Here is a 144,179-nt window from a genome sequence, read left to right as displayed (position 1 = left end):
ACAAGGGCTTACAACTCTCTGCTACACCATCAGCTTCGATCCTCCCGAGCTCATCTCCAGTGACGACCTCTCCCTCACCTAGCTTACTTAGCCCTTCTAATAGTAACTCGACCACAGGCTCTGTCCACAATGCACACAACCCACTCAGTAACCATGGTAACAATACTGCCAACGCGGCCCCTCAGGTTCTGATCGGGAACAATCTGCGTCTGAGTGTGGCGACGCCCCAGATTGCCAGCCTCAATGCCCGCCACCTTCCCAGAAGTCTTGGCGGCGTGCCACCCGCTGCCTTAAAACTTGCAGCCGCTGCTTCGAACTGTCAGCTCCCCAAAGTCAGCACTGGGTGAGTAGAGGCATCTGCTCAGTTTGTCTGTTTTGTAGTGCTTTTATTTTAGCCAATAGAAAACCAGCAAGTCAGTGAACTGGCACAGCAGTGGGATGAGCAGTGTTTTGTTTTTGTCCATTTTAAGATAAATGCTCACTGTGCCTTTGCCTTTATTCACAGGGAGAATCATGAACAGGAAAAGCAGTCCCTTAGTATAGCGGAAAACACAGTTGCTATGGAGGTGACGTAGTAACCGTTGTCTGGGTGACTTTTTTCCCCCGCCCAGTCCAGTCTTTTGGTGCTGTGCACCAATCGCTTTTGGAAATGCAAAGGGACAGCAGGTCTCCGCAGCAACTGTCAGGCCTCGACAGCTAATCTCATCTCTTTATTATAACTTTTTCTTTCTCCCCCACCCCATTTTTTTAATATATTTGTTACTGTTAATAAGAGAAAATAATTCCTATGTAAATTATGAATATGGCAAATATTCAATGTACAGTAACTGCCTATTTGTAAAACTCCCTGCTCCACCCCCCAAAACCTTGTATATATGTTACTTGAAAACAGATTTGTTCACTTGTGATGTTTTGCACTTGGGAATTACAAAAAGAAAAAAGCAAAAGGAGAATGGAGGAAGAAAAGAATGCAGAGAGAGATTGTGAGCTGTGTAGCAGACGAAAGGGTTTAGGAATCATTGCATTGTGCATGATGAGGAAACCTGCTGTTTCACCTATTTATTGTGCTGTGTTTACACGTTTTCTTTTTCCTTTCTCCATGAACACTGTACTCTCACATGTTTCTATGTTGTAGGTGTTTGGGTAGCTAGTTTTTTTTTTTTTTTTTGGTAAACTGTGTCGAACCCTTCAATCTCTAGTTCTGCTGGTTCTCTTTGCAAATCAAATGGATGCTACAGAAATTCTAGTTCCGTTTTCCCTAGTTATTCGGTGTCGTGTTTTTTTTTTTTTTTTTTTTTTTTTTTTTTTTTTTTTTTTTTTTTTCCGTTTTGTTTTTATTTTTTTTTTTTTCACTTGGTGGGGGGTGTATGGTTTTTGTCACTCAAAGGCTTTGGGAATGGTGGGTGAAGAGGGGTGTGTGAATCTTCCATTTAACTAATCATCCCAAAACAAGTGATAGACAAGTCATGAAGTCTTCACTCGGGAGCATCTGTGGCTTCCATCTCAACTAAGCACTGGTTTTTGGGGTTGGGTTTTGTTGTTTTTTTTTTTTGTTTTTTTGACTTCATGATTATCGCTGCTTTTGTATAACTTCAGTTCCTTTTCATACTATGAAATGTTTTGCCTCCCATTGTAGTTTTTTGTACAACAAAGACAATTATTTTTATATCTTTTGTTCGTTTTTTTGTTTTCAGTTCTTGTGGTGAAGCGACTTGGCGCTTCGCGTAATGGAAGACTTTGTTTTTTTGGTTGCTCGTCAGTATAATGTTCTCTGATGAGTGAAATGCTGATGACTGTCCATTATTGCTGTGACCGTGTCGTAATTTCAGCTACTAGACACGCGAGAGAAGGAACAGGAGTTGTCACCTGGCTCCAGTCTCAGTCTCCGTCTCTTACCGCATCATCCAACAGACTCCAGACTTTTTCAAGGCCTAAAACCACAAGTTAAAAGGTGTGCCTTCCTTTGGGAATAAACTGCATCTCTTCTATGAAGAGGATGGCTCTCGGGCAAGGCTGCAGTAGTGCGGTCCTGGCTTGTCCGGAGCCCAGGTCTCTGATGCCCAGTCCACTGGCTGAACTAAACCACCCTCCAGGCCTCTAGTCCAACCTGGTGGCAGACAAAGAATTAAAATATTGAAAATTTAAAAATGATAAAATATTATTAAAAATGAGTGGGGGGTGTGACCCATAGAAATCTGACAATAAAGCCCAGGTTATTAAGTGATATGAGGTGTCTTGTGATTTTGTTAAGGGGAATTTAAATTGTGGGGGAAGTGGGTGTTTCAGAAAATGAATGACTTGCTTTTGCATCTTGGGTCTATTAAGTATAATAATACACTATATTGCCAGAAGTATTGTCACCCATCCAAATCATTGAATTCAGGTGTTCCAAGCACATCCATGGCCACAATGAATTAGATGCAGAGACTGCGAGCCAGGCCATGTCTAACATCAGTGTCTGACCTCACAAATGCACTTCTGGAAGAATGGTCAAAAATTCCCCTAAACACACTCCTAAAGGGTGGGCCAACATCATATTAAACCCTATGGATTAAGAATGGGATGCCTCTCAAGTTCATATGTGTGTTTAAGCAGACGGGCGAATACATATGGCAATATAGTGTATGTAGAAAAATCCCTTTTCAGATGCACTGTGTATCAAATATGTGGAAATAGTTGTTTACAAGGTAAACGCTGAATGGCTCTTCATATTCCCACTTCTATTAAGCAGTATTTGTATTTTACCTTTCTGTGTCTTTAAACCATGACTGCTTTGTAGCATGACCGCTCTGTCGATTACATTCTGAACCTGTAAATTCCAGAAGTGTCAATCTGTCCAGACTGCGTTTGAGGTCAGCATTTTCTTCCTTCCTTTATTTATTTATACTTATGCTCCGTACAGAATGAACTCTGATGGTAAATTAAACTGGGCATGGCGTGAGTAGCTATCTGCAAAATATCAGTTTCTCAGGAGCGGAGGTAAAAACTTTGTAAAATGTCTGGAAGGTAAGGATGGAAGATGGTGTTCAATTTACATGTGTTAAATGAACATTTCTTGTGACTTGTGTGGAATGAAAGTGGAAACAGATTTAGTACAAAACTGAAAATGTGTGACCCATTTATATTACAATATTCAATATTACTGAAGAGTGCTTTACCGTGGGAGATGCAGCATTTGCCGCCACTCATTTAGATTAAAAACCTTGCCATATTTGGGGTTAGTACATCCTATAATTAAGAGAAGTGATAGCAGTGCGCTCTTCTTCCCCTCACCTGCAGATCGTTTGGTTCACTTCAGCGGTGAAAAAGTCACACTAGTTTTGACATCTTCAAAAGAAATGTTTTAATCATGTTTCATTACAAGACTCCGATAAAGCCTGGTCCTGACTAGGCCTTAGACACTGACCAGTCCCAAGGTGGCGCTGTAGTCGACATGTTCACACAGATGAGCCTTTATAACTTCTCACAATGGTATTTGTACAGTCGTACTTTGGCCTCAGTAACTAGACCCAGACGTCTCTGATGAGAACTTGCTACAGTGTACAGGACTGCTGTGAGTGGGGAACCTCGGAAAGCTAGTAAACTTCGATCCTTCTCTAAACCAAACTTCAGCCAATGGTTCTGTTGAAGGAGAAGGTGACAAGTCGGCTCCCGGATCGCCAAATGCAAAGATTCACCACAATCCAATATATATATCCAATATAAAAACCAAGTTTTTATACTGTTTTTCGAATATCACTGCCCCTCCATGGGGTGGTTTCTTCACTCCTCGTCTCCAACTATCCTAAGGTTTCCATTGGCTATCGTTATATTCATGTTAAATTTACTTTTTGACACATGCTTTGTCTGACAGGGACCATTTTTACGACTCTCCATATCCGCTTTCTCAGCTCCGAGCTGGGCATCTTCTTAATTCTTTAAGAGTTACCACCCATTCCTGCTCGCTGCTCATCTGTTTTCTCACTAAAAGCTAGCTTATTTTTAATAAAAAGGCCGTATGTCTTACAGCTCATATCTGCTCATCTCTCAAGGCTTTCTAGGGCTGCAAGAATGCCTGGTACAAACCCCTCTCGGCTAGAAGCTTGAGGCCTGTTTTCCTACCTGAGACAGCCTGGGCCTTAGTTACGATGACTGTACTCCATTTTAACAGTTTCTAAATTAGGGATTGCTGCAAACCTTTTATTAATGATAACTCAAGGATATATTTTATCAATAAGCTCCTTCAGAAATATCAACAGCATGTAGCTAAATCAGCTACCTAACTAGCGTGTCTGTGTGTTAGCTCGCAGAATTTCGGGGGGCGGTTAGCTGAACAGAGCGGGTGGGCGGCAGGGGTGGCTAACTAACATGGGACGTATTCATATTGGTAAATAGAGCGACTTTCACAGTTCAAGCTGCCAAATGCTGTTCCAGAATAAAACCAGAGAACAAAAGTCCTAATCGAGCTGAATTCGTTTTACCAGAGGAGGTCCGGCAACGTAACCTGTGCCTGATTTGACTGGCCGATTTATCCGGGAGAAAGGATCTCTGCGTTTTACCCAAATGGCCCAGATCGAAAGCCCAGATGTTGGTTAGCTTAGTCTTAAGGTCGCAAATAAAAATGGTGCTGTTTTCTAATCAGTTCTGTTATTACATTACTGAGGAGCCCAAAGAATTAGTCCAGAATTATTAACGTTACCCAGAAATGTACAAACTACATGGCAAATTCACACGGAGTTAAAATTACAGCTCTCGTCAGTAAACACTCGGATTACAGCGCCTCAACAAGAAAAACTAATCCAGCACGAACATGGCTACAGGTGTCACCAGTCACGTTTCGGCTAGGTCACTCGCGATCTTTAGCTTTTGTTAGTGACTGGGCCCACCATCCGCAAGGTCCAGCACGGGGAGCGGTGCAGTGCTGCACAAGCAGTGGGGCCCTGGGGTCGTTCTAGGACCCGCTGGGGGGATTACATGTCCAAATTGGCCTGGGAGCGTCTTGGGGTCCCCGTGAATGAGCTGGAGGAAGTTGCAGGGGACAGGGTCATCTGGGATTCTCTGCTCTCCCAACTGCTACCGCGACGCTATCTGGATTAAGCGGTCAATGACGACGACGACGATGATGATGATGATTACATTTACATTTATGGCATTTGGCTGACGCTCTTATCCAGAGCGACTTACAGTTTGATTCTTTTTTTATTTATTTATTTATTTTACACAGGTAGGCTAAGGTGGTGTTAGGAGTCTTGCCCAAAGACTCTTACTGGTATACTGTAGGGCGCTTACCCATGATGATGATGTAGAGACGAGTGAGAGTCACGTTTCAGTTCTCCTGTTAACTTGTCTTCGCCCACGTCCACTCACCACACGGATGTGGTCACTCCTACGTTACTCAAGCGGCACTCGGTGCAGAAGTGAAGGACGCCGCGAGGAGCGGGATATTCCAACAGGTTAGCCTCAGTGAACTAATGGCTGACCATGCAGAAGCGAGGTGTTTTTAAGAACTTGGAGCATAACGTACACAGTCTACGGTGTGAGGGGTTTCTTTGTCTGACTAACCCTGGAGTAGAACTGTGTTATAGTGCCTTTGTTCTTGTTAGCCATGTAGCGTTTAGCATGCTGACGAGCCGGGTAGCAGGACGTCCTCCGTAACAGATGGTGTAGTTTATAACCTAAACCACAACAAATGGAATCTTATTCTGAAATGTTCAGCATTTTAAAGTAGTTTATTTCCATCGCTTATAAACAGCTTTAGCTGGCATTATTTTGAAAAGAGAAACGCATCAGCTCGCAATGATTTCTGGTCCCGGTCTGCTGCTGAACTAGACGCTGGTGTTTGTTCACTTCCTCGCCCCTCCACCGAGAGGCCGTTGCTAAGCAACGACTGTGCTAGGAGACGCTCGAGCTATTTGAATGTGTTTATTTCTTGCTTTGCGCGCAGCTGCTGCACGATTTAAGGTGGAACGGGAATATTCAAACAAGAAGATGGCGAAAAAAAGGAGTTTTAGCCTATCAAAACATCCTACCTAGAGGTTTTATTTACAGATTTACCCGTAAATATACGCGACTGTTTAATTTAGTGACATCAAATTGATGCGCAGTAGCTTTAGCTCGTATGTAGCTAGCCAGCAATGTTAGTATTATAGCTCTTTAATGACCTCGTACTTCAGAGGGTCCAGTGATATTCGGGAGAAAAATGTACACAGGACAAAACGTATCAGGTTCTGAACATTTTAGTTTAACACAGGGTGCGACAGAGGCGAAAACCCTATTCATTCTGACCAGGTAGAAATGGAGCTTAGACCCGGAGTTCCTAATATGGGCAGAACGAGCACTACATAATGACAGACGACTTCAGTGGTCTATTAGCTGCGCCCGGAAACTTCTGCCACTAGTGCTGTCCTCCCCCTCCCTTTTACCGCTCCTCTCCTACCCCAGAAGAATGTGGAGGGATTAAAGAGAGGAATGGAGATGGGATAGCTGACCCCTTTCAACGTCATTAAAGTTGGTGCTGACTACTGGTGAACTGAGCCTATCACAGCGTTTGCTCAAAAGCAGACCCCAATACAGCTAGAGAGCCCACCTATTCACATATGTGGGATTTTCTACTTTGTACTTGGTATAAAATAAAGATTTAAAGTCCACAACAAAAAGAATATATAAACCCAAATATAGCGCAGAATATGAAGTACAGTTGAACTGCTCTGGGTCTGGGCATGTCTGCAGTGATGTCACTAAAGTCTGTAGAGATCTTCCTGCGTAGCATATACACCTGTGCATCTTTCGCTTCAAGCAGCTTCTCTCGTCATCTCCAGTAGTCGGACAGCCAGTAAGATGACATCACGAAAACGGTTTCTGGGTCATGGAAGGAGAGGAGAAGGGTTGGTAGGAAAAACCAGACATTTTTCAGGGGTTTCTGTATGCAGCTATTATAAAGCTCTGTAAGGACTTGGTTTGTACTCTCTCATTAGAGTTGTACTACATATTTGGGAACTGTTTAGTAAATGATGACAGAAGAATAAATAAATTCAGACACTTTCTCATCAAACTGTGTCAGTAGCAGTCTCGTAAACAAACCAACGTTCGTTGAAGTTGAATTCTTATTAGCAGTAGATGTGAACATAACATTTTGAGAGGTGCAGGGGATGAAAACCAACAGGGAAAGGTATAAAATCTGACTAGGATACACATGTAATTCTTGATCCATGATTGCAGTGATCTACAGCAGTGGTGTTTCTGTGTGATGGTGCTATACGAAGGTAAGTATAGTTTAGGTAGCTAAACATACTGATTACCTGTGTATGACTGACATCACACACATCATTTACTCTTTATATGTACAGGGTACTTATGTTTATTAATGATGTGGTTGCTGACAGTGGCAACAGAGCGAATTCCGAATCAAACAGAAGCATCTTAACTGTTCAGATTAAGCCAATTATAATTTTGGTGGATGCACGTCACCTTGTAACAACTGTGACCCAACACATATGTGGCATCCAAGGCAGGCCGTGCTCCTGTGGGGAGCTTAGGGGTGTTGCCATGCAAAGTGGCTCTCAGGATGCGCACCTTGGGAGCAACAACATTTTATGTCCATTTTACCATCTTGCCTGTAAATGTCTCAGTATGTGCTCATGTACTAGTTTAGGCTAAAAAATATAATACATACAAAAACGCAAACTTACTCTGCTCTGCTTTAAGCTTTGGCGCAGCTGTATCTGCTTTTCTCATGTCTTGTTTGAATTTTCCTGTTCCACCTTAAATGGTGCTTGAGGTGCTAGAATGTAATTGCTGCACCATTTAAGGTGTACCGGGACAATTCTAGTAAGACACTGGTCAACAAGAAGCTGACTTCAGCTACGCAGTGTTCGTCTCCAAATTATCTGTGTTTGTCTTAAATCTTTTTCTTTGCTTTTGTTTGTTAGTTACTAACCTGGCGAGATTCTTGTCTGCATTGCAATAGTGACCAGCAGTCTGCGCACCAATCTTCAGGGATAAAGGGTGAATTAGCAGTTATACAGTAACTCCACCCTTTAAGACCATTTGTTGTTAAAACTGTGTTAGAATGATCAACAGAGCTTTATTTTACTGCAAATGAGGATTCATTTATTTTTACCTAAAAATCTTATTCTCCTGTGGAGCCGCAACAGGACAGTAAAAGAGCCACATGTGGCCGACCCCTACCTTGGAAGATGCCCAGAGTCTGGTGAATTCTATAACCCTCAGATTTCAAGTATTTGCAATGGCTTGATAGTAATGTACCAAAACCAGAATTCCCTTAATTGTTCATTAGTATTGTCCACTGAAAAGGAGGAAAAACTGACTGTGTAATGGTAATTTACTAATAGACTGAACTGCATGTACATTGTAAAAATTAAATGCTTAATGACCCTGAATTTGACATGATATTGAAATTTGATTTAAAAACCAGAATTCCCTTAATTGTTCATTAGTATTGTCCACTGAAAAGGAGGAAAAATTGACTGTGTAATGGTAATTTACTAATAGACTGAACTGCATGTACATTGTAAAAATTAAATGCTTAATGACCCTGAATTTGACATGATATTGAAATTTGATTTAAAAACCAGAATTCCCTTAATTGTTCATTAGTATTGTCCACTGAAAAGGAGGAAAAATTGACTGTGTAATGGTAATTTACTAATAGACTGAACTGCATGTACATTGTAAAAATTAAATGCTTAATGACCCTGAATTTGACATGATATTGAAATTTGATTTAAAAATCTGCATCAGTAACTGGTGGCTTGTGGGTGTTTCAAGGCTGCAGTGATTGATGTGAGTGTAATCACAATCTTTTTGTGTTTTTGTGTTGTGTGCTTCTTGTGTTATGATCAGCTCTGGTTTCAAATCGCAGATTTGCTCTGCGGCTGCTTTTTAAATCAGAGAGTTGTTACTCTGAGTTTAAATATCAAGTCCTCTTTGTTGTGAGCCATTATCGTTCTTTTTGACCTCATCTTGATGTTTTCACATTTTATTTGTTTGTTTTATCTAAGATTGTATATTGTATATTCTTCTGTCTCTGTGTGTGTGTGTGTGTGTGTGTGTGTGTGTGTGTGTGTGTGTGTGTGTGTGTGTGTGTGTGTGTGTGTGAGAGAGAGAGAGAGAGAGAGAGAGAGAGAAGGAGAGGTATGACTCACTCTCGTTGCCTCAGGAGTTCCTCTAGCTTGCGTAACTTGTTTACTAGGCTTGAGGTCTGCATTCATGAGCTCACAGTACAGCTCACAATGACCGACCATATTAAACACACACGTGCACTGCTGGTTGACTATTTCCTCAGCTGATGGGCAGTTCTCCAGTGGGGTTTGAAGGTCACTCTGGCCGAATGTCCACCTGAAGCTGGGAAAATAATCACCAAAAGGTCAACACAGGACAGCATTAAGTGTAAAGCAGCAGCACAGTCACCGAGCTTAATTCAGCATAATATACACTATATATATATATATATATACATATATATATATATATATATATATGTATATATATAACAGAGGCCGCCCTTCATGTATTTAATTTCCAGTCAAAACAGCCATTTTTACAGTTATTAATTTTTCAGCTATCGGGGAAAAAAGCAAAGCAGAAAACAAATGTTTCACAGAAAATTACACAGAAGCCTTAACAACTAAACACAATATTACATTTTTCAGTATTTAGTGTGTTCACCCTTTACCTTTGTTATGGCTTCCATTCTTTTCAGGAGACTTGCTTTCAGTTCAAAGAAATCTGCTGGGATGTTTTTCCACAAATCTAATATTCAGTCTTAGAAGTTGGTTGTATTTTCTGCTTCTCACAATCCAAATAATCTCAAACACATTCAGGGATTTTGAGCTCTGGACCTGATTGACTTCCAGTGGATTGAACGTTCTGACCCTAATCATCTCCTTAATAAACTCATAATTCTAGGGGCTCACATACTTTTCCCAACAAAGACATTTAATGAGATCACGTTATTCAATAAATGGACGAAAAACTGGATAATTGTGATATTTGTTCTCTTCATCTTTTGCTATGACTTGAATGGAGATCTGATCATATTGTCCAATTTATGTAGAAATTCACAAAATGGTAAAGGATTCACAAACATTCAAACAACACTGTCTGTATGTATATGAAGATATAAATGGGTGGTTATGTTCAGGCGATGCAGTTGCTTATGACAACCAGAACATAGCGTGAAAGAAATCATAAGATAGTTACTCGTATTTCCTGCCCACTCTCTCACACCGCTGTGTCATTACTGTCTGTGTACTTAATACACAAACACACTGCTGTACACTCTTGGTGTGCTGTTTGATTTGAGGAGAGAAACATGATGAGCAAACAGCATGCAGGGATCAAAGGGGAGAAGACTGGACGACTGGACTGTGAGCTGTGTGTCCGTGAGAGAGAGAGAGAGAGAGAGAGAGAAATGTTCTCACTGGCCTTCATCTTTGCTGCTGATTGAGGAGTGAAAAGAATGATGTGACCTTTCAGTTCTTCCCAGGAGAGATGTTGCTCTGCTTTTCCTCAAGAAATACAACACAAAAGCACAAGGACTAAAGAGTCGAGTTGCTATGATACAGAACCATTAAAACATTATTTAGTATTGTAATAAAAAACAGTAGTAGTAACAATGACAACTGTTTAAAAACATTATTATTATTATTATTATTATTATAAGCAGATAATAGAATGAAATGCTACAATGCTGACTGTGGTCCATACATACACAGCTCCTGCTCATTATAGAGCGTGCAGCAGGGCTATTATCCTCAGCTGAAAAGATGAACGTAGCCATCGTATTTCTAAATGCCTTTGTCAATAAACCCTGAAACGTCCAATGAGTCATCAAGTCGACAAAGGAGCTCTGAAAGCGGGAACAAAGTAAAAGAGGCGTCTTTGAACCAGCCCAGCTACAAAAGCAAAGGGGAGGAAAATAGTGTGGAATGCGTTCGTTGTTTTGGCCTATGCAATTCGCCTGACTTCAGACGACTCGTCTCTGCTGGCTGATTGATTAGAAGCTGCTTTTGAGCTCTTCATCAGCGCTTGTGCCAAAAGTAGCAGCTTTATTGCTCTCTAATTGAGCTCTAGTTGGCTGATCTGGTCACAAATCTACACCGGTCAGAATACATTACCTCTGATGTTGTCATGGCAACGTGTCATCCCTCTATCTGAGGAGAGCAGTGGGTCAAGAGCTGTAAGGGTCAGAGAGGAATTTTCTCCACTGACTCACAGCCCACAGGTGACGGGTTTTAACTGCTACCTGTGAAGAAAGGCCCTTTCCATTGATGACCCAGCGAAGCAGAGAGGTGACTGTGCGTCATTCAAGCCTTAAAGCAATGGTTTGGTCAAAAATCCAATTTGCACAATTGCCCCTGTGGTCCGAATGTAGTCAGCCGAGTGGCCAAGACGTGTTTGGTGTCTGAAGTTTGCTACTTCGCACAGGATCTATATCTATGCCAACTGCATGCCTAAATCGTCAAACCATGTCAAGTTAAATGAGATAAATTTAGAGTAGCATGTATTCTTTCCAACATGGTTTGACGTACTGTCTATAAAATGGACCAAAGTATATTGCATAGATAAAAAATCAGTAGAAGTGACCATATGAGAGGGAATTCTGTCAATGCATGTGTCATTACATTAAAATTATACTGTCTTGTCCCCATTGGTTTCAAAAAGAAAGATGGAAATGGAGCAAGAAACAGGAGATTGGGGAGAAAACTGTAAATTTTGGTTTTGAATAAAAATTGTGGTCTTAAAACAGCTCCTCGGTTGCCCTTGCAACCAAAAATGGCTTATGTATCAAAATCTCTGAATGGTAGTGTTGCTATAGTTCATGACTAAAAAGATACCTTCAGGAGAAACACACACACACATTTTTTGTGCTTTCACTTGTCCTTTTGGGTCATAGAGTTGCTCTGGAGTCTATCCCAGCGGTCATTGGGTGGAAGGCAGGATACACTCTGGTCAGGTCACCAGTCCATCGCAGGGCCTTTCAGGAGAACAGCGTGGGAAAAAGTAGAACACTGACTTAAAGAAGAGGGCAGTGGCGATGGCTGTGGTGAGCGGGAAGATGGTGTTGATGGACCACCCAGGCCAAATGTGATCATTTTCTTGCATCATAGACCAAAATCTTTAGGTACAATCTTTGTCTTAGAATTTAACATGCAACATAAATGACATCTGCCAGCCAGAGTATTCGGCCAAGATTGTCTAATACATCGTGACATGGAATAAACTGCTGATATGGATCAGTTTGCGGTGGGCTTTAGAGTGGCGTACAGGAGAAATGCTTTGACTGAATGTAAAGAAGCTGCTCTGTCCATAACTGTGCCGGTTTCAATGGGCCTCCAGCAGCCCGAGCTCTTTCCTCCTGGAGTGTTTCTCTTCTGAGAGACAGTGTGAGGAGCATTCAGGGAGGATGATGATGGAGGCGGAATGTCAAACAGCTTAAGAAACAGAGGAGAGCCTTTATTTTTACTCCTCATGTCAGATATTTAAAGAATGGGAGGAAAGGTCACGGCTGGCGGAGATGTTTCTGTGTGCGGGTGTGTGTATGTTTGTTTGTGTGTGGGAGTATGAACCTCCACCGAGTTCAACAAAAGCTAAAAAACATCCTGTATGATGTTGCGCTGTGGAGTATGTGAGAAAATATGAATTTGGAGTGTTTGTGACATTTGGCAGATAGCTGTGATTTGGCATCCACAGAGGGGATTTGCATGCACCTGTTCAATGAGAGAGAGAGAGAGAGAGAGAGAGAGAGAGAGAGAGAGAGGCTTGATTACTGAAAGAGCTTCTGTTTGACATGCACCTGCCTAGCACTCATTTACTCCAAATGGACATGAGAAAGGCAAAGGAAAAGAGGAGGGAAAGAAGAGAGGAAAAAAGGATGGAGTGAATGCGCTGTCTTTCTCCCACTCTTATTTCTCTGCCTCTCCTCTTCTGTCTTTTTCTGTCTCTTCTCTGTTTTTCCTCCTTCACTCTCTCTCTGTCTCTCTCGCTCTCTCATTCTATACAAGTAGATATACAAAGCAACAAAGAGGCTCTTTGTGAGATTAAAGGGAGAGAAGAGAAAAGCTGCTCTTCCTCTAGGTACCACTCTTTCTCCCTCCCCCAGCCTCTCCACTCTCTCACTCTATTTCACTGCTCTATCCTCTTCTGCTTCTCCTCTCCTCTCTTCTCCTCACAGCTACACAGCACAGCGATCAGGGAGGATTCTGAATGAGGTCTTGTTTTATTCCTCCTTCTCAGGCATCCATTTACATTCATTTAGCAGAGAATGGTATAGTGGTGGCCTATAGTTTTATTCAGGGTAGAAACCCAATTCCTCCAACTTTACTGTTGTTTTTCCATTTTTTCCATATGGAAATGGCACATCAACAGTCTCAGACTACTAATCAATGATCTTATTCTACTATATGTTATTTTATATTAAAATATACCACACTCACAAAAAAGGGACAAAACTATCACTGTGGCAAGACCCCTTATTGTCACTGGGATGGTGCCCTCCAGGATACATCTCAGTAGCTTTCGTCAGGGAGTTGGACTCCACACACCCCTGTCTCACCGTCAGGCTTTTTTTTATTGTTCTGTTTGAAACATTAAGTTATGATAAGGTTATGCACACTTTTAACTGGGAAGAAGGTGCACAACTGGGCCTTAAAACCACTGTTGTACCTTTGAGGGCACATTTACATAGTTTCTACCATGATGAATGAAAAATGTACCTTCACAGAACCTTTATTTCTAACAGTGTAGCCTAACATCACAGTCCAGACAAAATCTTAGATTTTTGCTTGTTATTGTAAATTACAGTCAAACCAGCCATTCTGAATTATTACAGTACAAATGATTCTTTTTTTCTCCCACTTTTTAATGATTTTTTCCCAAGTCATTTCGAAGCATTTCTGTTGATCCATTCATCGTGAAAGATTAAAGCTGCCGTTCATTTTGGAAGACTTTCAGTTTTGCACTGCTGATTTTCACACTCCTTTTAAATACCTTCAAAGTTCAGGGTAAGTAAAGGCTTTTTGAAAGCTACACATCCTTTCAGACCCAGAGCACAGAGTCGTCACAGCGGAAGAGTGAGATGGTAGATGACAGCAAATGAATGGGGAGCTTTACTCTGTTTTGAAGCATGTTGTTTGCCATGAGAGACAAGCAAGAAAATAAATCCATCTGAAGTAATTCTGTGACCGGCCATTTTCTGCTGATCAATACAGGGATCAATGAGAAGCGTCTTAGTGAAAAAGCGGATTGAAGGTAATCACGGGAACTGGACGTTCTGCTCGGCTCTTACACTGACTGTTTGTGTAACATAAACCTCTCCCGTTTTCTCTTTAGTCTTGAGGGAAAAAAAGAGCTTTAAAAGTAGATAATAGTTTAGTTCTGGCGCTCATGCAGAGGAGGACCTTGTTCTTTTCTTCTGGCCTCTTCTCAAAGTAAATGAAGGCCATTTTAACAATGACAATCAATTTGGCTGCTAAATTGGAAACTAATTTCTCCTTCATGGGTGTGGGGCAAGAGCAGAGGCCCACAACAGAGACCCTGCAGGAAATCCCTTTACAGTTCAGTGTATGGTTTTTCACTTCAAGAGTTATCCATTTGGACTGCAAGGGTCTGTAGGCTCATACTTCAAGTCGTCACTCTCATAACTACATAAATTATGAATTAGTTCCACAGCAGCTACTGAATAATAATAACCTACATAATATACCTGCATCTTTGTTGTATTTTTTTTTTTCCTGAGATACACTTCTAAAATTTGTGCAGGTTTATGTGTGACAATCATAATTCATGTTTACCTGACCATAAACCAGGTTTTCTTCATCTCTTAAAATTAAACAAGCTGTTTTTGTTACTTTTCCTTTAAGTCTGGTGTGTAAATGAGCTCCATTTTGATTGGCTGTCCTGTATTATACCTCATTCATTAAGCAGTACGACCTGAAACACTCCTTTTAACTTCAACGTGGATGCGTGGAGCTTCCTGCTGTAGGATAAACAGGTGAATATATGTATGTGTGTTAATTTTTGTGACATCACAAAAACAGTGCATTCAAAACAGGCTGTTTTTTTGCAGCATTATCATCCGTATATGCACCGTCAGGACTGGGGAGTAAAAGGCGTGTTTTTGAAACAGCGTTTGCATACTATATCAATCTTTAATCCAAAAGTAAACCACTTTGTTATGCTCCCTGATAACTGCATCTTTAGAGGTAAAAGGGTTAAATCCTTCACAAGCTGAATCATAGAGTAGCACAGAAGAAATGGACTGAATGTAAGGATGCTGCTCATGTCTCTTATGGCAGAGAACCCACAGGACTAGAGTATATCAGTATTAGACATTGTCTTGTGGAAAAGTCACTCACTGACTGACCCTGCTTAGGTGAAGAGAGCATGGATCTGCTGTTAGTCTGAGAGGGGTTAAAAGGAGAGGACTCTGGGGTAATACACTGTATGTCCAAAAGTATGGTATTCAGACAATCAGCTACTTTAAAGAGCTGCCAGAGGTGTTCAGTTGTTCATATACAGCCTATGGAATGGGATGTAGCAGCTGTACATGAGTCTAAGGTCACAATGTCCGATGCTAAGCATCAGTTAAAAGGATATAAATCGCTCCAGCATTGAGCTGTAAAACACTGGAACTGAGTGATGGAGCTCCATCTAATACCTTTAGGAAGAGTTGGAGTGGTGTTTGTGATCCTGAACTAATCATCCAACATCAGCACCTGACCTCACGTCTGAATGCTATCAAGCCCTCACAGCAATGTTCCAAAATCTAGAGTAACGCCTGTGCAGAAGAGTAGAAGCTGTAGGAAAACGGGGAGAAATTCTCGATCTATACCCTTGATTTTAGAAGAAGCTCAGCAGGTGTCTAGAGATATTTGGACAAACAGTGTATCTGCTGAGGACAGTGGGATTATTGTGAAAAGAACTGCTCTGCTAGGATAAAGATGTTTGATAAAATAGCTGGATTGGATTTATATAGAACCCTCAGCTCGACTCTGCCTATTTATAGAGGCTTTGTTTTTGTCTCACTCCTCCACACACGCTAACACACTCAAGGCTTTGAAAAGCTGATGCTGGAGTCGGTGTGTGTTCAGTTTAAACAATGGATGTAAATCTGAATGTGTTCTGCTGTTAGTGATCTGAAATGCGTGTGTGTCTCTGTGTGTGTGTGTGAGTGTGTGTGTGTGTGTGTGTGTGTGTGTGTGTGTGTGTGTGTGTGTGTGAGAGAGAGAGAGAGAGAGAGAGAGAGAGAGAGAGAGAGAGAGAGAGAGAGAGAGAGAGAGAGGTGAGTTAGTTCATACTTAATGAGTTTCACCTGTGACTGTAATGAGGTGTGACTGGGATTCCCTACAGTACACATGCACAGTCTCAGCAGGACCCCCACAGACACCTGCTCTCTTCAGAACCCCCACCCCCCGACACACATACGTACACACACACACACACACTCCACTACGTCACAGCACTACTTCCAGTTCAGCTCTCTCTCTCTCTCTCTCTCTCTCTCTCTCTCTCTCTCAGGTCATTGTCTAAAGGGCCGTATCCACCAGTTCTTTGAACTGTAGCGTGCTAGGCTAATACTTGCCCCCCACCTGGCCAGCACACTAATCTCCCTCCATGTGATGTGTGTTTGCTGGGGGATTACAGTCCCCCCAGTGTGTCGCCGTTATCACAGTCCAGCTAGAGTCATCACACTGGGTGGTCTAGCTGTGGAGAACAGGATTGAGAACACAATGTAGGGATCACTGTGCCGTTCTCTGAAATAGCTCTACTTGCAGCACTGTTTTTGTGCAGTTTTTTCTACTGATCATGAGCCAGCACGATCACTGACTCATCTGGGAATTTTTCTTTTATGCATATTCATAAACTCTCAGGTATCAAATTACATACTGCATTTAGCCGGGAGCTATTTCTCCTCCACTATGGTCATCATGCTAGGTGTAAACTATAGGATCTACTGTTAATCATTATCATGATATTTGCTTAGAGAATTGCACTATGAAAATAAACCCTCAGACCAATCACAATGTGAGGTGAGCATCCTGACCAAACACAGTTCCTGATGAGGTTCTGTGGTTGTTTTGAAGAATCAAAATTTAATGAATCATTGGATGTACACTATTTTGGTCAAAGCAATGCAGGCCAGGCATCAATCACGTCACATTTATGATTTACTAGTGTGTTTATATAGTGATATACTGCAAGGTACATTGCAAATGCAATACAAACAACAGTACTACCATTTTGTCCATATCATGCAGCCCTTTTAATGTCATAAGTTAAACAGGTTTTGTCAGCTTTATATTTGTGATGAGCTTTTACAAGGCTGTGCTATTGGCATCATTTTTCTATGTTTGGACTTTTCCATCTCTCTCTCAGACTCAGAGTACAGACAGTCCACACAACAAACAGCAGTGCTGAACAGTATTGTGAGTATATTGCTATATATTGTGCTTCTGATGTCCCTTGAAATATAAGAAACACACAGTGAATCAGTGATGTGACATGCTTCCGTTCTGCAATGAGCACTGTCACAATTAACAATGAATAAATGACATATTGTGCAGCCCTTCGCAGCACGAGTAGAGACAAGGCCTGGTTCTTTCAAGGGCCCTAATTCTACATTTCAGGTCAGTACACAGCACCTTCTATAGGAATGCTTCACTATTGGATGACCAGTGGTCATTCAGCAATGGACGTTTCAATGAATGTTTCTGTGATCAGTGCAAACCATGTGTTGTGCTGCAGTTAGCAGCGTTTGTTGCTGGTATGCTGGATGTTTGCTAATGTTGGGTAAATCAATTAGACATAGCTAGCAAATAGACTTACAAGGACATGCATTACTTTTTAAATAATAGTGGTATTTGAATATCCTAAAGAAAAACCTACTGTGGTATTGATGTAAAGCATAACTGCCTGCAGCTTTTTTCGCTCATGGTAATCTCCAAAAGATTAGCAATTAAAGCCTATATTCCAGTTTGTGGCTTTTTTTAAAGAAAGAATATAAAAGAAAGAAATTACGTTTCCACCTAACCCATCCCTCTGGGAGAGAAGAATATTTGATTTATGTATTATGTAATATGATGTATAATGAATATATTTGAATAGAATGACATCACAAATAGTTAATATGCTCAGCATAGCAAGGCAGAATATTGCAGTGAGGTCTTGACCAGGGTTAGCTGAGTAAGGAGAATTTAATCCCCAAACAATGTCCTAACAAACTGTACGGAGTTAATCTCGGCTACCTTATGCTGGTTGAGTTAAGCTTGGCTAAGCCTGGCATAATTACAGAGGGGAGGTGTGTATTGTGGCAAGCTGGAGCATCACTTGTGGGGAATTGTTAGATCTGAAGTGACTAATGTTCCCTCATAAAGGATGTTCAGTGGAAATAAGAGCAATTTGGAGATGTGACCACATCGGACTTATGTAGCATGAAATTAAATGTTACTATAAAGGTTGCTTTGGTTTGTTGTCTGGCGTTTTCATTATACTGATGTACATTAGGCTGCCATGCACAGAAAGGGCCTTTGCTGCAAAAATATCTATATGTTGGCAACTGAAATCATCCAAAATTAAGTCAATGTATGTAAGATTTCTCAGTATGAGACTTATTTTACACTTGTTATGCTTATTTTACTTAATGAAATTGTCTAATTACAGATAATTCTGCTTGTTTCGAGAAACAATTTTCTATGGAATAAGCCAATTTCTTAAGACAGTAGTGCCAAAAATGAGTGAAAAAAACATCTAAAAATTCAGCTTATCATTTTATTGATTGTGTAGCTTATCATTTTCACAAAATATGTATTTTTGCATTGTTAAAAGGACCAATTATATGTACTGTTTAGAATGGATGTCAGCCAACTTTTAACTCCAATACACTTCCTCTCTGACTCTTCTCATTATCCTTCAAGTGCGTTTCACACTTGAGAATTGTTTGCACGTTTTCCTTTTAGTGGTTGCTTTCTTTTGGCTGGTTCTGATAGCTATTATCCCTCTCTCATGATAAAGGCCTCTTTTGAATTACTGTAAGGGGAAATAACTGTTTAGTCTGCAGTTTGGAGTTTTGAAGTCTCGCTGCTAATCTCTTTCTCCTCCGCAGGCTGGACCCGTCATTACAGTAACCTCATTCGAGTGAGAAATGACACTCATGAAACTGTGAATTTGAATTCTGTCTAAAGCAATAATCACTTAGCACCTGCAGGACTGCCAGAACGCCTTCGAATGCTACTGAAGCTCATTAAAGAAATAGCCAGCTTTTCACAGCACAGATTTGCAGTGTGCGGAGTGTGAACTGAGCAGAAGAGTTGGACAGAGGAGAGGACAAGAAGGCGAGCTAATAGATTTTTTTAAAAGGACAGGCATAGAGAGAGAGAGCAAGATAGAGAGCGAGAGAGCGAGAGAGAGAATATGCTTCAGGAATATGAATTTGCTCTCCGTTTTTTTTTTTCAGAATTTTCAGAGAAACCAGCCATACTAACAACTTCACCACTCACTTTGTGTTATCTGCTTGGTGATAATGCAGACACAGCAGAGAATACTGTAAAGACTGATTGATTATATCACCAAATAAGCCTAAAACCTAATTACAGTGCAGCTGTTCTGCAGTCTAGAAGTGTCTCTGACTACACTCTGAAGTGAGGGACCCTTAGACAAATCGTCCTTCACTGCACTTTAAAAACAAAGATTCCAAAAAAGGTTCTTTTTCTAAAGAACCTTTTCGGGCAGATAATTCTTTAAGAAACATTTGTAAATGAAATACTCACTTGTAACAAATCATTTTTGTGAAGAACTGTGACCCTCTCCATAATGGAAAGGTTCTATACCAACTGAAGGTTTATATCTAGAACCCATGTGTCAAACACAACACCCGCAGGCCAGATCAGGCCCACTACACAATCTTTTCCAGCCTGCTTAAGTATTTTAATTATCTATGTATACCAGCCCATTTCACAATGCACTGCAACATTATATGCATTCAACTCTCCTCCTACCCCAACAACAATCAATGGGACAGCAGGTTCCATACCAGCCATATGACCAAACACACTAACTGCATTTCAGCTGCAGTTCAGCCAATATAAACACTTAATGTCAGCTCAGCAGCTCAGAAATTGAGCTCAAGTATTAATGAACTTGCAGGAAAGAAAGGATGCCAGGTGTCTGGTTCAAGCAGATAAGGTAGGTTTAAAAGACCGAGCTCCTGGAGGCATTTAAATTTTTAGTATTTCAGGTATTCATGTAACATTTCAAGGGTTAGGGTTATGAGGTTTTTGCATATTTTAATAAACAATGGGCAGTTTAAGTTGTAGCACAACATTAAATAAAAATGAAATAAAGACATTTTTTCTCTGGCCCACAGATTTGTTGAGATTTTCTATTGTGACCCTTTTAATCACTGGGTTTATGTCTGTTGCTGAATAGAATGACAACTGGACTTGTGCTTGTTTTATTAGGAGTGCAATTAGAGCTCTGGAATTCCGCGAGAAACACACACAAATGGAAAATACATCAACATTAACTGCCATTGCATTTTGTGTTGACGTAACAAAGGCAATATGTGTCATTAATTAGGCTCATTAAACTTAATTGTGTCCTTTGGGCATTTATACCTGACCGGTATAAAGATGGTGTTGGTGTGGAGCCGCCTGTCACTCTAAACCAACAGGTGTAATTAAGCGAGAAAGAGAGAGTGAGAGAGAGAAAGAGAGAGAGAGAGAGAGAGAAGGAGAGGGTGAAAGTAGCGAGAGAGGGACGAGAGAGATATAAATAGTGAAGGGAGAGAGAGGGTGAAAGAGTAGAGAGAAAGGGACGAGAGAGAGGGACGAGAGAGAGAGGGGTGAAAGTGCAGAGGCAGAGCAAGAGAGGGCGACAACAAGGCACAGAAGTGAAGGGAGAGAGAGGGAGAGAGAAAGAACAAGAGAAGTGAAGGGAGAAAAAGAGCAAGAGATAGAGACAGAAAGGGAGGAAAGAGGGTGAATGTGAGAGAATGTGATGGTGAGAAAGAGCAAGAGAAAGAGTGAGAGAGAAACAAGCAGACAATTCAAGATTTAATTAAAGCCCTTTATTTATACATAAAAACGTATTGCCTCACGTGTACATTACAGTAAAAGAGAGAGCGGTTAGACGTGAGAGGGTTAGTAGAAGCTCAGATTGTTTTCGGTCAGAAATGAAGTGCTGCTTGTAGATCAACCACAGTGACAGTCACTTATTTCTATCACAGCTCTTAATTAACTTTATTCTCAGACAGAGTCTGATAGCATGCAGCTGAAACAGTGTCATTAATTTGGGATATCAGTAACAGAGTGAAGTCATGGGCACTGCAGTAGAGCTTATGTAGCGCTTTGGTACATGTACGCCACCTAGTGTCCATTCTGAGTATTACACAGTGTTCTTCACAGCGGGCAAATGACTGAAATATTAAACACGGTCTTAACTTTCACTGACACTGAAAATAACCACTTTAAAGCCCTGTAAACTACACAAGGAAATGGCATCACATAGAGTAGCATCCTTTTAGTGTCTTACATGTTTCATCAAAATTACACATAACCCAGATATTTGGTGCTCAGCATATTTTTAGAGCATTTGGTTTAGTGTGTGCAGCAGAGCGGGTCAGTGATCCAGGCCTGACAGCTCTGGTCAGCTGGTACTGTCACGTAGCCTGCAGGGTCAAACAATTAACCTTGAGAATATTGAAAGCAGTAGGAGAATGTTAACACAATAGGCCAGAAATGAAACAGCGGACGTTACTATAGTAACTTACACTGAAATCTGAAGGCATTTCAGACTCTCTGCATTCACTTATTTCTGTTGCCAAGGAACCTTTTTCATTCATAATTTTCAATTGAAAATGCAGTGCACACTGATATTCCCTGAAGAGGGAAGGACATTGCCAGTGGCTGAGGATGTGTTATTATGAGTGTTGCGTGACTCAAGATCTTCTGTAATGTGATTGAATAAGAAAGCCAAATAACTTTAGTGCAAATGAATATGATCTGAACTTCCTCTGCTAGTCCTCATGAATGCATTAGACTTTTGTACATGCTTTGAGGCGGTTTCTGCCTACAGAGTCTCATAACCTGTGGATTCATGATTTCAAGCACATACAACATGACTTTCATTTTTTCATTGAAGAGTCCATATCCAGCACTTGTGGTGGTGCTTTCAACAGATTACTCCTCTGTATCCATCACAGACTTGGTTGGATGAGATTATTTAGTCCTGTCACGACTCTGTAACTGCCACCTAATGAGGGGTTTCAGTGTAGCTATGGTAACCAGCAGTTTTAGTCACCACTCCCCTGAGTGTGTGACAGGTGTGGGGTGGTCACAAGTGTTTGATTGTTGATTGCACTCTGATTGGCTGATTTCTGTGTAGAGTGAAAGGCACCTTTGTGTTCAACTTAATCACAGGCTAATATATATGCTTAATTATCAGTATAATAAGCGTCTGAAGTATTTTCAGTATTTTAATGTGTTCAAATGTGTATCTGTACATATGTAGGTTACTCGGTGGAGTAAAAAATGTAAAAACTAAAAACCACCTTGCCTTTATTTGATCTCCAGTCAAAAATGGTCATTTAGTATATTGTTCATTTTTTGCCAGCATCGAGACAAAAGTAGAACATATTGATTTAACAGAAAATTACACCAAGGCCTCAGCAACTGAATATAATATCATTTTTTCATATTGGGCAGCATTTTCTGCTTCTCACAAACAAAGTAATCCCAAACACATTCAGCAAAGTTGAGGTCTGGACTCTGGAGTGGACAGTCCATTGTATTGAGCACACCATCAGCTGGTTTAATTTGCCAATTTCCTTTTTTGTCTATTGTTGTTTCTCACAGTTTATAATGGCTTTGTGACAGCTACACGTCCTTTCAAGCCCATAGTGCTGAGCTGTCTTCTCCCAAAAACACCTGTGGATTTTCTCGTTCCTTATGCAAGTGGATTATTTATGTCTAACCTCCTCAGAATATCCTGCACAGCACTGTGTGTGTGTGTGTGTGTGTGTGTGTGTGTGTGTGTGTGTGTGTGTGTTCATTCTAATTGGTTCCTGTAATTATCAGAAACGTTATGGCAGCAAACTGAGAACCAAATGAGCAGAAGACACAATAATGAAAAAGACTTTCCCTCCTTCTCTACTTTCTCTCTCTCTCTCTTTCTCTCTCTCTCTCTCTCTCTCTCTCTCTCATATTTGCCTTCTCATTTGTTGTGTAGTTAAGGTGTAGTTAAGTATGTTCCACAGTCAAGGCAGTGTAATTGGACAGTGTCACAGTTTTCTTGTTTTGGTTTTGTGCTCCAGCTCATTGGATTTAAAACAGAACAATCACTAGAAGGTTAATGTGCAGAATGTTGCTTTAATTTGAATGTATTTATATCTATATTGGGTAAACCAGGCTGTTTTCAGTTCCTACATGTTTCTGGGGCTTTTGTCTGCAATTTTGTGTTTTTAAAGCACTGCATGTCCACTATGCTTTGGATATGAAGTAGTACCTTTTTACCCACACTCCCTTCATTCTATCACTTTTGGTAAAAGTTAGTCTTCAAATCTGTTGTGCATAAGACTGTAAAAGGCAGCTGGCACTTTCAAATCCTTAAAAAAATAAACAAAAAACAGAGACAAAAGGTTCCAGCAGCAACAGTATGTACACTAACCGGTTTCTCTGCATACTTTGTTAGGCCCCTTTTACTCTGTTCTTCAATGGTCAGGACCCCCACAGGACCATAACAGAGCAGGTACTATTTGGGTGGTGGATCATTCTCAGCACTGCAGTAACACTGATGTGGTGGTAGTGTGCTAGTGTGTGTTGTGCTGGTCTGAGTGGATCAGACACAGCAGTGCTGCTGGAGTTTTTAAACACCTCAGTGTCACTGCTGGACTGAGAATAGTCCATCAACCAAAAATAGCATCCTGTGGGCAGCGTCCTGTGACCACTGATGAAGGAAAGGAGGATGACCAAGACAAATTGTGCAGCAACAGATAAGCTGACTTAATATCTATGAGGTAGACCAACAAGATAGGAGTGTCTAATAGAGTGGACAGTGAGTGGATACAGTGTTTAAAAACTCCAGCAGCACTGCTGTGTCTGATCCACCACACACACTAACACACCACCACCAAATCAGTGTCACTGCAGTGCTGAGAATGATCCACCACTTAAATAATACCTGCACTGTGGTGGTCCTTCTTTTCACTAATGTAGCAAACATTGTTTGACGTACTTCATGCTTTAGTTATGTCTCTGACTGATCTTGGCAAATTTGACAGCTTCATGGTGGCCTGATTTAATGGCATTCTTTTGTTTTTGTATTGAGAGGCAACTATGACAGACAACAGAAACAAATGTGATATTTAGACCATTTTGAGACTGAATTGATGAAGGAGTGACCCACAGTTGGCCAAGAAACAGGTGAGTAGTCAGTTGCCCCAGTTAGTCTACTGATAGGCCTCAGAAATGAATTGATTGTGTGTAAAAATGAGCTGTGACATCATTCTAATAATTTTACACTTAACTGACTTAATAGATATTGTTTTATTGCAAGTCCAGGCAATTGGAGAGCCAAACACAATTTATGTTGCTGCTTAATTATTCATAAACCGCATTGTATTTGGCCCTGTCCATCAATTTACATGCCTGAGTATTTTGAATTGCAGTGATCCATTGTAAACACAGGTAGGTGCTGTTTCCACTCTCACTCATGGATCAGCATCTCAGTTTTTGTTTTGCTTTAGAAACATCTAGATGACATTATTATTTCATTTTATATGCAACTGTAGAGTGATTCGCTGTAAGCTAATGAATTCCAGAAGTTAAATGACAGTTTATTCACGCATCCACACCAAAATACATGTATGACTCAACAGACACATGTAGGAACAAATGTCAGCAATGAATGGGAGGCATTTAGGCACAGTTTCAAGTGAAACAGGTGTTTTCCTGTATGCGACGGACAGACAGCCACACTCATTTCATTCACTCACAGCCCTTCCCATTGATGATATCTGAGTTGTGTGTGGAATGTGTGCTGATAGGACTGACCATATCACATAGGCCAGGTCAAATGGAGCTAAGTTGCTTAGTAAAGCATCGTTAGCTTACCGTCATTATTTGCCTACAACCGTGTTTCCCAATACTGTCTCTGCACCACACATATTAGTGTCGTCACATTCAATTTCATTTATTGTTGTTACTAAATAGTAGTTACTGAAATATAAGTCTTCAAGATAAATTAATAATGGAATAAACTAATAACTGAATAAAAAGCCAAGGGTTTATATGGGATTACTAGAGCAGAGAAAATATTTAAATGAGCATTGTGGGACACTCCAGGATCAGAAGTGTCAAACGTCGGCCTATGAGATTGTCATTTCTATTCTTTAAAGCTAACATTCGGTATTGCTTTACATGACACTTAAAGGACTGTGATACCCTGAGAAAGCAAGACATCGTGCCTCTACAGAGACTCTATCAGTGCTTTTTACTCCACATACCAAGGGAAAATCAACTTACGCTATTCAGCATTTGATTTGAGACAGCTTGTGTGATATACACTCATTGCACTCCCTCCCTTTAATGTGCCATTCATCCAGTCTTAGCTCAGGCCAAAGATATGGCTGAAATGCATTTCAGGACCAGTCAAGGCAAACTGCACTTAAAAGTGCTTAGTTAATACAGTGACATGTTCAGCTGTAACGTCTGACGCTGTTATCTGGAGCGCTTCATAATTACCTGAATTAATGTCATTTCTGGCACATGCCTAATGTCTGAAATTAACTTTAGACAGGCTGCAGCTGATCACCCTGTTATTCTTTCCAGTGGTTGTATTAATCACCGCTCTTTCACTGAAACATTACATTTATTTATGGCAAACAGTCCCTGGAATGTTACTTTTTAAAAATTCTTTGGATTTTCTAAAAAATCCAAAAAATTGCATCATGTCATAAAAAATAAATACAGTCTCTACAGCATTTCATAAAAGAGGATTTTCATACAAACGTTAATGCAGAAATACATTTGTAGAAACTTAAAAAATAGAAACAAATTAAAATGTGAATTGAGGCACATGCAAACATTTAGACACCCTTCCAGTTTTAAACTTGCAGACCTAAATGAAGTTGCTACGCATTATTTGACTCATTTGTACTGGTTAAACAGGTCAGCAATTGTCGTTAGGAGGTGTATTAAATTAAAACACTTATTTTCAGACAATACGTGTTTCAATAGTAACAATTCTGGTGTTACACTTGTCATAGTGACATTTCATGCTTACATCATTATTAAAAAACAAATAATATTAATAAAACAATATGTTAACAATGTGTTACATATAGTGATTTTGTTTTATTGGTATCTTTTTCTTTCTGTTGTGACACTAAAAGTATTAGTTTAATTTACATAATGTATAGATTTTTGTAAAATGCTCCAGTAATTATAAATACGGTGATTAAAAAAAAGAAAAAGGAAGGACGGTTAATAACTGTTATGGCATAAGCCAATTAACAATCACAGGGCAGACGTGTTGAAAATGATTCCATGGGTGCTTAATCTTCTTCATTACTATAACTAAACAAAACAGCAACCTATTGTGAGTTTAAACTGTAAATGACAAATGTAGAATAATTAATATGATAGCTCTTTTGAAAGTATGTTTTTTGACAATCATCCTACAAAATGACCCCCAAAATTATTTTATATCTGTCCCCCCCTGAATTTGTACCAGTGACTGTATTGCAAAGACTGTATGTTCTAAAGAAAACATGTACTGTATGTTCACTTTTTTCATTTCATTTCAGCAGTAAGATGACAAAACAACACAACAGAGATTCAAATGTGCACAAATCTGACTCAGTGAGCCGTAATTTCAATGACCTGTAAAAAATGTAGGCATTTGGAGTCTCCTGTGTAGTGATATTGACTCCATTCTCGTGATGCTTTATTAGAAAATGCTAAGTGGCAAAACACTTCTTGATGGAACAACATAGTCACCTGGCACTGTATGTCTAATAGCCTGATAACTGTTTGTCCTCTGTGCAGATGCAGTGCTATAGGGGCACCCAGCATCCAGCACCTCCTGAAAGTGTACCTGGTATACATGTGTATTTACTGAGAACACTCTGTAGACTGCTGATACAGGATCAGCTTTGCATTAGGCTACTCCTAATCAGAAAATGAACTGACACCCCTAAAATCCTCTGACCCTCTGATCCAGACACTCACTATAAATATAGTCACTATACTCTTGTGAGATTATCGCAGTGGACTATTTGTTGTTAGGCTTTCAAACATGGATCACTTACAAAAGACAATGTAAAAGTTCAGAACCGAACAGTGATTGTAGGGAGAGAGATACCAACTGATGCCGCTTTGAGTGAGTAGGTTTCTTCATCAGTTACATTACTGCATCAGTGCCCACAAGCTGTCATCATGGCCTGTGGTCATCTTTTGTGGTTAGAAACACCACAATAGCAATTTCTGGACAAAAAAGCATGTATTGCAGGGCTTGTGATATACAAACTTAAACACTGTCTAAATGGTCATTGCACAAATTTAATTCCATCAAAGAATTGGTGTCTGAGAGCAAAGCTGTGTAAAGAGTGGATTCATTTTTCATTTTCGTTACTGCGAAGCAAACCACTTTCTTGACCACAAAGTAATGTTGACTGACCGTTGTCCAGCTCAGCGCAGAACTGTTGAATCAGTGTTGATTTGTAGTTGATTCTAGGTCATCAACCAATACAGATTAAATGCTGTGATATTAATGTTGATTCAACGATACTTTGCTATCTGGGTTCTCTCATTAAAGTGTGACCAAGGATAATAGCCACAGGTAAGTCTAGGTGGCCCATCTGTCCCATAAGACCACCCAATCAAACGGGGGCAGAATATTAATTAGGCTGCATTTTTAATAGAGTGAATTTTTGGGTCAGTATGGGTCAGTGACTGTATGAGCCTGCACTTACACATTCACCAATATTTTTCTTGTAATTGGTTTTTCTCGAGATCCACGTTTTACAGTTTTTTGGTTTTATGCACCAAAACAGTCATAATTCATTTGTACATGACCATTTTTTAAATCCTGTGCTTTTTAAGGCTGATATATGTAAATGACATCTGTTCTTTCTGTGTGGTAGTGTGCCTCATTCAGTAAACAGACTGGGTTGAAACATTATTTATATCTTTGACATGAATGGGTGGGGCTAAACTGCAGTAGACTGAATATGCACATATACACACTGACTGGCAACTTCATTAGGTTCACCTTCTTGTATAGGTGCACTTTGTAGTTCTACAATTACAGACTGTGGTCCCTCTGGTCCTCTGCATAACTTGTTAGTCCACTTTTATCCTGTTTTTAAGGACCACAGAGCAGGAATTATTTGGGTCCGCTCTGATGTGGTGGGGTATATATATATACATATATATATCAAACATAGCAGTGCTGCTGGAGTTTTTAGACACTGTATCTGCTCACTCTTCACTCTATTACACACTCCTACCTTGTTGGTCCACTTTGTTGATGCAAAGTCAGCTCATCTATTGCCGCACAGTTTGTGTTAATCATCCTCTAGTCCTTCAGGAGGCTGTTGGCTGGATATTTTTGGTTGGTGGACTAGTCTCAGTCCAGCAGTGACATTGAGCTGTTTAAAAACTCCAGCAGCACTGCTGTATCTGATCCACTCAAACCAGCACAACACACATCAAATCAAAGTATTACCTATTCAAAGTGGTAAATAAAAAGTGTACTTTAACAAACTGCAGATTGCTCCTTTACAACCTTTTGTACTTTTGAAGCATTTGCTGTACAATCATAGCTCTGGTATGAGCCCTACAGTCTCCTGCAGCACATTCACAACACAAAATGTGGATCTCTGTAAAGGAACAGTAGAACAGGTTTCTTGGTTTCATCACATACAGAAGGAGCAGTTTGCCCAGTTCCTAGACTTAAGATCAGCAAATATGGGCGTCTGTTCTGAACAGCTCCACAATGGACCGATTTTGAGTGATGACTGTGCGACTTCCCGGGTGAATTATTGATATGGGTAAATGATACTATTATGGGTTTTTCATGGGTAATGGGCAAATGTAGTCCTACAGCTGTGTTTAAGCAGCTGAGAAAAACAATGCAGCTAAAGTTACAATGGATCTCTGAAATAATCCACTTTATAATTGGTTTGTAGCAGTAACCTGGCAGCTGCGTCTTTTTGGTTTGGCTCTGCTCATGTGGGCAGTTTTTGGCTTGGTTTGCCATCATGTGTAGGCTGTGTTCACCCAGCACTTGAGTTTAGTGAAAGTAGGCTTCTTCAAATTCCACAGTGATGAGGACATCTGAATGAGCTCATCCCCATAATTTGAGGGTAAACTAACCATTTATTACAGTGGTGGTCACTTTTTGACATGGCGGTTACAGCCAAAAATAACATTTTTTTATAGTTTGTGCCTTAGCCATTAACATTACAGCTATCGTGAGCTTATTCACGTTGATGTTGTCAAGTCTATCTTTAAGTATCTTTTATTAAAGGGGTGTTCTGTTTTTAGATGTGGTGTGGATAATGCTAAAATAGAGGTAAATCTGAAAGCTTTCTTTGGATGGTATTTCGCCTCACAATGCCCTGCTTGTACCTTTCTTCAAAGAACAGATTTTTAAAAAGAACATTTAAGGTCAAAACTTTGTCTGAAACCAATGTCTGAGGCAGTGTAGTCCTCACCTTGCTGCCTTTTGTGTGGCAGCTTTTAGAGGCATTATAGACGTCTGGTTCCTATCACCACTGTGAACAATTACCTCTGTTACCCTAGAACAGATCATTTCACACCAAACTAATCTGAATGACTTCTTTACATCTTAACCATCTATTTTTTTATTTATTATTTAACCATCTAGATTTTATTTTAATTGGGCGGGAGTTTGTTGACGGTTAATAGGTCATAAACACTTTCAAAGTCATTATATACGATGAAGCTGACAGTTTAATGCTGACTGATCACTATCAGGCAAACAACAGGTCACTGTTGCCTTTTTATTTACGTGTTGCTTATTAATGATCATAAGGTGTTTATGGCCTCGTTAATAACCCTTAATAAACTCAAACCATTCATAAACCTCTTATAAGGCTACTCTTATTCTAAAGTAGTACTCGGTACGTTAGAAAGTTTGATTGCTTTGTATGAATTAGTGCTTTGTTGTTTTTACTCTATAAGGTTAACACATCGGTTTAATTCCAGCGGGCGCGTTCATTTGGGGAGAGTCCGTTTTGTTGTTGCTAAGTCGCAGGCAACAAGAACGCGACGGTGACGTCAACGACCATCACCGGCGATCCGCCGAGAAGCGGAGCGGGACGGAGGGAGAAGGACAGAGAGGAAAAGATAGAGAGAAACACAGAGAGAGAGAGTGAGCGGTCACGGGTCCCCCGCTATGGCCTCCGCATCAGGGAGACACTGAGTGACACGTCGGAGGAACCGTTCCCATCTGAGAAACTCGCTCCATTGTGAAACAAGCCGAAGCAGCGTCGAGGGGTGCGGCCTCCCTCCTCCCTTTCTGTCCCTCCCTCCCTCCGTCCGTCTGTCTCTCTCTCCGCTCAGCAGCAGCAGCAGCAGATCCCAGCCCGACTCCCCCGGCCCGGAGACTCGGGGAGAAGATGGCGGACCCGGCGGAGTGCACCATCAAAGTGATGTGCCGATTTAGGCCACTAAACGGCTCGGAGCATCTGAGGGGTGATAAATATATCCCCAAATTTCAAGGAGACGACAGTGTAGTTATCGGGGTAAGTGCGGCCCTTTGTCTGCGTAAATAACAGCTGAGCAGCGCTGCCCAGCCCGCTGATAGCCTCGGCTAGCGTTAGCCATACTAGCTTAGCTGTTAGCCGTAGCGGAGTTCCTAGCTTTAGCTTGCCTGTGTTGTGTTGGAAGATTACGGGCCGCTCCAGGCACTGAGTAACGTTGGCTGCATAGCTGACACCCGTTAGCGCTGTACTAGCTAATCGCCTGCTGCTCGACTGGCTTAATTCATAGCTGGCGAGGTTTGGACATTTCTGTCGTATTAAATTAGGTATGTCGACTGTCACCTTGAATTGTGTCCACGCACTGCACAGTGTTAGAGTGAAGAGTGGTAATGTTAGCTGAACGGCAACACTTATTATCTTTATCAGTAGCTAGACTGCGTGCTAACCCCGCCGCTAGCTGGCTTCGAGCCCGGCTGGCCGGCTGGCTAACTTGCTTTCTCTGTGTTTGGTTGTTATGTAGCATCATCATGATGATGATCATCATCATCATCATCTTTCGGCCTTTTGTAAAGGATTTGGCGAAAGGCGATCAGTTGAAGTACACGCTGAGTAAACGCTAGCTGGTAATGCCGCTGGCCAGATGGTTTAATGCTAACCTAGCTGACTAAGGTCACTTGGTCCTTTTTTGTTATGCATGTTTTTGTTCTTGTAATGCTTATTTTAGTTGAACAGATGATCATGATAAAACAGCCCGTTAGCCAAACAACTAGCCGCAAATAGTCTGTCCGGTTCACTCAGTCATTCGTGTTGGGTAGTTTTTATTGTAAACCTCCACACGACTCCACGAAAATCTGATTTGTTCGAGCTTCATGAGAAATTCATATATATATATATATATATATATATATATATATATATATATATATATATATATATATATATATATATATATATATAAAGTTAACGTTTAACGATCTCTACATTTAGTATTTTGTTCTTCCGGCTAAGGCAGTTGGCACAGCATCACAGCTGCGGCTTGCCTATCATGATGACTTGGCCTACTTTAATCACACATGGCGAGCTGAACAAAGGCAAAATCAGAAACATGACTTTATATATGTGTATATAGTTTGTCAAACTATATTATATAGGAGCATTGCAGTTATCGCTCTCTCAATCAGATCGTCTAATAAAAGACGCTGAAGTTGTAAACTTGTGTCTTTGGTCCTGTAATGTTTTTGGCGACCAGTTCTCTGTTAAATGTCATTTGGTATGTCTAAAAATCAAACTAGATGATTTTCTTGTCATTGTTTGTGCTGCATCTGTTGCACTTTTGTCTGATCTGATGATGAGTTAAAGTGGCTGTACTGACCACTAACTTTTCTGTCTTCTTTTTCTGATGAGGTGTGTCTGAAGTCCTATGAGATGTGTAGGTTTACAGTTTCTTGACCTGCTATGTAGTGATTCCAATAATGAATAATTGGGCGATATTTGGGGTTACATAAGATGTGTGGGGAAAAAAAAACAAAACTATGGATTTTGAAGTCATTGTAATGTTATGATGATCTTAATCAACAGTTGTACTTCAGGACTTTGTTTACAGCCCATAGTCATATCTAGCACACTCCAGCTAATTAAGGTATTCAATTCACAGAGGAATAAGATGCTGTTGTTTTGTGTTGGAAGCTGATCACTACAGGAAGATATCACTGTTGTCGGAATCCGTCAATGCCGTATCTCCGTTTTTTTTTTCAGTTTGTGACATAATTTGAAAGTACTTGTTACTCTTTACATTGTGTGTAAACTTTATGATGAATGCCCCAAAAGAATGTGTGCAGGAGTAGTGTTGGAGATATTCTTACATAAACCAGCATGACTTGTCTTGTTTAGTGTTGACTCAGACATCTCAGGTTGTTTTTTTTAAATAGTCCATGTGGTCTGATATTGTTGAATGGACAGGGTGGGGTTGGTTGGGGTGGGTGTTATTTGAGGAGGCCCATTCAACTACTCCAGACCAACTTTTGTCAGATTTTATTAATATATTTATAATCTATTTTATAATAGAGTTTTACTGACTTGTAAAGCATGTCTTATTGGCCTCATACTAGAAATACATACAATTTTGGTAAATACAACTTATAATTCAGTTTAATTCTTTCCAGAAATGTGCAAAATGAGTAGACTAGTAAGACAAATGACTTGTAACTGTAGTGTAATGCTTAACTACTTAATGACTTGATGTGCTTAGCTTTATGTAAATTCTGAATATTTTTTCTTTGAATCTAATCCAGCATTTTCTGCTGATAATTGCTCAAACCTAATGCCAAGCATCAAGGCCCAGTTTCCCAAAAACATCATAGTGCTACAGTGATCTTAACTGCTAGAGAGTGTGTTCAATGTGATGCTTGATGCCATTTAAAAATCATCTTTATGCTTTTGGGAAACTCGGCCCACATCACTTCCAACTCTAAAATTTATAGGAGGCCCCCCTTATGACTGGGTTAAGGAGAGGCATTTTCCCAGGTCAAGAACACAGTCAGCTTTCCGTTCTCATCAACCAACACTGATGGAAAATTCTTTGATCTGTGTAATATGCAGACCAAAGAGAGCTTCAAGTACGCTGTGCCACACCAATCATATGTACTACACAAAACCATGAGAGTTTCCTAAGAATATATGCCTCTTTTTACAGCTGTAGGCTATTTATTGTTTCAGAGCTTATCAGTTTTATATCTGCTCGTCCTGTTTCTGCTGTGTAAGTACCAGACCTTCTGTCGTAGACGGTTATGCCAACACCCACCCTTTTGTTTCCCAGCAGTCTAACTGTGTGTGTGTGTGTGTGTGTGTGTGTTAATTGGAGAGGCAACTGGTAGGTGGCCAAACATGGTTGATTGTCCAGCTGTAGCCAGTCAGCATCAGGCCCCTGCCAGCACAGCTTTGGGTAATGAGGCGTATGTGTCTCCCATTTGCTTCCAGCAGTGGCAGGTAGAGGTGGTCATGCAGTCATAAACATCGCCTAGAGATGGATGCCTTTATCTTGACTGAATTTCAACCAGTTTGGATCACATAAGTAGTGAACTTGTAGTACGTGGTTCTTAGGGCAGGGTCTCGGCAGCAACTTCACAATATAATATATGTCACGGTGCAAGCGGCACAAGATGTTATAGTGACAAAACACACCATATGTACAGAAATTTTTCTCAGTGTTTACTTAATGTTATGAAACCTGCAGTAACAATGAATTAGTAAGTAGGTGTTGGAGAAATGATAATGGTGTTTTGTTGAATCCCATATCATGAAAAACCTTGTTTTCATCACTTCTATTCTTGTATAGAGACGTTTATTGTGATATTTAAAATGTTAACATTGTACTGATATTTAAAATGTTAACATTGTAATATTGTCTGTTTTGAATCTGGTGTTTCTGTGATGTCATGAAAATAACACATTTCAGTATATGACATGAGGCCTATTCAGCCTCAGTGTTTTAGCCCCACCTGTTCATGCTGAAGTTAGAAGGAACGTTTTAGCCCAGACTGCTTTTTAAATGATGTGAAAAACCAGTCAGCCAATCAGAACAGAGCTCATTAGGATGGTCTTAAAGGATCAGTAACAAAAGCAGCCTGTTAAATTTTGAATCATGGTCATGTAAAAATGAATTATAGCTTAGTTCATTAACACACAAATGTTGGCCTTCTAATGTGTACCTCAGAAATAAATAGCCTACTTAAAAATTAACAACAGTAATGAATACATAAATAATGCCAAGGGAGCTTCTAAAAACTAGTATATGTGTGGTTCACTCTGAGGTTCTGTTCACAGCACAGAGAGTCAAAGAACTGAACCTTTCTGCAATTTTAATCACAAAGTCAGGAGCCTGTGAGGCAGTAGTCAGTATGTAGGCACCTATGCATGTGTAGGACAGTCTGTGGCTGTAACATCAGTGAACAACAACATATTCTCTAACATGTGCCACAGATCACATACAGCATAGTAACAACAACTGTTTTGGAATCTGCATTCTCCAATACAGCCTATTATGCAAATAATAAAAAGTATAACAAATCATAAATATTAGAGCTTATTTGTAATATGTTGTATGTTATAGATGTCGACTTTGATGCTTAGATGCCCTGTTTAAAAATGTGTATGTATATTCATATTTTGAATACAGCCCTGTATGTAGTAGCCATGACAGAGCAGGCCCGGTGTTTCTCACGCTTTTCTTAGTTAGAATCATAAACTTGTAATTTGAACCCTCTTGCCTTTGCTTTTTGCATAAGCCCATAAATAAACCCAAGGATCCCAACTGAGTTTCAGAACATGTGCTGGTGCAGAGTAAAATCTAATTTACTTGCATCACAAACTCCCACTGACTCCAATTAGCTGCAACAGCAGTGTGAGAATAAGATTATAATGAGACTCGGCAGTGGGTTGTATATTGTATGCATCTGCTTATCCAATCAAGGGTACAGCCTCAGCTCTTTTGGGAAGTTTTACACTAGATGTTGAAACATTTGCAGTGTGGATTTGATTGCATTCATATATGAGAGCGCTAGTGAGGTCAGGTACTGATGTTGGATGTTTAGGCTCGTGTGCAGCTGTTCCAGAGTGTCCCATTCTGCCGGTCAGTGCTTTTTTGTGGGGCTTATACAAGCTGTGTGTGCACAAATGACACCTATATCAACTGTGGGTGCACCTTAAAGTAGCGGAATTGTCAAATGTTTGGACAAAGTGTCTCTCCCCACCTGTCATATCTTTTAGTCAAAAAATCCTGTCCATTTGTTGTTGTAAAGTTGGAGAGGTTCATTGCGCTTATCTGTTTATCTCTCAGATATGCTTTGGCCTAGATTCTCTTTGCAGATATGGTGCAGACAGGGTACCTGGTATCATTCTGTATTGGAAAAAGATTAAAGGAGAGAACCAGGCAGCCCTAACAGAGCACTGAGTAGCTGCTAACTTGTACACTTTATTTCATGGGTTTCATACTCCAGTCCTAGAGGACCAGAGTCCAGTTCAGTTTGGTGATTTCCCTGCTCAGACACAAATTCTTAATCTGATAATTAATTGATGAGCTGAATCAGATGTGTTTGAATAGGAAAACCCTCAATATTCTGGTGAATTCAGAATTACCTTTAGTACAGGATGTCAAGACCCCTGCTTTAGTAACCGTGAAACTGCTGTGACATTATTGGGTGTGGCCAGTGAGGCAAGGCTGGTGTATTCATATAGCACATTTTATACACAAAGGCAATTCAAAGTGCTTTACAAACCTAAAAGCAGCATAAAAACCTAAAAAGGAAAATAAGGACAAAGTCTATAAGTATTTGGTATTATTGCAATTAAATTAAAAACTATAAAAATGAATAGAAATGACAAGTAAAAAATAAATACAAATTAAAAGTCCAATGCTAAAAAATTGCAGCAAAAATAGAGTGAAAGTCATGACCTCAGTTATTGGTACAATGATGTTTAAGCTGAATTTAAAAATGATTACAACTGGGAATCGTCTGAGATCTGCTGGGAGCTTGTTCCTGTTGTGTGTGTCATAATAGCCCAATGCTGTTTTCACCATGTTTAGTTTGGACTGAGAGCTCTACTAGCCATCCTGTACCCATGAATAGAAGAGGCTTACTAAGTTTATATTCTTATAAACTTTCTAAATATGTCAGTGATATATTCTTGGTCTAACTGACTCAATCAGTTGGAACGTGTTGCAGGCATCAAATTCAAAACGAGTGAATATTTGCAAAAAAGCAATAAAGTTGATCTGTTTGAACATTAAATATCTTGTCTTTGTAGTGTATTCAATTGAATATAGGTTCAAAAGGATTTGCAAATCATCGTATTCTGTTTTTATTTGTTTTACACAACGTCCCAACCTCATTGGAATTGGGGTTGTAATATGCTCTGTCCTCAGCAGCGTTTTGGGTGACCTGTAGCTCTTTAGTGGTCTGTTTTTTTTTTTTTTGTTTGTTTGTTTTTTTTTAGGAAATACAGTTAAGAGACCATTACAGTACAGTGCTGAAGATAAAAGCATGGATTTCCTCTAGATCTAGATCCTTTTATTCTGGCTACATTTTAAGGATGATAATAGGGCTGTGGTGACTGCTTTGATATGGCTAGTGAAAGTGAGATTTGAGTCTGTTAGAACACAGAAATTTCAGTCTTCGACTTTAGAACTGAGAACAAGACATGCGCTTATGTTGTCTCATCCAGTGACTTTATGTGTTCTGTGCTTTGATGCAGTGAGTCTGTTGAACTGTAAGCATCTGGTGAAAGAGCCAGGTATATCTGTGTTCTTGTTTTGTTGGATTTGGCTTAGAGCCGTAATAACCGTAAATGTTATCATGATAAACAAAATTCATATTGGTTGATTCGATACATATCGTGATAAATGTCAAATCATTATTTCTTTAAAGTTTGAAAGCTAATTTGTGCTCCTGGGTGATTAATTGCTGTTTTAAACTATTCTTTATGGTCAGAACACGACAAACACTCACCAAACAGTGGGACATTTCACAAATCTGTCATGGGAGAGTGGGAGAGTGTCTGGTGAGCTGTTTTTACCAGCTGGAAAAGCTTGGCTGCAGTATTTGTAATAGTCATAATTTAAGAAAGAAAACAGATTATTTTTAGCTGTCTGGTGACGAATGCTCAGCTATCCCTTATAAATTGTTTACTTTTGTTTAAATCAGGGCTGTAACTCACATGAACCCACTTCTTTCTTTCACTTTCGTTTCTTGGGAATGCACTAATGCTTAAATACGACTACTTTGTATTAAGGTGCTGTAGTTGTGAGGATTGTGATTTAATGCTGTTAAAGCTTGTTAGGATGTATAGAAAGAGGTGAGTTCACTATAAATCAGCACAGCTGATACAAACTTATGGCACTTATCACTCACATTTGGGCACAGGAGAGCAGATCGCTGGTCGCTCCACTCAACAGGGAATATGTAACTCCACGTTTCAGCTAAAGTATATTTGGTGACCCTTTTTACTCCTCACCCCCTCCCTATCTAATAATGTCAAAACTCGGAAGTGCGCCCTCTCCTGGTGGCAGCAGAGTAGTGTCGCTTTACTTGCAGTAGAAAACGCCACCAGGGCTTTTGCTGGGCTTTTGCTGAGCATGGAAGTGTGACAGTGGTCTATTATATCGAACATTTATTGAACCTTTCTTATCGCTCTACAGAGGGAAAAGTTATATCGCGATAATTATTGTTATCGTTTTATCGCCCAGCCCTAATTTGGCTTAAAGGTAGCATGTAAAAATAGAACATAGGACTGAAAATTGATCCTGGGGAATTCTGTATTCCATAGCAATCTTACCAGAATCCTAGGTACCATTGATGAGAAAGTAACCTAATTCTAGCCTCTCTACAAGCATTGTCAAATGCAGCACTTAGATTTAGTAATGCCAGAAATGATATTGTACGTGCAGCCGTATACCATTTTAATAACTTTATAAGAGTAGACGGAGTACTGTGGTGAGGTTGGAAATCTGACAAATTGTAAGAACAACAATTTGAGGAAAAATCTGGTTTAAAACAACTTTGTTTTGAAGATTTGAGGCAGGTCTCTAGATGTTTGACACAGTAACATCCAGCGTTTTCCTTTAAAAAAAAAAGGCAGCCATTTTAGTGATTTTGGGGTAAATACCTGGTAGAAATGAGCACAAACAGTCAGTCACTGCAGAGTTGGAATGACCAGTGACTATTTAGACTATAATTTGTTTGCGGTGTATATACTGTTAAAGGTAATGTTTATCTGTGTGCTTATATAGGGCCTACTGTTATACTACAATATATGCTACTCAGTAATTATAACCTGCCTATGGTTGCAAAGGGATGGAAAATTTCTGATAAATAAAAAAACTTCCAGTAAAAAAACTTTCCATGGGAACTTTAGCTTGGGAACTTTGGAAATATTCCAAAATGTAAACTTTCCATGGAAATTTTGGGAACTTTGGGAATTTATTGGAATTAATAGGAAAGATTGGATAATTTAAAGGAACTATATCATACACTATTATCAATGTACCGTTTTTTGTCAACAGCAGACATGAAGGCATAACAATACAAATAATAACTAACACACAGTTGCAAGCAGAACTTTATAAATGCTTAATTCTTTCATTGAACAATAAAAAAACAATCAAAAGAACGCAACTTCAACTGTTTTGGTATCATATTTAATAAGATCATGCTTCAGTATATTTTTTACCAACTATATGCAAGTTTCTCACCTTCAGCTTCGAATATTCCCGTTAATTCCCATAACTACCCATTAATTCCCATGGTAAATTTCCCAACTTTGAAAATTCCCAGAATTTTGCAACCCTAAACCTGCCAACATTTTTTCCAGATATAGGCCAAGGTGTCAGTTTGTTAAATTGATGTATGTAGCCCAGCTGATGAATGATTTCTTACACACACACTTTTACCATCTAGTCTTTTATATTGCAATTGTTAGTGTAGTGTCATTGTAAAAGGTACCAAACACACATTCCTAGTCCTATTAGATCTCTGTGACTGCTTTTTCAAAAATGCTTTGTGCTGTTTGTGACTTGACTTACTTTCAGATCCTTCTTTGTAATTCTCATGTTATTTCCCTTATAGTTAATTTTGTACCTGTGGAAAGTGTAGCTACAGAAGTTCTAGCTTAGTAAAACATCTCTTCGTGCTATTTATATGGCATCTCGTTGTCTTTTCAAATGTAGAAGGCCATATTAAATGTGGTGTAGGAGGTTAACAGTTATTCTAACTACTGTTGCATACAATTGTGATTGATGTTAGCCATTTACTGTGGTGGGAAAAACAGTATTCATTAATGTGCTGCATGCCAGTGTGATGATAAAGTAACCTTTTACTCTTGATCTATGTGTGTCTTCTAGGGGAAGCCGTATGTTTTTGACCGCGTTTTCCAGTCCAATACAACACAGGAGCAAGTGTATAATGCCTGTGCTCAAAAGATAGTTAAAGGTAAGGTGTCAACATACAAGGAGATCATTCACCACTGGAGGGCACTGCGGTGTAACAGTATTGAACTGAGAGACGACAGTGTAATGTGTAGCATGATGTACAACTGAATTCTTAAATATTTGATAACTTGTTTATTTATTTTCCGTACTCATTTATTTATTATTAGTAGTAAGTGAAAAAGGCATGTCATTTCAAATGTTTACCTTAACAGCAGTTCTGATTGTGTTGGACATTTTTCAATTGTCATTTTTTCCACCTTCTGCAGATGTGCTTGAGGGGTATAATGGTACAATATTTGCCTACGGGCAGACCTCTTCTGGAAAAACACATACTATGGAGGTGAGATACTCTGTTGGCAGTTTTGCTAATGCTTTGATGCAGTACATAAACTAATTTGGTAATATACAGTAGTAAAACAAGCTTAAGTGTTATAGTAGATTTGTGCATATTGTGTATTTAAGCTTGATATTCTCTTATTGTTTATTTTCCCAGGGTAATCTACATGATTCAGATGGAATGGGAATCATTCCACGAATTGTACAGGACATATTTAACTACATTTACTCTATGGATGAAAACTTGGAGTTCCATATCAAGGTATAAATGAACACTGGACATTACTGTGTTTCCATTTCCAATTCATTGCGAGGTTTACTGTTTCCGAAAGGTCTCAAATAAGTAACCGTATTCCTAAGTCTATGGTTAGGTTTTGAACAATAACCAGTGGAGAATCTGCCTTTAAAGCCTGCATTGTGTTTGCTTTGTGTTTGCTCTGTGTTATTAAAATTATTCCTAAGAGATAGACTTTATTTTAATGATAATATTCACACTCAATCAAATTATCCTTCTGGCCCAGAACCTTTTAATGTAATCCACTGAATTGTGTACACATTTGCAGATAATTATGTGCCATGAAATGTAGCAAGCAATTAAAGGGAGTTTGTGTTTGTATCACAGTCTTTATTTATTTGTTTGTTTGTTTGTTTGTTTGTAGTGTCCTTTCTGAGTAGTGGTGAAGGGCTCTTATGCTAACAGAGTTGGTTTTCATTGACAGGTTTCATATTTTGAGATTTATCTGGATAAAATCAGAGACTTGCTGGATGGTAAGTGTGATATATATATATATATATATATATATATATATATATATAGTTTAGTAACTACTTTGTATTAAGTGTTGCCTTTTTTAATGAATACACTGTCATACACCAGTAAAATGTTCAGTGTCAAATTTTTTTCTTTTGTTGGATTAATTTGTCTAACTGGGGCCTCAGACACATTTTGCCAACTTTATCATTAAGAAAATGTATATGCTTAATTTCATATTCTAATACGCATAAATCCTGCATATGTATTTTGGATATTTGAAGTATTAATAAGTTAATTTAATAAATCTGCCTCTCTTTTGCAGTGTCCAAGACTAACCTGTCTGTGCATGAAGACAAGAACAGGGTCCCATATGTCAAGGTGAACATCTACAGCTAAAGATAATTTTATATGTTGGTTAATTGTGTTCAGAATGGAGCTCACTCTTTTGTTTGCTCTCTTTTTGCAGGGTTGCACTGAGCGCTTTGTTTGTAGCCCTGAGGAGGTAATGGACACTATTGATGAGGGCAAATCCAACAGACATGTGGCTGTTACAAGTAAGCCTTTGCAAACATTTTGTGTACATAATGTACACGTCATATACGCAATGTATTCCTTATCATTATATTCACATGTCTAGATTACATTTGTGTTTAGATTACAGGATTAAGCACTGGTGCTCTTGGGTGTTTCCCAAAGCTTAGGGTGGTATAGAAAAGTCACATCAAAAAGCTGACTACTGAATGTCCTTGAGCTAAAATTCTGGTTAACTTAAAAATAAGACAGATTGTCTTTGTTGTGGTCACTGGAGACTTTTGACTTATGGTTGATGAGGTTAGTCCCATTGTTGTCAGCAGCATTGCTCTTCCTCCTGATACTGCCTGCATCTCCTTGAGCAATTTATGTAACCTCAAGCTGACGGAGAACAAGATGACAGTTTACGGTGTCTGTTAGGTCACAGCTGAGCAGTATTGTTTTTTAGACATTGTCCTTGGGAGAAGATGCAGCTGAAGTGTCACAGTGAAAACACATTAGCCCTCCCAACTCCAAGGTTAATAAGTCATGCAAGAGGTGGAATTGCCTAAGACTAACTAGCCTTGGGCAGAAATATACTAAAAATAGACAAAGAAAAATCGGGTTATTCCTGCAGTGATGTGATGGTTTTTCACAAATTTTAGCCAATTGATCTAAATTCAGTTTAATTTTAGCAAAGGAGATCTTTAGCAAAATACTTTATGTAATGTCTTTTTTTCTTGTGTGTTTGTGGCAGACATGAATGAGCACAGCTCCAGGAGTCATAGTATCTTCCTGATTAACGTGAAGCAGGAGAACACGCAAACGGAGCAGAAACTGAGTGGGAAGCTCTATCTAGTTGACCTGGCTGGTAGTGAAAAGGTAAAGCTGTTCTTCATTCCTCTCATCTTTCATGTAATTAATTGTCTTTTTTGGTTTCTTTCTGTCTTGCTTTCTGTCTTTTCTCATGGGCTCTTCCTTGTGGTGATAATGCTGTGGTTCTCCATACACGGTTTGTGTGTGGATTTGTAGGTCAGTAAGACTGGAGCTGAAGGAGCTGTGTTGGATGAAGCCAAAAACATTAACAAGTCCCTCTCTGCACTGGGCAACGTCATCTCTGCATTGGCTGAAGGAACGGTATGTTTATTACACACGTATGTGTGCGTATGTTCGTGGTTGCTTATCAAAAGGATCACTGTCAAAGGACAAGCCACCAAAGCAATATAGTGTGTAATGGTTAATTAGTTACATCCTTTGTCCATTGTTGTAATGTTTCATCTATAATAGTGTATGAATTTCTCTCGTCTCTTAGACGTATGTTCCATACAGAGACAGCAAGATGACTAGGATCCTTCAGGACTCTCTGGGTGGAAACTGCAGAACCACCATCGTCATCTGCTGCTCCCCCTCCTCTTTCAATGAGGCTGAGACCAAATCTACGCTCATGTTTGGACAGAGGTGAGGTCACACTGACAAGGCCTCACTGATTCATTTTTATTGACGTTATTATATTTCAAGGTTCCATATTTTATGAGTGTCTATAATGAAACTTATATCCATAAGTGAAATTGTGTATGTGTGCACTATGCTGTCCTCAGGGCAAAGACCATCAAGAACACAGTGTGTGTGAATGTGGAGTTGACAGCAGAACAGTGGAAGAAGAAATATGAGAAGGAGAAAGAGAAGAACAAGACGCTCCGAAACACAATCACTTGGCTGGAGAATGAACTCAATCGTTGGAGGAATGGTAAAAACATGCACCACTTCAAATAGTTAAATGATGCTATAGTTAGAAATCACTACTTCAGAACACAGTATGAAATTATTAGGCTGTCATATAACTAAAATAGTCATTCACGAGGAATCACATTAGTTTGTGTAGTTAATCCCGATTAATCACTTTTGTCTTGATCTAATTTGATCCTTCAGACAGAAGAAACAGTGTACTTTGCCATAGGAAAGCTTCATTAAAATATTGCCTTTAAGTGTTCAATCGGAACATGAAAATCACATGAACGCAATCTTAATATAATAAGGTGATCAAAGTTTCCTTTTTTTCATCACCATCTCCATGGACTCCTCTGTGATTAAAGCCTTCTCACTACCGCTATGTTATTCTGGTTTTGAGGGAAATGGTAGCTTTTCTTGTTGCTGTTGCTGTCCAGCCTAATCTGCTGAAGATGCCCTCCGGTACTAACGTTACTGATATTAGTGGTTGTGATGTTGTGATTAGTGATGAGTGGTTGGTTGGTGTAGTGGGTAACACCTCTGCCTTCTACACTGTAGAATGGGGTTCAATCCCCTGCCTAGGTAAACCACCCTGCACTATACCAATAAGAGTCTTTGGGCAAGACTCCTAACACTGCCTTCGCCTCCCTGTGTAAAATCATCAAAATGTAAGTCGCTCTGGACAAGAGCGTCAGCCAAATACCATAAATGTACAAATGTAATATTACTGATACTGTGGTGTCAACGCTGTTTTGCTTGTAAATGATCCTTTGGACACATTGCTAATAAATAAATTTATGGATAGAGCTGGAGCCAATTTTTTTATCTGGAGCCATCAATGAAACTTGCCATTTAATAGCTGTATTTGAACAAGATAGCTACAGCTGATGTGTCAGCAACAGCACACGAAGAGCTGGGCTTCAGGGTGGAACTGTTGATGGTCAAATTAGGAAAATGTTGTTTGTTGTTGTTTTTTTATATAAAGTGTCAGTAATAAGTTATTGTGTAACTTTGACACCACTAAAAATTATTTTATCTTCCTTGGCTGTAAAACGTGTGTTTGTATTGGTTCTAGGTGAGACTGTGCCAACTGAAGAGCAGTATGATAAGGAGAAGGTGAATGCTGAGGTATTGGCCCTGGATAACACGGTGAATAACGATAAGATGGCCTCCACTCCCAACATCCCTGGAATGCGTCTGACCGACACTGAGAGAGACAAGTGCGAGGCCGAGCTAGCCAAACTCTACAAACAGCTGGATGACAAAGTGAGTCAGTGCTCAAGTTTGATATGAAATAAGTGTGCATTATGAATTTAATTCTTTGTTCTGTCTTTCACTTCACATTCATTTAATATGTCTCTTTCTTGCTTCTCTCTTCTGTCTTTCTTCATCTCTGTAGGATGACGAGATAAATCAGCAGTCTCAGCTGGCTGAGAAACTCAAGCAGCAGATGCTGGACCAGGAAGAGGTGAGAGCCGCTGCTGGGCCTTTCATGTTATGTCTGTGTCTGATCTAGATGCTTTTTAGCTTTGTTTCAGTAGAATTCTAACAACCTGTGGAATGAACAGTATGTAAATGTCTGTATACATTATGTTAACCAATGTGTTTGTGCCTGGAAGCTCTTGGCCTCGTCACGGAGGGACCACGACAACCTGCAGGCAGAGCTGACACGTCTGCAGATGGAGAATGAAGCGTCTAAGGAGGAGGTGAAAGAAGTGCTGCAGGCACTGGAGGAGCTTGCTGTCAACTATGACCAGAAGAGTCAGGAAGTGGAAGACAAGACAAAGGACTTTGAGTCCCTCAGTGATGAACTCAGTCAGAAATCGGTATGAAGGTGTTAATTTTTATATATATATATATATATATATATATATATATATATATATATAAATATAAAATATAAAATTTTTTGTTTGTTTGTTTGGAGGTACAAAACAGATGTGACACATTATCAATGTAAAATATTTGTGGCTAAGCAGGGAAACACTAGGGTTCAAGTACTGCCTAGATTTAAAGAATCTCCTCCCCTAAAGTGGAGATTCTGCTCTTGGCCTGGGTGATGCAATTAGGAAGTATGCAATAATTGCTGTGTTTTTATTTTTGTAAAAAAATTTTGAGTTCAAATGCATCACAGTGTGTTCTTGGTGTCTGGAGCTGAATTTTGTCCCTTTTGTTTTTTTTGGGTTTTTTTTCTTCCCAGAGCATTCTGGCTTCTTTAGATTCTGAGCTGCAGAAGCTGAAGGAAATGACCAATCACCAAAAGAAGAGGGTGACTGAGATGATGTCATCACTGCTAAAGGACTTGGCAGAGATTGGTATTGCTGTGGGTAGCAATGACATCAAGGTAAAGACCGTGTGGCCGTCATGGTGTAGCTGTCAGTGCAACATATTTACAGAATGTTGGTGGTGAAACAATTAGATTTAAACTTTCTCGCTATATTGCTTTCAGTTGTGTTTCCCACACTGACCAAACACTGTTCTTTCCCCTCTTTCTCTTGGTCTCTTTCTCAGCAGCATGAAGGCAGTGGACTGATTGATGAGGAGTTCACTGTGGCTAGGCTCTACATCAGTAAGATGAAGTCAGAGGTCAAGACCTTGGTGAAGCGCAGTAAGCAGTTGGAGATGGCTCAGGCTGATAGTAACAAAAAGATGGACGAGAATGAGAAGGAGCTGGCTGCTTGCCAGTTACGCATCTCTCAGGTAACTGGCATGCGTTATATGGCCTGATAAACTTATTACTAATTACTTACTAATATGTTTCAGCCAGTAACACACTTATTTGTGAAGAATATCACTTAGGAACAGTGTAGCTTGTGGTGTTAACTCTGAAGGTTATATTTTTTAGAAAATGCTTTGTTAATGTGCTTTTTTTTTCCCCTCTGTCCCTGTAGCATGAGGCTAAGATTAAGTCCCTAACGGAGTACCTTCAGAACGTAGAACAGAAGAAGAGGCAGCTGGAGGAAAATGTAGACTCACTCAATGAAGAGCTGGTCAAAATCAGTGCTCAGGGTATGTATGCACACATTATAAATAATCTACATTGCACTTACGCGGTTCAATATTAGAGAAAAGGTAATTATTTTAGAAAGCAGTTATTTGGTTTGTTTGTTTTTTTAATGTAGTGCTTTGACCTTTGCCTGTTAAAGTGTTTGCATGCTGTTGACTATTTTGTTAATAATCTTTTGCAGAGAAAGTTCATGCTATGGAGAAAGAGAATGAGATTCAGACAGCCAATGAGGTCAAGGTATGCTTTTCATAACATTAGTAGCAACTACTTACCATGGTTTTAATATGCATTATTTATTCCAGAGTACTTATAACTATGAGGTGGACCAAATAAACATAACACTTACAATCACATTAAGTTAAGCACCCTGTAAGGCCGCTCTTTCCCTTTACGGCCACTTTTATTTTCTTCCTGGTGTTAATAATACAGCTTGAATTTGTTTAGCTCTGTATATATGGGCATTGTAATCTTGTAATGTGGTAATATTTTGAGGAAACAAATTTGGATCACAGCGCAGTGATTTACGTATTGAAAGATTTATATTCAGTTTGCGGGCATGTGTGTGTGTTTAGGCAGCAGTGGAGCAGCAGATCCAGAATCACAGGGAGGCTCATCAGAAACAGCTCAGCAGCCTGAGAGATGAACTGGAGACCAAGGAGAAACTCATCACTGAATTACAGGAGTATGACCCACAGTGTCCTACCAAGTTAATAATATAGCTGTACAAATCCTCAATGAGTACTGGCTCTCATCACTTGTCTCTCTGTCTTTATCTCTGTATGTACACAGTTTGAATCAGAAGATCATGTTGGAGCAGGAGCGTCTCAGGGTGGAACATGAGAAGCTAAAAGCTACGGACCAGGACAAGAGCCGGAAGCTTCATGAGCTCACGTATGCGTCTATCACACATACTCAGATGTCTGATCCGGGTCTCTAGTCAGGATGTGCTTGGGTACTCGAGTTCTCAGTTAGCTGTTCAAAGTGGCAGTTTTAAAGTACTGAAATCACTATACAGGTTCATGTTCTAGTTCAGAAAGATTTAGAAAACAGGACTGTACAATGTGTCAGGTTTTCTTCTTGTATTAGGAAACATGAGTGTCTTATCGTGAGCTTGTTACTAAAGACATGACTGAGAACTGAGCCAACTACTCCAGCTAATCCTAGCTAGGTCCAGAAATGGTGAAAACGTATTTCTATGACAAATTAACATATTGGCACATTGCCCAACTGTAAGATCAGCGTCAGCATCAACTGTTATGCTGGTTAGCGCTGATTTTAGCCCGTTAGCTCAACTGTAGAGGAAGCCTGTTAGTCGCCCAACACAAACACCTGCTGATTTCCCTCTGCTATTTTATGCAACATATTTTTCTTCCACATGTTAACTGAGTATCCGTTCTTTAACATACTAAAATGTATTGAAAACTAAACAGACCAAGGGTGATATGACAAAAATACATCATTGTGAAGACATATCCGTGACACACGACATTTCACATTTAGTTTTTCTGAGGTTTAAGACCAAATTCACCAGCAATGCCAGGTTTAAAAAAAAAAAAAAAAAGTACTAATCAAAAACTACAATACAATGTCTTTTATTCAGTGTTTCTGTGCTGTACTAATTAGTCAGGGCCAATTATTCTCTCTTTAACAAAATATGGACTTGGTCAGCATCTTCAAGTACTGATACAATATCTGTGATATGCACAGAAAGGTCATATTGCCCATCACTGCTGAGAATTGTGGTCTGCATTTTGGAATGCAGTCTTTAATATCTGCTTTGGCTGTTTGTGTGATACTAGGGTTATGCAGGACAGAAGGGAACAGGCCAGACAAGATCTCAAAGGTCTGGAGGAAACAGTGGTGAGTAACTTTAAAAAAAAAAAAAAATTATTTAAAATAAATGCGCATGTGTCATAGATGGGGGCTCGAGTTCGTGCACTTGACTGAACATATGACATATTTTCCTTGACTGGATTATTACTTGACATTGTAGTTAAAGAATGACATTTCAGTCATGAGCAAAAAGAATTAAACTGTCAATCTTAACTCAGTAAATTAATACAACCTTTTTATTTCTGATTTTTTTTTTTTTGTGTGTGTCTTTGCCTGTCAAAGAAATAATAGACCCTTTTTACAATCTGACTAATGTGCAGTGCTTAAGTCAAATGAACTGAAGTTCACAGCCAGACTTTAGACTTGACTTGGACTTTCATAATGTGACATCTCTGCTGCTCACTGTATACTCTTCTCGGTTCTCTCCAGGCTAAGGAGCTGCAGACTCTCCATAACCTGCGGAAACTGTTTGTGCAAGACCTGGCAACCCGAGTCAAGAAGGTAGATAAAAAATAACCACCTTGTTTGTTTATAGGATCATCATTTATTTTAAAGATGATCTGATCATCTGAATATTTTGATTGATCATTCAGTTTTTTTTTTTTTTGTTTGATCAGGGTTTTTTTTTCTAGTACTTGTGGCTAGAAATCTGCTACGTATTTGTGTATAAAAATATGAATGAAGTTTGCATGCAAATGAAATATTTTCTTGCAGAGTGCTGAGATGGACTCGGATGACACTGGAGGCAGCGCAGCTCAGAAACAGAAGATCTCTTTCCTAGAGAACAACCTAGAACAGCTCACTAAAGTCCACAAACAGGTATACACATACATACTCAGTTACAACCTGTGCAGGGCTGATGGAAAATAAAAGGAACAGGGAGTGGGATAGCTCTTTCTTTGAAAGCCCACTCTGTATCTAGCACCACTTTTTTTTTTTTTTAAATATAACTATTTTATTTAATATTGTAATCTTTAAATTAGAATAATAATTTCAACTAAAAAAAATCTCTCTCGTGCGCTCTCTTTCTCGTTCTCAAGCTTGTGCGTGATAACGCAGATCTACGCTGCGAGCTGCCTAAGCTGGAGAAGCGTCTGCGTGCGACAGCTGAACGTGTGAAGGCCCTGGAGTCAGCCCTGAAAGAGGCCAAAGAGAACGCAGCACGTGACCGTAAACGCTACCAGCAAGAGGTGGACCGCATCAAAGAGGCCGTTAGAGCCAAGAACATGGCCCGCAGAGGACACTCCGCACAGATCGGTATGCACACACGTGCACGCAGAGCTTACTTTTTATTTTGTTTTTTTTTCATTATTTTATTTTTTTAAATATAGCCTTTGGGAGGTGATACATTTCTTTGTCAGATTTACCTGACAGATCAGGTATTTCTGACCTAACTCTTATTTTTCTTTGTTATAGCCAAACCAATCAGACCAGGCCAGCCCCCAGTTGCTTCCCCCACCCACCCAAACATTAACCGCTCTGGAGCGGGACTCTTCCAGAACAACCAGACAGTGGGCATCCGTGGAGGAGGAGCCAAGCAGTGAAAGAAGAAAGTAAGTTGTTTGATATTTGGAATTTGCCTGAATACTCTTTAGTTGACAGTTTTAATTTTATTTTTTTTAACCTGCTTTTTTGTTTCTGTTATATAGGTTTTGAAGTCTGTTAAGTTCTCTAAATGAAGTTGATAACATCCAGAAGACTTGAACTGCCCCACCAACACTGGACAGTTCAGCAGACCTACCACCTACAATTATATATATTTGAATATAAGTATATAAATATATATATGTATGTATGTATGGAAATATCCCTACCTGGGCTGTACAGTTGTCCTCGCCACTCATATAGTTAGTGAACCATCTCACCTTTTAAACACAAAAAGCACTAATAAGACAAAAAAAAACAGAGTGCAGTCTTGCTATGCAAGTAGCATGTAGCTTCACTCTTAAACGCAGTAGGTTTCTATTCGTGTCCTACCATTTTAGTCCCTCACTGTGCCAAGTTGAATGTATCTTCAACATTTACAAAAGGAATAAAAAAAATAGGCAGAAATGAATGAAAAAATAAAAAATAAACTAAAGATAAATCCTAGTTAATGCATCCTCCTAGCCTTATTTATCTATGCTATCCACCATTTGTTTTTGATTGTTTTGGAGAGAGTGGTCTTGTTCTCTCTTGCTTCCACTGAATAGTTTCCATTAAACCAAATCACTTGAATGGATATGTTAAACACTACAGTCTAACTGTAAATAAACAGAGAACTTGTTTTTGTTTATTGGAATAAGTTATTAAGCATTGGGGCTTTCGTATGGTAGAAAGTGTTGTTACAAACAATTATGGACAAAAAGGAATGAAGAAAGTAGAAACAAAAGTGAACGTTGTAAAAGGACACAAAGCTGCTCATTGTAGACACTCCACAGGTATATTTTAAAGCACTGTACAAAAGCATAATGGTTAATGTGCATCATTACTGATAGTGATATCAGCATAGAGAAATGTATGTAAACGCTCAGTCTTTGTGTTAATGGAACGTCACCTGTTCAAATATAGATTTTGCTGTTTTTGTAGATGATGAAAGGCTGAGGTTCTCAATATTGCTGCTCCCTTCCCAGCTGAAGTGCATGTCATTTAATCGGTCACTACTCATGAACTGATCACTAATGATTTGGTGTACTGCCCTATATGCTTCCAGTAGTTTGACCGGATGGTTTTAATATAATGTAGGTCAATTAAAAATGCATTTCAACTGTAATTGAATTGAAAATGGCGTACCTCCTGATGCATTTTTAATGGAATTCCCCAATGAGGAAGCAGTGTTGGGGCGTTTTATGTCCAGTTGTAGTAGCCAGGCTCTCTGCATGTCATAGTTTAGTTCATCAATTCAGAGATTCATGATGTTTTTGGTTTTAGCTTAACTGTTCCGTATTATGGTGTGGCTGTAGAAACTATACATAGAACCTTCGTTAGGCTAAGCTCTAGTCCAGCTGATGGGCCATGTTTAAAAGCTACATGATGTTGGGACATTGAACATTTTTTAAAATTCTTCGTCGTGGATTATGGCCAGTTAATATATGGTGACAGACCCATATAATCAGCATTTCTCCTCATGGGCATTGGGCATGCTTTATTAAAATCATTAGCCACAAAATGTTTGCAGGTACAAAACAAGTGTTTAAGCAGTGATAACTCCAGTCATTCACTGTGATACTAAAATTGTGTGTGCAAACAGTTTTGACATGTATATGTATAGTGTTTACGCTGGCTTATGAGTGTTTATGAAGTCAGTCTGAGTTTGATTGAATGTTAAATATAGCAGTTGTGCTTGGTTCACACCTAAAAAAAATAAATAAATAAATAAAAAATCAAAGGCAATTAATAAATACACACTGCTGTTGCCTTTGTGGTTGCACTTCGCTGGATAGATGTGACCATTGGGATTTCATCTTTCTGATTTTGTCTGTTTCTGAGACTCAGACTGTCATTGCTGCCTTTTGTCAGGCAAGGGCCTAGCTGAATTTAGGGAGGGGTCTATTTAATAGTTCTTTGCCATGTTTTCATTATATTGTGTTTGCAGGTGGATGTTTTTATTTATTTATGTTTTAATATAGACATGGGAATTTTATTTCTTGTTGATATTTTCTACATCTTGTGTGTTTTTGTTTAGTTTTTTTTTTTTTTTGGGCCTCCTTTACCACTACCATTGATTTCCGTTTTGGTGAAATTTTCACCTGTTAGTTGTCCTGTGTAAATTTCAGCAGTTGTAGCTTGTGATGGCTTAATACCTTTGAAAAAAAAGTAATAACCTTATGCGTGCAATATTGATCAGGCATAATGCAGGTTACACAATACTGAAGTGAATCAATGGGTAAACTAAGTCAACAAACAAAAAAACTTGACTGGCCTTTTAAACTACTTTGTTTGGTTTTTGTATGTATTTTAAAAGCACTTTAAATGTTCCATCTCAGTCGAACACCACAGATTATGATCTCAATACAAGTATCTCGCATGTCAAATTGACTAAATGAATTCTTCCTTATTGAATTGTTATTTTGAATAGATTCACCTGCAGAAGCCATTCATTTTGAAAACTGTTGGTGTCTGTTTTGGATGTGATGGGGACAGATTTTCGGTTTAAATGACAGTTACGGTATGTATTAGAATGGTGAGGGAACTTGGTGTGTATACAGTCAGCTCTCTAATGTATGCGTAATTATAGACTGGACTGAAATGCTGTGTATATTTCTTCCAAATGCTTACTGTAGGCCAAGTTTTCACCCCTTGACATGAAACGCAAATAAAATTTAATGGTATAAAACATGTTTTAGTGTTTTGTTTTTTTTTAATAGAAGTAGAATTTTTTAAATAGTAGTAGAATTAGTTTGAGAGCTCTTTACAGTATTGTGTAGCTAATAATGCCTGGGTTGTAGTCTTTGTAGGGCCCCCTTTTCCGCTTGCTTGTCTCTTTAAATCACTCGTTCAAGCACTTATGATTCATTGATTTTGTTTTGCATGCTAAAACATGATCAGTGTCCTTCAGTCATGCATTTGAAAATGTCTACAAAACAACACGCTGAGCACTTGATTAGATACCAAACAGCAATAATGTTCTTTGCTTTTGGTTACAATTTGGTTTCAGTTGCTATGTAAATGTAAGGAATCCTGCTCCTTAGCAAGCACTTGGGCTGAGGGGCATTTCTTAATTTATTTCAACATTCGTACATATTCAAGGGCTATTCATTCATCTTACCTTTACATCTGGTGGGGTTGGTTAGTCTTTGACCTGCCTTGGGCATTGGGGTCCCCCTGAGGGCCCTGGCCACACTAGCCCAGTCAGGAATATATCCCTGGTTGTAAATGTTGAAAGTTATTTTGGTTAGATTATTCTAACCAGGAATTAATTCATAAAAAGGTTGATGAGTTCTAGGCTAGCTGTTACCAACCCTGGTTCTACAGCATGCCTGCCCTCCACTTTGTAGTGTTTTCCCTTCTCTCGCACATCCAGTTCAACTCAGGAAGGGCTTGTTTAGCTGATAAGGTGTGTTGGAGCAGAAAAAATGAAAAAAGGGTTCCTCGACTACGGACCTTCTGGTGCTGAATGTTGTAAGCATTGGTCGATATGATGCTAAGTGGCTGATCAGATAAATCAATTCAATTACTGTAATTACAAAATCCTGGACTGGAAACTGGATTCAAGAGCAAGAGCACACCTCTGCTGTTTAAAGATGAAGACACACTGATTAGAGAGGTGTAATCAGGTGAGCCTCTCTTTGAATATGCTTGTTCCACCTGATCCGTTGAGAAGACCCTGATCAGCTGAGTCAGGCAGGATCTGAGCTGAAACTGAATTCAAGGTAGGTAGATGTAGGAGGAGGCTTGGTGACCACTTCTCAAGACCCGTGTTTCCCAGCTGTAGACCACCCACACTGTACAGTTTTCCTGTTTTAACACACCTGATCCCGTTCAAGCAGGACTGGATCATTATCTGATGACAGATGCAGGGAAAAGCCTCAATTCTAATGCACAGCTCTTGGGCTGAAGGGGCTGATAACCAATGCCATCAGATAAACAGACGGTGGCAGTATTGAGCAAGAAATTCTCCCACGCAATGATGCGAACATTACATAACTGCACACTGCTTATGCTGTTTCATTCATCAGAATTTCAGAGATTTGTCCAGTTTTGAGCTTCGCCAGAACTGGATACAGGACATCTCCACAGAATCGGACTGCATAGATCAAAGAAACTGACTAATGAAATCTATAAATAAATAGCTCAGTAGTGCCTTGAGTTTCAGAAAATCCCTCAGACAAATAAACACCTTATGATTCCTTGACTGTAGAGCATGCATTACTGGCAGGTTGCAGCGCTGAAACGGCGGGAACGCATGAAAGTTCACACGCATATTGTGTCCATCCGTCTCCATGGTGACGTATAACGGAATGCTGATGACGGCGCAAGAATTTAGCGAGGGGCCTGATTAGCTTACTGTTCTCCACCCGTATTCCCACAAGTCCCGCCCCAGCGCTAGGACTGGATAGTAGTTCATTCCCACGAGTCAGCTGTGGACTACTAGCCAATCCTAGTTCAGGATCCTTCAACCAATCCTGGCGGAGGAGGCGGGACCTTTTTTTGCCAGTTGTAGTAAAGAAGGCGTGGTCTTCTGGCCATTTCCTCTGCTCAGTCGTAATGGTCAACATCTTTTAGCCAATCCCAGAACAGGAGGCGGGATCCTTTTATCTAATCTCAGAACAGGAGGTGGGACCCTCTATCCAAGCCCATCACTAGAGAGGGGATCATCTATCCAATCTCAGAACAGGAGGTGAGATCATCTATCCAATCTCAGAACAGGAGGTGAGATCCTCTATCCAATCCCAGAAGAGGAGGTGGGATCCTCTGTCCAAGCCTGTCACTGGAGAGAGGATCATCTATCCAGTCCCAGAACAGGAGGTGGGATCCTCTATCCAATCCCAGAACAGGAGGCAAGACCTTCTATCCAATCCCAGAAAAGGAGGTGGGATCATGAGATCCAGGTGAGTTCTTCTAACCAAGACCAGAACAGATCCTCTATCCAATCCCAGAACAGGAGGCAAGACCTTCTATCCAATCCCAGAAAAGGAGGTGGGATCCTGGGATCCAGGTGAGTTCTTCTAACCAAGACCAGAACAGGAGGCGGGATCCTCTAGCCAAACCCAGAACAGGAGGCGGGATCCTCTAGCCAAACCCAGAACAGGAGGTGGGATCTTCTAGCCAATCCCAGAAAGGAGGTGAGATCTTCTAACCAATCCCAGAACAGGAGGCGGGATCCTCTAACCAAGACCAGAACAGGAGGCGGGATCCTCTAGCCAAACTCAGAACAGGAGGCGGGATCTTCTAGCCAATCCCAGAACAGGAGGTGAGATCTTCTAACCAAGTCCAGAACAGGAGGCGGGATCCTCTAGCCAAAGCCAGAACGGGAGGAGGAATCCTCTGCCCTATCCTAAAACAGGAGGCGAAATCCTCTGACCAATCCCAGAACACGAGGCGAAATTCTCTAACCAATCCCATCACTGGAGAGAGGATCCTCTGTCCAGTCCCAGAACAGGAGGTGAGTTCTTCTAACCAAGACCAGAACAGGAGGCGGGATCCTCTAGCCAAACCCAGAACAGGAGGCGGGATCCTCTAGCCAAAGCCAGAACGGGAGGCAGAATCCTCTGCCCAATCCCAAAACAGGAGGCGAAATCCTCTGACCAATCCCAGAACAGGAGGTGGGATCTTCTAACCAAGACCATAACAGGAGGCGGGATCCTCTAGCGAAACCCAGAACCTGAGGCGGGATCCTCTAGCCAAACCCAGAACAGGAGGCGGGATCTTCTAGCCAATCCCAGAAAGGAGGTGAGATCTTCTAACCAATCCCAGAAAAGGAGGTGAGATCTTCTAACCAATCCCAGAACAGGAGGTGAGATCTTCTAACCAAGTCCAGATCAGGAGGAGGGATCCTCTAGCCAAACCCAGAACGGGAGGCGAAATTCTCTGCCCAATCCCAAAACAGGAGGTGAAATCCTCTGACCAATCCCAGAACAGGAGGCGGGACCGGTAGGAATACGGGTGGGAAAAGAAATAACACGCCATCTTAGCCGGAGTGTCTGAGGGGTGGACGCTCTCAGACCGAGCAGGGGGCTGGAAGCGAGGCAACAAGAGGACTTAGCGCAGCACTCCTGCATGTGTGCGGAGAAGAGTTTTACAGCCCAAAACGGACATAAGAAACTTTATTCCGGACCTTCACCGAGAAGCGGGCCTGAAGGCGCCGAGCTCCGAACAGGAGGTCTGTATGAACAGCTTCTACCGTTATTTTCGTCCCAGCGAGGCGGTGTTCAAATCCATAGTAACGGTAACGCTGCGCTGCTGCTGGGGTTGATAGGTTAGCACTCTGGTGGCGGTTTGCTCCACTGCGGCTAACCGCTGCTACCACATTCCCCTGTAAACAGTAGGGAACTGTTTTATCTCCTTAAAACTTTGGAAATTTCAAAACCGAATTATATTATTTAGGGGAAACGGGACTGTTATTCTCTGTGTAAATGTGTGAAGTTGTTGAGAGAAATCTCGGTTAGAGCTAATGAATGGCTGTGCCGTGCTCACGGTTTTGTTTTGAATGGACGCTGTTGTGTTGTGTTGTGTTGCGTTGCTGGACCAGATGACTGTACAGGCTGATTCCCTCAGTGTGGTCGGAGAGAAAGAAAGCTGTGGGTTAGTTGGCGCAGGCAGCAGGACCGTTTCCAAATTCCAGTCGTATGTGGAGCCACGAACATTTTCATTTTCTTCGATGTCATTGTTGGTCAAACAACAAGGGGCAGCGTTTATCGGCGGGAACTCCTGGACAAGTTAGCGTTAGTTAGCACGTTTGGGTTGAGTCGGTGTTTCCCCGTAAGCTTCCCCTAAGTTTTTTGGACAGGACTGATGTTCCCCGACACACACACTACTCCTCCCCCCGGCGCCACAAGCAGGTGGACTGGGCAAATAAGTTTTGGCCCATTATTTATTAGCTGTTAGGATGTCTTTAGTGACATGTGAAGGTACTGTTTGTAGATCAGTTCTGACCGAGGCTCAGATTCGCTGTAAAGAGTTCAGTCTCTGCTTATGTTCTGTTACTGCTCTCGTCTCAGCTCCTTTAAGCTGAATGCTGGGCTGGAACAAAGGCCTGCAGGAGAGCTCTCCATTACAACACACGACAAATACACTTCCACAGCAGACCAAAGCCTAAAATCTAATCCACTGCTGTGATTTATCAGTATATTAGACTGTGGGAGACAATACAATTCAGACATGTTTTTTTCCTGGTTATCCTACATTTCTCTTTTTCCCTCAGGTCCACTTATGATATATGTGTTGTTGTTTTTTTTGTATCAATTGACCATTTTACTCTCTCTTGTTTCTTAAAATTAAACAGGCTGTTTTTGTTACTTTGACTTTAAGCAAATATATGTAAATGACCTCTGTATTGTGCCTCGTGAGTAAGTGGTCAGTTCTGAAGCACTCTTTATAACTTCATAGTGAATAGGTGGGGCTGAACTGCTCTAGACTGAAAAGACAAATATATGCCAATGTGCTGGTTTTCATGACATCACAAAAACAAGGAATTCAGTGTGGGTGTTTTTGCAGTGCAGTTTCCTTGTGTGGACTGGGGAGTGAATGATGTATGAAACTTCAAACTCCTTTATTAAAAAAAGTTATTTTATGACGTGAGCCCTTCAAACGCTGCGTGGGTTTGCGGCTCTCCCATTCAGCTATCAGTTTCGTTGCTCTGAGGAGGATGAAAAGAGCAGTTGCTTTGTGATTTCTCTATGTTGGACACTGGAAAGTTTCAGGTTCTTTAGGTGAGCCGGCCACTGAGAGCTATAGTGGTTTCTGCTCCTGCTGTAGCAATTACAAATTCTGACCTCGTACTGGGCCAACATCTTAAGTTTCGTACCCAATACCTGTAGACTACAGGTGTTGGTGGATACTGGGTTGCTTAATTGTTTTCCTTTTAATGTTTGTTCTTTTGTAATAATCCAAGCTTATAATGTATGTAGCTTTGTGAAATTTAAGCGATCAGAGTTAATTGTCTGTTTTCGGTTCGGCAAGCTGCATCACCACGATGCATGAAGACCATGTCACAATACACAGCATGTATTGTGCAGTAAAGCACTAACAATACCCATGATATACTTAGAAAAGCATATTATGGTGTCTTTGTAAGAGCATGTTGGCATTGCCCACCTCTAGCCCAATGTAATATGCAAGGTATAACAGGACTTTGACCCTAGGTTTAGGGTCCCCTTTATAAACCAGGTTGGTGGATCTAAAACCTTGACTGCCATTTGTCATCCAGATTTAGCTCAAGACAAAATCATTCTAATAATAGATAGGATAGTGCTTGACAGCTTAGGCCTCTCCAATACCCTCTCCAACCAAGGGTTCTTTGAAGTGGATGTGCAAAACAGATGGTTCATCTGTGCACCTGGGTTCTACCAGATCTTGAGAACTTTTGGGAGCCACATAATTGGATCCTCTGCTTTTAGTCTGCCCCCAGTGAGCTGTTAGACTTTTAATCCAAGAAAGTTTGAGGGACCAAAAGTATGCTCAACTGTTGTTGTTAACTTATTGCTGTCATTGCAGATTCAGCAGTGCTTTGGAAGCCATTTATGCTTAAAATTAGATCAGCATTGTGATGGTTTTGGGAAGTCTTGCCAAGGCCATGCTCTGCATATCGTGCTATATTGTGTTGATGCGTGGAGTCATACTGTTGCATGTCGTGAGAGAGAATTTCTCCAAAGACCTTCTAAGAACCTGACCTTTGTGGGGTTTTTTTTATATAATCTGAAATGAAGAAGGTTTCAATACACCAGGCAACAAGAACTGGGGTAGTCAAAAATAAGAGATGCTGCATTTTCTGGGTATCTTGATATCATTTCTCATACTCAGCTGTGTTTGGGCCTTTTCCCCCTAACAACACTGTAGTGAAGTGATCACTGTAAGATGCTTAAGATCATATCACTTTGAGCAGACTATGTTATGTGCACAATGCTTTTGGGGAAACGTCTCTCTGGGGCTCATTTGAAATTCAGAATATCCAGCTGCATAGATTTTCCCTCCTTCTGGGTAAAACTGATGGTGCAATCTGTATAAAATTGATGACTTTGTTCTTTAGAGAGAACACATTTCTGGGTGTCATTCAGTTTAGCTGACCACAGACAGAAGCCAGTAGTGAATTCTGTATGTTGCTGACACTCTTGGCTGTGCTCGAGTCCTTCCATCTGCTCCCTGTTTATAGAGCCTCCACTTCAGCCCTCATTCAAACGCTGAAATGGGAGACACATGGTGCAGTCAAATCTTCACCATTTTAATTTCTAATTAAATTAGGCTGTTTTTTTTCTTTCAAAGAGATGTCAACTTGTTGACAGAAGCTGACACTCAACTGTTGATCTAGGGCCGGTTATAAAGCTGCAGAAACTGGTTGTAGAACTGCGCTTTTTTTTTTTTTTTTTTTTGCATGCATGCATGCATGCAAGTTTGTTGCAATGTGGTCTCTGAAGGTGATAGACGTCTGATTAGGCACACATGGTCTTGACACTGAGAGGTGAGAATGTGGTACCAGGGGCATCCTGTGTAGTTTCACACCTTACTAGATTTGTTTGAGGTGGATAATTTTTTTTTTTGCCAGTAAAAGCAAAAAGCAGTAAATTATGATGGAAACACATTTGATGAATTAATAATGTAAAGTAGAATTAGGTTATATGACTGATCGCTCAATTGTGTCCTTGCTGTAGCAATGACTATCAAAAGGCAGCAGATTCCAGTGGACTAATGAAGAAATGAAAATGTGTCCTTTTTTTTCTCTTAATAAGAAAATAATGGTAATATTAGATGGTAAACGAACATAAGGTGCCTGCTTCTGACATTTCCTGAGCCTCTGCCATTTGTCTCTGATCTCTTATGATATAAATCATAACCATAAAACTAAACAAACCAGTGACAATAAGCTGCTCACCATTAAAGATTTGACTGTAAACTCAGTCCATATTTCTCAGTAGGACTTTTTTACGAATGTGATGTACAGAGTTTTATTCTCTTGTTCAGAGCTGAAGGAAACTTCACTTATCAGATTCTTTCACATTTCTGATTACCTCTTTGGTAGGCTGTAGGACCAGGTTATGTAGTTGTGTGTGTGTGTGTGTGTGTGTGTGTGTGTGTGTGTGTGTGTGTGTGTGTGTGTGTGTGGAGAAAGATTCTGTCCTCAAAGTCTACATTCTATTTTGAGAGTCAGCCCAGATAAATTCAGCCTTTGGTGTGACAGCAGAAATAATGGTTAAAAAAAGAAATGCGCCTTGATTGATCAGGGCAGTACATTTTCAGTACGAATACCTTTTTATCTGTAGTAGCTGGTCACTTTGCTCTGTGTATATACAAGCGCGCGCGTGTGTGTAGACATTATGGATGTTAGAATCCACATATGGATATCATTTTTTCCAATATGGGGGCTGCGAGACAATACATGCTCTGAATTGAGTACAATGGCCTTTTCAACTACAGAAACTGTGTGTGATATCCAACGGAATAGTGTAAGTTGAAATGGTTTCCATGGATGTTTAAAAAAAAAAAAAAAAAAAAAAAAAAAAATATATATATATATATATATATATATATATATATACACACACACACACACACACACACACACACACACACACACACACATATATATATATATATATATATATATATATATATATATATATATATATATATAAGGATATATTATATATATTATATAAGCATATAAACATTTTCCTGTGTTAACTTTCACTGTTTATCAATTTGTGTATTATATCACCTCTAGTAGTCATCCGGCCATCCAAGACAATCAGACAATTAGAAAGACAAGTTTTGCATGTTTCAAAGAGAAACGCTGTTTACTAGACATCACACTGGCACCCACAGGAGTCCCGTGTGTCTATTTGGCGGATTTAGTTATTAGCATCCTATGAAGATGACCCTGTAATCCATTGCACACTTTGTGTAGTCCAGCTGGGCGATCTGAGCTCTGTAACAGCCTGACGGGGAACGTCCTGCTCTACGTCCTCATTTGACTTCCCTCTGTCATCTCTCACCGCTGCACTGCAATTCATCTAAGTGCTGTTTATCCTCTCTGTTTTCATACATTTGGGTTTCACATATCTTTGCGCTCTCACAAGTGCAGAAATAAGCTTGTTGTGCTTGTCTGACAGCTGCGGGAGGTTGCCAGCAGGGATGATGTATTATGTCAGAGCGAATGAAATGAAGTGAGCTTTTGATATCTCTGCCAGAAATACCACAAGTGCCTCTGGTGCTGCATATTTGGATACGGTAGACGAAAGTGATGATCAAATTGTTTATATAATATAAAATATAAAATGCACACACACAGTGTTATGCAGGAGTCTATATTATCAGGTATAGTCAAAGAAGTAGCTGTTGCTTCCCAGTGAAGCAGTTAGAGTGGGAGAAAGGCATGTTTAAAGCACTGTTGTGTTTGATCACCAATAATGATACGTATAAGAAGACGCTGACTCTTCGGAAAAATGTTCTGTGTTAACATCTGTAATTTACACAAACATTAAGCAGAAATATTTGAGATTCTGATTTTGGCAACTTTACGTGCACCTCACATACAGCGCAGCACTAAATCCAATTAACCAGGACTCATTATGCTCTCTTTGTAATGAAACAGTCAGTTGTGTACTCACTAGAGATGGACCAATCAGTGTTTTTGGTACCAATCAGTTTGCCTTTCAGCATGGTCAGCTGATAGCCGATATCAGTCGAGAAGAGGACTGGATGCCACATTTAAAGGCACAAAAGTGATTTCTCAACTGCAAAACAAAGGCCCTGTTTACACCTGGACGCTTCAAGCGTTTTAAGTATCAGGATTATATTTGGATAAGGCCAAGGCACATAAAAATGCAAGTATAAACACACCCATTTAAAACAGACACAAATCCAATCACTTAGGCCCCTTCAGGAGGACTGAGACCATAAACATAATGTAAGAGTCACAATTTCTGCTGCAAAGCTAACCACAAACATTAGCAAATGGAACGAAACAGTACTGATCTACTGATTGTGTAAAACAGCAGGAAAAAAAATTACCAACCTGTCATCCAGAAACAGAGCAACTATTCCCTTTTAATCATTTTAAATCAATTTTCATGCCTTTAACTCTTTCACCAGCTGAAGTCAGCTTCACTATCACCAGATCCTTGTTTAAATGTTCCTGTTCCACCTTAAATGGTGCAGCAATTGCATTCTGGTACCTCATGCTTCCGTAACCATTAAAAAATGGCCAGAGCAAAAACAAACAATAAAACAAAAGTCTTCTTGCTTCATGGATGGGTTTTTAAATGTGCTGAAAATGCTAAAAGGGCTGACCTGATAATAAAGGTTAGATAAATATTGTCCAATCACATATTTGTGCTGAAGTCTGTTAAGACCGGTCGATCCTTTCATTTCTAGTACTGACGATATCCATGGTGTGCTCAGAAAAGCATATTTTGACAAATAAAGATCATCATATTGACTCCCACCCCCTGTAGAGGAAGTGTTAATGGAGCTAAAAACCTGACCCTTATGCCCCCTAAATAATTTAAAAATGCTTGTAATCATCTTATTTTTAAATAATACATTGCATGTTAATCATAACTGCAGTTTGGCCTCTGTAATAGACGGCGATTGTCTGGTGTACAAAACCAAGCCTTCGTAATTATCTGAAATAGCTTCCTCTCAGTAAATGAGCATGTAGTTTTCCATTGATGATGCCATAAGTGTGCTAATCAGTGTCAACTGTTTACAATGTGTTGCAGGCATTTACACAATACATAATAAATGTGGTCATCTTTGTCAACACTGTGCAAGTAGACATTTATTTGGTATATAACTGCAATGGTTAGAAATATAGTTGGTCTAACACATTTTTTCTTTTTCTTTTATATAGACCTAAGCAGGTTTCTGTATGTGCGTGTCTGGTACTGGTGCAGGGGATCAGCTAATTGTAGACTAAACTGAAGAGAAGCATGGAACAGAGAGCTTATGTAGAGCTTATGTGCGGTGAATTCTTATCACAGAGCACAGCGGCAGTAGCGTGGTGACTTTTACCATGGTGACATCACCTCTGGCAATGCTCCCAGCATTCTCTGTCAAGGTGGAGATGTTGGGTTAGCAATCTTGCGGTTCTCTCTGAACATGGTTAAAGGCTGTGTTTTAATGAAATACTGAATCCAGACTATGTTCTCTAGAGAGAAAAGGAACTGTGATGTTTGGATGTTTAGCATTTCTGCTGCAGAATAGAGGATAAAGTGTCAACAGCTAATATTGGGCTCACGCAAGCTTGTTCATACCAGAAGCAAGCTGACAGGGTGGTAAAGCGGAGCTTTTTTTAAATGTATTTCTTTGCCACAGGTGGCATGCTGCTAGAGGCATGCACAAAATGTGAAGTGGGAGTAGCGAGCAAAAAATGGACTCAAAGCTTAAAATTGTACTTTATGCATTCATGGTTGCTCCTGCAGGACAGAAGCTGCTAAGGTAAGGGCTGGGTCTTGTCAAAGTCCTTATGATTTAAGTCTGTTCACTCATTGGACATCCTGGCAACAGCCCTGGACAGTTATTTCCAGTCATATAAGACCGGGGGCCATATTACAGAAACATCCTAACTCTGAAATCTTATCCTGTCTGTTTAGTCACCCTTAACAACTTCAGTTTGGATTCCAGAATAACTGCTCCTAGATTAATAATCTTATCCTAACTACATTATTATTAAAACATCCTGCCTAAACACTAGACACGATCTTCAGTGTCCCCTCTTATTACTTTCGTGTGTTCATGTTGATGATTATATCACAATATTCCTAACTTCTTGTTTACTGTAGTTTAGTTTTGTTTTTTTCTTCTTTTTTTTTTTTTCATCAGTAACTGTAGCTGTCTAGTCAATTAACTTACATTTTGAAACATTATTTTAACTACATTTTTGTTTCAGCTGTTCATGTGTTGTCGGTTGCTAGGTAACATACATGACTGTTCATTGTTGCTTTTGATTGTGTAGGTTAAGATTTTTTTAATTTGAGGTTTGGGGGGGGGGGGGTGGGGGGGGGGATGGGGGGGGGGGGGTGCTGGAGCCTATCCCAGTGGTCATTGGGCGGAAGGCAGGATACACCCTGAACAGGTCACCAGCCCATTGTAGGGCAGTGCTGTAAGATAGGATTTGTGAAATGTCTGGTTTTGACTGTGTCAGATCTTAAATTTTATTTTTCCGTATCTATTCCTGATTGTATCTTCTTCAATGCCTTCATTTAAATTGGTAATCAAAACTCAGTGTGGCTTAAGCCAGAGGTGCTGGAAATGGCTATATTTATAGACCACAGCAGATATCAGATTAATCAAGAATCCCTGATGCACACATGATGTAACTTGTACAACATCTGTATTAAAGCAGCTTGCCTGTTTGCTCACAAATGCTGAAAAGACTGGCTATGAGGTATTTAAACATTGAAAGATATAAGATATTTCAGTATTTCCATAGTCGCGAAGTAATACCCAGCCCCTTCACTTCTGCTGTAAAATTTATTTCTCAGGCCAAAATAATCCTGTTATAATGACACATTTACATGGCTCAAAAAGGAGAAAAAAGAAACATGTGTGGTTATATGGTGTCATGCCCAACACTGCAGTAAGCATTTTACCACCACAGTCTGTCAGTTATTCTTCTAGTTGGAACGTAGTTGTGATGATGTAACTTTCACTTGCCTGTTTCTGTTGATTACTAACTGCATTTATGATGGCCTCAAGAAATGAATAGGAACATTTAATTCAACACATTACTGGACAAGCTTTTTACAAGAGTCAGTTTTCCCCTCTCTCTTTTATGCTGTTGGATTAGAATAGCACACCAGTCCCTCAGAGTACATATCACTTGTATGCATGCGTGAGTCTTGTTACAGTATTTAGTTACATGCAGATTTAGCAGCCTCCTTTTAGCTCCATGTCTCTCGCACACTGTCTCCATTTCCATTTTTAGTGCAGGGCTGTGTCACATCAAACGCACATCCAGCATCCTACTTGCAGACAGACCGTTGCACATGCATGTGTACGTTAGGTCATGTTCACAGACACTTGTTGCTATTTCCGTCGCTTGATAAGCCGTTGACTGTGAATTACTAATCCGAGGGAGAGGAACAGAGAGCTTGAGGAGTGTTTTAATAAACAGATAAAGGATGGAAGAAGTGCCCTGATCTGCAAACATTATGTCTTCTATAATGATATTCTATAGAAATGACTGTCCAGGACCATGCCTCTTATTTTTTCCCATTCAGTGAATGAACAAGGGAGTGAAAGAAGAGATGAGTGCTCGCGTGAACGGATCTGACTCTGAGGCTGCTGCTGCTGCAGTCACTCATCTGCAGATCCCATATATGAACATGTCAGTATATATTTAAAACATGAGTTGCCATTGAGGAGTCTATGTGACTGTGGTTACATTCATCCATATTCTGGAAACGTAAAAAAAGGCTACGTAAAAGGTTGTTTGTATATCTTGCCAACAAAGCAGTTGACCTATTCATACTTTGTGCACATATGTGTTCTTTTGTAGCAAGTGTTACAACAAGGTTGCACAAGCTTTACAGAACACTGGTAAAAAAATAACCCATTTTACATGATATTGATTTTGTGTGCATGAAAAAGATCACACCAATAGATCAGCTATAGCCTAGTTCTTTCTTTTTTGTTGTGTAATCTAATGTCAGCATAGTAGTAAAGTCATTATTGTTTTCACCCTACTTGTTTTGATTGGTTACAGCAACGTAGTCCAGTTTAGTAACATGGCATTTTAAGATGGAAACTCATTGTTATATAGCAACTCTAAGTGTACTAGATCTTTTCAATAGGTTAAAGGGAATTTTTACCAATGTTCTGTAATGCTTTGCAACAGTAATTGTAAAATTTCAGTTGAATTGATACCAGGATAATGTTTATCTGAGATGATTGTTAGCCAGATTAATCAGAAAAGTAGTAAGCAAAGTGGAGGGTCAGTCAAGAGGCAAAGGACCAGTATGCTCTGGGTTAGCCTCTGGAAAATGTCACTTGGATCAAGTCATATCATTGACATTTTTTGTGCATCTTGTGTATGTGTGCTTATGTGTGGTTTAAGGCTCCTGCCATTGTAATTTGATCACTGAGTTACAGATAGGCTTGTTGCTATGGTGTCGTCGTGCATGATTATGTTACCATGCTGATGCCTTCAGTACTCAAAGATGCAGGAACGTATCCTCTTCTCTTCAGGGGTGTGTCTGTGTGTGGCAGTGAAATTATTGACACTAAGTTAGATTAGGGCTGTCGCTATCTATTATATTAGTATTGTGTCAATATCAATCTGATATTTGATATAAGGTGGGGGTTTTTTTTTTAGAAAATTGACTGAAAAGTAACAAAACAAGACAAAGATGAACTGGAAAACCATGTGGAAAATCAATGGATGAGTCCACCAGGCTCTGCTACTTACTAGAATTAGTAATACACATTAACACCATGCAAACTGCTTACTAATCATTGCTGATTTATGGAGAAGGTATATAATATTTCTTTGTCAAGCCCTAATTAGACCACTTTCTGTCATCTGTGATTGTAGTATTGACAGTGCTCACCTCTCTGCGGTGTTTTAATGTCATAGCTAACCAGGATTTTTCTTCCTTTCTTCTTTGCAGAGTCGTGAGGACACATAACCATAAGTGATGCGGCTCCTTCCAGCCTGTGTGCTTTGAATCACAGCAGGAACGCGCACACACACACACACACACACACACACACACACACAGCAAGTCATGTCAGAGAAGGAGGGTCGCTGTGATTTGGCCCTCGCCCCAGGGCAGGTCTATGTGGAGGTGGAATATGACTACGAGTATAAGGCCAAAGACAGACTCATCTCCATCCACCAAGGGGAATGCTACATGTTGGTCAGAAAAACCAATGAAGACTGGTGGCAGGTGCGTCGAGAAGAGGGCACAAGAGCCTTCTACGTGCCCGCCCAGTATGTGCGTGAGGTGAGGAGAGCGCTCATGCCGCCCCCCAAACCCCGCACCAAGCCCCCCAACATCCTCCACATCACCCAGTGCCCTTCAGCCAACGATAATCCCCAGCATCGAGCTCCGTCAGATATGATTAGCTTCGGACGCCCGTCCCCTTCCACCACGCCTTCCCCTTTACCAGGGCAACAGACCCCACCCTTACTGCTGCGGGACACCAATCAGAATGCAGGCATGAAGGACGTGCTTGCTGAGCTGACTCTCCTTAACAACAACCATCATAACCATCACCATGGCAACTCGCTTCTCCCACGCATCAGGCCGGAGTCGCCACCCAAGGAGCCGAGTTGCCGGGGGAAACCCCCGGGAGGGTTGCTGTTGGACACCGACAGTTCCTCGCCGGGAGAAGGATCGGAAAAATTACGTAACGATTCAGAATCGGGAGATGAACTGAGCAGCAGCTCCACGGAGCACATGCAGGTAAGAAAATGACGACATGCTGTTTGGAACCATTCATCCTGCGTGGTTGCATGGCTCCAGATATTACTGCAAGATCTGTTCATCAGTTTCTCTTTCTGTATCTCTCTCTGCATCTTCTTCTGTCCTCATCAATGTGGTTTTCCTCACTTGTGAAAGAGTGTGCTCCTCTCCCTCACGTCCAGTGAGGTGAAGGGAAGTGGTTTGCACCTGTTGTTCTTTGTGGCCGACTTATAGAAGCCGCAAGTTATGCAACGTCATTATGTATGAATCGTGACAGTGTTTCTAAGAGAGACTTTCATAGGAGAAACCTTACATATGCATTAAGGCAGAGGTGGATAATCAATTTGATGATTCATATGAATTAATTCAAGTGTCAAAGTGAAACATGAACAGCTAGCTTATGATAATTTCAGAACATGGCAAGATGTGGGTTTCCACAGCACAGTCGTGAACTGGGTTTTCCTTTGTTCCGAGTGAAGCTTGGACTTATCTCTTTCTCTTTTTCTTTTTCTCTCTGTCTCTCTTTGCAGAGTGTTTCTGGGGGAACAAAGGGGATTGTGGGAGTGTAGAAAGTAGGTCATACCAAGCTATTGCCCCTGCCACCCCCACACTGTCACTGGGACACTTGGATGCGCTAGTTTATGCCAGTACCAGAACAAGATAATTGAAAATTAATCGTTCCTTCTCCCATTTCTGTATCTCTAGTACATTAATCAGATGAGATCCAGTGTGCTGTGGCATAGGGGAAAAGGATTTGAGTTTTCACTCACTGCATCTCTCGGTCTCTCTCTGTGTTACACATAGTCACGCAAAACACAAAGGACAGAACCAGTGTGTTGTGCTTCGAGGGATTTGTCACTGTCAGGCTTTGTCTGCAGTGTTGGCTGCTAATGCTAAACCAAGCGATTACCTTAACCATTGTTGCATCTAGATACACGAGTAACTCTGAGTAATTCTCTCAAAGCTGCCCTGTTTGATATTTTCTTTAGTTTTTACTCACCTGCTAAACTTTTCTCTTGCTCTTCTCTTTTTCTCTGCCCTGTTAAATGATGGATCATTTGTTGTTGTGGAATTAGATTCTAAAGCTGTTTTCTTCACTCTCTGCAGCTTGCTCTGCCTGAATTTAGTGCTGAAGAGCTCAGTTATTTTCAGATTTCTGCCCTCTTAGAGCTGCCCCTGTCAACTGTAAGGAGCAAAAACAGCTCAGTCGTGAAGCATCCGGCTGCATGATCCTAGAACAGCGTATAACACAATTGAAAATTCTCTGTCCTCTTTTGTCACACTCATTACAAACTGTTTTTAGAAGCAGTGTAAGCAACAGGAAATATTCATTTAAAGCTTCATAGATTTGGTTTCTATGGCTGAGAGGCCCCAGACAAGCTTAAAATTACCATGCACAATGCCAGGCTTTGGCTAGAGCAGTGTAAAGCACACCACCTTTAGACGCTGCAGCAGTGAAAATGCATTCTCTGGAGTGCTAAATCACACTTGCCACTATCTGGCAATCTGGTTGGCAAATTTGGATTTCATGGTAAAGTTTGGTGTAGGTTTTTTGTTGTTTGGGCTGGATCCTTACTTCCAGGGAAGGGAAATCCAAGACATAACATTGCAAGGAACTGTCTGCTTCTAACTTTGTGCCAACATTTTTGGGAATAGCCCTAACCTGCTCCAGCATGTCTGTGTCCCCAAGCACGATGTGAGGCTTGTAAACAAATGATTTGCTGGTTCTGATAAGGAAGAACTTGACGGGCCTGCACAGAAACTAGACATCGACCCCTTCAAACTTCTTGGGGATAAATTGTTACACAGAATGCAATCCATGCTTTATCGCCCAAGATCAGTGTTCAACCTTGCTAAAGCTCTTGTGGCTAATTTGAACCAAATCCTCTTAGCCATGTTTTGAAATTTTAAAGAATGCCTTCCCAGAAGAGCAGAGGCGTTTAGTGCTGTAACTCCATATTGATGCCCATGGTTTTGTAATGAGATGCTTAACAAGCACATGTGGGTGTAATGTACAGGTGTCCACATACGTTTGGTGTATTATTTAGCCCTCAAACTCAGTTCTTTTTTTCTTTCATATTGCGCACTATGTGAATAAAACACTGTAGTTAATTACGCTACTGTGAACTTTCAAGTATTTAATGAAAGCTGCAGTCGTTTAGTATACAGATGAGAAGTAACATGGCTGCTAATGAAAGCACACAAGTAGCACATATGACCAATGACATAATAGTGTCAGAATTTTCTAAGTTTGTTTTAGAAGGAGCAGCTGCATGGAAACATGGACATTTTGTGTGTGTGTGTGTGTGTGTGTGAATGAGTGACCAGTGGTCTACAATGGTTGGTTGTTTGTAACTAGTCCTCTTAACTGATTATGTAATAATTGAGACAGGCCTATGTGTAAAGTCAGTTTTAATTCAGTTTCACTTATATAATTTGTGTTTTGCTTTTTCATTTTTTGACACATTCACTTAAATATTCTTTATTTCCCACTACAGAGCTTGCTTATGGCTATTCTGTACAAAAATATGTGACCTTAGATGAACTGACACAAATTGGAGTGCTTTATACTGTTCTAATAAAAACAACCACTCCATCATATTCCTGAAAAAGACAACTGCAAAGTAAGTAAAGAACTCCCTTGTATTTAAGCATATATTTTTCTTTTTTGAGAAAATTACTTTTCAGTTAAAAGCAAAAATTCCAGGTTGACCTTCTTAAATACAGTATTGAGTATTGTCTTGCACAAAAACCCAATATAATATCACAATAAAAAACCGCAATGACATCATTAAATTCAGTTTCATATGAAATTTGTAGAGAAATTTACAAGCTCAGATTTTCATTTCATTATCCGTAGTGATGGGAACCAGGGGTTTAGAGGTATTGGACTTTTTTGGACATCTTTTTGTCTTATGATCTGACAGGTCAACATAATATTTTTCACAAATTTGTATTATAGAAGCAAATCCTTTGGTAATTAAGGAATTGTATATTTATATACTAATATACTAATAAATATATTTAAAGTTAGGAAATCAACTTACTCAATCAAGGTCGACAGTCAACTGTCATATGTTATCTAGCAACCAATGATACATGAATAGCTGAAATGTGAACACGTAATCAAAATAGTGTTAAAAGGTTAGAGCTGCTGTGACCCCTGGGGGGAAAAAAAATTCAAAACTGCTATTATTCACCACCATCCCTGCAATGTTTCATCTCATGAATTATCAATATTAACAGACAAAGGCACTAAACGGGGCCAGTAGAGATGGTGTCTGCACTATTTGGGACTTTTAAATCCCAGAGTTTAAAAAAAATAAATACATGTTTTGTAGTATAGTATGTAAATATAATGTGTTTATGCCAATAGTGAATTGTGCTGCCTGTCACAGCTGCCTAAACATAATAGATAAGGAAGGTTAAAACAGCAGTTCTGAAGTTAGGATAGTATATAGGAAATTGTGTGTAGTTAGGATGTTTCTGTAATACTGCTTTTTTATCTGGAGGTGGGATAAGATTATTAATCTAGGAATTGTTATTCTGTAATAGCTACTGTGATATTCAGTCCTAAGTGAAGTTCTATTGATGACTGAGCAGTTACGATTTCAGATAAAGGAGCATTTTATACCAAAATACTCTGAATGACTTTGTTTACGTCTTAATGGTTGAAATATTCAGAAATTCTGAAAAATGATTAAGTGGAAGTTGTTATGCTATGAGTACTCTGTATGCACAGACGAAGGAGAAATGGTACTGCCTATGTTAAGTTATCCACTCACTGGATGTTTAAAGCTGTCATTATAAGACAAAAACACAGTAACAGTTACAGGATCTAAACTATTTTTAATTTAATTATTGGCTCCTTGTGCTGAAGTATTTCATTTATGAATCTGAATTATGATTGTTGGAGCAGCCTGTGTGTGCTCATTCCTTCTGAGCCATTCACAGTTCTATACCTCTGTCCATGTGCAGACTATAAAGGAGGCCCCTACTTTTTCTCCTGAGCATTCCTTTCATTCCTACACACACACACACACACACACACACACACACACACACACACACACACACACTGGTCCAGTCCAGTAACTCAATAAAGCTCTACTGATCTCTGCAGAGGAAAAGCACTCAGCCTAATCTAATATTTACTCATCTATCAAAGAAATCCCTTTCTCTCTCTGTCTGACTGTCTGCCCTCCATTCCCTCTTCATTCACCTGACACACATTTACACACACATACTGTATTTTACTGTCTGTCTCTGATACTGCAGAGGTACATATGTCCACTAATGTTACAATATTGGAAATGTTCAACATCAAAGCATTACTATGAAAAGTATTGGTGTTTCGTACCATTTTTTTAAAACCACAGGAGGGGTCTCCAGTAATGGCAAAAAAAAAAGTTTCATAACAGTGACCACACCAAATGCAGTTGCTCAAAATCAAAATTAACCACAGTTTGGCTCACTGGCAATTAACAAGGCTCTAATAGTGACCAGACCAGTTTAGCAGGCAGTCTGTCAGTATGTTTCAATTGACAACCAAGTTATTTGAAATACTGCCTAGCACACTGTTGTTAGTGTACTTAAGAAGAATCCTGTGTACATTTTCCTGGGACACACTGTACCACTAGAGGCAAGAATGCAGTAGAGAGTGACGTTTGGCAGTAGGTCTAGCTAGAATAAATTATGACTGTGTAAGCAAGAAACAGAAACCGAAAAAAGAACCCTCTCCATGCAGTGATTCAGGCAGTCACGTGACATGTGGACCAATTGCAGTCAGAGGGAATTCTCAGAACAAATGATGCTGTGATTAGCAGTTGTGTTTAGCAGTCTATGCAGCTTAAACCATGTCATTTTGGACCAACAGATCAGAATCAGAATGGCTTTATTTCACCAAGGGCAAAATATGTGCTTTTGCTCCCCTACTTTTTAGATGTTGTGTTTTCAAGTGATATCAGACTTGGAGTTTGGAGAACAAGTTTGGAGAAGTTTGGGTGAGATGATTGAAGAATTGAATGTTGTGTCATAGTGGTTGACTGATTATCGGCCGGACCAGTAATCAGAGCAGATATTTAGCATTTTTCTGATTATCAGAATCTGCTTATGAATGGGATTCCTTGCCAGTAAAAGCACCATTTGTTATCCATATATTTATAAAGTAGCAGCAATGTTTACTGTGTGATGGCTCAGATGTTTGAGAGACAACTCTGAATTCACCCGTGTGTGTGTGTGTGTGTGTGTGTTGGGTTTGATTATGTGATGCTGTCACTGCACCTCTTCCTTTTTCCCTATGCTGCTCTGACATTAGCACCTTCTCATTCTCCCTCTGTGGTGTTAATAGAATGGTTCTCATATAGCTGGACTTAAGGTAAGTCAAGCCTGCTACAATCCTCTATCTTGCGTACACACACACACACACACACACACACACACACACACACACACAATCCTTAAAGATATGACGCAAGCTTCCTTTTAATCCCTCCTGTCACTCAACACATCCTCTCAGACTGTGTCTCTGATTGATATAATCAGTGTTGTATCTCAGTAGGTCTGTAGACACTGTATAAACCTGTTGCTCATGCTGTTTGTTTGGCTGATAATTCATTCAGAATGTGTGTGGAGTGATTTTTGTCAGGCGTGTTTATTTTAGTAGGAAGTTAAACTAACACTAAAGAAATTGATCTTAATATATGCTTTGCGATCTTACATAGTCAGTTTAGTCAAGGCTAAGTCGATAGCAGCTGCTACAGTCTGTACAGACTCTGTTGTTGCAGTGTGTAATACTGCAGCAGCAGTAAATCCTTATATTTGAATGCAGTGCACGATAATGAAAGCTGTGCTTCCTCATGCATTCATATGTGGTCTGCTTAGTGTCTTGTTCGTACTCTATTCTCTTTATTCAACCAATTCCTCACTGACTTTCATAAGACAGGTGGTAGTGCAGCACTTCATGCTGCAAAAATGGGAATCATCTCTCTCTCTCTCTCTCTCTCTCTCTCTCTCTCTCTCTCTCTCTCTCTCTCTCTCTCTCTCTCTCTCTCTCTCTCTCTCTCTCTCTCTCTCTCTCTCTCTCTCTCTCTCTCTCTCTCTCTCTCTCTCTCATTGGTCTGTTGTGCCGTTGTCCATTATAATTCAGTGGGAGTGAGTGAATAGCTTTCCTAGTGCAGCCTTGTTCTTTTGTTGGGGGAACTTTCCACCCCTCGTCCTGCTGAACGGAGGTGGCCAGGACAATGGGGGGACAGCAGGGCAGTAGAGAACGATCCAGAATCATCTGTCGACTCTGCTGTGCTGGAACAATCCACTCTGCCTCCCGAATCAATGTGTTTTATGAAGCCTAACTGCTGTGGGACAGTTTACAAAGCATGATGGAAGCTCGCTCTCTCTCTCTCTCCCTCTCCAGCTCACTCTCTTTCTCTCTCACTAACACACACTCTTGCGCTCTCGCATTCTCTTCCTCTCTCACACATTCCGATTCTGATTCTTTCTCACTCACTCTCTCACTCACTTTCTTTGTCTTGCTCACACTCTCTCTCTCTCTCTCTCTCTCTCTCTCTCTCTCTCTCTCTCTCTCTCTCTCTCTCTCTCTCTCTCTCTCTCTCTCTCTCTCTCTCTCTCTCTCTCTCTCTCTCTCTCTCTCTCTCTCTCTCTCTCTCTCTCTTCTCTTCTCTTCTCTTCTCTTCTCTTCTCTTTTCTCTTTAATGCATTATTATTGTGATAAAAATTGGGTACTATGAGTAGTTTGAGTAAATTGAGTAATCAAAATCTTATATGTATATGAGGGATACACCGATTTATGAATTTTTGTAATCTGAATCAAATTTCTTTAGTCATTTTTTAGGTTTAGGATTTCCAGTACTTTCTATTTGCTAAACAAATAACATGTATTTGCTCTTTAACTGGAATAACTGGCATTTTAAATTTATATAAAAAAAATTAATTACCCCCTTTAAAATAAAGTACCGCAGTGCTATTTAACACAATGATTCATGCATAATTATGCTGTGACATTTTAGTATAGATGTAACAGTAGCATTCAAATACAACACGAGTGCACTTACCTGCCTTATGTTTTTTATCATAAGACTGGATCACAAATCTGCAAAAAAAAAAATCTGATTCAAATCTTGGCTGATCTAGATCCCCTAGTATACATTCTCATACTGGTGCAAAACATAGGTGCATTGCATCATATCCTCACATGGAAATTGTTGCTTTTGTTTTCCTTCTACTTTAATTTGAAGCAGTATTTTAAAATCTGTCCTTTTACTTTAGTGACAGCAAGTGTATTCATGCAGGCACAAGCACTGAAAGGTTTCAGTATTTTTTAATGTGCAGCCAATGACTGTTACAGCGACAGGGCAGTACTGACTCAAGATGAAAAGTGATGGATCAATCGACTGTCCTGACTCTCTCCCATACAGACCCTAAAACACTGGGTCATCCTTATAGTACAGGATTATTTAGGAGGTAAAAATCACTGAACATTTTGATGTGTTTATAATGATAAGGGTACAATGGCATCATGCAAAGGTTTGTAGAGGAGGATATCCTTTACTGAAGTGTTGGTGTTTTGTTCTTGATGACACTAGGCATGGGCAGTTGAGCAATGTAATCAGATATTGTTGATGGTGGAAAAGTAACCCGATAGCAATACGTAAAAAGGCAAAGAGAACTGAGAGAGAATTTGAGAGGACTAATTTACCATTGAGTAGCTTGTTAATTTGTAGGGAAACTGGTACAGTTATATCCCCAGTAGTCCCAATAGTTAAAGAAAACACCTTACAAAGTTTACAAAGCTGTTTGTTGATTTACTGCTACTGTAATGCTATCTTTATCTACTGCTTGGCTGTTTCCCTTCTACTTATTTTATGTTACATTAGGTTTGGTTTGAATGCATTAAAACTGAAAATAAATACTGTCATGCTTTGACACTTCAGCTTGTTTCATTGTGACTCAGTAAAGCAGCCCACCTGAAGTGAATGGATATTACCCCAGAGCAGCTAGCTCAAGCCCTGGAACTAGAAGGTAGAAACAACTCCTGTGATCCCTTCTTTTCTGTTTGTTGTGATAGATGTTAATATTTAAATCCTATGGCACATTGGACTAATATTATTAGCAAGTCCTAATATATTTGAATATGATACTTGCATTTGGTCATCGTGAAATTCTTATCATTAGCTACAGATTGCTAAAGGCAATCATTCACATACCTGCTTACCTTTTTGTCTTCCCCTGGGAAATGAATATGCCTTGTGGTTACACTGCTCTAAATGCGTCATTGACCAGTGGCCAGCATCTCTGAGTGTTTGTGGAACACAAGGCCACTGAGCTGTATTTGTGGCTGGTTAATCTGCTCATCGTCTCTGTTCTTCTCCTGGACTGATTAATGATAGAAAATAGTTTTCGCCCCGGAGACTGACATGTTCCTTGAGCCTGTGACTAATTATGAAAGGCCATTGGCTGTTTAATCCCATGAGGTATGACTGACATCCTTCTAAAGCTGTTTTCACACTTATTTCGTTTGCTACACTCAGCACCAGAGTTTGGGTTTTTGTCACATTTTTATCTTTCTCATTTGGCTCTGTTGGTTTTATATTTCCGCAGCTGAAATGCACCAAATTGCACACATTGTATGTTTGTTTATTGGTCAAATATTTTGCAGGGACAAAAGAGCTCAGTTACTCTCAGATTTGCTACCATAAAAATGGATTTGGATTATGGATTAAAATGGAAATGGATTAATTTGTGTATCACAATCAAAGCAATAATAATAGTGGACCTTGATATTTGCTTCTTTGATTTGTCATTTTGAATTACACCAATTAGATCACTAACGCTTGGTCAAAAATACAATCCACAAGCTACATTCAAAAGTGCTGATGTCCTGATAGAGAAGAGGAACACATGCTCTGATGTTATATTTGAGTTCCCAACTTTTTGAAAACAGACTGCTATCAGTCATTTAAACAGCCATTTAAATTGTTTCATGTAAAAAAACATGTAACACAGGCTCAGAAGTGTTATAGTTGTGTGAGGTTTTCTGCTACTGCCAGTAAATCGCTAGTTTGAATCCATATGATTGGATAGATAGAGCTTAACCAATAGAGCTTAACTGGCCCTGTTTGATTGGATGTAGTGTGCAGCAAAGCATTAAATATAAAATAAAATCTTTTTTTTTTTTTTGGCACTGCTATTTTGTTGGTGCATTTTCTTTTGTTTCAACTTACTAGACCCCAAAAATATTGTGAGGTGTATTGTGGAAATGTTTCAGTATTACTTTTGCCCTATCACCTACACCTAGTTTGTGTACCCTCTCAGTATGTGTGCAGACTTCAAGGCCCTGTGGCTCAGTGAATGCTGAAGGACACAGGAAGCAGCCGGTGGATCTGCACTGTCACATTGCGCTTCCTCTAACCCCCTGTTGACTGCTGCCTGCGGTGTTACTTTGTGTGTGGGTGTATATGTGATGGGCAGAGAGCAAGACAGACTGTCAGACAGGCACAGGGAGTGTTTGAAGCTTTCATTTTAAAGTAACACCTCCAATTATTGTTAGCATTATTTTCTGGAAAGAGCTTTTATTTTTCCACTTCTTTTTAACATCTTTGTCCTTTTTTCTTGCATATTACACATATAAAGCCTGCCACCTACTCGACCCATTCTGCTGATTTGCTGTGCCTGTCTCTCCATGGTGAATTACTCTGAATAGCTTGTAATAGTGATGCATTTAAAAGCTTTTTGTCTGAATTGCGCACAGTGCAAGAGCACACACCTCTGAGAGTCAGAGACACTAACACAGCCCTGTATAAACTACACACTGAAATGGACTCTGAGGCACAGACATCCAACAGGAGTGTGTGTGTGTGTGTGTGTGTGTGTGTGTGTGTGTGTGTGTGTGTGTGTGTGTCTATGATTGTGTGAAGAGTTATCATATCTATTGCTGTTAGAAGGAACTGTTGTTAGGCGTGTCTTGTTATGGGTTCTATAGCATAATGTAGATTATGTGGCTCAGTTCAATCCATGGTGCTTTCTAACTATAAAATTTATTTAAAGCACGTTTATATAATACAACAAAAGTAAATGATTTTAGTCAAAATAATGACTTAAATAAAATAAAACCTTTTTAACCAGTTTTTTATCTGACTGGTGTACTTTTAGCCAGGTGAATGACAACCACACATTGCAATATAATCGTGGTATATCATATAGCCCTAAGAGATATTGCAGCTACATTCTCCCTCGCTTTATGTGGTGAATGAATCAAACATTTTTCTTTAAAATTGAAATGGAATACAAATGTGAAGCTGAACTTCATTTTCTTGTGGTTGAAAGGGAACTGAGCCAAAGTGGTATGTATTTCTGCTTTTTTTTTCTTGGTACAGGTCACATATGCCGAAACCTTCTGAACTTTCCTTTGGCCCATTGCAATTAGCAATATAAATCCTCTGAAAACAGTCTGGACTATACTTCCTCTTCCTTTCCCAGGCAACATGTTTCTTACAAGTGTGGCCTGACTCTTCCTGGTTTCCTCACTGTCTACCCTAAAGCTGTAGGTTGTGGTTGATGGCAGAAGTGGTCATTCTCAGTTCCCTCTCCAAGCTGTAATGGAGGGCAGTTTGGCTGTGGGTTCATGGCCTGCAGAGTGCCTCTTGGTAGGAATGTTGGCAGAGCATTCAGAGCATCAAGGTAGGATCAGGGTCTGGCCATGCTTAATATTAGTTCTGTGTGATATGAACAAAATACTAGTATTGCGATTATAGCGATAATGCCTTACAGTATTTGATGATAACTAGGGCATCCAACAATTAATTTAATATGATTCATCACATTTTCTGTCATTAATTTGGATTAATTGAATGTGTCTTATTTGCTGAAATTTGACAGTAAAGAAAGATATATCCATTTTAAAGTAGTCCTTTTTTGTTATAGCTTTAGGAGTGGATAAAATGAACTTCATCAGAATGTTTTTGTTTTTTTTTAAACTTTCAATAGTTCAATGACGTTTGTCTTCATTATGTGAACGCAGGGTGAGCAAGAAAATAGGTTGAAGTTTCTAATTTTCATCACTAATATCCAATGAGAGCAGCAGTGGCTGCATGTTCCACCTCCTCCAAAATGATTGCCCTCCTGCTCTGATAGTGCTGCTTCACATCTTGGTTTGAGGGGAACTGCAGCTTTCCACTTTCATGTTAATTGTATTATCTGTTTGTGTCAGCGCTGTTTTGCTTGTAAGTGATGCTTCAGACTCTCTGCACTTCTCACTATGCAATAAATAAATAAACTCTTGCCACATAACTTTGCTCTTGTCAAGAGAGCAATTAATGGAACTTGCTATTTACAGCTGTATTTGAAGGAGAGGGCAGAAGTCACGGGGTTAAAGCAACATACTCTGCACAAGATTCAGGGGAAGTATTGCAAAGGTCAATATTCTGATAACTATTAACGTATGATATTGTGCAGCCCCAAACGGTATCACTATGAAGAGGAAAAAAAACAGCAGTGTAGGAGGGATGTGATGTGATGTGATGTGATGAAAACAAAATGTAATCGCTGACAGATTTGAAATATTTTGCAAGGACATCTTTAGATTTTGTTGTGGGTTAGTGTGTTTTGTGTTAGGAGTTGCATTAAGGTTGTGTCTTTGTGTGGATTAAAGGGTCATAGGCAACTTGTGTAATCGCCTGAAGAGAGTGATGGCATTAAAGTTGGTTTGTGTGTGTTTGACAGCAGCACACACACAGCTCTTGCACACCCAAACGCACCCCACCCCCTCTGAAATCTTCTTATTGTACCTCAGTGTGGAAGAGGGGGTTTGTGGATGGATTGAATGGACCTGGATTAAAGACTCTCTCACACACACAAACACAAACACAAACACAAACACAAACACAAACACAAACACACACACACACACACACACACACACACACACACACACACACACACACAGTTCAGCTTTATATTTGTGTGTATGTGTCCTGCTTGAACCCTCCACACAAACAAGACATGCTGTTTTATACGCGCTTCACTCTTTGAGATGTTTCATGTCTTTTTGGTGTCTCTCACTGCATGTTTTGAAACAGAAGAGTGTGCTGTAGTCTGCCAGTAATGAGCCAGTTTCTCCTCTTTTCCCCCTGATCCCACTTTCTCGCTTTCTTCCTCCTCTTTGTCTCCTGCTCCTCCCCCTCTCATCATCTCCTTTATTGAAAGGTTGATAATCTGCCTCTCTCTGCGCCGTGTCGGCTTCTCAGACTGAGAGAATGAGGGGGGGGTATTTGTGCCAGCATGCACTGGGTGCCCCTAAAATGCCCCTTTTATAGGGACACACAGGGGGTCTGAGGGCTTCTTTGCCAGTCTAAACACTCAGTGAGCTGTTTTGCCCTTTTTCTTTCTGCCTTTGACATCTCCACAATATTTTGTTTGTTTTCTGGAGCAGGCCTCCACTTTACCCCCGCCCTGCCAGTTATCAGGCTAATGAAGGATAGAAAGGAAGATAGCGGTGTCACTCAAACAAAATAGCCTCTTTTTTCCCCCACAAAGGGCTTTAAATAAGACTACTCACTGAGCAATTGCCAAGAATAAGTTTTGAGTCTCTTAATTAGGTGTGTGTGTGTGTGTGTGTGTGTGTGTGTGTGTGTGTGTGTGTGTGTGAGTGTGTGATGTGTGGTAAGTTTTGAAGTGCTGTGTAATTGTGATGAAGCATTTTAAGCATCTAAGGCTGAATCACATTCAGAAGACATTTTGATACCCATAAAAAATTAAAAAAAAACACACACATTGCTTGTTGCTGGTTTGTTTTGTGTGTGTGTGTTTGTGTGTGTGTGTGTGTGTGTGTAAGCGGGAAAGACAGTTAAAATGAAATTTCCATTTCTTTCCATTAATTCCCTTCTCGGTGTCCCTTTTTCTCACTGGCTGAGGAGAAAAGACGTTGAGGAAAAGAGTGAGTGGGAAGGGAGGCCTATTAGCACTGAATGGTGTATTTTTATAGTTATCACCATATGAGCTTCCTCACTGGACACATCATAAAGGCCTACAACAATGGAACAACGGAGATTCATGTAGTCTGAAAGTTGAAAACAATAGCAACATTCCAGTTAAATTACCTACACACACACACACACACACACACACACACACACACACACACACACACACACACACACACACACAGCACTAGAGAGCAGAGCGACAAAGTGAAGTTTAAATATGTTCATGCATACTCTCATACTTTACCAGATAGCAGGGGGCAGCTAAGGCTGTAGACGATCTTACACACTAGTCTTTCAGATTAGTTTGTGTGTCTCTTTTCTGTCCCTCTTCTGTGATTTATTGCATCATCAAGACCTTCATAAATCCTATGTATCGAGTTATTTAAGTCTGTGGGTTGTTTTTCTGGCCTTTTGTTGCTCTGATGATCGTCATAGCCTGTGATGTCTCCAAAATGAAAATGCTGGTATTGTTTTGTTTGTCAATTTTCTTCATATTGTTTGAGTGTCTTTCAGACTCTCGCCTCTGCCCCAGACACTCTGCTCTCACTCTCACCTCGTTTCCTGTCTGGGTCGGTTCCTTGTTCTCTGTTTGTGACGTCCCTTCCTGTCTGTGACTGAATATGCTCTTGGTCTACAACATCAACTGTTTGTTTTTTGTGTGTGTGTGTGTGTGTGTGTGTGTACGCGTGCTCAGCTACGCTCTCTGTGGCCATGTTGTTGACATAAACGAAAGAGAAAAAAAAAAGCACAGTACAGAAGCCTTGAGCTGTGACAGACAAAACATTTTCCTGTGCTTGCAATTTTAAGCTCTAAAATTGACACCAATGGAAACATACTTGGCATCTGAGAATTTTGGGAAACTTTGCTCAGCATTTTTTTTTGATATTTTAGTCCACTGTGCATGCACATGAAGTGTCGTCATCATACATCATCAGCTATGCTAACATTACAAAATTTGCACCCTCCCTGCTAGGCCTGTCACAATTATTACAGAACCGCCTAATCAGTTATTTGAGCTGACTGTAATCATTGTCTACATTGTTTTACTGTAATATTATGCAGCAACAAACAAAAAATGAATTAAGTGTGTTGGGTTAAGGCAAAGAAGCATAAATAAAAGAATTAAGTAAATGGATTCATTGAGACGTGCAGCACTGGACTTTTAGTAAAGTTTTAGTTTGGTGCTCTGACAAGTTTAGGGCAGCACTGAGCAATGTTTGTTGGTTTGTTAGCTAGGCAGCTAATGTTTTTAGCATGCATGCTAGTATTCTCTGCCTATGTTTTTACTCTCAAGAAAAATAGAAGCTTTGCTTAACTCTACACATGATTCTGTGTAACTGTAGACATTTGTGTACAAATCCGATAGCACTACCAATGTAGTACCTAGTAAGCAAGATGATGATTAAGCCGACTGGCCACTTTTGCCTTGTTACATTAATTTGAAGAATTCAGTGAACAAGAAAAGACAAATTGTTAATCACAGTTATTTACATGACATATAATTGCCAGGTAAAATGCCATGGTTGTGACGGACCTGCTCCCTGCCACTGAACTCCAGCGCCGCCTACTAGCTAGTTTTATAAAAGTCTGTTTGCAAGATACTTTACAAGTGACATTGTTTATCCCGCTAGTGTTTTAGTACTTTTACTTACCTTACTTAGATTTTTGAGTTTCACATAGTTAACCTGGTTGCTATTTCTGATTATTTTATGTTGGATACACATGAATTATAACTTTAATGTATGACATAATAAAGATACAAATTGGATTCAGAGAGTTTACCAAGACTACTTTTGAACCCTGTATAGCGAGATCCTGTATTCTATTTTTATCTTTTTTCCTTTATGTTTACGTTATGTTGGAATGATGACTTGGCACTTTATAGATCTTTTTCTTCCCTGTGGTGCTGATCAAGGCTTTGTAAATAAACATCTTTCCTCTGCCTGTGAAGGCCAGTCATCAGAGTTTCAATTGGGACACGACAGACATTCAGAAGAAACAAACTAGCATGATGGCTGTTTTGAGGATTTGTTTACTCCGAGTGCCTGGAGCACGAAGATAATGTGCTGACAGCTCTTTTTTTTGTCTCTGGGTCAAATGCTAAATGCACTGATGCACTTTTGCCATTTACCTGACTGCACTTTTGGTGTCTGATTGCAGTCTGCAGTATTCACTCCCTCTTCTCTTTCACCCTAAACTGAATGAACCAGGAAACTGCTTTCTGGTGGTCTCTTAAGCACTTACAGCTTTCAGAAGTCTCTTCTATTAGTTCAGAATTTCAGCTGAATGGATGTGGACAGAACTGTGTGAAGTAGGCAGTCGGATTTATTCTTAGAAAAGTTTAATTTTTTTTACTTAATTTAACTTTTCATTCCTTAAAATCTATGTGCAAATCTAAGACATGAGATTTAGCATATTGTTTTAAATGGATGAGAATGATTGGTCCATGTCAGTTGATTGGACTTATTGTTCTTTTGTGTGAAGTATCGGAAGTTAGCTGAATGAAATGTATTGTGTATTCCAAGTCATGTTTTTGCTGAAGGAGAGGAAGAGTGCACTGAGAATGATGGACAAATTGAATGAGGTAAGGATGTTTACATGCAGGAATGTGTTTTTAAGTCATTTTCAGAGGTTAATATTAAAGAGAAAATTCTAAGATTTGATGAGAAGGTTCATTGTTTTTGTATGTAATGCTGATAATCAAAAAATGTTATACACATGACTCTCTGCCATGAATAGATTTTAAAAGGGGTTGAATGATACAATAAGACATACCATGGTAGTTAAGAGTGATGACTGTGTTTAAAAATACTGCTGGTATTTCAGAATTATGAAGTCAAGTTTCTATATCACATCTGAAAGGCCAAAGAAACACATTCCTCCCCTTTTATATTTTAGAGGGGATAAAAAATTAAAGTCCTGGAAGACCTCAGAAGAACTATGCATGATACTAGTTCAGCAACGGCTAAGAACTGCACACATTCAATTTCTGCTTTCATTCTAACACCAGTCACTTACACTTCGGCCTGCTAACCAAGCTGTCGTTAGCTCAGCCAAAATGCTTACAGTCCCAAACTCCACAGGACAGTTTTGATTTCGGCAGCAGCACCAGTTTCTTGACTTTTGCTCTATCAGACATTAGTGTTCTGATGCTTGTTTCAGCAGAACACCAGTTGGTCAGAATCAAACCTGTACTGTGGTGAGTGGCTCTGTTTTGTTTCCATAGCCTACTTACAAATCTAACATTTAAGTTAGCCAATCAGGCTACAGATCCAAACACCACAGAGCAGGTTTAATTTCACCTTTCTGTCTCTTCAGTGCCAGTTTTATTAGCCAAATTAAAACATGTCCTATTGTGTATGGTGAACGGAGCTGTTATTATGCCGTCTAAGCTAATGCTAACCAGTTTCTCTCGCTCACTCTCTCACTCTCTCTCACTCACTATTTAATATTTAGTCATTTTTAGATAGAAGGTTTGACATTTTTTGACTTATGGCTTAAAATTGTGCTGTGCGTTCACCTGTTGGGCCATGCAAGTAAACTCCTTTTTTTTTTCTATTTTGAAATGACGCAGGATAAGACGGCACAAAAGCAGCATAAATGCTTTTTACGCTTTTACAAACCCACCCCTGCTACACCTTGAAACAAATAAACACCACCCAGTCCTAAGCCAAAAATTTCTCAAAACCATTGTTTGACATCAGGCAGCATGTTCATAAGCATTTCATGAAATAACTTTGTGAGGGAGCTTTTAGAGCTTTTAGAGACATTAAACGCATCAGATGTCTGGTTCATATCGCCGCAAGCAAGCAAAGTTTATTTATATAGTGCTTTTTACAACAGTGTTGTCACGAAGCAGCTTTACAGAACAATCAGTGTTACAGAAAGAAAAAGAAAAATCTGGGTCCAAACCCCCATGAGCAAGACAGTGGCAAGGAAAAACTCCCTAAGGGAAAAAGGAAGAAATGGGAAACTCATCCTCCTCTGGTCGACACCTGATAGCAAACATTTGTAGTATAAAGTATTATAGTACAAAGCGAGAGAAACAGGTGGGCAGTGGTTAATTTGATTAGTTAATGATTATGCAGCGGCAGCAGCAGCATCTGAGGGTGAGGATTACACAGCTTTGTACAGCAAGAATCTCAATGGTGGTCAAGCCGGTCCAGAAAGCTGGCGAGCAGTGGAAACCTGATCAAGGCAGAAGTGTGGTCAACAGTTTCAACTCTTTAAGTAGAATGAGACAATTTGTGCAAAACCACTTATATAAATTATAATTTTTTATATTAACCCTTATTATACACACATTTTATAAAATATGATGGAATTCAACTGTAAGTTAGTATGTGTGGTAAAAATCTCTTGCTATTACACATACAAACTAAACAATTGCTGTAATTTTATCTCATGTAATCTATCGGAATTTAAAACTGCTTGACAATAGCACAATTATTCAAAGTGATGGTGTTCCAATTAACCTGAATTTTACTCTTACTAATGCGGGTAATCTCCTCAATGACTGTGTGTGTGTGTGTGTGTGTGTGTGTGTGTGTGTGTGTGTGTGTGTGTGTGTGTGTGTGTGTGTGTGTGTGTGTGTGTGTGTGTGTGTGTGTGTGTGTGTGTGTGTGTGTGTGTGCGCGCGCGTGATGTCAGACAGAATTGGCACACCCAGATCCCTTTCTAACACACATACACACATTACAGTCCATCAGCTGATGAATGTGCTTTAACTTGGGGATTTGGCCTGGCTTTGGAGAGATTGATGAGTGGGCCTTATTTGAGGAAGTGTTGAAGTTGAGATGAACACCTGGCAATGCACAGACAAACACAACCAGAGGATTTACATCAGGGATATATCATCAATACTGACACACACATAACTAGTACTTAAGTCTCAACTGCGTCAATAGCTTTGATCAGATTTGGTCACTCTCATTAATTTGACTAAAGAGTATTGGTAGTAAAGTGGAAACCAGTTCATTTTTGAGGTGTGTGTGTGTGTGTGTGTGTGTGTGTGTGTGTGTGTGTGTGTGTGTGTGTGTGTGTGTGAGAGAGAGAGAGAGAGAAACTGGCAAGAATCCCAAGTTGCAGCTAACATTCCTGCATTCCTAGAATAATCCAAGCATGGATCAGGAACGCTTACACTTCCAAAACCCGGATACAAAAACATTCAGCTTAGGAACTGCCCCATTTCTTAGAATAGGGACGTGATCCCAAGATGAAAAAGTTTTTAAAACTTTGGTACCATTTTGTGATTGTGTTTATACCATTTAATTTAGTGTCCCATTTTGACCGGTGATGAATTTTTGTTCTCCTCTTTAATTAAGTTTAAGAAAAAGTAAACTGCTAATCAGGTTCTATATGCATTTCACATGATGTACAATACTGTGTAAAAGTTAGAAAACATCCTTTGTTTATTTTACTACCTGTCAAAACAGCCATTAGGATTTTCATTTTTTCAGCAAACATTACACAGAAGCCAGAAGTGTAATATCAGGACTCCCACATTGCCTTTCTTACAGCATTTTTTAAGGAGACTTCCTCTCAGTTTTTCACAGAATTCTTCAGGAATATTTTCAGTTCAGTCTTAGAAGTTGGTTGTATTTTCTGCTAGTCCAAGTAAATCTAAAATTATGTTGAAGTCTGGGGTGGCGGGTCCATTGTTCTGAGAATACCAGCAACGTCTGTTTGATTTGCAGATGTTTTTCTTTTTGTCTGTTTCTTAGAAACAGCTACTTGACAGCTACACATCCTTTCAGACCCACAGCTTTGAACTGTCTTCACACAGTGGAAGGATGGACAGAAACACATGTGAAGCTTGATTTTTCTCCTCTCTCTTAAAGGTGAAAGCTCTAAGTACTGTTTATCTGATAGCCAGTTGTGGTGGTCTAGCAGTTCTTGCACAGGTGTTAAGAGTCCCATTTTCTTTTTTGTCTTTTGACTCCAATTTTGGAAAGTCCCTTTTTTCACATATTTTACTTTGACTCTTACCTTCCTTATGCCAGTGGGTTCTTATATCTAATCTCCTCAGACATGTCTCTTGGAAAATAACTTGAATTTAATGGCTTTTTTGGTTGAGAAATAAAATGAATGAAGCATGGACTTCTGCACAGTACTGTAATTTAACACTAATTGCCATACTGCTTAGCTTATTCATTAAAACAGCAAAAGACATTTACTTGCATGCTTCACATCCTGGCATTTTTAAGAAAACCAAGATGTTTATGTGGAAATTAAATGAGATTCCTGTTCCTCTAATGCAGTTTAGGCAAAACGGTTCTGAATGTTGGTTAACCCAGATTTAGTCATCACTAGTTTGCCAGAGAAGTGTAGGCAGCATGCAGTGCGTTCTTAAGTGTTAAGTGTGTTGTGAGAATGCATTACATTTTCAGCTTCCAGGCATAATTGTTCCAGTGTCTGCCTGAATTAAGCATGTTTTTTGAGAATTAAAGTACTTTTTTTTTTTTTTTTTTTTTTTTTTTTTTGTTTGCTAGAGTATTGGTATTTTGATGTTGAAATCAAAAAGAATGAAAATGAAATGTCATTTTCAGTGGCTGAAGGTATTGTTTATTTGAGGGACATGATGTTGGCCTTCAAAAGGCCACTGGAGATGAACATGAAGAAATGTTCTTTTGTTTTCAAATTGCAGTTCACAGCTGGCCTCAGAATTACGAAAATCTCCATGATCTTAACCTATAACAGAAAAGCCATGTTTCATCAACTATTTTGAACTGTAGGCATTTTGTTTGTTTCCAAGTAGACAGTATTAAAAAAATAAACAATCATTATGTAACACTTTCATTTCCTTCACTTGGTTGATCCTTTGGCATATTCACAAAGACACACAAACACTCCTTTGCACAATCAGCAGGTGATCAAACGCCACTCTGCTTCTCTGGAGCGTGTGAACTGCAACTCCAGTGACCCTTAGAGCCATGACCTTTGACTTCAGTGGAGTGCCAGCAGACCCCCAGTACTCTGGCATATCAGTCCTGCTTTCTTTCTCTCTCTTCCCTCTACTTTCTGTCTTTCTTTCTCTGGGCCTGCCCCTCTCTTAAATGGTTAAGGACAGTGTCCTAATGAGGGAGCCTATTTAAAGTGAACTCTGTCAGTGCTAAATATAGAAGTTAAGATGCTCCCTCTAAGCTCAGAGCTGCTTCCACCTGCCTCATTGTGGCTTTGGGTCGGAAAGCTGCTACTCTCTTTCTCTACCTCTTTTTCTCTGTCTGTCCCATTGGTGGAATATTCCCTACATTCCTGACTAGGGCCAACCTTTGGCCCCACATCTAGAGTGGACATGTTCTCTTACCTGCGAAGCCCTCATTACTTGGTAAGTATTTCAAAATAAGCCAGAAATGGAGAGAAGAGAGAGTTGTGCAGCAGAAGTTGAGGTTTAGCTGTGGTTACACTAGTGTCTTAGGGCTGCTTAATGTAGAATAGTGACATATTGTAATTAGCCTGTGCCTTGCAATGTTAAAACCATGCTAATGTAACAAGGTTACAGTACTGAAAGAACTTGGTTTTGTTGGATTAGATGAATTTCTTGACTCTTCTAAACAGAAACTAATCAGGAACATCTCATATCAGTTAGGAGGTTCACTGCACAAATTGTTTTATGACTTATTGTGTAGGCATATTGTAGCCATTTTTGATGCATGTGAAAATTACTAGCAATATATTGCAGTCCTAGTTTTTTTTGAAGGTCATAGCCATATAGTGACCATAAAATGACCTTTTTTGAAGGTCATTTGCCATATAGAAGTGAGCAGTAGTAATGATGGCGTAACTCCTCTTGGGTGTCAAGAACCAACAGCAGATTTTTGCTCTACTCTGGTACTGAGATACACGAGAGCTCTGAACTTCTTTATGAATAGAAGTGTACTTTTAATGTGGGCCTCTCTTTTAATGCACTGCTGTACATTACCGATAAAATTCAACATCATAGTTTTCAAGTATGTCGTGATTTAAGATGATTAAGTTGACCTTAATGATCCCACTCTTTCTAAGACCTGCTACGCTATACTATCTGACATATTTGAAATATACTGACAGCTTGTTCTGTTCTGCTTCTTTTAATATTACACAAATGGGATCCTTACACAGTATTGTACGCCTACCAAACTACATTTCCAGAAAGGGGTCTAAAAAGCCTATTATTTGGCTTGATTCACAATACTAGAAACTGGATTCACAATGCAATATTTCCACAATATTCTGAACAAAATTTGAATGAACAAAAATGGTGGCTGTATCCAAGTTACTGCACAATGTACTAAAAAGAATAGAGCTCGGAGGCAGCAGGAGTGTGATATATGACAGTAATGTGTTTGAGTGGGTTGTTGATTGGTGCTTCTTTGTGAACTTTGGTGTTCAAACAATGACAAGGTGATATACCACCCAGCACTAGCTAAATGCATGTGTCTGGGAAATATATGATGTCAGATGCTGATTGAAAGGAGATGAGATTTGAGGCTACATTGGCAGAGAGGTGAACGAAGGTTACGTCGTTGCGGTCACTGGCGTCTGTTTGCTGATTAGACCATGACTTGAGTCTTATCATGTGGACATGCACTTTTGTGTGTGTGTGTGTGTGTGTGTGTGTGTGTCTATTTCTGTATTTCTAGGCTGCAGAAAAAGGGACAGTGTGGTCTGGTTCTGAGACCAGTGCTTTATATCCTCTTGGGGAAGCATGGGTATTCTTCAACACCTGTCAGCATGTTGCCCTATTAAGAGTAAATTTATCCTAGTTTTGCACAGGAGGAATGCTTATTTTAGTTAATTTTAGCTCTAGGAGGGTGAGTGCATCAGTGTATTGTGCTGCATTTATTTGAAGGTATAGATTAAACTGCTTTGATTTTAATATTAAATAAAATATTACGGATGCACTGGTACCAATACTTTATCAATACTTGACACCAGTACTGATACTGATAATTAACCCTCAAGTATCTGCTGGTAGAGAGATCAACTACTAACTCTGTCTAACATAAATACTCAGTGGGTACATATAGATCATGATATTTAAACAATTCCACCTTTTATTTTATAAATAATTCATACTACCAGTTGATTGTTTCAGTTAAGGTCTCTACTGGAGTGTGTATATGTCACTTTCCTTCATGGTCTCGGTATGCTCTGTTGCTGATACTGATACTTTGTTATAATGCCAGCATCAGTGCTGTTCGTGATCAAGTATAACACTATGAAATATGTGCACAGTTTTTGGCTAAAATAAAATTCTTCCACTGTAAAACCAAAAAAAGCTTCCTTTTTTGATGCCTGTATGTCACTACTAAGTAAAGTGTTTTGTTACTTATTGTCACTGTTGTTACAAAACTTTTAAGCAGAAGGAAAAATGAATTAGCCCCCCCCAAGTAATTTTGGGCTGTTTCTGTTGGTCCATTCATCAATTCAGTGCAATAAAATATCTCAATGTAGTAGCAAGTGCATTTTTTGGCGTTTTCAAAATTATATAAAAAATAGTTTTGATCAGATGAGATTTTATAATGCATTGAATAGTATGTTAAGACAGATTTTCACCCTTTGCCCATCTGAGCCATATCAGCCTTTACCAATTTTCTGTGAAAAGCATTTGATCGCAGTCTTTCAATTGATAATGCACGTCAGCACATCCAGCATACCATGTGACACATTTCTCATAACCCTTTTTGTCCCCTTACTCTCCCCACTCTCTCTGTCTCTCTCTCTTCATTGTCTTGTCAGTGTGAGCTGAGGTTCTGAGGGCAGGCCTGGCTGAATAGCCATTGTTTAGTCTGTACCAAGGGCTGTTGTCTCCTTTTAGTGTCCTTTCAGAGAGACGAGCAGAAAACCTCAGCTCTCGAATGTGTTGTCCTGTCTAGAACAAATAGAAACCGTGTAGTAGAATTTTTGCTGGTTGTTATCAACCTCTCAAGACAAAGCACTGTTATTTTTAATCGTTGTTTACTTTTCGTGTGTGTGAGGGAGAGAGAGAGAGAGAGACAGCAGGTGTCTGGGTCTTCGTTGTGGCCAACTAAAAAAACTATTAGATTGGTTAATGATAGGTCTTCATACACCACAAATACCCCAGTATGTTGGCTGAATTGTGCTGAAGATTCTGTGTGCGCCTGGGTAAACATGAGCTTCAAAGCCAGCTGTGTTGCTGTATGAACTGGATGTAATAGTCTACCCTGCACAAACAGTGATTTGTAACATCAGAGAGCACAAGTTTATTGTTTTAAGATATGCGGAAGTGTAGTGCACATGCTTATACTTTACATGTAAGGACTGAAAAAGACTGGACATGGACTCTGGAGATTCAGCCTAAATAACCTTACATGGCAGTTTGTCTTGTGTTTTCTTGAGTAACGACTAGGGGTTATATTGGTCTGATTTATTTAAGTTGTAAATATCAGGTCTATAGACTAGGTTAAATTAATTTTCATGTTTAGTAAGCTGTGCATGTGTGTGAGTGAAATTCACTTTGTCTGAAACAATTACTGTCAGGTTTCTTTAAGTGTCTCCAGAGCCAAAGACTGCTTCCCGCTGCTCTGTTTGCTTTAACTCTTATTAGGCTTGCACTGCTTTTGCAGGGAGTCTAGTGGACTGGGTAATATATGCATATATGCATTTACTCCTCATAAAAGTGCCTGTATAGGTCAAAATATTTCTAGCATGGAGAGACTAGCCAAGTAAATATCATGACCAAAGCTTGTCCCACAGAAGTGTAAATCTGTGACCTCATTTTGATCTTCACAAAACAATTCAAATTCCTCATTGCCAAATTTCACAATGTGTTTATATTTAAAAAATAGTGAACACAATAATGGGACTGGAAGAATAGTAGTGGGATATAAACAATAAAACCTTTTTTTTTTTTTTTAAAGATTTATTTTAAAACCTTTATGTCTGAAAGAGCGCATACTTTAATGAGCATCATTATAATTGGTTGTAATCAATTCAGGCAATACAAAAATCAGTGCTTGACTGCCACCTTCAGATTTTTTTTTTTTTTTTGTGTGTGTGTGATAGTACCTTGTAATAGTGTAGAAACTTGTCCTGAGTTCACCTCACGCAGGGCTTTTTCATGCCTGGCTGTGGCTGCTTGCCCCACAGGTTGTGACCTCCATGTGGTAGCGTGGCAAGCAGCATGGCTCTGCCACCTTTTACATAAGACCAGCGCCAGTGACCGTGCCACGGCATCAGTGACAGCCCTGCTCCCGACACAACCGTCATCACAGCCAAGCAGAGCCATCCACTGCCCTAGTAATTAGCTACATCCAATAGTAACGAAGGAATTAACGAGGGATTTTTTTTCATTAGCAAGGCAGGTTAAGCCACCCAGGGCTGTTTGTGCGGAACACCCGTAATTCTGTCTGATAGGAGAAAGAGGCTGGTGGTACTAGTGTCATGTACGGCAGATCGTCACTGTCGTAACCAAACCTCATTTATCTGTAATTTTAACTTTTATAGGAGGGGAAAAATGTCCTCAACATTCATGTGTGTTAATAAACAGTTTTATGTCATAAAAATTTGTATCATGTCATTTTGGACTATTTCTTTTGATTCATGCATCACAAAATTTTCTTACAATAAAAGAGCAGTATGTAAAATAGTATAAAATGGTAATGGTGTAAAAAGTAAATAAATAAAACCTGGAAAAAAAGCATTTAAAAGTTTTGATATGACAGCAGATGCAATGAAAACTATTCTGATAGCTTTCATTCATGTATGTAAATTCAAAATAATAATTCCAGTTTTATCAATTTTTACAGGAATCTCTATATTTAAATTTTTTTTAATATCTTTTTGTTGTATAGTAAATTGTTGTGAAGTAAATGCCTTTAGCTTTGCTGTGTGTATGCCCGCATGTCCTGTCTTCTTCTTTGTGTATTTATGTGTGCTTCTGGGGTCACCGCTATGCTCTTCTGTTGCTCAGAGCTCACAACAGTCTGCGTAACTCATTCAAGGCCTCAGACCAGGATGAAAGGTCATCTTAGAGGTCAAGTGGGTCAGGATTAGTAGTTTAGACCCAGCTGCTGCTGAAGGCTGCTCCCTGCTGTCCTGACATGCTATAATGAGTATTTACAGCATTTGTGGCAAACATTAACAAGCTTCTTTTCTGTACATTAATTAAAATATATAAAATGTGCTTATAGAAAGTAAATAGCTGACAGACTGAACTCTGTTTGGTTATTTGCAAACATACATTTTGCTGCAGAAATATTTCAGACCACAAAGGGATGGTTCAAACCTACTTAAAAGTTGTTGCTTGATCTAGTGTGTTGACATCCATGCTGATTATAGAATTAACGATGTAATTGACACATGTTGTGAATATAATGGTGTTTTGATTTGATTTGTCAGTGTTCTACATATTAGGGGTTGTACGGACCAGTTGACTACAGTATCCACTGCCCACAGCACAGTGCTTGAGTTTACTTAATAAAATATAGTGGCAGAAATAACAGTAGTGAACATGCAGGTGTAGAATCCAGAGAGCAATTTCTTTTTCTAAAAGGCCTAAAGTACCTTATTAGTGTAGAAATTATATGAGATGAAACCAGTTCCACTTCAAGCTGTGTAAGAGGGGAAGATTTCCTGATTTTGGTGTGCAGTATACGTGAGACAGTATCTCTAAAGAGGGTGTCTGAGCTGGAGGCTGAACTGAAATGCAACAAGAACTCAATGCATCTACTTTAAAATATACCATCTGCTACTAGCCTATTAGAGTAAGCAACTACTACTAGAATCTGTGGCCTACATTTGGGGTAAGCACATTCTTAAAAAGCAGATTCAGGATGAGCGTATGGGGTGTACTGAGAGACGTTGGAACCAAATAAGCATCTCATCAGGAGCCCTATCTTTGTTATGAATAATTAATAATGAGAACCTGAACCAATGAGAAAACGGGGATTTGCAACCATGATGAGACGAGCCTTCTGCTGGAGTGGATTTGGGGTCAGCATCAAAGCTGGCTGCCCTCAGGGTATAGGCACCTACAGGCACAAAATCATGTGATCCAGTCTGGAGCTCCTGAATAAGCATTAAATCCTTTCGCTGTAAATGTGGTGTCCACGCTAATAACTGATGTTTCCCTGCCTGTTGAAAGAAATGTATCTGTCAATGCAGATATTTTAGATCTATTATAGTATTTGTAAATATGTGTGAATGTGTGGAATGAATATGTATTCATTAAACTGATCAGCAGCTTCATGAAAATCTAATTAGATTTAAGGGTGAAGGCAGTTGTGCAGTTGTACAGCCTTAAGCACATCCGCTGATCTGGAGCATGATAATTAATGCTGCAGCATATCTGCTCTACATGCTCACATATTACTTTTGAACTGAATGAGGTTTAAGCAATTATGTGCCAGTATCATAATAACAGCAGCATTGCTGTGTGCTGCGTAAAATAAAACCACTTTTCAGATTTAAAACTACTGCTTCACAAGCACACATGCAACAGAAGAGAGCTGAAGGGGAAAACAGACTGCATATAGCCTCAGGATTTTCTCTCTCACCCTCTCTGTTCTTTACATTCATACATTTTTAATGCAGTACAATAGTAAACAGCGTAGTAGTGCTGTAAACTCTATCTAGTAATCAGCCTGCCTCCAAAACACAAACATTTATATCCACAAAATCCTCCACCTCCCCTCTGGCACATATGTTTGTGTAGTTGCTTGTATTTTGTTTGAGATTAAAGATTTTAACGTATGCTGATCTTTTAAATGTTGTGTATATTCTGTCTGTCTGTCTGTCTGTCTGTCTGTCTGTCTGTCTGTCTGTCTGTCTGTCTGTCTGTCTGTCTGTCTGTCTGTCTGTCTGTCTGTCTGTCTGTCTGTGTCTCTGTCTGTCATTGTTGTCTTTAGTTCTGGAGGTCTACTTGAGGTCTGAAAGGTTAATTGTATGTCCATCAGCAGTAGTGTGAGCGTGGTTAAACTCACTGAAGTGTGAAATAGAGCTAAACATCAGCATAAACTGAGAGACTAACACTAAATCACATTCTCCTTCAAACAGTACAGCACACTTTACACATCACTGTAAGGTTGATTTCCAACACAAAACACTGAACACACTGTGTAGGCTTACACTGCTGCTTCAATTCTGAGGACACACACACACACACACACACACACACACACACACATATATACACACACGCCTGTCTTATCACATTAAAGGATGAAGCCGGGGCCATGCGCGAGGAACGAGACAAGCACACATGGCTTTGGGCGGGTCTTGGGGGGCAGTGGTGTGTGTGTGTGTGCGTGCGTGTGGGAGATGTCACAGATGCGTTAATGGGGGGTCTGAGTGGATGTGTCCTGACTGTAAGCAGTCGTGTGGAAATGTAGGTTAAGCTGGTCATCCATTATCAGCTAGAGAGAGACAGAGTGAGCCAAGAGAAAGCAAATGAAAGAGTCAGCATCAAAGAAAGTTGGAGTTATGAGAGACAATATAATTTGAGTTAAAAAAAATATATAGTTGATGATGAAGAGTTGAAAGAGATGGTGTGGTGTTTTTTTTTTTTTTTTTTTTTTTTTTTTTTTTTTTTTTTTTTTTTAACAAAATTTTTCACTTCCCCTCTCTCGGTTTCTCTCTCACTTTATTACTTCTCACTCTTGCTCGCTCTTTCTTTCGCACCTTTTACCATTTCTTTTTCTCCTACCTCTGTCTTTCTCTCTCATCCTCTGTCTTTATCTCTGTATCTTTCTGTTCCTCTCACACATTCTCTTGCCTCCTCTCTCTCTCATATATAACTATAACGCAGTCACGCTCAAGCTGTTATGCAACCATCTCTCAAGCACTGTATAGTGGATCTGTCACACACACATGCGTACACATATGCACGGTGTTAGTGCCTAAAGGAACATATTGTACACACACAAATGACCTCAGGAACCATTACACACTCATCCACTGCAGTGTGTGCAGGCAGAGTTGTGTGTGTGTGTGTGTGTGTTTGTGTATGGGTGTATGTGTGGGTGTACATGGGAGGATGAGGAATGCAGTGGGTTACCATGTTTGTGTAGAATCCACCTCACTCAGACACATATAGACCTCTAGTGGTTGTTTAGAGCAACTGCAGGCTGCTTTTTTGACAGGGTGGCAGTTGTGTTTTCTGAACCTGGGAGTAAGCGTACTGTACTGAGTGCAGATGGGATTCTGTTGGAGTTGTGATATTCAGTATTCTCTATATATTTTGAAGAAAATTCCAATGTAGAAAAATGCCGAGTATAATCATATTGCTGCAATGCTTGCTAACAACACTAAAGCTGAAGGGCAGTGGGTGTGCTAGACTGAGCTGTTGATCCTTCACAAAATTTAGTCTTAAATTACATTAGATGACAAAATGAACAGAATCTCCATTCTCAACCATGCATGTACACTGATCCTAAATCCACTACAGCAGAATGTTCATCTCCTCATGGTTGCAAATCCCTGTTTTCTGACTGCCTCATGTTTTCTCCCTTCAAATCAAATAGCTGCCCTATTGATCACAGTTTGTCAATTGAATATGTGTGTATTAGGACAGATATTTATTTGTCAGATGCTGATTTTAAGAGACTTAGAAACTCTGATAACTGATAATATCAGCTGACATTGTTTTGTATTTATATTTTAACTTTTTTTAAATGGAATTCCACTGCTTCTCTGCATAGTTAAGTATAAATGTAATATCATAAATTGGTGGAGACGTTCATCTAAGGCAAGATTTTTCCCAGAGAAATCTTTCTTTCTAGTCAGATTCTGGTTCATTGCTCAGTGGAAATGAAATAAAATGACTGTATATTAATGGTCTCTACCTGTAAAGTAAAGTGCAGTATTTCACCAACTCGAAGGCTGAATTATGAAGACATCACTGAAGTGCTCCTTTAATAAAAAAAAATTCTAGCTCTGTGGGTAGAGCTACCCAGAATTCTTTTGTATATTATTCTCATCTTATTCTTATGTTAAAGGTTATGCCCCATCATCAGAAGTTCGATTCCTGGCAATGCCACAATAAAAGGTGATATTTTTGCCAATACTAATAAAACTGTCAAAATCAGTCAACATTATCGGCCAACGAGTATGTCTAGTACCAGTCTGTATAGATGTGATATAAGGCATAATGGCGTATGTGAGGAAGTGTGTGTGTGTACATGTGTAATAACCCCAGAGGGGCTCATTAGCATCAGTTAATTCAAAACATCTCCAGGGCAACAAGCACACTGCATCCACAATTTAAAACCCAAAATATCATTTCTGAGCTGCACTCAGGTGTGCGAACACCTCTGTTTAGAGTGGTGTTTCTCTGTTTTGGAGCTTATTATAAGCTTTTCATTTCTCTGTTCTTCTCACTGCAGCTGTTTTTTTTTTTTTTTTTAAGATTAGCAAGTCTGTTCCCTTCAGAGGGATGGTGAAAGAGTATGTAGAGAGAGTGTGTCACTAACTCTGGTCTTGGAGATCTATCTTCCAGTACACAAAACCTGATCCATCTGAGGTGTGAAGGTGTGAAATGTGTGTTGCAGGGTGAAACCTACAGGAAGGTGGATGTCCAGAAGGAGGGTTGGAAACCACTGGTTGAAACTCTTGTAGTCCTGTATGGTACATATAAGATTTATATGCGCTCTGTGAAAATATGTTAAGGCTGATAATAGATGCTCATAAGAATCATATGTTCAGTGGCCACATTATTAGGTACGTCTGCCTTGAATTTACACTCACTGTCAATGTTATCAGCTCCATCTACTATATTAGTGCACTTTGTAGTTCTATAATTACAGACTGTAGTTCATCTGTTTCTCTGCATACTTTGTTACACCCCTTTACCCCATTCACTGATGGTCAGGACCTCAAAAGGACCACCATCACACAGGAATTATTTGGTTGGTGAATCATTTTAAATCTTGCAGTGACACTGGCATGGTTGCGACATATGAGTGTGTGTACTAAGCTCACTGAGGGTGGTGGGTCATGTATTTGAATATCTGTCCCCAAGGACACCAATCACACAATACCACCAACACTACGAAAGCGAACACAGCTCCCTCATGTGACATGTGAAGCCAGCCGCTGCATCTATTCGAACTCCTGCAACGTCACTGGACAGCTGAACGTGCTTGGAGGATAACACTAAATGCTAGCTCTGTAGTGTCAGCTAACAGACGCCTGCACTGACCAGCATTTTGCTGAGTGGTGATGTTGGGCCATCCTATCTAGAAAGAGCAAGTCCCTTTGTGCTGTCTTAGACTCCTGGTCAGTGGTGGCTCTAGCATCACGTTGCAATGAACTTGCGATTTCCTGATGGTTTGAGGTCAACATGATATCAATGTATCAGATTCTTTGAGAGACAAACCAGGGCAGCATTCTCACTTCCTCTTTAGGGTGTGTGTGTGTGTGTGTGTGTGTGTGTGTGTGTGTGTGTGTGTGTGTGTGTGTGTGTGTGTGTGTGTGTGTGTGTGTGAGAGAGAGAGAGAGAGAGAGAGAGAGAGAAACTGGGAGGAAGATATAAACAGAGAAGTACCAAGAGGGCCCTCTTGTACTTTACTGCTGTAGGGTTGAATATAACCGACAGAGCAGTAGAGAAATACAGCAGAGGAGACGCAGCAGAGCTTTATCTCACCATGCTCGGCTTCAACACCTGTAAACGCTACAGCAGAGATGAGGAGGAATACGACGACGTGTTTATCTGCAGCGGGAAGCAAATGGTAAAAGAAAAAAAAAACTGTTACATAATTGTTCTTTAGTTTAGCTGCACCTGTAAGATAAAAAAGGTACTGTAAAACAGAACGAGGGTGAGTGAAGTGTCTGCCAGTGGCTAACCAAGCAAGCAGAAGAGTTCACTAGCTATTTTATTTCTGTTCTGTTTGTTTCTTATATTCATCATTTTTACACTTCAGCTACTGCACTGAAGTATCCTGAACGCAAACTAGAAAGTGTATAAAGGTTCCTTAACTACTAAACAAATTAATTATTGCATTGCTATTCACAAGATAAATTTAAGAAACCTATACCTTCAATTTGTTCTTCATCTTACTTTTGCTGATGCATGATGATGGTGTTCTGCTTTCAGTTTGTCAGAGTGAATGTATTTTTGTTGGGACCATTTACACAGACCATTCCTTCATCAAAACCCAGAATTTAATCTGAGACTTAGTAATGCTAAATAAGCATGTACTGATTTCAATACACTATTGAGAAAAAAAACGTGTTTCTGAACTTCTCTCGCTCTATTGAAAATTAGCTATCTAGCTGCATCTGATCTAGTTTTGTTTCTCAGTTGTTTTGTCCTATAGGGTCATTGTTTTACACAGTGACGTACTACTTTGCAATGTTTAAAATAAAAAATGGATTTTCATTCATACAAGACCATCTGTGTAATTGGACCTCATGTACAATAAGGGCACTTTTAGCTAGGGCACTAGAGAATATCCAATTGTGATTTTTCTGCCCAATATTGTGGCTGCATTTTAAATTGAAGATATTTCTGTAAATAAAGGCTTATTGTCCAAGAAGACCAGCATATGGTCAGCATATCCACTTTTCCTGGCTTGAGGCTTGAGGGCTGTGAGTAAAATTGCAGCCCGTGTGGTTTGAAAATTGTATCATTTTAAATTGCACCTCTCAGTTCTGCTTTTAACACAAACCGTATTAAATTTTTTTTTTTGATCATTTAAGAGAAGTCATGTAGAATCTGAAAATAAATGTTATATCCCCAGTGCAAATTACACACTGTTTCATTCATACAATTTGTATGTGAAATGACTCTTAAAGGGTAAAGCGTGTCGGCTAAACTTGTTTAGCTAATATTTTCAACTTACTTTAATAGATCAGGGAAAAGTTTTCACTTGGGATTCCAAATAGCGTATTGTTTCTGCAGTTTCCCTGCTATAAAATACAAAGACCAAGTCATTCATGAATGGGACTAGGTATATAAAGGCAAGAAAAACCCGGAGAAACTGTGCACTACTTAAGAATAATACACATGTTCATTGAAATCCACTGTGCTGTTGCATTTGCCAGTTTTTTTTTTTTTTGTTGCTGTTTTTTTTTTTTCTCTCTCTTCAACAGTCTGCATCATAGAGTAGGAGAGATGAAATGTCAGGAATCTCTCTTTTGGGCCTCAGAGCCACGTTGTAATGCAGGATATTGAAGAATTGAACATAGAGTCCATCATATTTCAGTATAACAGGAAGTTCCATGTGTATCCGTCTGTGAAGAGCCTGGATTCATCTGAATTCTACTTCTCAAAAATGCCACCTGCCGGAAATAGCTAGCTCATGGCTTTTGGCATTTGAGTGTTTTGTATGATTTGGTACGGGTTCAGCCTGTAATGACTTACTGCTTGGGATTGTGGATTTCCCTTGGGGCTGCACAACAGGAACAAAATACTCGTATCACGATTGTGTTGCTACATGTTGCATTTGCAGCAGTTCCAAAAGAGAAATGCCCGAGACACATTTGGTGGATATTGCCATATGGTTACAGATTGGCATACTTTTGTCTTAACAGAATAGTAATAACTTTTGCGTGAGTATATAAATAACTTGATGTATCAAAACACCAGCAGAAATTTCTCTAGAGCTGTGATCGGTCAGGATGTTCACATCATGCAGTAAAAGTATTGGTTTCAGGCTAATTTACATATTTTAGCTTTGTGTAATAACAGTATTACAAATTATAATATTGCGATAACAAATGCTATGTATTGTGCAACACAACTGTACCAGGCTCCTGTCTCTATGTTGTGGAGGAACAATACTGAGAACTCTAATTTGCAGAACTTTCTAGTTTCTAGTTAGATGTTGTCCTTTTCTAGAGGCCACAGACACTGACTTGCTGAGTAAGAGCAGGAACAAATGTAAAGAGAACCAGGGGATGTTCCACAACATAGAATTTCTCAGTAACCTGGATAACTTGGGTGTAAAATGAGGACTGTCCAGTAGGAAAGTCACTCAGCTGTCCTCCTATTGGACAAGCTTGACTTTTGGCTTAAGTTATCTGACTACCTAAGAAACCCTACATTGAGCAACACTGAGTTTATTGGCTTGTTGCTGGTGTCAGCACTAGCTTGTAGGGCTAATTGGAGAATGGAGGCTGTTTTTCTTTCACTGCATATCATTGAGAGTTTAATCTGATGGTGTTTGAGTTTTGTGTTTTCTTAACCTCAGTGCTCACAATGGCTGATGCCAAAACAGCGCTGCACTGCTGCCATCCCAGTTGAGACTAAGCATGCTGTGATGTCTGTAGTAGGGCTTAAAATGGTAACAGATTTTTTTTTTAGACAATCTTTTGTTAGTTTAGTGTTTGTAAATAATCCCTCTCTTAATCTGTCTTGACCTTTTATGCTGTCACTGTATTTTTCTTCTGCACCCTGTCTGTGTCCTCTGTTCTGCACTTCTTCATTTTTTTTTTTTCTTTTCTAAAGAATTTCATTCTGAAAGTGATGTTATAATAAGTAAATTTACTCAATGTTCTCGCAGCATACATTTACTTAGAAATGTTACTTTTTACAGTACTTTTTGTTTGGTGGTTTTGTTATATAGTATAATTATTAGTATATCTCAATACCAAATGTTATTTTTATGTCAGTTTATTGGAACAAAGGGTTGCCTGATGTCCTCTTCTGTGGAACTTCAGTACAATCCGTGTGGAGTATAGGGAGTCCAGCTGAGACAGACAATATGTTGTAATGTTTCTCTGGACCATGTGATGTCTGGTTTCCACAGCAGCACTTCCTCTCATCCAGTTCTTCCTCCATGTTGCCAGGTTTCTGTTAGTGATCTCTCATTTTGTTCCCCATATCTCACCTGTGTTTGTCTTTACTGAGTACATTTTTTTGTATTTTGGTTCTGTTAGTGATTTTATTTATTTATTTATTTTGGGCAAGCTATCAAACCGTTGAGTCAGTCAGCGCTAGACTCTGTGTGTAGCAGCAGAGGAATTTGTAGACATTCCTTGGCTTGATCAGATGGATCCAATTTACAGCCTGTTCACTCTTTGGAACAACAAATAAAGTAGTAGTAGTAGTAGTAGTAGTAGTAGTAGTAGTAGTAGTAGTAGTAGTAGTAGTAGTAGTAGTAGTAGTAGTAGTACCCCTTTTATTTTCTTCCACAGTTAGGACTTTGCCTTGTGTTAACATAGAGCATGGCTGCTTATTGATTCGTGAATGTGCCGTAGTCTTTTCTTTCAGACCCTTAGAGCAAAACAAAAGCATAGTGTGATTTGAAACCAAGAGAGAAATTCTATTCAAACTGCAGATTCTAAACGTTCAGATGATACATTTGTTTAAATAGAAGAGAAACTATTTTGAATACAGTACTTACATTTTTTTTTTTTTTCTGTTGTTGTCAATGACATTGAGAGAAGTGCTCGCTCCAACCTGTCAATATGTAATGTTAATTGACTGTAAATATAATTAATTGCATAACTAACCATGAATATTTATGTATTATTTAATAATTATTCTTTCTCTCTCTTGCTTTGTCCCTCAGGCGGTGTCACCTACTGGACAGGGCCGTCCGGAGTCCCCTGTCTACACTAACCTGCAGGAGCTGAAGATCTCTCAGTCCTCTCTGCCCCCTATCCCCTCCTCCTCTCCCCTGCATGTGCTGGGTGACTGGGAGACGCATAAAGACCTGAGTGGGAGGCATTTCTACTACAACCGTACCACCCAGGAGAGGACCTGGAAACCACCCCGCTCACGAGACACCAACGGGAGCAGCCGTGCAGACACAGCCAGCACTGGAGACATGGAGGTAACCCACACACAGATGTGAATACTGATAAAAATGGGTCACTATTTATGTTTTAAAAACTGGAATCACTATTCAGAATTGTGCAGTTTGTGGTGGTTTCAATAATATGAGGGCAAATTTGGTGCAAATACGTACATAGAATGATTGAAATGTGCTGCTACTCTTTTTGATATGTTTCAAATCATTTAAAGGAAGGTGTAAAGAGTATTAAAGGGTCCATTTCATGGAAAACTGAATTCTCTTCACTTTTTCTACAAAAGGAGTTAAACGTCCTGTTAAAGTTTCAAACCATATCTTTCACTTCCTAATCCATGCAGTCGTATATATGAAATCTATTTTTTCAGACACTTCAAGAACGTGTTGAATTAATTGTTTCTGTGATGTCATGAAATTATGTACAACATATTTACATTTACACTTTTACCTTTTACAGCAGTTTAGCCCTGTATGTTCATGTTGAAGTTAGGTATTGTAGTAAAGATTACTTGTTGAATTAGGCACAATGCTGGGCCACCAATCAGAAAACTGATTTATATATAGCAGTCTTAAAGGCACAGTAGCAAAAACAGCCTGCGTAATTCTGAGGGGTAGAGGGAGGATGGCAAATGGTCATGTAAGAAGAACTAATTGTGTTTGGTACATAAGACCACAGCAAAGTGTTGTAATTGGGCCTCTAGAAGAGAAAAATCTGTTTAACTTCATATAATGCAGTTGACATCTGTAATATAATGTGATTGAATTTCAAAGCAAAATATATGACAAAAATATTCTAAGAATCATATTTTATTTACTATTATCATTATATATTTTCTTCCATCATATTGAAACTATTTCAGTTTAAACTTTATATGCTAGTCATGAATATAATAACACTTGTTCACGTAGCAGTTCCAAACCTTTAACCAGTAAAGTACAGCACAGTAGCGCAGTACACTGCTGCACTAAAATATTTTAAACTTAAAATGGTACAGATACATGTTAGGATCAGATCTGTAGTGGGCTTCACACACAACCTCAAGCTGAACGAGCAGGACATGGAGATATATCAGAGTAACTCAAACAGCACAAGATTTTTCCCTTGCAAACTGCACTGTTGTGCATTACAGTGCTAGTTAGATGTGCACAAGAAGTGATTTCATGCAGAACTAGACAGCCTCTTCACTTAGCCTTACAAAACGCACATTCACACAACACACATCATCTGTGTCCATAGAACTGCTTAGTAAAGTTAGAATGGCGTCATGGTTGCGTCAGTCAGACAATGACGATATTGTGTGAAATTGTAGCAGTGTTATCGTGGGCAGTGCTGTATCGCCCACCCATAGTGGCTACGCAGTCTGAGTCAATGGTTTATAATCAAGACTTCAGAGATGTCCAGTCACTGCACTTTTAGTTCTTAGTCAACTCCAAACACATCTCAGCCACATAACTAAGCAAAGGAGGCTGATTAAACTATGCTCAGGTATTTCAGAAGCAGAACACACAAGCTAGAGGCTGGTTATGGATCCCTAAAGACTGGATGGACTGGAAGCCTGTTAATGTGTTTAAACTAGGGCAGTGTTGAAGTAGGTCTCTATTCTATAATTAAAACTTCTGATAATCCTGTCTGTGGGTGTCTGAATTTTTGTGTGCACATCTGTCACGGTGGAAATATGACTGAGACAAGTTCTTCAACGCGCTAGGTAAAGTTTTGCTGTGGTAGCAGAGTGGACTAATGAGCTTGTGCCAGTCAGTGTTCCAGAGGACAGAATGTGCCTTGATAATGCATGAGATGACATCATGACGTGTGTGTGTTTGTGTGTGTGTTTGTGTGTGTGTGTATGTGTTTGGACACTAGTCTTGTGGAGAGGAGGGAGAGTGTTTTGCAGGGTTAGATCAGAGTAGATTTATTCTAGCGTATCACTGCCATCTTGAGGTCAAAACACTAGAACTGTGACATGCAAACTAGAATAGATTTCTGAACCATTTGTCACTGTGTTTTGCACACTGTGAAATTAGACCTCTGCATTTAATCCATCCGTGCAGTGAAACACCCACATACATGCACACTAGTGAACACACGCTAGGGGGCAGTGAGCACACTTGCCCGGAGCAGTGGGCAGCCCCATCCACGGTGCCCGGGGAGCATTTGGGGGTTAGGTGCCTTGCTCAAGGGCACTTCAGTCATGGACTGTCAGCTGAAGGGATCGAAACGGCAACCTTCCGGTCACAGGGCTGGTTCCCTAACTTCCAGCCTACGACTGCCATCCGGAGTTGTTGGATGACTTAATGTGTTTATTCTCAGATACATCAACACTGTTGCAACAAAACCTCATATCGCCAAAGTGGTAACTTTTAAAGGAGAAGAAAAATGTTATTTGCTTTAATATATGTTAGTGTAATAAGATAAATAAGTAGTTTTGAAAACAAGCATTGTCAAATTGCACACAAATAAAAAAAAAGAGCTTTATTCCTAAATGTTGTATAAATTGAAGTATACTTTAATTTTAACACTCTCTCTCTCAGCTGCTGTCCTCTGAAGAGAACTGCCTCAGCACTCACTCCAGTCAGTCAGACAGTCAGTATGGATCGCCCCCTAGAGGCTGGTCCGAAGAATTGGATGAGCATGGCCACACACTTTATGTGTGTGAATACAATAATGAGAAGGTGCATGTCCTTTCTTTTCCACTCGGTCTATGTGAATTATACATTTTTAGTTTATTACTGTCCATCTCTTATTTTGGATTAGCATTTGGATTGTCATTTGCATTACTTTGTTCATTCCTAAAAAGATATCCATTCTGGTTGTTCTTTCTGTGGGTTATCTCCCTTATGTTTTGTGTTCTAGTGGATAAAGCATGTGGATGAGCAGGGCAGGCCATACTACTACAGTGCTGATGGATCCCGCTCTGAGTGGGAGCTCCCCAAAGTAAGAGAAAACACCAACACACCCATACTAGTTGTACATGAAAACGGCACCTACTTAGTGGAATAATTCATTGAAAAATTGTCATTTACCGTAACGAAAAAAGTAAGGAAGGCACTTAGTGTGGGATTTACATGCTTTCAGGATCCTTCTGCATGGACTACTGCTTCTTCCACCAGCATGTTTTATTATAAAGATGAGGCATTATTCCTGACAAGTCATTGGATGTCCACAGCACTGACATGTGGATATATTAGTCAGCTATGCAATCCTTAACTCATGTACATAGACACACAAACCTGGACAGTCATAAAGTTTACTGTCTGTATGTATTCCGTTTATGCTCTTTACATATGGGATACACCATATATAAACGCACACAATCACCTTAATCCTAAATTTCCCCTTTGGACCCCCCATGAGCTGTCAGTGCATGGCCAGCGGTGCGCGATCCACAGTGTTAGGTAATCTATATCCACAGTATAGGTAATCTAAAATTAACCCTGATTCTCTAATCTAGTTAATAGATCAGACATGCAGGCGCTCAGCTTGAGACTTTAGACCACACCTTCTCTGACTGCAGGCTCACACCTCATACCTTCACACCCTCTTTAACACAGCACACGTATGAAGTAAGCCTGGGGTTGTTTGGGGTGGGGGGGTTTTGAATGGAGTAAGGAGAGTGGACCACACATGGTGTTGTGGCCAGCGAGGGGAGAGGTAGCTATTCTGCTCTTCATTTGAATAATAATGTGTTAGTTTTTTTTTAATTGTTTATCTGTTTATGGATGATCAGATCTTTGTTTGTTTACGTTTTTGACATTTCTCCCATTTTGTTAAGTCTTTGTTCCTGCTTGACTCGTTTATACTTCTTTTATTCATTATTACCTCCTCTCTTTCTTTCTTTTGTTTATCTACAGTACAATCTCTCCCCTCCAAATGCTGGAGATGCTCCTAAAAGTCGCAGTTTAGAAAGGAAACAGCCAGACCCCATTGTCCTCACTAAGTGGAGATACAGCACCTACGTACTAGACCTTAGTGACAAGGTAATGACAATTTTCTTACACTTTCAGCTGCTATATGTAACTTGCATATCTTCACTGTTGGAAAAAGGATCACTACAGGAAAAGGAAAAATGTTCTTAAACATTAATGTAAATTAATACAGCCATTATTTATTTCAAGTAATTTAGACGATTTAGGATCATTGATCCATTTATCATTAAATATCCAGACATTTATTAGTGTTAACTAGTCACAACAATATACTAGTGTTGTGTTTTATTGCTTAAATTTGGTTGATTTTTGGTTTGAACTGTTGTGTTTAGTTACTCTGTGAAGTCAATGGACAGTATTGTTCCTTTGCTGAATGAGAGTGGCTGTGTTGAGCAGCTCACTCCTAATCAGCTCTGACGGCGTTCTTCTGAGACTCGGCACTCTCGCCACCTAATCCAGCACAACCACAAGCCTCCATATTCCACTCTGGCTAAGATATGACAAGCAGACAATACGAGTGGTCATTAATGCTGCTTGTTATAAAGGCATTAAACTATGTACGCAATGCATGTTTGAAACCAAGTCATTTTTTATTTCACATTCATTTTTTAATACCAGCTAATAGTATTCTGAATACTAATTACATCACTACTTTTAATTTATTATTTAAGATATTGGGGTTTGTATTAATGGAGCCATATATTGTTTTATCAAGGTTCTGTTTGTTTGCTTTGGTCTCAGTGAATAATGCCCAGTTAGAAAGGTGCGCCCAAAATACTTTTCATGCTGACAGGACTAAATATGCATTCTGTTGCAGACTGCTTTAGTGTCTTACTTTGAAAACCAGCATGCCATCTGAAAGCCAATTAAGCACCTTCCGCTGCTTTCGGAGGCTTTTCTCACTGTCAACAGATCCCACTGCAGATTAACTCAGCCCAGATTAGTCAAGCAGCCTAGTTTAACTGTTAGTGGGCCAGTCTGGATTTTTGGCAACTAGTGATTGGTGTTGATGTGTGGAAGCCTGATCTTATATCAGCTTTCCCAGTTTCTTCTGCCTCTCCATTGAGAACCTTTTAGCTGTTTGGTTGGGTGAAAATATAGAGTTGCAAAAAAAAACTTTGTGAACACTTTGCGATTGTCTCAACGTCTGTATGAATGGGGTTGTTGGATTGAGGTTTTGATGCTGTGTACGCATTATGAAAACATTCTAACCATTTGTGATGAAGTGACATCCTGTTTTAACCTTTTCTAGTCCATAGAGCTTTAAGTTTTTCTGACCGTCTCTTTTGATTGAGAATATATTTCCCTTGAACAGAACAGAATTGTCTTTTCAAGAGGTCATCATCCTTGTGACTGAGGTTTCTAGTTAGTTATTTATACCATGTGTTTGATAAAAATGTAATGTAAGACAGTAAGTCATCTTATTGGGACGTTGTGTAAAACATAAATGAAAACAGAATAAGATGATTTGCAAATACTTTTCAACCTGTATTCAATTGAATACACTACAAATGACAAGATATTTGATATTCAAACATAAACTTTGTTTTTTGCAAATATTCACTCATTTTGAATTTGATGCCTGCAACACGTTCCAAAGAAGTTGGGACATGGGCAACAAAAGACTGGGAAAGTTGAGGAATGCTCAAAAAACACCTGTTTGGAACATTCCGCAGGTGAACAGGTTAATTGGAAACAGGTGAGTGTCATGATTGGATATAAAGGGAGCATCCCTGAAAGGCTGTCATTCACAAGTAAGGAGGCGAGGTTCACCACTTTGTGAACAACTGCGTGAGCAAATAGTCCAACAGTTTAAGAACAACGTTTCTCAACATGCAATTGCAAGGAATTTAGGGATTTCATCATCTACAGTCCATAATATCATCAAAAGATTCAGAGAATCTGGAGAAATCTCTGCAAGTAAGCAGCAAGGCAAAAAACCAACGTTGAATGGCCGTGACCTTCAATCCCCCCAGGCGGCACTGCATTAAAAACCGACATCATTCTGTAACGGATATTACCACATGGGCTCAGGAACACTTCAGAAAACCATCTGAGATGGACTGACGCAAAGTGGAAAAGTGTTCCGTGGTCTGGTGAGTCCATATTTCAAATTGTTTGTGGAAATCACGGACGTCGTGTCCTCCGGGCCAAAAAGGAAAAGGACTGTCCGGATTGTTATCAGCGCAAAGTTCAAAAGCCAGTATCTCTGATGGTATGGGGGTGTGTTAGTGCCCATGGCATGGGTAACTTGCACATCTGTGAAGGCATCATTAATGCTGAAAGGTACATACAGGTTTTGGAGCAACATATGCTGCCATCCAAGCAACGTCTTTTTCAGGGACCTCCCTGCTTATTTCAGCAAGACAATGCCAAGCCACGTTCTGCATGTGTTACAACAGCGTGGCTTCGTAGTAAAAGAGTGCGGGTACTAGACTGGCCTGCCTGCAGTCCAGACCTGTCTCCCATTGAAATGTGTGGCGCATTATGAAGCACAAAATACGACAACGGAGACCCCGGACTGTTGAGCAACTGAAGTTGTACATCAAGCAAGAACGGGAAAGAATTCCACCTACAAAGCTTCAACAATTAGTGTCCTCAGTTCCCAAACGCTTATTGAGTGTTGTGGTAAACATGCCCCTGTCCCAACTTCTTTGGAACATGTTGCAGGCATCAAATTCAAAATGAGTGAATTTGCAAAAAACAATAAAGTTTATCCGTTTGAACATTTAAATATCTTGTCTTTGTAGTGTATACACGGAATACATGTGTGTGAATGAGAGGGAGGCAGGTGGAAAGGTGAAGATGCAAGGAGTACAGGTCGTAAAGGTGGATGACTTCAAATATCTTGGGTCAACCATCCAGAGCAATGGACGGTGTAGAAAAGAGGTGAAGAAGAGGGTGCAGGCAGGATGGAGTGGGTGGAGACAGGTGTCAGGGCTGATGTGTGACAGAAGGATAGCAGCAAGAGTGAAAGGGAAGGTTTACAAGACAGTAGTGCATCCTGCTATGGTGTATGGTTTGGAGACTGTGGCTCCGACATGTCAGTCAAGCGAACCGAAACTAAATACCGGACGTTTGTGATATTCCGCCCGAACATTTTTAAAAAAATTTTAAAATTTTTAAAATAATATACGTTAATAAAAATTAATTATTTTCAAAAGCTGAGCCGCATCAGAGGGATCAAAGAGCCGCATGCGGCTCCGGAGCCGCGGGTTGCCGACCCCTGGCCTCGTGATCTTACCATAGGATCTGACACTTCTCTTGATCCGCAGGTTTCACTGTAACCAACACCAAGGCCTAGCCTACTAGCCATTAAGCCAGTCAGAAACAGGGCGGGGCGGGACTTGCTTTGACCAAACAAATTGATAGATTCAGTAGGAAATCCCGGGAAATACACGTGCGAATTTTTTTCAACTGTCAACGCGAAACGTATAAACTCAGCCATGGAACACAACTATATTAAGCCTGGGGAAAATGGAACTGAATAGTAATTTTAGGGCTGTAGTATTATTTATGAGTTTGTTGCACTGTAACTGTTTCAAAATATTTAAAATAAATGCTGCTTAGATAGCTATTATACTTTTTTAAAAGAAATGAATGTGTCCTTGTTCATGTCATTTAGTCAATGGTTAGGCTACTAATCAATTCCTAGTTTACTTTGGAGTATTGTTATTGCCACCTGCTGACCGTTCTTGGTATGGCTGTAGTATCTGTAGTCTCCTATGCTATAGAAGCAATAAGGTATGTGACTAGTTAAAAACAGGTATGGATTCCTGAACAGGCCTGCTAGTCCCAAGAGTTCTGGTAATCTGCACAAGCTTCTGAAATATAGGCTTATATTGGGTTTGTTTATCTCATGTCTGAATGTTGTTCGTGTATTTCAACAAAATTCAACACAATCTATCATTGAAGAGACTAATTCAAAAGCAAAAATTCTTTGACAGTAATGAAGATCAGGGTTATACATAGACATATATCTGCGCCCAGGGGCCAACAAGTTATGTGTTAAGTGTGTCGCATACATAGCACCCCCACCCTGCTCACCTCCCGAGCAGAGAAAAAAAGTTCAGGCTCAGGAATTTTTCCCACTATCACCCCTGCAAGTGTACTGAAAGCTGTGGCACAGCCAAAATGTGGTTTATCTGATGGGCGTCAGGACTGGTTTGAAAAACACTGGCCTTCACCAGAGACAGTAAACTCACCATTTGGTGCACAGTGTTGTGCCCCCATGCCATTTATTTCTATGTTAATTAATGCCTTTCACACTGACCACAGCAGTAAAAATTTTTTTTTTTTTGAAGTTGTCGCTGAGATAGTAATGTTATTTTGTAATGAAACGGTACATTTTGCTGGTATTAGTAATAGCTGAGTCATATACTGTACATTGGTTCTTTTCCAGCTGTCAGTCAAAAGTAGGCGGTTCACCTCGGAACGCCTCTCCAGGGCTTTTGGCCTGTCATTGTACAGACAACAAGTTAGTGCCCAAACCTTTCGCTGAGCTATGAAAAATCAGAGTTGATTACTGCTTTTAATGGAATCAGAGAACTAGAACAAATCAGGCACATTCTGCTCAGACTGTAGAGACTCCCTGCACATTTTGCTATGTGGATGTATGTGTGTGTGTGTGTGTGTGTGTGTGTGTGTGTGTGTGTGTGTGTGTGTGTGTGTGTGTGTGTGTGAGAGAGAGAGAGAGAGAGAGAGAGAGACAGAGAAAGAACAATGCTTGACTAAAACAAAATCATGTAGATCAAACTAACCCCTGCTATAGCCTGATGGTGTGTCTCTTCCTGTAAGTCATCTGTGTGAAATGTTTAAAACAAAATCACTAACAAGCCTGCCATTTGTCTCAGTTGTTCAAAAGAACAACTAAATAACAAAGTAATACAATAAATAAAAAAAAGAATAATCTTCTCCATTGTTTTCTGTTACTTCAGCTCTGAGTAGATTCTGACACACCTTCAGTCTGGCTCAAATTTACTGCTTTCATCCTCTCTTTCTCTTCTTTTCCTCGTCTAAGCTAACCTCACTGTTTCTCTTCATCTTTTGGATTTATAGGAGTCTGGAACCAACAAACACAGTTCTCCCGATTCCGACTCATGTCCCTCCTCACCTAAACACCCCTCTACAGTTAGTATACATACTAACATGTATGTACATTTATCTGACCATTTACACCTCGTTGTTTCATGTGACTAGAATCTGAATTGTAAACCTCATAAAATTTAAACCACACGTGTTTACGCCTGTTAGTCAAATGAGTTTCTGAATAGTCAGATTGAAGTGTAATTGCTATGTGGTACATATGCAATATATACAAATCTGTTTATATATAACAACCACTTTCATGTGCTGCTCCTCATTATTTGTTCTATTCAGAAGAAAATCACAATTTTGTCAATCAATATTCACAAGAAAATAGTTTAGAGCAAATGGCCTCCAGCACTAGTCATCTCAGCCATGAGCCATGTGAGTTAAAAAGCAGTGTATGGTGGGGAGACCGTTTAAAAAAAAGAAAAAAAGAAAAAGAAAGAAAGAAAGAAAAAAAAAAAAGAAATGAACTAAGAAATTAACTAAAGGAGCAGCAATGTAACAATAGAGGCACTCTCACTGTATTGGGAAGGGTTTTGGTTATTGGCAATGACTTGGAGAGATGGATGCAGATTTAAAACTTTTTTAAATGTGTCTTGGGTGCATTAACACATGCATTTATATGTGCATAATCACTCTGCATACAATCCAGATATTCAAGACAAAGGAAACGACCAGGTGTAAAGTGTGTGTATGTACTGCATCTTTAACTTGCTTAACCACATCCTTACATACACTCTCTGTATGTATATGAGAGAGACAGATTTGGAATTTTTCCAAATTGGTACTATGTCCATATTATCATATATTAGGATTTAACCACTGGATAATCTTCTGGCAAACTGTAGTGTAGATGATTATAATGGGAAATCTACTTTGTTTAATTTGAGTTGTTATTGGCTTGTTTTATTCTCAAATATGAAAAGCCTTAAATATTAGAACAGGCAGATGTAGATTTTTTTATGTCTCATGTGTGCTGCTTCCTGAGATGATTTGAAATTCCTACTTGATCTTTTAACTCTATGAACCCCAGATTTATTATTAGGTTATTAATCATTAGCTGCATTATTCTGTAGCTACTCTGAAATTATGAAGGTGTGTAATTATGAGAGTGAAAAGGAGTTAATACCACTCTTAGAAGATTGCCCATTGCCACAAGTCAACAATTGATTATGCCTTGGTTTAATTTCTTCTTTCTCCTTCAGCCCTCAGAAAAGTGTGGAGTCCTCAATGTCACCAAGATCACTGAGAATGGAAAGAAAGTCAGGTATGGATCAAGCCTTACACACATGTTCTGTGCGTAGGTGGGCATATGTCAAATTGCGTTCTTCTGTCTTGTAATCTCTGCTCTTTTTTTGAGTTTTGTTGCTTTTGTCTACTTTTGACCTTTAGGAAGAACTGGATGTCATCCTGGACTGTTCTTCAGGGGTCCACACTGCTCTTTGCTAAGGGTCAGACCAGCAGCAGCAGCTGGGTATATTTGAACTTTACTCTCCTCTCAGTGGCTGCTCTCTTAACTGTCATCGCTTAAGTCATTTTCCTTCGTTGTGGTAGTTAGGGATGTCCTGATCCAGTTTTTTCCTGGTTGAATTAAATAGAGTTGAGTACCAGGTAATACAAATACATATCATGCTGCAGTAAAAACACTTTTTTCATATTTGCAGAGTGGTATATACTTTTTGTGAAGTACTTTTTGAATATGGTACGATTTCATATTGTTCCAACACAAGCTAAGTGTTACTGCTGTAGTGGCACTGCAATGCCGTCAGTCAAGAAGAATGTTTTACAACTTGCGAGTGGAAAAACATCAAGGGATATATTTTGAAAATGCTTTCGGCAGCATTCCACTTGCAGGATAGCAGAAAATAGCCTAGGTAGCCAGTTCAAACATGTCAAAACACTGGTGTTGCAGATATTACAAGTTTTCATTATACATTTAAAATAGTAAAAGTAGTGTTAGGTAGAGCACAAAAAACAAATGATCAGAATTGGATTAGGTTTGATCAGGACATCCCTAATAGCAGGAGATGTGGCTGTTGTAGCCATGACTAAATGAATGTTAAATTAGTAGATTTACCCAATTTTCCACTTCAGTGGAAAATCAGCCAAGACATCAGTAGATCAGCCAAGACATGTTTTTTGAAATTTTGTCAATGTTGTTCCTGGAGCTACAATGCTAAGAGGCTAACAAACGCTCAGTTTTTATTTTAATTCTTTTTAAAAAAAAATTTTTAATTTTAAAAACTTTATTGTACAAAGAACATGCATACATACAAAAAGGTGCAATTTACATACAAAAAGGCACAATTTAAAAGAGTACTGCAAGTAAAGGAAAAGAAAAAGGATATGTGCAGTCAAAGAAGAAAATAAATAAATAGAATACAGAAGAAAGTAAAAAGAAAAACATAAGAGAGCTAGGTTTTAGATTCTAAATCATTATCTTCAGTTGAAGAACAGAGTTGGTGGGCGTACTTATTATGCATCAGTCTAGAAGCTTTGCAATACAACATAAGTCATTGTGAAAAACACAGAACCTTGGCTTAACTTTAAAGTATTTGGCTTTGTGGATGAACAATTTTCCCAGGATGATAATAGTGTTTTATGAAAAAGTCATTGTTGTAATTGTCCATAATAAGTCCGTAAATTGTCAGTCAGAGAATATTTTGAGAAAAGGAACTTTGAAAAATAACCAATCAAAGATATATCAGACCACAAAGTTTCAGCATATATGCAGTGAAAAAATAAATGCTCAGTTGCACAAAAGACACAGTTATTTGTTTCAATACCAAATCGTAGCTGAATAAAGTGACTGGAAGGATGGATTCCATTTAGAGTTTTAAAGTGGACTTCTTTGGCTTTTGGAACAATTGGAAATTTGATGTATCTGGTACGTAACTTATAAATTGATTGTGGGTAAATTTTGACGAATGGAGTTTCTAAATGGTAAAGTGGGATACAGAATATTGTCAAATGTGTGCCGGATAATCTTATTGGAAAGTTTGGAGTCCTTAAAAGAACAGTCTTCAGTCAATAATTGTGGTAAACGGGGAATGATGGGTGAATGAGCCAGACTACCTGAAATAAAACACAAAATAGATTTAGGAATGGCATTAATAAAAAAAAAATGTAAATTTTTTCAAATTATACTGATGACACAGCGCGTTGTATGACAACAGGCAGCCATTACTATCAACTAAATGTAACACCGACCAAATGCCCTTTTCCATCCAGTCCTTATTAAACAACGACATGTTTGAGCTCCATTCATGAAATCAATGTTTATAGCCTGTAGTCCTCCATCCTCATAATATTTAGTCATATCTGTTTTCTTGATGTAGTGTACCTTTTTCTTTCATGTATAATCATAGTTAATCTGATTTGACTTTTTTTAACAGCTTTGTTTGGGATGGCTAAAGAGCTGGATAAATACATCTACATATCAATTCCATTTTCGTTAGAAAAATTCTACCAAACAAACTAATGTCCCTTAACAACCAAAAATTGAGTCTGGATTGACATTTCTCAATAACCTTCCATACATTGTTTTTCATTCTCATCCGGATCTTTAGAAATAAGTATACCCAAATAGTTTTTGATTGGGATGTTATGAACCTCATTTAAATGTGTAGGATGGATTGACATCATTTCACACTTATTCAAATTTAATTTAAGACCTGAGGCTTTCGAAAAACTACTAATAATTTTTGGAGTCTCACTTACATCTTTCATGAAAATAGTGGTGTCATCCGCAAATTGGCTGGTTATGAATGGTCTCCCTAAAATATTAAGAGGAGCGATATTAGAGTTTTTGACAAAAATAGAGAGCATCTCTGTAGCCATTATAAAAAGAAAAGGAGAGATGGGACCCTTGTTTAATTCTGCGTTCTATAAAGGATCGAGTGGAAGTTCCTCATGGCTGTGAAAAATAAAAGGATGCTTGACAGAGTCGAACGCCTTATAAAAATCCAAGAAAAGAATAAAACGGTCATCCTCAATAAGATGGTTATAATCAATGAGGTCCTGTATAAGACAAATATTGTGTATAGATCTTCCCTTCATCAAACCAGATTGTGTGTCACTGATAATTTGGTGCATATTAGTTTTTAATGTACTGGCTAATATCAAAGTAATAATTTTATTTAGTGATGGGTCTTAAATTGTCTAAAATAGTGTGGTCCTTACCAGTTTTGGGGATAAGTGTTATAACACCTTGCTTCACGGTGGCTCGGAAGGATAGATTATTTATAGCTTTCATCATCATTACATAAAAAGGTTCTCTTAGAACATCCCCAAAATGTACAAACGCTTAAATAGCCTTAAATTGTTTCTGTAAAAATACACCCCCACAGCCTATCTCAACCTACTCAAACCACCTCCAGGTGTTCACTGGTGCACTGTGGTTTAGGGTATAGAGTAACTGAGCTGTAATAATGAACAGGCAGCATTTCAGACAACACCAGGGCCTGTTATTCACAAAGCAGGACTGGTCTTAGATCTGAATCCTCCATATTTAAGATGGTCATTTTGACACATACTGATTTTCAGTCAGCACTCCTACTCCTGAAGTGGTTTGTAAATACGGATCCTATAGAGTGCTGTCATGATGCTCCAGTTCTACACTAAAGTAGCAAAATTTGGAACATGTCTTGGCCAATCAACTGTGTCTGTGGAAAATTAGTTTTTCGTAGAACCATTACTTTACCATGTCTGTCAGCCCTCCTGAACTGGGAAATATAAAGAGCAAAGTTTATGTACCAGCCAGGTGTGCCCTTTATACTGGTATATTGAATTAGTCTTATATTAGTGTCAATGCATCTAGTTTGTCCCTCTTGAGTACCTTAATTCATCTCTCCATTTTTTTTATTTCCTTCTCTGTGTGTGCTGTGATTGTGAATCTGTTTGTGCATCATCACTCTCTTTCTGTTCTGTTCTTCCCCTCCTTCCTTCTCTCTCTTCTCTCGAAGTCCTACTACCGCAATGGCTCATTCCCTGAGCTCCTCCTCTCGTTGCTAAGCAACTGGAAGCGTTCAGTTAAGCCCCGCCCTGCGGTCTCCTATAAGCACTTTGGGCGTGGCCAGCCTTGCTCTGTATGTGTCGGTGCCCTTCCACACAGGAAGCCTTCATGCAGTTTTTTGAACAGTTTGCCTTACTCTAAACCTGTTGTAGATATGTAATTGCAAGCCTGCTAAACTTGCTAAACTTAAAGTAAAGAAAATTATTTGGAATGAAATTCAACTAACATTCAAAACTGTTTTACGCTGCTCAAATGGGGCTTCCTGCTCATAATATCTTTGCATGTCTGTCCTTCTGCTTGTTTCTCATGCTTACACCCTCCCCTCTTGCTTGCTTGGTCTTTTTTTTTTTTTTTTTTTTTTTTTTTTTTATTAAAAAAAATTTTAGATTTGTTGATAATATGAATTCTATTAGGATAGGTGGGTATGGGAAATGACTGAAAAGGCCATGCACTGGCATGTATTTTTACATTTGGAACATCATCATGGGTGAACAGAACTGTTCTTTTTAAAGACTTTTTGCATGTCGGTTTTGGGGAACTAGTTTCAAGTCTGTTTAACTGTTAGAAAGTAGGATGACCGCCTGGCTTGTGCTTTGCAGAGGTGGATAAAAACACGTTTGTGAATGTGAGAACATGAATGTTAGTAAATGAACATGAATGAGTTAGTAAAGAAGGAGCTTGCCTTAACATTAATTTAAAGACTTTCCCTATAATACAAAACTAACTGGCACCTAAGGTGTGTTGTAGCTGTGGTCAATAATCTGTTAAGCAGCACTCAATAATGAAACAGTAACACTGATGGAAAAGATATGATATATAAGGTATTGTAATGTCTGGCAACTCTTGGGTTAACCAGTGAGTTGCAGATATTACAGTGTATCCCAGTGCACAATGTTTTATGTAATTCTGTTTTACCATCTGAAGTTTGGAGGAAACCAGTCAAAACCTGAATTCACTGTGGACCTGCGTGGTGGTTCAGTGGAATGGGCTTCCAAGGAGAAGTCCAGTAAGAAACATGTCATTGAGGTAAACAGTGATTACGCTGGGTATATCTTACATAGTATCTAGTGAAATGGCCTATAATGTTTTTAAACTTCAAGCTTCATGTGCTTCAAGTAATCTTGCTGCCTAATGACCCCAACTGACCCTTTGATTCCAGCTAAAGACACGTCAGGGCACAGAGCTGCTGATCCAGTCAGAGATAGACAGCATCATCACTGACTGGTACAAAGCACTGACTGAGGCCATCAATACACACGTGAGTGTCTCACAAGACACACATTTATTTACACAGCATTTGTAGTCTCACTTGGTAACCTCAGCTAAAATGTGAGAAATAAGCATTTCTGATACTTGCCACTATGTATAAACATTCAATTTGTAACAGTAGTTAATCTAATATACACATTCATACAAATATATCAGTCTTTACTTTCCCTAATTAGAAGCAGGCAGATATGTGTATTTTCATGTATGCTGTACGTAGGCATGGGAATCGGATGAGGCTATTGAAGAGGACATGCCTGAGTCTCCTGGAACTGAGAAACAAGACAAAGAGAAAGATCACAGAGATCTGAAGAAAAACAAAGGTAAAGAAGAACATATAAACACCTGTATACAAACATAGTGATTAATCCTCACACCTCACCACTTCAGCACATCACCCCTCATCTGTATTGCTCTGATTTGTTCCTGTATATAGCAATGAAGAGTTCTGCCAGTATGGAGTCATCAGATCAGAAGAAGACCAGAGTAAAGCTTAAAAAATTCCTAACACGAAGACCCACCCTACAGGCTGTCAGAGACAAGGGGTACATCAAAGGTACACCACTCCCCTGAATCCCCATGCACAGATGCACTTTTACTCAGGAATTTAAAGATTGTTAAATGTTTACACAGTCTGGAATGAAAATGTTTACAATGAAAGTGTTTCTGTGAGCTCAACGGTTCTGATTTTTTTTTTATTATTATTATTATTATTATTAAATGTAAATGTTATTATGTAAATGTTTTTTGGTTTAGGTTTTGAACTTCACAAGAATGTATTTTGTGCATTATTCTAGAGAAAGGCAGAAAAGGGCATCCTTATAATGTCCTGGGTTTTGAGTGGGAAAGAGGTGATGAGTAGTGATTTTTAAAGAATAAATTAATTCTATTAGTTTGGAAGACTTTACTCTGCATACAGACATTTGGGTTTGGGATTTTTGCTGAAAGTCTATAAAGCTTGTCCAACCTGGTAAAAGTTCCAAAAGCAAAAAATAATGCATTTGTGAGCAGAGAATGTATAGACAAATTCCTCTCTACATTGTGTAATATATCCTCCTAACTCTGGCTGGATCTATGAATCGTTCTTTTATCTGCTCTGTTTTTAGATCAGGTGTTTGGGTGCAGTTTGACCAGTCTCTGTGCCAGGGAGAACACCTCAGTACCCAACTTTGTCAGGATGTGTATTGAGCATGTGGAAAAAACAGGTACTCCCAAACTTATTATAGCTTTTGAGTGAATTTTTATGTTCGATTGTTCATTTAGTGCTGCAAACTAAATAAAATTGATACATTAAACAGACTTAAGGGTTGGCTTCATTTTTCTTTCTTTCTCTCTGTTGTTTTTCTACAGGCTTAAATATTGATGGCTTATACAGAGTTAGCGGCAATCTGGCTGTTATTCAGAAACTACGCTTTGCTGTCAATCATGGTACGGGTAGTGTGCATTTAAAGATTTCTCTGTGATGGATACTGAAATTAAAATATTAAGTGTGTGTTTAAAAGCAGATCTGTTTATACCTAAGCTACATCTATGTAACATATGTAACATAAAAAAATACCAAATTATGATGGTCATATCAGTTCGTTTTTGTTGTTACCTACTCATTTAATGATAATGCCGTTGCATAAAAAAAAAATTAAAATCTATGGTGCTTCTATTTCTTAAACATCTCTGGTCTTTGTGTATGACAGATGAGAAGGTGGATCTAGAGGACAGCAAATGGGAGGATATCCATGTGACCACTGGTGCTCTGAAGATGTTTTTCAGGGAGCTTCCAGAGCCTCTCTTCACCTATGCCTCTTTTAATGACTTTGTTAATGCCATTAGTGAGTTATCTTCTTTATCCCTAATAGTTATGCATCTGATTTATACAGGAGTTAAATAAGATATCAACAATTAAGCACTAAACAAATGAACATTTTGGGCATTTCGGAACTAATAACTACACTATATGGACAAAAGTACTGAGACACCTACAGAAGCTTTTATGACATCCCATTCTTAATCCATAAGCATAAACATGGAGTTGGTCCCTGCTTTGCAGCTACAACAGCTTCCAATCTTCTGGGAAGCTTTCTACAAGTTTTTAAAGAATATCTGTGGGGAATTTTTTGTCCATTCATCCATATGAGCATATCCGAGGTCAGACACAGATGTTGGTTGAAGGCTTGGCTCACAGTCTCTGTTCTAGTTCATCCCAAAGGTGTTTGATGGGGTTGATGTCAGGGTTCTTTGATGTCCAGTCAAGTTCTTCCACACCAAACTCACCCAGCCATGCCTTTATGCTCTGGGGCTCAGTCATGCTGGGCAGAAACTGTTCCCACAAAATTGGAGGCATACAATTGTCCAAAATGTCTTGCTATGCTGAGCATTAAGATTTCCCCTTTACTGGAACTAAGGGGCCTAGGCCAACCCTGAAAAATAACCCCATAGCATTATCCCTCCTTTACACTTGGCACAATGCAGTGCTAGCATTCTCCTGGCATTCACCAAACCCAGGCTCCTCCATTAGACTGCCAGATAGAGAAGCATGATTCGTCACTTCACAGAATATGTGTCCACTGCTCCAGAGTCCAATGATGGTGTGACGTATTGTCCCAGTACTTTTGTCCATATAGTGTATGTTGATTTAAAGTACACACAAAAGAAACACACAGTAACATCACAAAAGCATTCCTTTAAACATCTTCAGTGCAAATAATTAAAAAAGATGCAGCCTGGAGAAGTCCATGTTGCTGTTAGCTACATGTAATGTCTGTATTTAAATTTCTCTTTCAAATTTCTTTGAAATTTAGCATTTTAGACACTGAATCTGAGTGGCTGACACTGTCACAGTGTCTGTTTACAATAAAAGCTGAACCTGCTTAGGTTAGAATAGTGGCAGAGCAATTGTCTATATTTTCCCATATATATGACCTTAAATATTTGATGATTACTAATGTGTTAGGCAGTACTGAAGTTCACAGTATTTATTTTCTGTAACATGAAAAATGTACGCTTCGGAGAGTAGCCACAAGAGGGTGCTATAAGATATGTTTTGTAAAGAAATTGTCAAAGCAGTGACTAAGCAGAGAACACTGAGGACAGTTTTGCTGAGAGGCCATGAGGCAGATGCTAATTCTTTTCTCTTACGTATTTCTTCTGCTTTTTCTACAGAAAACCCTGACTATAAGCAGCGGGTCCAGGGCATAAAAGACCTAATCAAGCAGTTGCCAAAACCAAATCAGGAAACAATGCAAGTCTTATTCAAACACTTGAAAAGGTAACCTCTGTCCCCTTATCTGACACCCTTTTGGGGTGGGTGGAGGGTCATGGAAAGGCTCCTTGATTTGAAGTGTAATAGATTTGGTCCTTTTGTATGTAGGATTTGGAAAGGAGCCTCGTAGATTTGTGTTTGTGTTTGTCAGAGGTGATTCGGGTACAGCATGTGTTCTGCACAGGCTGTCTGTATTGAGTTATCTCACTCCATCCATTACTGGGACAGACCTGGACATGAGCCAACTGCATCATTATGAGAGAGCACAGGAGGAGGAATATGGAGGGAGATAGGTGATGGACCACATCCTCCTGGCACCATGGTGTGATGCAGGAGTGATCAACATATGAGAAAGAGAGTCAGTCAAAGAGGGGCGAGGTTGAGTAGATTGATTAAATTACATAAGAATGGACTGATGGTACATAAGAAATGCTTGCTTGCGTGTGTGTGTGTGTGTGTGTGTGTGTGTGTATGTGGTAGGGATGTAATTACATTACAGTGTATGTAAGAATCTGTATCTGCATTAAGCACCAAAGAAGCATAAGGTGTCTGGTCGTGGTGCCTTACCAAAGCTAAAAAGGGTGGGGTTTGAGTGTGTTTGACATACGCACTGAAAATCCAGACTCATTTTGTGCTTGGCTCCTTTTCACAGTAGCTATAAAAAGCAGGGAGGTTTGCATTATGCATTTTTTTCTCTTGAACAATGTTATATTCTTATGTTTCAGTGAAAATGATTGATTTACAAAACTGAAACTGGATTTTCATCTTTTTTATTATTTTTTTATAGTGTTTAGGTGCGATTTGATTTATTGTGATAGTTGTACACTGTTGTTTTGATATAAAGAAAGCTGCGTCCATTTTATCTCGGTGCAAACCTTTGTGGAGAGGTGTGAACTGTTTTCACTGCAGGAATTCATCATCCCTCGTTTTTCACCTCTCATTTCTCCTTTGCAGCTCAATGCAGTGTTTCGTACACAGCGAGACAACAGTATCCTAGTTAATCAGATAGTTACAAGAAGAAAAAATTCTTTGATTTCTCTTATTTGATTATATGAATTACAAATATCTCTGACTATTTAAGTTTTGTCAGTGGAAAGTTAACCTTGAGGATTACAATACAAATACAACCACAGTAACAGCAGAGAGAAGGTGAAAACAGACTCCTCAGGGGAATGGCTGCTCATGGGTTTGTGTCATCTTGTGAAGAGACTGTAGTGCTGGCATATTACAGCTGTTGTGTTTTTACAGTCATTAAAGGGTGATGCTAAGCGAAAATTATTTCATGAATGACATTGACTGTTATGCTAAAACTAATGGTGGCACTATTGGAATATTTTACCACAAATTGCAATATTTTGTTCTTTTAAAAAGAACTATGTGTGAAAACATCCTAAAACTATTAAAAATGCACCTTCATTCGTCAGCTAAACTGCTCCATCCCAAGCTGTAAAATAATCATGAGGTGTTAAGTTGGCTTCCCCTGAAGCAGGTAAGAGTTGAATGAATCTTTCATCAGTTGGAGCTTTGAGTGGAATCTGCTGTAGTGAAGCCTTAACTTCCAGATTACACTGAACATGTGCAACAACCAAAATGGAAATGGCTTTCACATTTGGTTAAGAAGTATTGTGTTTCATATACAAGTCAGTCATTGCCTGCTAGTTACAGGTGTTGGTCAAACCCTGTTGTTGCAGTTTACAGTGAGAAATAACTACTGTGCAATGCAGGTACAGTTAAGAAACTTTACATAGAGTTTAGTGTATTCTGCTCCACCAACTTCTCCATTCAAATGCATTCAAAGACTCTTTTAAAACTTTAGCAGTTTTGAAGAATATGTATTAATTACAGCAGTTTTGAATCATTTATACTAGTATATTTATTTTCTTACTATTTCTTAATATCATTTAACTTTTTTGCCATATCTCTCTTTGTTTTTTTTATGCTTACCATTTGTCTGGCATGTCTGATGTATTTCAATACATAGTCAAAGTGTTTGTCATTTTTTCCTCCTTTTCTCTGAAATGGGTTTTTAAAACATCTCACCATTCATACAGTAAGAGAGAAACTGTGCACCCTCCCTCAAGGCGAAGCAAAAACCAGCATGTTTTTATAGTGACTGAGAGGTTCTAAAGCTGAGTGTAATCTTCAGGCAGGAGTATCACCTCCATCATTTTGAATGATTGTCACTTAGAGTTGGCACACATCTTTTACACAGTGCCTCTGCTGCAGTTAGCTGTAGATGAAAGAAAAGTGAGTAGCTGGGGAAAGAAGAGCACTGAGGGGGAGAGTCGTTCATTTCTGATCAGTACAGGCTGCTCTCTCACCCTCAGTGAAGGTCTATGTTGGTGCTGAGTTCAGATTGTCATTGCCATATCAAACACTCTGACATTTGCCGTTGCTTCCATTTGCATTTAAATGACTCTCAGTCTACTGAAGCTGCAGATGGAGGACAGCAGTAGGCTGCTTCATAGACATCATGATATGGAATCATACTTGATGCCTCATATTCTGATGCAGCAGGATATTGGACCCATATTTGAGTGTTTTTATGTTGGTAAAAAAAAATCAACATTTATTTATAGGGTTGTAACGGTGAATCAGTGTTATCATTTGTTATTTAGCTAGTAACATTGCTTCTTTAAGAAAGGAAGACAAGACAGTTTAAAACATGATGGTAGCAGAAAAAGTGTCTCAGAGAATGAAAGGGGTTCTGAAAACTCTTAGCAAGAATGAAACCCATAGACTCTGTGACTTGGCAGTGCTTTTTGTTATGTAAAAGTATTTCTTTTGCATAGTCCTGGTGAGACTTGATGGTCTTGCCTTGGAATTCTATGATATGTAACTCCTGTAATATTTTTGTTCCAATTTCCTTCAAAGAGCTTTCCATATGATCAAACACATATTGAAGATACATTTGCAATTTTAGTATTTTTATGAAGATTTACGAAGGCAGTAATCAACAGATTTATTGATTATGTATAGTAAAACTGAACTGTAGCCCTACACATTCTGTTTAGTTTTAGACTGGTTTTGTTTTTTTGCATATGAGAGAACTTCAATGTGCTACATAGTGTTCAACATAAGCTTGATATTGCTCATGAAATGTTTAGCTGATGCTGTTTTACTAGAAGTGACATCAGTATGATTCTTTCTCTCTCTCTCTCTCTCTCTCTCTCTCTCTCTCTCTCTCTCTCTCTCTCTCTCTCTCTCTCTCTCTCTCTCTCTCTCTCTCTATCTATCTATCTATCTATCTATCTATCTATCTATCTATCTATCTATTTATCTATCTCTATCAGAGTGATAGATCATGGAGAGGCGAACAGGATGACTACTCAGAGTGTGGCCATTGTCTTCGGCCCCACGCTCCTGCGGCCTGAGACCGAGACGGGTAACATGGCCGTCCACATGGTCTACCAGAACCAGATCGTAGAACTGATCCTGCTGGAATATGAGAACATATTCGGCAGGTAGAGCATCTGAAGTGTGTAGAACATTTCTCGCGTTCACCTGCTTGAGAAGGGTCCAGAGAACACCATGCCGAAACATGACCATCGCAGAATACACCATGTAAAAACAAAGGCAGGCTTTCATTCGCTGTGGACCAAGCTTAGTAATATACAATACACAAAGAGCGGACTGACTGAGTTATGGACGGTTGCAAAAGTGGTTGAAATAATTCAAGAATATAGAAAGGTACTTTATGCACTTCATTCTTTTGAGGCTTTTGATGATGTACAGAATTTTTTGATTTTTGCTTTTTTTTTTTCTTTTTTTTTTGGTTGGATGGTTTACCATTCCTGAAAAGAAGCTGCTTCTGCTCTTCTGCTCTTGGCTGAGAATAAGCTGGATTTTTTTTATTTTATTGTCTGGACAATTTGGAAAGGTCTCCATTTGTGCTTTTGCAGAGGATGAGAATAGACACTCATTGGACACTGCTCCTGTCTTGACCAGTACAGATGGCTTGAAGAAGACTGCTATGTGCTAAGGATTATGGGAGTTCTTTGAGGTGTATGTGTATGGTGAACACTGAAGAAAGGCTTCTGAACCTGGACTCATTTAGCTCCGATGCCCTCTGTGCTTTGGGCTAATCTGCACTTGGACATTCTGGACCTTTTTTTTTTTTTTTCCTTGTGAAATACAGTGGACTGTTATGGCAAGCAGTATTATTTCTCACTGACTACTAATCTATGGAAAGGGAGTCATTTACCAGGCTGAGCTAAATAAATATAAATAATATCTTACTGTCAGTATTACAACTGGACTCTTTCAGGATCCAGAAGGATTGGCATAGCTTACTTGGATGTGTTTTTCACCTTTTTTCTTGCTCTTATCAAAAAGCTTATAGTATCTGCCCTTTTGACTGCAGACTCTGTTCTTTGAAAGAACTGGAAAGAACTTCCTCTTCCATCTCCAAGACTGGATACTGGATTACTACCTTGTGACAGCATCTCACCCAATAGGATCTCAGAACAATTGTCTGAGCTTTTGAGGAACTCTCTGATGAAGTAACAGGACTATGACAATATGATGGCATGTGTGTGCCGTCAGACCTGTGGTTAAGACTGTGCTGCTTATTTGGGATAAAATGAAGCATTCAAGTATTACCTGTGGAACAGTTGGAAGTACATGAGCGCATCTTCTAGGGGTTGTACCAATCCATAGTGTGTTGTCCGAATGTGATCCCTATGCCTCTAGGTGAAAAACACAAGTGTCTATGGATTAATTTGAAGTTTACACGGATAACGCTTTTCTCCTTGTTTGCCCCGCCCCTTTAATTTTCATCTTCATCTTCGTTACTGGAATTTGAAAGGGGAGATGTTTAAATTTGCTTTCAGTCTTTCCGCTTCTATTTCAGATCAGTAGTGGTACTCCCCCTCTAATCTTCTCTCTGTCCCGCTTTCTTTAGTCTCTACGTAAATATGATGGCAAAAGACAGGAGGGCTCTGGAAATAGTGTTATGGTGTGGCTGTACACAATGTGAAGATTCTTTTTTATATATATATTTGAGATTTCAAAAGCATGTGTACAGATTACCTTTAAAATAATACTTGATGAACCAGTTGTTATAAAAAAGAATGCAAATAGCGTCTGAAGTGTGAACAGATTGCTCTAATATTATATACATTAAGAATAATAATAAATATTAGATATTAATTGCTTCAGAAATAAAGAAGGGTTGGTATCGCAATGCATTGTGAGCAGCACATTTTGAATGTAATTCTGAGACTAACTACTGTTTCTGACATGGACGAGTCTAATTCTAATTAAAAAGAATACAAATAACAAACAGTATGTGGCTGATTTGCTGTGTCTACTAGCTTTTCTCTCATTATTCCATTTGTATAGTGGTGATGTTTTGTTTTCTCATTTCTTTAAAAACTGAAGTGAGTCTTCATTTTTTGGAACTATTTAGAAAAATCTCAGTTTGTAGTGGCCAATGAACAACATAAGGTACCCGAAGGTGCATAAGTTGCATAAGTTACTCTCTTATTAGGTTCTTTATTTGTTTTTTTAAATTAGCTTTTATGTATAGGATTTGCTCTGTTTTTCTAAGAGGAGAGACCACCTTGGATTGGAGAAAAGTAAGACAAATGACCAGGCAAATATAAAATCACAGGCCTGCTTGCGACCACAACCTGTGTAGCAGAGGCGGAGGGGGCAGGGAAAAGAATTTCCAAATGAGAAAACAATTAGCTCATATCCATAATTCATAACTCTGACCACTGTCTTGAGCAGCCAGGACCCTAGAGGTGTGTGACGTGTGCACCATATGCTACTGCTTGTTTCTGGGCAGCCATGCCAGGAAAGCTCCTGGCCTCTCAGGTCCACGGAGGCCAAAGTGTGGGGAGGTAATTTGAGCATGCCATTATGACCCATAAAACATTCATCACCTTGGTGCTCTCTCTCTTTTTTCTGTCTCTCTCCTAAAGTGTTTCTCTAACACTCACACAGCACATTACTCACTGACTGTCTCTGCACCTACCGGCCCCCCAACACTCACGAGGCTTAATCTGTGTCTGTTTCAGCACTGCGCACGCATCCCCCGCCACTTATCTCGGCCATATTAGTTATGATACCATGATCGGGTCCTTTGTAGTCTCAGGAGTAGTTTCTGTATTTCCTGTAGCAAAGCCACACCTAATTTGTGTAATTGGATTCATTAGGAAACATGTGGAAACATTTATATCACTTTCAGCCGTATCCATGGGGACTATATTATTGTACACTGAAAAGCGAATACAGTCCAAGCTAAATATGTAGAGAACAGAAACGATCCCAAATAATCCACTTTTTTGCTGAATCCGCTCTTATTTATCTTTCACCTCTCTGAATAAAGATAACTCCTTTCCTATATATTTACATAAAAATGAAAAGGAATTAAGGGGCTATAATTCCCTAGTCAATCAGTCTTGCTGACACTTATGAGTGTTCCAGTCTGTAACTATTCATAGACTTTGCCAGCTTGCATACATACTGGTTAACTTGAATACTTCTTTCAGTTAGTATATTATACAGTGCTGTGCAAAAGTCAGAGACTTCAACAACTGAATAAAATTCCAGTTTTTCAGTATTTAGTGTGTTTACCCTTTACCTTTATTATAGCTTCCATTCTTTTCAGGAGACTCGCTCCAAGTTTGTTTAAACAATCTGCTGGAATATCTTAATGCACCTCCAAAGTTCAGTGTCAGAAGTTGGTTACATTTTTGCTTCTCATGATCCAAAGAATCCCAAACATACTCAGTGATTTTGAGGTTTGTGCTCTCAGTTCCACTGTTCTAAAAACAGCAGCTTCTATTTGCACATTTTCTTCTTTTTTGTCTTTTGTTTTCCCTCAGTAATAGCTTTTTGACAGCTACACATCCTTTCACACCCACAGTGTTGAGTTGTCCTCTCATAGTGGCAGGATGGACAGAAACACTTGTGGATTTCAGACCTGAAACAAGAGGGAAGCTTGATTTTCTCCTCTCTGAAAAATGAAAGCTGTGAGGGCTGTTTATCTGTTGGTGATCGCGTAGGTCATCTACCAGCTTCGTGTAGGTGGTCGTGTAGGTGGTCTACATCTTGCACAGTTGTTCCCATTTTATCTGTAACTTGTTTTCATTTTTTAATTCAGTGGTTTTTCACTTGACTTTTCTCTCCTTATGCAAGTGGACCTTATATACCTTATACCTATGATATCTTATATGTAATATAATAATAAGTTTTTTTTTTTTTGAGAAATGATTTATTTGTATTTGATTGCTGTTTTGACTGGAAATTAAGTGAATGGAGGGTGAATGTTGACTTTGGTACAGTCCTGTCTGATTGCAGTAACCGTGCTGACATATACAGTGAATGAATAAATCACAAACAAGAACAAATAGGATGGTATCTGTCATATTGACTCGTGTTGCGTCTGTAGAACCTGACTTATTTTATTGTGAGGAATTACTTATTAATATGTTTTTTTTTTTCTCTCAGGTATTCAAATAACTCTTAAGTTTCTGTACACAGGGCTGCTTGTGTCCACATCACCATCAATTACATATTCCACTCACTCCACTATAAAGCTTTCGCTCCTTGTGTGCGCGTGCTTTGTTCAAGCCCTCTTACCAAATACTCTCTCATAAGCCTGCTTTAAAATAGGGTTCACATGCATACAGGCTGAAATAATCATGCAAGTATTTCAAATGTCATTGGCCATGCTCTGCTATTAATGAAGTTCGCATGGCTGGACTTGATGGCTTTGCATTGCAAAATCCAATGCATTTTAAACACATTCTCATCCTGGATTTACATAAGGTAATTGCAGAAGGCTGGAAATACAGGGTCAGTATATCTATACCCCAACCCAACCCATACACACCTCTCTAACCACACACACTCGCCCCTTCATTCACTAATACAATCAACCCCATTAAGTAGGCAATAAATATAAGGTGTAGTGTATCAAGCCTGACAGATAATGGACCTTTCTGCACATCCATTTAGTGATGAGGGCTGCAGTGCGATTGGCTTGGCTGTGCCGCATTACCTGGGTCGCTGTTAAAGAGTCTGAATCCTGCCAGAGGTTTTATCTTGTGATGTGAATTGCGTCTCTAGTTAGTGATTTCACTTGGCTCAGCTCACTGGTTCTCAAACGTTGTGTTGAATTGATCTGTTTTTGCCCATCATGAAATCTTATTCTACCTTCTTATGAACAAGATATATATATTTTTTTGCATTGTGTATATAATAATGATTATTCAAAAATTTTTGAATAATAAAGAGAACAGCACTTAAAATCTTGAAGATAAGTAGACAAATGCTAATTGCCTGTTTTCACATGACTTAATGTTACTAGCCCACATTTGTATTTCACCTCATACCTTTTACCTCAAAAACAAATTCATGAAGTTGGTTAGCAGATTCCAAACCATTCCAGATGTTTAAAGTGTTATTAAATCTACACAAGCAGAGTGTAAAATGAACATGTGCTTCTTGTTTATCAGCACTTTTCTGCAATGCTTCTTATGTGTTACCGCTGACATTTGTAGTTGTTCTGGTGTTGTGGTGCTTCTCCTCTGGTGAGTGGTAGCCTTTAGGCAGCTGCATTAGTCTTTCTACTTTCTGATTTTCCTTTTTACTCCACAGATTAGAACCTCTATCCAAAACAGGGATGCAGGATCTTCACGGCCCTCTGGTGGCTTGAAGAGTACAGACACTTCATAGTCCTTATAAATGAGAACATACAACAAGGGTGTCTAGTCTTACCTCCAACATTGCAGGACTACACATGACCGTTTGTTTGAAGGCAGAACAACTGATGTAACGAGTGGAGTTGGAAAACTTGCAGCCACACCAGCCCTTTGTGGATAAGATTGGACACCCCTGACATACAACATTAGAGAAGATCATTTTCTTTTTTTTTCTTTTTTTTTTATTTTCTTTTAAGAGCAAGACCAAAAGCAAACATATCACAGCATTAATTACAAGAAAATAGAGAACAGCACTGTCTATGCTCAAAATTTTTCCCCATTTTCTCCCCCAAACATTTTGTCCACCCCCAATCATACCAACCCACAGAGGAGCAAAACTGAATAACATAATGAATTGAGTCTGTAAATTTTTTTTTAAAATAATAAATAAATAAATAAATAATCAAAACAAAAATGCGCAGAAAGGAGAAAAAAATATATAATTAAATAAATAAATAATAATAATAAAAAATAATAATAATAAATAACTAAAAAAAAAAAAAACACAATTGTGAATGAATCTGAATTGTAGTAGTCCTTCAAGTTCAGTCAGCCGGCAATGTTAAAAGCGAATCAACATAGGAAAGAAAAGAGTTCCACTTGGTGTAAAATGAGGCGGTGTTACCTTTCAGGGTACATGACATCTTTTCCACTTTGAGAAACTGCAGTACATCTTGAAGCCAAAAAGCAACAGAAGGAGGTTTTGAAGATTTCCATAGAAAAAGAATACGGCGTCTAGCCAGTAAGGAGGTGAAGGCCAAAACCTGTGCTTGCCCTCGAGTAAGTGAGGGTAATTGAAGAGAAAGGCCAAATATTGCCACCATAGGACAGATATCTATCTCCACCTCCAAAACCTTGGAAATGATATCAAAATAACAGTTCCAAAACCTCTGCAAGACTGGGCAATAAAAAATAATGTGACTCAGATTACAAGGAGAAATTGAACACCTATCACACTGATCATTGACTAAGTTGGAGAGAAGATCATTTTCATTTGAAAAAACGATTCTATGTGATTCTATACTACTATCCAATGTATTTTTGAAGGTCTATTAAAAACTTAAACATTCTGACTCGTCCCTAATGTTGATGAGAAGATTCACTGGATGTATTTTGCTCCCTGCACTGATGTATAAGTGAATACTGATTCATTTTCAACTATTTCTGCTTCAGCTATGAAACAAAAAGGCTAATATGCAAATCAGCGCCTAACTTTAATTGAAAATAACCAAATTAAAGATCCAACTTGGCTGGGAACAACACATCACTAGTTCACCTGAAGCCGTCTGCCTGTAGCTGAGTGCTCAGTGGGGAGGAGGAAAGTGCTGGTGTTGTGATTTAACTGTGGTTTAAACTACATCTCTCCTCTCTCTCTCTCTCCCTCTCCCTCTCTCTCCCTCCTCACACTCCGCTGGTTTGGACTGTTCCTACATGCTAATTAGTTTGTCTTGAACTACTAATTTGCTCTTGCTTGTGCCTGAGAAGGACAGGCAGTGTGGTGGGTCTCTCTCTCTTTCTCTCTCTTTCTCTTTCTCTTTCTCTCTCCCTCTCTCTCTCTCCCTCTCCCTGTCTGCTGAATCGTCTTCAGGCTCCAGCAGTGGTGCTGGTCCCAGTCAGCAGCTTATTAGAATGTGGAGTCAATAACAGAGCCTGTGAGAGTTAATGATATGTGTTTCAACAGCTAACCTCCTTATTAGTGCTACTAAGTGACGATCACGCTTATAAATAGCGCCGTGTGCTTCTTAATTAAAGCCTGAGAAATCATAGGGTTGTTCGGGTGGTGGTGAGTGTGTATGTGTGCATGCACACACTTCTGAGTGATAAATGAGGGGTGTTTGCTCTGGTATTATGACTGCCTTTCCCTAGAGTTTACTTTACACTCTTTGCCCACCCAGAGACATCTCATACACACGCATCTTGTTGGCGAGGTGATTTATGGTGGGTACTCCAGCAGGCGCGGTGCACACTGGAGCTGCTGCAGCAAGGCTGCGAGTGGCTATGAGAGATCAGCCTAGTAGTCTCAATACATGCACCATCCACTTAAACAGTCTTACCCTGTAAACATTTGTAGGTTAGGAAGAACAACAAAAAAGACTACCACTGCTTTCAGTTCAGGTAACCTGAAGAATTACATCAGATACATTACATTAGAAATAACTCCCCGACAGTACGCCTGTACATGTGTGTAGAATTTCATCCAATTTGTTGAATCTGTTGAGCTGACACTGAACACCCAGGACTTGGGATTGTCCAACCCACAGTTTAGTAGACAGCTTAGTGGATGATCCCAGTCTGTCTTTGTAAGGCACAGAACTAGTGGAGTTTATTCATGTATTGTAGTGTGCTCCATTTTTTTCAAAGGGCCCTTATCATTAGAAAGTCTTTTAATAAGACTTTGCAATCTATAAATTTTAAGACATTCCATTTATACAGTCCATATGGAAAATAAGCTTTATAAATGGTCTGTCTGAATTAGATTTTTTGATGTCACAAAACCCATTTATATATGGACCTATTGAATTAGTTCAGACTGTGGCTCCACCATGAAAAAAAAACTGTAAAAGAATAATTATGTAATCAGACCTTATATATTTCCAAAAATTATATTGATATGTCTTGAACTTGAGGCATGAATACAGAGAGTAATAAGCTAAATATATACAAAATCATCATTAATATAGTACTTTCTATAGAGAGGCAGCTGTTCCAAATCCTAAGCTCTAAATTTCAACTTTTGAAAAGTTTTTTTTTTAACTTATACACATATACATATATATATATATATATATATATATATATATATTTTTTTTTTTATGTATATATGTATATGTATATGTGTGTATATATGTGTATGTGTATATATATATATATATATATATATATGAATATGTATATTTATGTATATATGAATATGTATATTTATGTATATATATGCATATGGGTGTGTGTGTTGTAAGACATTTTAATGTCGCCATAGGCGGAGCCCTATTTAGGCCACACCCCTGCATTGTAGAGCAGGAAGTGAGATTCCCTGTTCTCATGTTCATATGGTGAGCAGTTAGATCCCGCTGGGCCTCATTCACCAACTATTCCTAAAAAGAAATTTCTTCTTAAAATCCATTTAAACATTTTTCCTCATCCAGGCAGTGTATGATGCTTCCAAGCCCATCTAACCTGCACACATGGGACATAGCAGAAACACCAGCATGTCCATTGTGTTCCAAGTGAGGTACCCAAGAACATATCCTTAGCTGCTGCACTGCTGCACTTGGAGAAGGACGATACCAGTGGAGGCATGACCAAGTCCTTAAGACCATCGCTGAAGCCATCAGCACTGGACTCGTGTGGGCAAAGCAGTTTCGTCCCTCCAAGAAAACCATCGCCTTCATCAGAGCTGGGGAGCAGGCAGCCCCAGTCAAAAGGTCACCAGCAGGCATCCTGACACTGCTAGAGACTGGCAGCTGTTGGTGGACCTCGAACGGCAGCTGAAGTTTCCCAGCCACATTGCAGTCACCACCCTCCGACCAGACGTTGTCCTCGTGTCTGAGTCGACTAAGCAAGCCGTGCTGCTGGAGCTGTCAGTCCCATGGGAAGACCGCTTGGAAGAAGCATTTGAGAGGAAGCTCTCCAAGTACGCGGGACTGGTCAGCGACTGTCAGCAGGCTGGATGGAGAGCAGGGTGCCTCCCAGTGGAGGTTGGATGCCGAGGCTTTGCTGCCTGTTCCTTGGCCAGAGCCTCAAAGCAGTTTAGGCATCGTGGGAGAGCGAAAGAGGAGAGCCATCCGCAGTACCACCGAAGCAGCAGAGAGGGCTTCAAGATGGCTGTGGCTCAAGAGAGGAGAACCATGGAGTCGTGGTAGCTAGCTAGCCATCTGGACACAAGCAGGGGTCTGATCAACCCCAGCTGGGTCACCTGGATGAGGGTCTATGATGTTGAAAAGACCTGAAACACTCTATGATTCCAGGACCATCACTGATGATGTGTCCATATGCATCAGCAGATGTATTTACACAGTTCATGAAGGTTCTGACATTCACCACGGTTTTCTCATTTCGGATTTGTTCCTAGGGTGTTCTACACCCGCAAGAATACAAAGGTGCAAACAATTCTGCGGGTCATGAATCTGATGTACACTTCTTTTTTTAGGGCCTTTATCAAGAACAAAAAAAACTTACTGAAGATATTGGTGAATGAGGCCCATTGTTTTAAAATGTATCCCAAAGTCTGAAAATCAGTCCTTAATCATTAGTATTTATCTGGACTGCTTTTAAAATTAAAACAGCTTTTAAAATGCTTATTCCATTAACTTTCATTCACAGTTAAAAACACTTATTTTTCCAAATTGTGTAAAGTTACGCATGGAGTGGGGGGTGCTGCACCCTCAGCTTTTAGGATTGTAAAAAATAATTTGATAAAGATCTGAACTTTAATATGAAAAAGTAATGAAAAAGGTCTGAACTTTAAGATAATTTGAATATACTAAGAACTTGTGTGTTTGTTTTAGAGTGAAGTTTGAATTTCTGTTTTATTCATATATTTTCATATACTACAGTGGTCGTGCACTGTTTGAGTTAACATTATTTTCTTTACAGTGAGCTGAATCACTTCCCTCACGCACTGCTGAGTGCTTTGGAAGAGAGTCACTAAAACACAAGCAGGTTGAGGCGCAAAGAGAGAAGAAATAAGTAGAGATGTTAGCTTTACCTGAGCCTCAAAGCAGCCATATATTGTTTTTTCATTTCCAGCGCTTTGAACATTCAGCTTTTCATCTACTGTTTTCTGACTGATCGGCACTCAGCTCATTTGTATAAAATTAATGTGTCCGTTATTTGTGTGCTGTACCCTCTCGCAACATTAAAGCATGTTATTAAACATTTAGCTCTATTTAATACTAAAAAATAAAAAAAATATATTTTCCATGACATCACTCTTCATGTCAAGCCAATTTAAAACACTTCTGTGCATCCCTGGCAACAGACATGATATCATGTTATGTCTTCTGGGTTTGCTGGGCACTAGCGGGCGCTCCAGAGCGAGTACATGAATGGGCTCCAATGGAACTTTTGGGTAAAACTGTAGTTTATAAATGCTGATTTTTTTATTTATGCAGAGAAATTACCAAATTTTCTGAATATAAAACATAATTTTATATAAATATTTCAGCACCGTTATATTTTTGAGCACTTATAGTTCATAACATGCCTTGTGTATGTTCATAAATAAGCTGTTTCACTCACACCAACCAAACAGCACTCAGTAGCTGTCAGGCCAACCAATCAGCGCTCAGTAGCAGTACTGTAGAGGTCTGTACACCCGCAGGATTACTGCTGGATCTGCGGGACCCACCACAACGAAATTTTACTGTAGGCAGAAGCATTTACATTTACAGCATTTAGCAGACGCTCTTATCCAGAGCAACTTACAAAAAGGGCCTTGTCTGTCTAGAGAACGTATCTTTGCTAGTTACCTGTAGGTTAGAGAGAAAGCTAGTCCTGAGCTCAGATACTGCTAAAAACAAAAAGTCACTGTTGATACCCAGAGAAAAAGGAACATCAATTTATTAAGCTACAATTTAGCTACTTTTCCAGAAAAAATAATGCACTACTTTTTAGCTACTTTCAAAGCGTGATTGTCAATGTTTGTGGATCTCCACCTGACTCACCAAGCAAGCCCAACTTATAGTGTGAACAACATACTATATTTAGTCATGTGCCAGAAAGAAACACAATTGAAAAGCTTCAAATATATGGCCGAGCCACAGCTGTACTGAGATCAGCTGGGAACCTCTCCCTGCTCGCTGTGTAGTTTCATCGCTTTGTGAATCTCAAAAAACCTTAAACGTCTGAGGAGCCTGGAGTCCAAATGCTAGTTACGAACGTCACAGGCTCTTATAACAAATATTCTGTCCCCAGATTTTAGACAAACATCAATAATTTGGAGATGAATGGACTTATTTGCATTTATAATCAGTTCAGTTGGTTTCCGGAAACATTTAATCTGCAACGAGACACTGCCAAACACTAAATCGTGAAATCAGCTTCCCGGTCGAATTCTGGTGAGACGGGAATATTCGATCGAGAAGTTAGTAAATGAGAATCTGACTTCAGCCTCAGACTTTCAGAGACATTTTACATGTTAAAGTTTCCTAACTGATGTGCAAGAGAAGCGGCTACAGCTGAGCCAAAGCTTAAAGCAGAGCAAAGTAAGTCTGCATTTTCATTTATATTATGTTTTTTAGCCTGTAGCCAGCGTGTGCCCGTTTGCTCGAGCTGTCCAGCTCAGTCAGGATTGCACAGTCAGCACCAGGTAACGGCAGTGTTCTATGGTTCATTTTGTGAGTATTGCCTTAGTCTGTAGCGAAATTGTAGCAAAAATTATCGCTATAGCAGCACAAAAATTTGTAGGCGCTACAGCTACTAGCTACATTTCATAACGCTGTAGCGGCTACAGCTACTAGCTACAAAAATTGTAGCTAATTACAAAAAGTAGCACGCTACTTATCTACTCCCCATCCCTGTGTGTCTTGATGGATGGCGTGTCAAGTCAAGCTCTACTTGAAGTTTGAAGGGCTTGTAGTACAGTTCAAGTTTTGACCATTGCCAACAAGTAGGGAGGGGCTGATCCATTTTTGGCTTTGTAGGCAAGCACGAAGTGGGCCGAAGCATGCATGAAGACAAATGGTTATTTCTATGACTACATGTTATTTCATCAAAGAACTATGTATTGGTGAATAGACCATGTCAAATATAGGATGTCAGTGCATTTTGACAGAGCTGTGCGGCTGGAGCAGGTCAAGATATTGTCCAATATGGCCCCCACCGTGGCAGATGTCTTTGTGTGTTCCTCCTGCACCCAATGGTATTTATTATTATTTTAACCTTAGTATTTATTTTATATGTACAGTATACCTATGGTACAGTTAGTAACAGTAGAGGGGCACTCCTAAAGATCAGTAAAGTTCATCATGAACTTTTCTTTAGCCTTTCGGACTTCAACTTTCTTTTACGCTCATGCTCCACCAGCACCAGCTGGCAAGGCCCAGCAGCACCGGCCTCGGGTGAGCGGCGCAGCTGACGGACAGAGCGGCCAAAGCAGAAGCGGGGCAAGAGAGGTGGGCTACATAATAGGCAAAAGGCTAAGGCTACGCGGCCACTGCTACCTAGCTTGTTGCTAGCTAATGTTTGCTCCCTCAGAAACAAGCTGGATGAGCTGAGAACCAGAATAACCAGAAGAGTGCTGCTCTTATTCTCACGGAAAACTGGCTCTCGGACAGCAGGCCAGACTCAGCGATCCAGTTAGAAATGAACTCCCTCCACCGTGGGGACCGCACAGCAGCATTGGGGAAGAACAAAGTAAGCGGTGTCTGCATCTGTGTGAACATCAGGTGGTGTTCCGATGTACAGACTGTTGAAAAACGTTCAGCTGACTTAGAACTGATGATGGAGAAGTGCCGACCCTTCTATCTGCCAAGAGAGTGCAGCGTTGTGTTTATTCTGGCTATTTACATACTGCCACGCGGGAACTCATCCATGGCACTAGAGCTGCTGCATGACACCAATACGAAACAAGAGACTGCGCATCTGGACACCGTGTTCAGTGTTGCTGGTGACTTCAACCACTGCAACCTGAGGACTATCCTCCCAAAGTATCATCAGCACGTGAGCTTTCCGATGAGGGAGAGCAACACACTCGACCAAGTCTACAGCAACATGAGGGGGGCCTACAGAGCTGTGCCTTGGCCACACTTCGGACAGTCCGACCACATCACCGTGTTCCTCTACCCAGCATACAGACAACTCTTCAAGCAAGCACTTCCAGTGAGTACAACAATCAAAGTGTGGAATGAAGAAACTGACCCAGTTCTTCAGGACTGCTTTAACTACTTAACAAACTGGGATGTGTTCAGAACTGCTGCTGTGAGATAGGACTGTACTGTTTTTAGAGGACTATGCTTCTGGGGTAATAGGCTACATCAGCAGCTGCATTGAAAGCACTCTTCCTACAAAGCGCTGCAGAAAACACCACAACCAGAAACCTTGGATAAACGGTGAAGTTCACTCCACGCTATGTGCTCGCCATGCTGCTACAAAAGGTCCAGATATGATCTGCATGGATCTATACTCAATATGAAACTGTTCATATGTGCAATAATAACAACTGTGTGTGCAATAATTCAGAAGGACATTAACTAATTTAAATAATTTAAATAATTGTAACTGCTTCATACCTGATGTTTCATATTACTATCACAATCACCGCCACTTTACTATATTCATTAGTACTTAAATCTTGTGTACATAATGTAAATTTCTTTATATTGTCTTAAATTATTAGTAAAGTGTTTATTTTTACATAAATGGCTGCAACTGTAACAACTGCAATTTCCCTCCTGGGAGCTGGAGGGCTACTACACCACCGCTGACTCCCAGCGTATGTGGCAAGAACTGCAGCACATCACCAACTACCAACAGACGAGCAGGGTGGTCACAACCAGCCACACTACACTATCTGATGAGCTGAATGAGTTCTATACTCGCTTCAAGGCCCTCAACCCTCGCCGACTGAGAAACTCTATGGCCACACAGAACACATAACTCACTGTGACATCAGTAGATGTGTGCAGGACCTTGAAGAGAATAAACCCATGGAGAGCAGCAGAGACAATATCCCCGGGTGTGCACTCAGGGTTTACTCTTTAGAACTGGCTGATGTGTTTGTGGACATATTCAATCTGTCCCTCGCGCAAGCTTTTGCGCCATCGTGCCCCTCCCAAAGAAAAGCAATGTCACCTACCTAAATGACTATCGCCCTGTTGCACTCACCCCAGTCGTGATGAAGTGCTTTGAGAGTATAGTCATGACTCATATCCAGGAGACCATTCCAAACACTATAGATCCTCTCCAGTTTGCACACCATTGGAACCGGTCCATAGATGACGGAGTGAACACTGCCCTTCACACTGCCCTCACACACCTGGAGGGCAAGGACATGTATGTCAGAATGCTCTTTATTGACTACAGCTTAGCATTTAACACGGTCATCCCATATAAACTCTCAGAAAAGCTCCTCACCCTCAAACTGACACCTGCCCTCTGCAACTGGGTGCTGAACTTTCTATCAGACAGACCCCACTCAGTCAGAGTCGGCAGCCGCACATCCAGCACAAGAACAGTGAGCACAGGAATCCCCAAGGGCTGTGTGCTGAGCTCCCTTCTGTACATGCTCTTCACATATGACTGCGTGGCCTCCCAGAACAACACCAGCATCATCAAGTTTGCTGATGATACTACAGTCATTGGACTGATCACTGGTGGGGATGAGATGGTGTACAGGAAGGAGGTGGTCGAGCTGGTGGCCTGAGGAAGCGGCAGCCACACACAACCCTGTACATAGGTGAGACAGAGAGAGAGGTGAAGAGGGTGAAAACCTTCAAATTCCTTGGCATCCACATCAGTGAGGATCTCACCTAGTCTCACAACACACACCTCATCATCAGGAAGTCCCAGCAGCTACTGTACTTTCTGAGAAGTCTGAGGAAATTTGTCATGCCAGCCAAAATTCTCAGCACCTTCTACAGGAGTACAATCTAGACTGTTCTTACCAGCTCCATCACAGTCTGGTATGGAAACTGCACTGCTCATGTCAGAAAGGCTCTCCAGCGTGTGATCAAAACTGCACAGTCCATCTCAGGAGCAGCCTTCCCCTCATTACAGGACATTTATCACACCAGGGTCATCAGGAGGGCCCACAACATCATCAGGGACAGTACACACCCCAGCACAGACTCTTCACACTCCTATCTTCAGGCAGCAGTGTCAAGTCCAGGACTACAAGACCGACGAACAGTTAAACACCTCACTCACTACAGACCTCAACAGTAACACTAGTGTCCTACTGCCCCAAATCAATTTGCTGTAGAAAACATTTCCTTCATTTTCATGGAACACATCCTTCTGCTTTTCAAAATTAAAGGAACACCCTGCACAAGTATTTACTTTAACTCTTTGTTTTTATCTGTTTAGCTCATTTCACCCCATTCATTGAGGACTCTCTCATGGGCGTCCTTTAGTGTTTCACAGTTATGTTTTGATATAATAGGAGAGACAGGAAGTGACAGGCTCCCCTTAAACAGGTGTTGTAATAGTTTGTCATACCCAATGAATGGTCCAACCAATACTAATGATTGATGTTCACATGTGCATATTATTAGTATAGTGTAGTAACTTAATGTTTCTAATGTTTTAAATGTTAATTCAGTACAGACTCATCTTAATTTTACTACTTAATTCCTGATGTGGTTATTTAGGCTATCAAAATATCCTAATGATTCTTTTAATGCTGGTAATGTTTTCTAATATGGAGATAAAGGCTGTCAAATTATCCTACCTATACATTTCAATGCAGGTAGCATTTTCTGACATAGTAATTTAGGCTATTGAAATATCCCATATGCACTACGGTAGGATTTTTTTTGACGAGGTAGCACAGAACAGAGCAGTAGCTCTGATTTAACTACATATATGTGCAAATACGATTAGCTGCCCTGCACTTGGCTTTGAATGGAGCGTAGATTGTCCTCAGAAATGAACCATACCTGAGATTTTCAAACATAAACTGTGAAGTAGTATACCACATTAGGGATGTTGACATGCAGGCTGGTCATCCGTTAATAATCTGACTAAAGCACAATCAGAATAGAATAAATCCATGTCCATGTATACACCTCAATCGGGATATAGTCCAATCAAGGCTATTCCGAATACTATTTCTGAATTTCTATTCAATTGCACGAGGTGGGTAGTCCTGTAAACGATGCGTTAAATAGAAGAATAATAGCCATAATTATGGCCAATAATGGGAAAGTATGTTCTGCGCATGTGCGTTTGCATCATAACGGAAGTTCAACCAGAGAGCTTGTAAAGAGGAGAATTACCACTCTGTAGGCCAGGGGCCACAACTCTGGTCCTGGAGGGCTGGTATCCAGCACAGTTTGGCAGTTTCCCTACTTACACACACCAAATAAACCTGGCAGTTAACAGATGAGTTGAATCGGGTGTGTTTGAGCAGGTAAATCACCAAATTGTGCTCCAGGACTGGAGGTGTGCACGCCAGCAGTAGACGAATGTTCCTTTCCTGAACACAAAACGGCACTAAACATTTTAACAGCCAGGACTTATTTTAACAGCTTTTGAATTCCAGTGATAAGAGTTTAAAAAGGCGCCTCGTGCACGTTCATGACGTCAGTGAGCGCGAGCAGCCAATGCGTAACGTATACATGAAGTGGTGTTGTGCGCATGCGCGTAAATTCGGATCCGATTACTTGTAGTGTGTAAACGGAGCGTTTTATTGGTCTGTTGAGTGAGTGCCCATATAAACAACCCCGTCTTAATCTAGAACCGAAATTAATTCAGTTGGATTGGCAAAGGTCTTTGTATGTGAACAGCCACGGTGTCGTGAAGCCTCAGCGCGCTGAATGGACCATGAAAACAGTGACTTCTGCTGTCCGTTTCCTCAATAATAGTCTCTTCAGCAGGTGTCAGGCTCGCCGTTGATGTGTTAAATCAGACTCAAACTAGCGGGGGAGGTCTGGGGCTCTGGTCTGCGCCCTGATGAGCAGCGCTGCTGTCACACACTACACTGTGGGTAAGACTTCGTACAGCTCTGAACAATAACAAAGCATTCTGAAGGATAAGAGGAGGAAAATGGTAGTGGAAAAATGAATTTGGCTATGTAATCTCACACACACGGCACTTCAGAAAAAGAACGGTTAAACATTTAAACTGAAAAGTTGAACGTTTGTGTAAAAGATTTCGATGAAACGAGTCCTTGAGGTGCAGTGCTGCTCTTCTACCACAAGGGTGTAATGAAGGTCATGTTTTGATTCTTTTTCAACGGAATCATAATCCATACAGCCAGATTATCCCTCTTTCAGAAATCCACCTACACCTCCCACACCCTCCTATCCTCCCTCCTTCTTTTCTGTCTTTCTCTGACAGCGTTTACCAACACAGAATAAATCTGGTTTGATATTCCTTATCGTTCCAACTCCTGTCCAATTGAATGCCTGTGTGCTTGTAATTCAGTATTTAGCATAGCTCTGGTGATTCATGTACTTCCAAACAAACCCAGTGCTCCATTTTCTCTCTCTCTCTCTCTCTCTCTCTCTCTCTCTCTCTCTCTCTCTCTCTCTCTCTCTCTCTCTCTCTCTCTCTCTCTCTGCTATAATGAGGTTAGTGTGGGTGGAGAGATGGAGAAGTGGATTACTGTAGAGGTGATGGAGGGATGGCAGAAGGAAGAGAGGGAGAGAGTGATCTTGCTGTGGCCGGGTTTGAGGAGGGGCTGCTGCGGTGGGCCGGGCTGAATTCCCCCTGCCCCTTAGGTGGAGCTCTAATTGATTTTTCTCTTCTGTGCCATCTGGCTCTGAGTGCAGCATGTGTGCACAGAGGGAGGAGGGGAGGAAGGAAAAGAGGGAGAGAAAGGAGATATGGATGAAGAGAGAGAGAGAAAGGAGATATGGATGGAGGGACAGATTAAGAGAAAATGAGACGGAGTGAACCCCTAAATCTGATCTGCAGATGGACACGGGTTGTTTATATTGGTCCGAATGTTTCGCAGTTAAAGCAGCAGTGGTGAGACGAGCACAAGGGAAAATGAAAGAGTTAACTGACCCATTCATGACCTGTAACCTTATGGGTATAAAAGGTCAAAAAACCAACCTGGTCATGTGCTTCAGAGGTTAAAACGCCTCAGCACACAGCAACTCTGATGTGTGTGTGTGAGTGAGAGAGAGAGAGTGAGGGCATGTAGAGGTGATGATATTAACAGGTTAAGGGGGGTCGAAGTATACAGCAATATACAAACCCCATGCAAAAAAAGTTGTGACCTGTATTCAAACCAAGAAGTACAAGATATGTAATGTATTATCAAATTCAAATGGTTGTGAACATATGCTCCTTCTGAAACCAGCAAGTCCCAATAAAGTTGAGATGGGGCAATTTAAAACTAGAACCATTGCAAAATATTCAAACCATTTTAAACAGGTTCTGCAGTCGTGTATGCATTGGCCTAGTTTATAAGTAAGATATGGCAAGGCTTTCCACTTTGCCAAAAAATGCATCAGCAAATAATCCAACAGTTTCACAACAGTGTTCCTCAACAAGTGATTGCAAGGAGAATTGAGGTTTTTCACTTTCTGTGTTGAGTTATATAATCGAAACACTGGATTCTGGAGAAATCTCTGTATGTAAAGGACAAGGCCAAAAACCGCTGAATTCATGGGACAGTTGACCCCTCAGGTACTCTCACATTACAGTGTAGTTTCTGAATTGGATATCTTTGCATGGGCTCGGGGATACTTTGACAGATCATTGTCAGTAAACGTTGTTCGTCACTGCATCTACAAGTGCAAGTTAAAACTGTGTTATGCACAGCAGAAGCCATATATCAACAACATCCAGAGATGCTGCCAACTTCTCTGGGCTTGAGTCCATGTAAAATGGACTGATGCACAGTGGAAACATGTATTGTTGTCTGATGAGTTAAACTTTGTTTTCTTATGTCCTCTGGGCGAAAGACAAAAAGGACCATATAGATATCAGGGCAAAAAGCCTTAGCTGTCTTGGTGTATCAATAAGCCTTGAGCTCCCAGCACTCTGTCACAGTTTATAAAAGAAAAGCGTGAACAACACATATAAATGTACTCAGAGTAGCATCTAAGTTTGAGTCTTATTTTAGTTTTTTTCACAGAGCTTCTACAATAGGTGCAGCTGTGTTCAGTGCTGACCCAGAACATACTCCTAAAATGCTGCAGTGTTAGTGATAGAGGGACAGAGTGATGGTGTAAAAACTTGTGCTGTGTCTTGTAAGAGGACCGACCACTGGATACTTCATGGTGTCTTTGTATGTGTGTGAGAGCGTGTTGGTCAGTGTGAGACATCACATTAGACAGCATTAAGACTGTGTATGTCTGAAAGGGGGAGGTGTCCCGAAACATGCCTAAAATTGACTTAGCACTTAATTGAATTACAAGAGATGAGGAAAGACAGGAATGGAAGGAAAGAGCAGAAAGAGATTGCGACAAATGAAAGAAAAGGTAAAGAGAAATGGGGACAAAGGGAAGTTTCTTGTTTAATTGAATTGAGTGATAGGAGAGGGCTACAGTGGTGTGCAGTAATGAAAGTGTCTGGAGAATTAGCGGAGTGGGCAGATTCTTAACGACTGTATATGCTGGATATCACCTCTAATCTTTGCTAAAAACTAAAAGAATAGGTTGAGAATCTAGAGCCAAAATGAGTGTGTAAAAAATGTGTGTGTTAATTTACCAATATATTGGGTTTATATAGATTGATATAAATATCAGGTTCTGCATAAATAATAATCTGATAGTTTTCCTTTCCAAACTATCTCATCTGCTCATCTGTACACACACACTGTGAAGTTTTTTTAAAATATATTGATTCAACTAAATTGTTAAAATTTTGTCATTTCTCTTCTTGCATAATCTGTAAAACTGAAGGAACAATGATTGGTCTTTTCATGGGACTAAATCTGTATTCATAGCAAGTTGAAGCTCAGAATTTTTGAACTTGTAATCTCCTACTTCCAGTCTAAAAACATTCATGCAACTTCAGCCGGTTAATTTATTCAAGTTGGTGCTTTGTTTATTTTAAGAGTGGATATACATTATGGCAATGTATCATTATTATAGTGCAGAAAAAACAAAAGTGTGAAGTTTGATAAAAAAAAATATTGCACAGAACAGCTTAACCTTAGTTATATTCTACCCAATATTCCCCATGTTGAGCAACATCATCCACAAATAGCAAACAACACTCAAAATTGTTTCAAACACAAAAACACTTGGAAGTTCTGACTTTCCAAAGCCAAAAACCTCCAGGTTCCCCCTTTTGCACAGCATATTAATGCCCTACTCCACACTTCTTTTTGTTCTTGTTGTGATATCTGCACTCCTTCAGCTGAAACTACATTTGAGCCACAAGAGTTTCAATGTGTGTTTTCAATAATTGTTTGGAAAAGAAAGTCTTAGTAAATAACTGACTTTAATTGAAAGTCTTAAAAGCCTACAAACTGTGTAAAAGGTTAGTCAGCATTGTGTAAAGGCAGAACCAACAGTTGTGATTCTTTATAGGCAGCATAACTGATCACACACTAGTAAAAAGCCATTGATCACAAACCAATCAACGTTTCAGCATCTCTCTCTCTCTCTCTCTCTCTCTCTCTCTCTCTCTCTCTCTCTCTCTCTCTCTCTCTCTCTCTCTCTCGCTCGCTCGGTCTCTCTCTCTCTC

The 144,179-nt window shown here is 39.6% G+C and overlaps 3 protein-coding genes across 12 annotated transcripts in view; all 3 read left to right on the top strand.

The window, feature by feature from the left end:
- The window catches only part of epc1a (enhancer of polycomb homolog 1 (Drosophila) a), a 25,666-nt gene extending 23,442 nt beyond the window's left edge, over positions 1-2,224 (top strand). For both annotated transcript variants that reach the window (XM_017703667.2, XM_017703657.2), the window contains 2 exons: positions 1-343; positions 506-2,224. The exon at positions 1-343 is cut by the window's left edge and continues 6 nt beyond it. In XM_017703667.2, the coding sequence (XP_017559156.1) occupies positions 1-343; positions 506-575 (413 nt within the window). In that variant the 3' untranslated portion in view covers positions 576-2,224. The remainder of the gene's footprint in view (positions 344-505) is intronic.
- A 28,080-nt stretch (positions 2,225-30,304) lies between these two features.
- kif5bb (kinesin family member 5B, b) lies at positions 30,305-52,189 on the top strand. 2 transcript variants are annotated; one of them, XM_017703686.2, is made up of 26 exons: positions 30,305-30,766; positions 39,618-39,705; positions 39,971-40,044; positions 40,198-40,302; positions 40,760-40,808; positions 41,117-41,172; positions 41,261-41,348; positions 42,062-42,186; positions 42,337-42,441; positions 42,617-42,762; positions 42,903-43,051; positions 44,108-44,298; positions 44,432-44,500; positions 44,652-44,858; positions 45,233-45,376; positions 45,547-45,732; positions 45,924-46,041; positions 46,221-46,276; positions 46,612-46,721; positions 46,829-46,930; positions 47,839-47,899; positions 48,302-48,373; positions 48,587-48,691; positions 48,913-49,129; positions 49,289-49,425; positions 49,522-52,189. In XM_017703686.2, the coding sequence occupies exons 1-25, from the start codon at positions 30,641-30,643 to the stop codon at positions 49,414-49,416; spliced, it is 2,877 nt and encodes a 958-aa protein (XP_017559175.1). In that variant the 5' UTR covers positions 30,305-30,640; the 3' UTR covers positions 49,417-49,425; positions 49,522-52,189. The 2 variants fall into 2 exon arrangements, with proteins under 2 accessions (XP_017559175.1, XP_017559167.1); XM_017703678.2 differs by having other exon boundaries at positions 45,544-45,732.
- Positions 52,190-55,468: 3,279 nt separating this feature from the next.
- On the top strand, positions 55,469-125,443 carry arhgap12b (Rho GTPase activating protein 12b). Of its 8 annotated transcripts, XM_017703699.2 has the most exons (20): positions 55,469-55,673; positions 66,118-66,915; positions 101,369-101,632; positions 104,138-104,278; positions 104,460-104,540; positions 105,458-105,583; positions 109,935-110,009; positions 110,591-110,662; positions 111,829-111,890; positions 112,016-112,097; positions 115,588-115,710; positions 116,562-116,663; positions 116,797-116,895; positions 117,124-117,226; positions 117,340-117,459; positions 118,010-118,108; positions 118,254-118,331; positions 118,595-118,729; positions 120,060-120,165; positions 123,453-125,443. In XM_017703699.2, the coding sequence occupies exons 2-20, from the start codon at positions 66,235-66,237 to the stop codon at positions 123,625-123,627; spliced, it is 2,724 nt and encodes a 907-aa protein (XP_017559188.1). In that variant the 5' UTR covers positions 55,469-55,673; positions 66,118-66,234; the 3' UTR covers positions 123,628-125,443. The 8 variants fall into 8 exon arrangements, with proteins under 8 accessions (XP_017559188.1, XP_017559193.1, XP_017559199.1 ...); XM_017703704.2 differs by lacking the exon at positions 109,935-110,009 and having other exon boundaries at positions 55,471-55,673; XM_017703710.2 differs by lacking the exon at positions 115,588-115,710 and having other exon boundaries at positions 55,471-55,673.
- Positions 125,444-144,179: the final 18,736 nt, after the last annotated feature.

The sequence above is a fragment of the Pygocentrus nattereri genome, chromosome 13 (genome assembly GCF_015220715.1).
Source record: "Pygocentrus nattereri isolate fPygNat1 chromosome 13, fPygNat1.pri, whole genome shotgun sequence".
In the NCBI taxonomy this organism is placed as follows: domain Eukaryota; kingdom Metazoa; phylum Chordata; class Actinopteri; order Characiformes; family Serrasalmidae; genus Pygocentrus; species Pygocentrus nattereri.
This window is presented reverse-complemented; position numbering and strand designations above follow the sequence as displayed.

What these genes read in the sequence shown, in the direction of transcription:
- kif5bb (XM_017703678.2), top strand. Translation starts at nt 30,641, where the DNA reads ATGGCGGACCCGGCGGAGTGCACCATCAAAGTGATGTGCCGATTTAGG. An exon ending in ATGAACTCAGTCAGAAATCG is followed by an intron (nt 44,859 to 45,232) that starts GTATGAAGGTGT and finishes TTTTCTTCCCAG; the next exon opens with AGCATTCTGGCTTCTTTAGA. An exon ending in TCACTAAAGTCCACAAACAG is followed by an intron (nt 48,692 to 48,912) that starts GTATACACATAC and finishes CTCGTTCTCAAG; the next exon opens with CTTGTGCGTGATAACGCAGA.
- arhgap12b (XM_017703699.2), top strand. Translation starts at nt 66,235, where the DNA reads ATGTCAGAGAAGGAGGGTCGCTGTGATTTGGCCCTCGCCCCAGGGCAG. An exon ending in GGCGTGGCCAGCCTTGCTCT is followed by an intron (nt 115,711 to 116,561) that starts GTATGTGTCGGT and finishes TACCATCTGAAG; the next exon opens with TTTGGAGGAAACCAGTCAAA. An exon ending in TGACTTTGTTAATGCCATTA is followed by an intron (nt 118,730 to 120,059) that starts GTGAGTTATCTT and finishes CTTTTTCTACAG; the next exon opens with AAAACCCTGACTATAAGCAG.